Raw genomic sequence first — 144,179 nt, forward strand, 5'->3', positions numbered from 1 at the left:
AATGAATATTTAGGCCTACTACGCTACTGTATTGTAATGTTGGTCATTATGGTGGTACTTGGAGAGCCAAGTGTTTTCCAGGTGAACAACATTTGAGAACCACTGCAATACAGGATTGGATAGGATCAGATCGGACTGTCCTTATTTAGTCCATAATGGGAACATTATGGGAGAAATAGAGTCAATCCTATCCTATATCCCAGTGGTTCTCAACCTTTTTTCAGTGATGTACCCCCTGGGATCATTTTTTTAATTCAAGTACCCCCTAATCAGAGCAAAGCATTTTGGTTGGAAAAAAAAAAGAGATAAAGAAGTAAAATACAGCATTATGTCATCAGTTTCCGATTTATAAAATTGTATAACAGTGCAAAATATTGCTCATTTGTAGTGGTCTTTCTTGAGATATTTGGAAAAAAAGATATTAAAATAACTAAAAACTTCTTGAAAATAGTTGAATCAATTATGAATAATGATTTCTACACATAGAAGTAATCAACTTAAAGTGCCTTCTTTGGGGATTGTAATAGAGATCCATCTGGCTTCATGAATTTAATTCTAAACATTTCTTCTCAAAACAAAAAATCTTTAACATCAATATTTACTGAACATGTCCACTGAATATTGCATTGTTGCATTTTTTTCACAGTTTATGAACTTACATTCATATTTTGTTGAAGTATTATTCAATAAATATATTTATAAATGATTTTTTAATTGTTGCTTTTTTTTTAGAATATTTTTTAAAAATCTCACATACCCCTTGGCATACCTTCAAGTACCCCCAGGGGTACGCGTACCCCCATTTGAGAACCACTGCTATATCCTATCGAATCATCCATACTTTTATTATTTTGTAATGCGGAAAGTTAGAAAATGTATGGTCAGGTGAAATTAGTCAAACATACAACAGTTGTAGGTATTAAAAACAAACATGAATTATTAACTTTTTACAATGGATTTATGCTGTTAAGTGAAAGTGGAGTGGCTGTTTTTTGGTGCCATCTAGTGGTCATAACTTAAGTTTATGATGCACTGAACTGGAAGATTACAATGATGCAAACACGTTTGTTACTGAATACTTTCGAAGACATTTCTGCTTTGGAGACCTTGTATCTATAAGTAATATGAAGCTTTAGTATTTGATACTTGTTTTATTGACTAATGTTGGGATTTAGACTGCACTTTTGTTCAATTAATTATCTTTAAACTTGTGACAATCTAGAGGCACGTCACCATTTCATTTCGATTTTTTGGAGTGACCAGTCAAATCATTTCATAAAATGTTATGTGGTATATGAATTATAATAAAACCTTTTCAAAACAGATTCCAGATTACAAAAGCTCCTCTTGGCTGCTTATGTATGACTTAAAAGCGCCATGTTGGCCTAAAACATCGTCAAAGTACAAAGCAATCTGCGATACTTTAGAAATACAATTCTACAAAAGCGAAAACTAAATATCAATAATAGCAACAGTATTAGTAATAATATAAATAATAGTTTAATGTTTTGTACGAAAAAAAAGTCAAGAAAGTTTTAATTGATTTATGAACATTTAAATCGATTTGGAATCGGAATGAATAAAAGTCAAGATTTGGATGTGTATGGATTTTTTGGACCACCTACTTATTACGTATGTTTAGCTTGTGTGCTATTGTGTGCTGAGCTGTTCTATAGCTGCTCGCTCCTAGTAGCCTATAGCCCACCATGTTTACCTTTTGTAAATGACTTCACTAAAATACAAGACAAGACCAACTTTGTGTGCTTGTTGTTGGACATTTAGACGTTCACTGGCTGTCCAGTTTTAAAAAAGGAAACATGCTGCAGGACCGATCTTGACATTTAGACGTTCACTGGCTGCCCAGTTTTAAAAAAAGGAAACACGCTGCAGGACCGATGCAATAATTTGTATTTTTGCTGATATCTGAATTATATTCAATATCAAACATTTAACAAAGCAATAACATCATTCAACTTAAAAAGAAATACAAAAAAAATGATCGACAGGTAGAGACGGAAACATAACATATCTTGAACAATATATTTTATTCATATAAACTACATTTAATGAAATAATACCTTTTTTATTTGTAATTTATTTTAGTTTGAGTATTTGTGTGATACATACATTCTGTAATTATATATTAAATGTACTATAAGATAATATATATTTTATATGTACTAAATTATTTTTGTTAAAAAAGGTCGTCACGTATCCTATTGTTGCTAAAGAATCAGATAAATATAGCGGAGTGATGACATAAAACATAAGCTTTGTCTTCTTTCTGCTCCTATTCGGACACACGCCATTTTATTTTTTGTTTGTTTGTTGTGATAAAATTAATATTAAAAATATTATCATATGCACAATTCGACATAAGCTTTCAATAGAAGCTCTACAGCAGGGGTCACCAACGCGGTGCCCGCGGGCACCAGGTAGTCCGTAAGGACCAGATGAGTAGCCCGCTGGCCTGTTCTAAAAATAGCAGCACTTACCAGTGAGCTGCATCTATTTTTTAAATATTATTTATTTACTAGCAAGCTGGTCTTGCTTTGCTCAAGATTTTTAATTCTAAGAGGGACAAAACTCAAATAGAATTTGAAAATCCAGGAAAATATTTTAAAGACTCGGTCTTCACTTGTTTAAATAAATTCATTTATTTTTTTACTTTGCTTCTTAAAACTTTCAGAAAGACAATTTTAGAGAAAAAATACAACCTTAAAAATGATTTTAGGATTTTTAAACACATATACCTTTTTACCTTTTAATTTCCTTCCTCTTCTTTCCTGACAATTTAAATCAATGTTCAAGTATTTTTTTTTTATTGTAAAGAACAATAAATACATTTTTATTTAATTCTTAATTTTTGCTTCTGTTTTTTCGACGAAGAATATTTGTGAATGATTTCTTCAAACTTATTATGATTAAAATTCAAAATAATTATTCTGGCAAATCTAGAAAATCTGTAGAATCAAATTTAAATCTTATTTTAAAGTCTTTTGAATTTATTTTAAGATTTTTGTTCTGGAAAATCTAAAAGAAAAAATGATTTGTCTTTGTTAGAAATATAGCTTGGTCCAATTTGTTATATATTCTAACAAAATGCAGATTGTATTTTAACCTATTTAAAACATTTCATCAAAATTTAAAAATGATTCTTAATCAGGAAAAATTACTAATGATGTTCCATAAATAATTTTTTTAATAATTCGAATTAGCTAGTTTTTTTCTTCTTTTTTTCGGTTGAATTTTTAATTTCAAAGAGTCGGAATTGAAGATAAAAAATTTATATTTTTTTCCTGTTTTCTCCTCTTTTAAACCGTTCATTAAGTGTTTTTTTTTCATCATTTATTCTCTACAAAAAACCTCCGTAAATGGAAAAAAAAATGTACGTCGGAATGACAGACAGAAATACCCATTTTATACATATATATATATATATATATATATATATATATATATATATAGGGACGGCGTGGCGCAGTGGGGAGAGTGGCCGTGCGCAACCCGAGCGTCCCTGGTTCACCCTTGCTCCTGATGTGTGCTGGTTGGCGCCTTGCATGGCAGCTCCCTCCATCAGTGTGTGAATGTGTGTGTGAATGGGTAAATGTGGAAGTAGTGTCAAAGCGCTTTGAGTACCTTGAAGGTAGAAAAGCGCTATACAAGTACAACCCATTTATCATTTATATATATTGTAACGGGTTGAGTTAAGGGGAGATGTTAATGTTAATGTGTCAACTTTCACGTACTTAGTTTCATGTACTGTTCTATGACACTGAAGTTTACAGAGTGCCAGTGAAGGCAACATGTTCAGAGTTGCATGCTGGGGGTTGCCTGTGATTGGGTGAGGGGATAGGAGGGAGAGTGCTGTGATGTTGGGATGCGGAAGTGAAGAGGTCGGAGGTTTTAGAGCGGGAGAGACAGACGCACGAGAGATAAGTTTAGCAATACTAGAGAGATATAAAAATGTGCCTTTGGCGGTGATTACGCCCCACAGTAGCCTGTTACGTGTCTAACAATAAAGACAGCAAGTGTACTACGCCTCTCAACTGGTTTTTGTGGAAACGCTACACTGGTGTCAGAAGAAAAAAAAGACGGTGAGAAGAGAAAAGGGACGCTACACACCACCGTTACACACGTGTGGACACAGAAGGACGGAGGACACAGCGTCCACACTCCGGTGAGAAATGGAGTACAAAAAAAAAGTCAAGCGGGAGGAGGGAGCCGGGGTGCCGGAGCGATACGGCGCTCTCGGAGGCTGGGATGCGGCTGAGAGAGAGAGGGTGAGGAGAACGACTGCTCAGATGGCCGCTGATGCCGGGTTCAGCTCCTCCGCCCGTCTCGGAGCTGGACGTGCCGCAGGTGGAGAGCCAGCCGCCGTCAGGACGGAAAATGTCGCCCCGCCCTCGGTGAAAACCCCCAGGTATGATGGCAAGGCTGACTGGGAAGCTTTTCACGCCCAGTTCGAACTGTTAGCCCGGGCCGGCAGGTGGTCCACAGAAATGAAAGCTCTTCAGCTAGCTATGTGCCTCACCGGTGATGCTCTGTCAAGCCTGCTGCTGCTGAGCCCAGAAGACAGGAGTGACTATGATGCTTTAGTGGGAGCATTAAAGAGGAGGTTTGGACAATGTTCCGCGGCTAGCTTACTTCGCTCCGACCTGTGCAGCCGACAGAGACGGGCCGGGGAGCCATTAAGAGATCTCGCCAATGACATTGAAGGGCTGGTCCACCGCACCTACGCCCACATGCCCCCCGCCATACAGAGTGAATTAGCTCGTGACCATTTCCTGCAGGCGCTGTCACCGGGCGACCTGCGTATTCAAACGCTGCTGGCTCACCCCAAGTCCCTCCTGGAGGCTTTGGAGCTGGCTTCAGAGAGAGAGATGCTGGGTGCTGGCCCCCCCACCTCCACGCTGGACAATGCACTGAGGGTGAGGGCCGCGAGCGTACCTGAAAGGGTCGACACAGCGCCTGCCTGGGCGGAGGAACTGACGCAGCTGGTGCGGGCTGCTTCGCTACGGGGAGAACAGCGCCCCTGGGGGCGCACAAGGGTCTGCTGGGCGTGCGGAAAACCTGGCCATCTGGCCCGGCAGTGCCCCAACGCCCCTAAAGACCAGGGAAACGACGCGGGGAACGCATAGCCGGGACGGTGCGGTTCCCCGGGACAGCGTCCCAACCCCGAACGGGCGGGGATACAACACTGGAGGATACAGGGGGCCAACAGGTGCAGGTCGTGATGCTGGGCCGGACTGGGACGGGGAACTGTTGGTACGCCCCAGTGACATTCGGGGAGACATGCTGCTCTGCACTGGTGGACACGGGTTCGTCAGCCACCCTGGTAAGACCCGATGTGCTGGGAAGAGGAACCACAGTCTGGCCCACCTTAGTGAAGCTCCAGACGGTCACCGGGGACCGGGCCCCCATGGTGGGGGAGGCGGTGGAGACTGTGGGGGTGGGGAGAGAGATGGTTCGCTGCCCAGTGTGGGTCGCGGACCTGGAGGACTGCATACTAGTGTTGGATGTTCTTGAACTGATGGACTGTGTTATTAACACCAGGAGGGGAACGCTTACATTCCCAGACGGACATGTCGTACAGATGTCAAGACAACCATCCCGGCCGAACTACAACACTGCTCACGCGGTCGCGGTGCGGACGACACAGGTGACATCAAGCATGGCTGCAGGCCCTGTCTTCCTCTGTGAGCCGACCACACCGCCCCCCTCCTCACCCGCCACAAAACCACATCGACCCACCACAATTCCAGCCCGCGACTGCAACCCCCCCTACAGGCCGCCCGAGCTGCCTTCCACCACGCCCACCGCAAATCCCCACGGTCGCCCAACACCTGCCACACCGCCTGACAGTGAAGAGAGAGTCGCGGCCGTGAGAGAGGTGTGGCAGAAGAACTGTGACGGACTGACTCACATCGAACAGGGGTTGCTGTGGCAGCTCCTGCTGGAGTATAAAGACTGTTTCTCACTATCGGAGGATGACGTGGGGCAAACTGATCTAATCCGGCACGACATTGACACAGGGGATGCCCCGCCCATTAGAATGAGGCCCCGACGCCTTCCCCTGGCCCGACAGGCGGCAGCAGACAAAGCATTACAGGACATGCAGCGAGCAGGACTCATCGAACCCTCCACCAGCCCTTGGGCCGCCCCAGTAGTCATGGTGCCTAAAAAGTCCAAAGAAGACTGGCGGTTTTGTGTGGACTTCAGACCACTCAACAACGTAACAAGAAAAGACTCTTACCCCCTCCCACGAATCGACGAGGCCCTGGATACAGTGGCTGGGTCTTCCTGGTTCACCTCACTAGATCTGCGCAGCGGATACTGGCAGGTTCCCCTCACCCCCGCGGCCAGGCCCAAGACCGCCTTCATCACCAACGGGGGCTTATGGCAGTTCAAGGTCCTTCCATTTGGCCTCTGTAACGCACCCGCTACATTCGAGAGACTAATGGACAGGGTGCTGGCTGGGATCCCCCGCCAGGAGTGTGTCGTTTATCTAGACGACATCCTGGTCCACCGGGTATCGTTTGAGACAGGCCTCAGGAGCCTCAGGCGCGTGCTGGAGAGAGTGGCAGCAGCAGGACTGAGGCTGCACCCCCAGAAGTGCTGCTTTATGAGACGGGAGGTCAGGTTCCTGGGTCACAGGCTGGGGGCTGGCGGCGTCAGCACCATGGAAGAGAAAGTGCAGACTGTGCAGGACTGGCCCACCCCCAGCTCTATCTCCGAACTGAAGAGCTTCACAGGGCTGACCTCCTACTACAGGAGGTTCGTGAGGGGTTTCTCCAGCATAGCTGCGCCCCTGTTCCGGCTACAGCGGCCGAAAGAAAAGCTTGTCTGGACAGAGGAGTGCCAGACAGCGTTCACCTCACTTAAGAAGGCCCTCCTGGAGGCCCCGATTCTTGTTCCCCCTGACCCCACCATGCCCTTCGTGCTTGACACGGACGCCAGCAACGTCGGCACGGGGGCCGTGCTGTCCCAGGTGACCCCCGAAGGGGAAAGAGTGGTTGCGTACTATAGTGGGACATTCAATAAGCACGAACGTCGTTACTGCGTCACCAGGCGGGAACTCCTTGCCGTGGTCAGTGCTATCAAACATTTCAAATATTACCTCGGGGGCCTCCACTTCACAATTAGGACCGACCACGCAGCCTTACAGTGGCTCATGTCCTTCAGGGAGCCGGAGGGCCAGCTGGCACGCTGGATCGAACTGTTACAGTCGTACGACTTCACCATGGTCTACAGGCCGGGGAAACAACATGGGAATGCGGACGCACTTTCCCGCCGACCCTGCGCCGCCGACAACTGCCGCTACTGTGAGAAAAGAGAGACACGAGAAAGCGAGCAGCAGCAAGACGAGGTGAAATGTGCGGCGGTGGGACTAACAGCTGTGGACACAGCAGAGTGGAGGCTCAAACAGGAAGAGGACAATGACATCAGACCGGTGCTCACGTGGACGACAGCTCAACGTCGACCCCCATGGGGAGAAGTTGGGCTTTGCTCCAGGGCCACGAAGGGGCTTTGGAATATGTTCTCAAACCTGCGTGTGTGTGATGGGGTGCTTCAGAGGGGGTGGAGGGAGGCTGCTACAGGAGAGACACTGTGGCAGGTGGTCGTACCCAGGGCCCTACGCGAAACAGTGTTACAGGCAGTGCACGGAACTCCCGGCTCTGGTCACTTCGGGGTTGGCAAAACACTCCGCCGCCTACGTCAGGGGTTTTACTGGGGGCAGCATGGGCGGGACGTGAAGGACTAATGCCGCCGCTGTGACAGCTGCACGGCGCGTAAAGGCCCCACCGACAGATCGCGCGCCCAGCTTCAACAGTTCCCAGCGGGCTGCCCCATGGAGAGAGTGGGGATCGACGTTCTCGGACCCTTTCCCCGCTCGGAGAGAGGTAACCGTTATATCCTCACGGCCATGGATTACTTCACTAAGTGGCCAGAAGCATACTGCCTGCCGGACCAAGAGGCAGGAACCATAGTGGATGCACTGGTGGAGGGGATGTTTAGCAGACTTGGGGTCCCCGAAGTCATCCACACAGACCAGGGAAGGAACTTCGAGTCCCGCGTATTTACGGCCATGTGTGAACAACTGGGCTCCCACAAGACACGCACTACACCCCTCCACCCGCAGAGCGACGGACTGGTCGAAAGATTCAACCGCACGTTGGCGCAGCAGCTGGCCATAGTGACAGCCAAACACCAACGTGACTGGGACACTCATGTCCCCCTGGTGTTGATGGCGTACCGGTCCGCCGCCCAAGACTCCACCTCCTGCTCCCCGGCCCTTCTCATGCTCGGCAGGGAGATCAGGACCCCGGCTGAGCTGATGGTGGGCAAGCCGCCCGACAGCCCAGCGGAACCCCCGGGGCCCGAATATGCCAGGAAGCTGCAGGACCGCCTAGAGTCTGCTCACGAGTTCGCCAGAGAGCAGTTAAGGAGCGCAGGAGCAAGACAAAAGAGGAACTTAGACGTGCATGCCAAAGGGCGACATTTTAGTACTGGAGAACTGGTCTGGGTGTTCAGCCCCTTGAGACAGAAGGGCAGGTGCCCGAAGCTGGACAGTAAGTGGGTGGGACCCTGCAGGGTCCTAGAGAGACTAGGTGAGGTCGTGTATCGAGTACAGCTGCCACCAAGAGGTAGAAAAGTTGCCATACACCGTGACAGACTGGCCCCCTACCGGGGCACGGCCGTTCCCCCGGGACAAGGGGGCAGAACGCGAGACAGCTTGGACACTACCCCAGACACTCCCCACGCCCCCACCAATGGACTGTCTTCCCCCCACTCCACCATCAATGGACCGTCCCCCCCCCACCCCACCACCAATGGACAGCTGCTTTCCACTTCCGCACCAAGGGACCTGTCCTGTCTGACCCCCCCCATAATGGACTGTTAACCCCCCACCCTGTGCCTATCTCGGGACCCCTTTCCCCCCCACGGCGCCTCCGGAGAGACGTCAGACCTCCCAGGCACCTGAGAGACTTTGTGTGCTCCCTCGGGGGCGAGGGACTTTGAAGAGGGGGTGTCGTGTAACGGGTTGAGTTAAGGGGAGATGTTAATGTTAATGTGTCAACTTTCACGTACTTAGTTTCATGTACTGTTCTATGACACTGAAGTTTACAGAGTGCCAGTGAAGGCAACATGTTCAGAGTTGCATGCTGGGGGTTGCCTGTGATTGGGTGAGGGGATAGGAGGGAGAGTGCTGTGATGTTGGGATGCGGAAGTGAAGAGGTCGGAGGTTTTAGAGCGGGAGAGACAGACGCACGAGAGATAAGTTTAGCAATACTAGAGAGATATATAAATGTGCCTTTGGCGGTGATTACGCCCCACAGTAGCCTGTTACGTGTCTAACAATAAAGACAGCAAGTGTACTACGCCTCTCAACTGGTTTTTGTGGAAACGCTACAATATGTATATATATATATATATATACACACATATATATATATATATTGATTGGATTATCCAGAGAATAGTGCTCGATACCGTGGTAGAGCGCAATATGTAGGTGTGGGAAAAATCACAAGACTACTTCATCTCTACAGAACTGTTTCATGAGGGGTTCCCTACATATGTGTATATATATATATATATATATATATATATATATATATATATATATATACATATATATGTTTTTTTTTTGTTTTTTTTTTCCTGAAGGATCTTTCCTGAAGGAATCAATTGCGTACTATCTATCTATATAGATTTATTTATTAAAGGTAAATTGAGAAAATTGGCTATTTCTGGCAATTTTTTTAAGTGTGTATCAAACTGGTAGCCCTTCGCATTAATCAGTACCCAAGAAGTAGCTCTTGGTTTCAAAAAGGTTGGTGACCCCTGCTCTACAGGTTATTGCCATTTTTACCCTGACTTGACACAATATGTTTCTAAGACTGGACACGTCTGATGTGAACAAGAGAAGTGATGATCCTAGGATGTTGTAACCACACTCAATGTCAGTGTTGATTGACAGTAACTAGGTAATAGTAACATTAACAAGGTGTTTGTGTTTCCAGGGCCTCTCATGGATTACTTGCCCAGCTGGCAGAAGATATACTTCTACAATTGGGGATAAAAGTCACCACTTCCAACCAAAGGAACTCTTGAGAAGTCAGTTTTTAATCTGTTTGTCCTTTACCTTCGAGCTGAACACTTTTTTATTGCGACTGGGAACGCGTCACATCATTCTTTTCAAGCCCTTAGCATTTGACAAAGTACGCAGGCGAAGTGGAGAATGTGCCAGCGGAAAAAAAGATGACAGATCTTGTTGTACCTTTTTCTAGACTGGAAAACATCTCAACAATTCATCTTACACAATAAACCGATTTCATGATGAAGACAGGTTTGTGTTCAACTGGGACAGACTTGTGAAACTGCAAAAGCAGGTTTGCTGTGCGTGTGTTGGAAGCCATCAATTATTTACCTCAGACTTTTGTAAGGCCAAAAAAAAAAGTGGTCTTAGTCTAGAAACATGTACACACACCGTTTCCATAAAAGTTGGGAAATTGTGTTAGATGTAAATATAAACGGAATACAATGATTTGCAAATCCTATTCAACCCGTATTCAGTTGAATGGCCTACAAATACAAGATATTTGATGTTCAAACTCATAAACTAATGAATTATATTTATATAGCACTTTTCTCAAGTGACTCAAAGCGCTTTACATAGTGACACCCAATATCTAAGTTACATTTAAACCAGTGTGGGTGGCACTGGGAGCAGGTGGGTAAAGTGTCTTGCCCAAGGACACAACGGCAGTCTCTAGGATGGCACAAGCTGGAATCGAACCTGCAACCCTCAAGTTGCTGGCACCGCCACTCTACCAACCGAGCTATGCTATATAAATAAACTTTATTTTTTTTGCAAATAATAATAAACTTAGAATTTCATGGCTGCAACACGTGCCAAAGTAGTTGGGAAAGGGCATGTTCACACGTGTGTTACATCACCTTTTCTTTTAACAACACTCAATAAACGTTTAGGAACTGAGGAAACTAATTGTTGAAGCTTTGAAAGTGGAATTCTTTACCATTCTTGTTTTACGTAGAGCTTCAGTCGAAATACGTCTCCGCTGTCGTATTTTACGCTTCATAATGCGCCACACATTTTTGATGGGAGACAGGTCTGGACTGCAGGCGGGCCAGGAAATGACCCGCACTCTTTTTTTTACGAAGCCTTGCTGTTGTAACACGTGCTGAATGTGGCTTGGCATTGTCTTGTTGAAATAAGCAGGGGCGTCCATGAAAAAGACGGCCCTTAGATGGCAGCATATGTTTTTCCAAAACCTGTTCCAAAACCTTGAAAAAGTGTGATATATATATATATATATATATATATATATATATATATATATATTAGACTGACCATACGTCCTCCCTTCCCCAGACATGTCGTCTTTTGCGGGGCTGTCCGGGCGGAGTTTCTTAAATGCCTCAAATGTATTTTCAATATACGTCCAGGGTTAAGAAGGGGTTAAAAACAAAACAAATTGTGAAGGTGTGCACACGCAGCAGCATTCGTGAGGGAGGAGCAGAGACAGAGAGAGGGAGAGAGTTATTATTAACGTGCATGCGTTGCCAGGCTCTGTTTTTTATTGATAGATTTATCAGATTTAATGTTTTATATTGTTCTGGCGACTTGTCCAGGGTGTAAACCGCCTTCCGCCCGATTGTAGCCAGCGCCCCCCGTGACCCCAAAAGGGAATAAGCGGTAGAAAAATGGATGGATGGATATTGTTCTATATTATCTATAGCAGGGGTGTCAAAAGTGTGGCTTGGAGGCCATTTGCGGCCCACAGCTAATGTTTTAAACGCCCATGGCACATTTTAAAGATAATATTAAAATAAACAAAAACATAACAAAAGTGAAATAAAAAAGCTTACAGGTGAAATGTCATTTAGAAAAAGTTGCAATGTTGACTAATAAAACAAAACTGTTTTTTTTCCCGTTCAACTTGTCATTTCTCAAAACATAATATTGAATCAAAATCAATGTTATTATGAATTATTGACCTATCAAAGCTGTGATGAGGTGGCGACTTGTCCAGGGTGTACGCCGCCTTCCGCCTGAATACAGCTGAGATAGGCACCAGCACCCCTTGCCACCCCAAAAAGGGACAAGTGGTCGAAAATGGATGGATGGATGACCTATCCAAGGTACGTCACATCAAATATTCCACTTTGAAAAATATTTTTGGTGGAAAATTTTGCATATTTTGTGTTTGCCATAAAAAATAAAAACAAAACATAGTTTTGTTTGACAAAAAGGGCGGAAAATAAACAACATAAAAAAAAGAAAACATTTTGAAATGAGTAATAAATGTGAAGTTGATGTAGACTCCAGAGATTTAAGCGTTATATATAAAATGTATGTATGCCCTGGCACACCATTATCATTTCATGACCCAAGCAAAACATTTTTCACACTTATACTGAAATAAATACACCTACAACTTATTAAATAAAAACATGGAAAAAACTTCAGCAGCGGTAAAGTTTGGATCCATGAAGGAAAGAAAAAAGCGAATGAATGTTTATATCTGAATACATTTACATATGCATACACATTTGTCTTCTTTTTATATTATTTCTTTTAATGTCCTCTTTTGCGGGGCTGTCCGGGTGGAGTTTCTTAAATGCCTCAAATGTATTTTCAGTGTACGTCCAGGGTTAAGAAGGGGTTTGAAACAAAACAAATTGTGAAGGTGTGCACACGCAGCAGCATTTGTGAGGACAACCTTTTTCCAAAACACAACATATAAATGTGAGATATAACAGGACAATGCATACGTTTATCATTTGTTTTCAAAACGCTTACAAAAAAGTGGGACCCCATTTTGAAAATTCCTAGCGCCATCACTGCTGTCAACAGAGGAGAAAATATGATTTATTTAGATAAATATATTATTTATGAAGCAAGTTGAAGTATAATTGGCAAATGTTCACCTAGTCCCGGCCTTGGCGTGCTGCCCGCCTTGGCACGCATATTCGTGTCCTCTTTTTGGCATTTTACAATATGGTCAGCCTAATATATATAATATATATACATATACAAATATATATATTCTCCGTCAGTCCTCTTCTGGGTCGTCTGGCGCTTGAGGCAAAGCAGGGAGTTTCCACCTGGCTCTGTCAGCCGCTATTCTTAGGGCAGTCTTGAAATAGCAGTAGAGTTGCCCATGCCTTGGGCACTAATGCACCCCAATACCATCACAGATGCTGGCTTTTGAACTTTGCGTCAATAACAGTCTGGATGGTTCGCTTCCCATTTGGTCCGGATGACACAATGTCAAATATTTCCAAAAACAATTTGAAATGTGGACTCGTCAGACCACAGAACACTTTTCCACTTTGCATTTGTCCATTTTAGATGATCTCAGGCCCAGAGAAGCCGGCAGCGTTTCTGGATGTTGTTGATAAATGGCTTTCGCTTTGCATAGTAGAGCTTTAACTTGCACTTACAGATGTAGCGACGAACTGTATTTAGTGACAGTGGTTTTCTGAAGTGACAGTGGTTTTCTGAAGTGTTCCTGAGCCCCTGTGGTGATATCCTTTAGAGATTGATGTCGGTTTTTGATACAGTGCCGTCTGAAGGATCGAAAGTCTCAGTCATTCAATGTTGGTTTCCGGCCATGCAGCTTATGTGGAGTAAATTCTCCAGATTCTCTGAAACTTTTGATGATATTATGGACCATAGATGTTGAAATGTCTAAATTTCTTGCAATTGCACTTTGAGAAACGTTCTGAAACTGTTTGACTTCCTTTCTTGTGAAAGACTGAGCATTTTTAGGGAAGCTGTTTTTATACGCAATCATGGCACCCACCTGTTCCCAATAAGCCTGCACACCTGTGGGATGTTCCGTATAAGTGTTTGATGAGCATTCCTCAACTTCTCCGTCAGTCGTCTTCTGGGTCGTCTGGTGCTTGAGGCAAAGCAGGGAGTTTCCACCTGGCTCTGTCAGCCGCTATTCTTAGTGCAGTCTGGAAATAGCAGTAGAGTGGAAAAACAAGTTGCCTCCATATTGAAGCAATTATCATACATGTCTGATTTTTGACACCAAGTCTTAAAGAATTTGCGAATAAATAGATATGATCATCACGCTAGTAACCAAAGATCCCCTCCCTATCAACAAAAATGCTAATCAAATCAGACTTTGTGAGAGCCAACAACTATTCATTTTGTGAAATGATGATCCAGGATCCTTATATTTTTTAGCCCGATCACAAAGAGGCTAAGTTTAGAAGCCGAGTGATGGACGGAGGTTCATTGTGACGCTAGCATAGCAGCATTGCTAGCTGCTAAACATACAAACTAAAGATAACAAACCAGAATAAAACAAACACTTACTATAATATTTCCCCACGGATGCCAACCGATGTTCGGGTGGCATCCTGACCAGATGCCCAAACTGGCTCCTCTCGATGTGGAGGAGCAGCGGCTTTACTTTGAGCTCCTATCTCTAAGGGAGAGACCCGCCACCCGGAGGAAGAAACTCATTTCAGCCGCTTGTAACCGTGATCTCGTCCTTTCGGTAATAACCCAAAGCTCATGACCACAGGTGAGGATGGGAACGTAGATCGACCGGTAAAGCCATCAGGACCACATCATCTGCAAAAAGCAGAGACCTAATCCTGCAGCCACCAAACCGGATCCCCTCAACGCCCTGACTGCGCCTACAAATTCTATCCATAAAAGTTATGGACAGAATGGGTGACAAAGAGCAGCCTTGGCAGAGTACAACCCTCACTGGAAATGTGTCCGATTTACTGCCAACAATGCGGACCAAGCTTTGTGAGGATTCTATCGTAATCCACACAAAGGATTACAAAAAAAAAAAATCCTGCAGGAAGTGTCTTGTGGGGTCTGTTTCGCCATCTCGAGGGATGTAAAAGGGACCAGCCTGTCAGACCATGGCCACATTTGTGTACTACCGGGTAAGAGCTGCAAGAAATATAATCTAGAATTTACTTTTAGCACGTTTGTATATCCTGTACGTCCTCTATTGGATTTTCATTACCAGGGATAAAGTTGGTGGTTGCAGTGTTATTCCTCAGGACTTTGGTCTTCTTTTTGTTGACTATTAAGCCGATTGTACTGGCTGTCTGGCTTTTGTTGTGCATACTGGTACCATTGTGAAAGTAATCCAAATCTTCCAAAACTGAAGTGAGAGTCCATTGGATGCCTCTGCGCCCTCCTTTTGCGGCATCGCATCACCCAGTCAATTGGCAGGGAGCACAGTAGCGGTGACAGAATGCATCCTTGTTTCCACCCCGAATGACTGTGCCAGCTCATTATTGGGAATGTCACGGCATTTAAAGTTTTTGTAAAGAACCGTCGTCTGCTTCCCTTCGGTAACATTACCCGCCGCCATCACCTCCAATTCCACTGCTACGCAGATGACGTCCAGCTATACGTCTCCACAAAATCCATCTCCTCCGTAACTCTCTCCACCCAGACCGACTGCCTCACTGAAATCAAATCATGGATGCACTCCAACTTCCTCCAACTCAGCTGCGACAAATCTGACATGCTCATCATCGGCCCCAAATCCCTCACCAAAACTGCTCACAACTTCCACCTCTATGTCGACAACTCCACCCTGTCCCCATCCTCTCACCCACGCAACTTCAGAGTCATTCTGGACAATAACCTCTCTTTTGAACACCACGTCAACCACATCACAAGGATTGCTTTCTTCCACCTCAAAAATATTGCCCGTGTCCGTCTGTCCCTCTCCTTCCCTGCCGCTGAAACCCTGATCCATGCCTTCGTCACCTTCAGACTTGATTATTGCAACAGCATCCTCTACGGCTCATCTTCCAAAATCCTCATAACATACAACTCCAAGACACTCAAAACTCTGCCGCCCGCCTGCTCACCCACACCCGCTCCCGAGACCACATCACCCAAGTCCTTCAGAAACTCCACCGGCTCCCCGTTCCTCTCCTCACCGGATCCACTTTAAAATCCTCCTCCTCGCCCACAAAGCCCTCCACGACCAGGCCCCCTGCTACCTCACCAACCTGCTTCACCACCATAACCCTTCACGCAGACTCTGTTCCTCCGAAACGAAACCTCCTCTCCCCACCACTCAGAGCCAGGCTCCAGACCTAGGGTGATAAAGCCTTCTCCATCGCTGCTCCCACCCTCTGGAACTCTCTCCCCAAACCCATTATTGACTGCTCAGACCTTCCCTCCTTCAAAAGCCTTCTCAAAACACACCTCTTCAGATCTGCTCTTAACCTGTGATAAGTGTTCTGTGTCTTGTAATGTTCAGTGTTATGTATTTTACTATGTACTATGCATATAGTATGCGCCTGCCTTGAATTACTGCCGGGTCAAACTCGCTTCGCAAATTAATTAGCGCATGCTTACTATTACCGCCGGGTCAAACTCGTGACGTCACAAGTGACACTTCCCTGGTCATCATTTTCAAAATGGAGGAGGCTGATTTCAATACCAGTAATTTGAAGTTGCATAAAGGGAAGAAGATTAAGAGCTATTCAGTAGGATTTAAGGTCCAAGCTATTGAATACCTGTATGCTAAAAATCAATCAATCAATCAATCAATCAATGTTTACTTATATAGCCCTAAATCACTAGTGTCTCAAAGAGCTGCACAAACCACTACGACATCCTCGGTAGGCCCACATAAGGGCAAGGAAAACTCACACCCAGTGGGACATCGGTGACAATAATGACCCAGTGGGACATCGGTGACAATGATGACTATGAGAACCTTGGAGAGGAGGAAAGCCATGGATGTCGAGCGGGTCTAACATGATACTGTGAAAGTTCAATCCATAATGGATCCAACACAGTCGCAAGAGTCCAGTCCAAAGCGGATCCAACACAGCAGCGGGAGTCCCGTTCACAGCGGAGCCAGCAGGAAAACATCCCAAGCGGAGGCGGATCAGCAGCGCAGAGATGTCCCCAGCCGATACACAGGCGAGCAGTACATGGCCACTGGATCGGACCGGACCCCCTCCACAAGGGAGAGTGGGACATCAATCAATCAATCAATCAATGTTTATTTATATAGCCCCAAATCACAAATGTCTCAAAGGACTGCACAAATCATTACGACTACAACATCCTCGGAAGAACCCACAAAAGGGCAAGGAAAACTCACACCCAGTGGGCAGGGAGAATTCACATTCAGTGGGACGCCAGTGACAATGCTGACTATGAGAAACCTTGGAGAGGACCTCAGATGTGGGCAACCCCCCCCCCTCTAGGCGACCGAAAGCAATGGATGTCGAGCGGGTCTAACATGATACTGTGAAAGTTCAATCCATAGTGGCTCCAAGACAGCAGTGAGAGTCCCGTCCACAGGAAACCATCTCAAGCGGATCAGCAGCGTAGAGATGTCCCCAACCGATACAGGCGATATAGGAGAAAAAGAAAAGAAACAGCAGATCAACTGGTCTAAAAATGAGTCTATTTAAAGGCTAGAGTATACAAATTAGTTTTAAGGTGAGACTTAAATGCTTCTACTGAGGTGGCATCTCGAAAAATAACAGTAAGCACCTATGTTTTATTAGTATACCGTAGCTCCATCCATCCATCCATTTTCTACCGCTTATTCCCTTTCGGGGTCGCGGGGGGCGCTGGCGCCTATCTCAGCTACAATCGGGCGGAAGGCAGGGTACACCCTGGACCAGTCGCCAACTCATCGCAGGGCCAACACAGATAGACAGACAACATTCACACTCACATTCACACACTAGGGCCAATTTAGTGTTGCCAATCAACCTATCCCCAGGTGCATGTTTTTGGAAGTGGGAGGAAGCCGGAGTACCCGGAGGGAACCCACGCATTCACGGGGAGAACATGCAAACTCCACACAGAAAGATCCCGAGCGTGGATTTGAACCCAGGACTGCAGGACCTTCGTATTGTGAGGCAGACGCATTAACCCCTCTGGCCACCGTGAAGCCCAGCTGCGTGTGTCAAATATGAGTCATTAAGTGACTCCCGCCTCCTGGTGGTAGAGGGCGCTAGTGATCCTTCCTGCGACTACTCGGCTGCAGAAGAAGTGACAATGAGTGACGTGATATGTGCTGGGACGGATATGACGCGGGGGGTGCACGACGGACCTTTTACGATGTAACACTCCTATGCTGGCTATGTAAACACCCGGGCTGAAATAAAGCATGTTCCAGTCCTAAATACCCAATGTATTATTTATACAATAACACTTCATGGTGGCAGCGGTGGGATAAAGAGATCACCCACGGAGTAGAACGGGAGGGGGAGTTGTACGAGGGTAATTCTGTCGTCGCCCGCACTTGAGGAGCCGAACTAACTGATAGCAGCGGTCTGATAGCAGTTTTCTAATCTGGACTTTCAATCGAAGCAGGAGGTAATAAAGGAAGATCTCCATCGATACAGAGAGACTTTTAAAACTGAAGAAAGATAAGGAAGACTTCTATAAACTCCTCTCCAAGGTTCTCATAGTCATCATTGTCACTGGCGTCCCACTGGGTGTGAGTTTTCCTTGCCCTTATGTGGGTTCTTCCGAGGATGTCATAGTCGTAGTGGTCTGTACAGTCCTTTGAGACATTTTTGATTTAGGGCTATATAAATAAACATTGATTGATTGATCGGGTACTCCGGCTTCCTCCCACCTCCAAAGACATACACCTGGGGATAGGTTGATTGGCAACACTAAATTGGCCCTAGTGTGTGACTGTGAGTGTGAATGTTGTCTATCTGTGTTGGCCCTGCGATGAGGTGGCGACTTGTCCAGGGTGTACCCCGCCTTCCGCCCGATTGTAGCTGAGATAGGCGCCAGCGCCCCCCGCGACCCCGTTAAGGACAAGCGGTAGAAAATGGATGGATGGATGATTGATTGATTGATTGATAAACAAGTTATCGATGCTTTTGATCAGAAGGAGCTGGCATGGACTTAATTTAAAGGGAAAGGTAAGACCATAATAAAGTTTATTTATTAAATGTGCTTTTCATGATGGTATCCTTACATCACACTCAAATTTTTACTGCATGCCTTTGGTAAGTACCAGAGTGAGAAGAGGTTTTAAAATAATTAGCGCATGCTTACCTTTACCGCATGCCTTTGGTAAGCGCAGGAGTGAGAAGAGGTTAAAACCTAATTAATTAGCGCCCCGGCGGCAATTGAAGGAAATATGGTACCCTGAAAAGCGCTATACCAAATTAAATGTATTATTATTATTATTATTATTATTATTATTAAAGAGACTGGACTTGGAGAAGGCATTCGACCGTGTCCCTAGAGTAGTCCTTTGGGAAGTGCTCAGAGAGTATGGGGTATCGGACTGTCTGATTGTGGCGGTCCGCTCCCTGTATGATCAGTGTCAGAGCTTGGTCCGCATTGCCGGCAGTAAGTCGGACACGTTTCCAGTGAGGGTTGGACTCCGCCAAGTCTGCCGTTTTTCACCGATTCTGTTCATAACTTTGATGGACAGAATTTCTAGGCACAGTCAGGACGTTGAAGGGATCTGGTTTGGCTGCTGCAGGATTAGGTCTGTGCTTTTTGCAGATGTGGTCCTGATGGCTTCATCTGGCCAGGATCTCCAGCTCTCACTGGATCGGTTCGCAGCAGAGTGCGAAGCGACCGGGATGAGAATCGGCACCTCCAAGTCAGAGTCCATGGTTCTCGCCCGGAAAAGGGTGGAGTGCCATCTCCGGGTTGGGGAGGAGACCCTGCCCCAAGTGGAGGAGTTCAAGTACCTCGGAGTCTTGTTCACGAGTGAGGGAAGAGTGGATCGTGAGATCGACAGGCGGATCGGTGCGGCGTCTTCAGTGATGCGGATGCTGTATCGATCCGTTGTAGTGAAGAAGGAGCTAAATCGGAAGGCAAATCTCTCAATCTACTGGTCGATCTACGTTCCCTGTCCCACCTATGGTTATAAACTTTGGGTTATGACCAAAAGGACAAGATCATGGGTACAAGCGGCCGAAATGAGTTTCCTCCGCCGGGTGGCGGGGCTCTCCCTTAGAGATAGGCTGAGAAGCTCTGGCATCCGGGAGGAGCTCAACGTAAAGCCACTGCTCCTCCACATGGAGAGGAGCCAGATGAGGTGGTTCGGGCATCTGGTCAGGATGCCACCCGAACGCCTCCCCAGGGAGGTGTTTGAACCACGTCCAACCGGTAGGAGGCCACGGGGACACGTTGGGGGAGACTATGTCTCCCGGCTGGCCTGGGAACGCCTTGGAATCCCCCGGGAAGAGCTGGACGTAGTGGCTGGGGAGAGGAAAGTTGGGGATTCTCTAATTAGGCTGCTGCCACCGCAACCCGACCTCGGATAAGCGGAGGAAAAGTGTTTCTTCATAGTGTAAATATTCTTCCTAAACATTCCTAATACTTTAAAAGTTAAAGCAATAATGTTGTGGGTATAAGTGATGTGTTGTTTGAAGTAATTTTTATGCACAATTTTGTCAATTAAGGAGTAGAGCGTCGACTGTGTAAATTGTTTGGTCGTGTTTACGCATGGTAAGTACACCACACAGGAGCAGATATCAGTCTGCCAGAACGCTGAGTCCTGTGTGTGTGTGTGTTTCGTGTTTCCAACACAGGTGTGTGGATTTGTGCATTATTTTTTTTTTCTGATAAAACGTTTTTGTTAATGTAATTCAATTTATTATTATTTCTTTATGAATGAATGTTTGTTACTTCCTCTTCTTTCGGACTTTTGAATGAGAAGGAGCTGATATCAGTCCGCCAGAAAGTTGAGACATGTGTATGTTTCGTGTTTCCAACACAGGTTACCAATAAATAATGACACGACGGCATGGTGAAGTGTCTTTTATTTAAAAAAAAACTACACAACGTAGAATAGGACTCACTACACATATACAAACCCCGTTTCCATATGAGTTGGGAAATTGTGTTAGATGTAAATATAAACAGAATACAATGATTTGCAAATCATTTTCAACCCATATTCAGTTGAATGCACTACAAAGACAACATATTTGATGTTCAAACTGATAAACTTTTTTGCAAATAATCATTAACTTTAGAATTTGATGCCAGCGGCACGTGACAAAGAAGTTGGGAAAGGTGGCAATAAATACTGATAAAGTTGAGGAATGCTCATCAAACACTTATTTGGAACATCCCACAGGTGTGCAGGCTAATTGGAAACAGGTGGGTGCCATGATTGGGCATAAAAACAGCTTCCCAAAAAATGCTCAGTCTTTCACAAGAAAGGATGGGGCGAGGTACACCCCTTTGTCCACAACTGCGTGAGCAAATAGTCAAACAGTTTGAGAACAACTGAGGCTGTGTGCTGAGCCCCCTCCTCTACTGCCTCTACACCCATGACTGCAGTCCAGCCCACAGTGACACCTTCATCGTCAAGTTTGCTGAGGATACCACAGTGGTCGGGCTCATCTCCAGGGGTGTCGAGGCTGCCTACAGGGAGGAGGTCCTGAAGCTGACGGCCTGGTCTTCGGAGAACAACCTCGCTCTCGACACCAGCAAGACCACAGAGATCGTCGTCGATATCCAGAGGAGCAGCACCGACCCTGCCACCTTCTACATCAACGGCGAGCGTGTGGAGAGGGTCCACTACTTCAGGTACATGGGAGTCCACATCTCTAACGACTTTTCCTGGACAGTCAACACCACATCAATCATCAAGAACACTTCCTGAGAGTTCTCGGTAAAGTACAACCTTAAGCCTGACCTGCTGCTGACCTTCTACCGCTCGTCCATCGAGAGCCTGCTGACTGTATTACAGTATGGTGTGGCAGCTGCACTGCAGCAGACAGGGAGAGGCTGCAAAGAGTGGTCAAGACGGCTCAGAAGATCATCGGCCGCCCTCCACCCCCTCTCTGATGGACATCTACACCTCCCGCTGCCTCAACAGAGCCGGTGTCATCATCAAGGACAGCACCCACCCTGGCTCCTACCTGTTCCACCTGCTGCCCTCTGGGAAGCGCTACAGGTGCATTAAAACCAAGACAAACAGGCTAAAGAACAGCTTCTTCCTCAGGGCCATAACCATCCTGAACGGACTTCCCCATTGACCCTCATAACTGCCTTCTCTTCGGTGCAATAACCTATTCCACCAACCACCCTGTTTTTTACATGTAGATATTAATTTCACCCACTGTATGGTGTCACATTTGTACGGAGTGTGTAGACTGTACACTGTTCTCTTCCACACCTTTCTTTGCACTTCTATATTTTTTATATTTTTATACATTTACACACTGTTTTCTTGCATGCCCGCATCGCACTGTATGGAATGGCCTCAATCTCGTTATCCTGCGTGATAACAATAAAGCTGATTCTGATTTCTCAAAGTGTAATTGCAAAAAATGTAGGGATTTCAACAACTACGGTCCATAATATCAACAAAAGGTTCAGAGAATCTGGAGAAATCACTCCACGTAAGCGGCATGGCCGGAAACCAACATTGAATGACCATGACCTTCGATCCCTCAGACGGCACTGTATCCAAAACCGGCATCAATCTAAAGGATATCACCACATGGGCTCAGGAACACTTCAGAAAACCACTGTCACTAAATACAGTTCCTTGCTAGATCTGTAAGCTCTACTATGCAAAGCAAAATCCATTCATCAACAACATCCAGAAATGCCGCTGGCTTCTTTAGGCCCGAGATCATCTAAGATGGACTGATGCAAAGTGGGAAAGTATTCTGTGGTCTGAAGAGTCTACATTTCAAATTGTTTTTAGAAATATTCGACATCGTGTCATCCGGACCAAAGGGGAAGCGAACCATCCAGACTGTTATCAAAGTTCAAAAGCCAACATCTGTGATGGTATGGGGGTGCATTTGTGCCCAAAGCATGGGTAACTTACACATCTGTGAAGGCACCATTAATGCTGGAAGGTACATACAGGTTTTGGAACAACGTATGCTGCAATCTAAGCGCCGTCTTTTTCATGGGCGCCCCTGCTTATTTCAGCAAGACAGTGCCAAGCCACATTCAACAGCGGGGCTTCGTAAAAAAAGAGTGCGGCTACTTTCCTGGCCAGCCTGCAGTCCAGACCTGTCTCCAATTAAAAATGTGTGGCGCATTATGAAGCGTAAAATACGACAGCGGAGACTGTTGAACGACTGAAGCTCTACATAAAACAAGAATGGGAAAGAATTGCACTTTCAAAGCTGCAACAATTAGTTTCCTCAGTTCCCAAACCTTTATTGAGTGTTGTTAAAAGAAAAGTTGATGTAACACAGTGGTGAACATGCCCTTTCCCAACTACTTTGGCACGTGTTGCAGCCATGAAATTCTAAGTTAATTATTATTTGCAAAAAAAAAAAAATAAAGTTTGAGTTTGAACATCAAATATGTTGTCTTTGTAGTGCATTCAACTGAAAATGGGTTGAAAATAATTAGCAAATCATTGTATTCCGTTTATATTTACATCTAACACAATTTCCCAACTCATATGGAAACAGGGTTTGTACCATCCTTTCCAGTGTTTAGTTTTCGGATGGTCTTCTTGACTTCTCCCACTGTTATTCCCTCTATGTGAGGGGAAATAAACCAGGTTATCTTCAGGAATGTCAGAGACCACCGGTGGATCTGGCTGGTTAAGAACTTACTGAAAGTGTTTTTTCCACCTATCTTGCTTTGCTACTCGTCTGTGAACATTGTTGAGTCTTTAACTTTCACTGGCATATCCTGGGAGTGACCTTGAACCCCCCTGTCATTTCTTGGTGATCTTATGTACTGTTTACATGTATTTTTGGTGAGTAGCAAACTCAGCTTTTTCTGTGCAGCGACGTTTGTTTCTCACGGTTCTATCTACACAAAAATATGGGTGTCACCCCAATATTAAAAGCTCTATTTCAGGGGTCACCAACCTTTTTAAACCAAGAGCTACTTCTTGGGTACTGATTAATACAAAGGGCTACCAGTTTGATACACACTTAAATAAATTGCCAGAAATAGCCAATTTGCTTATTTACCTTTAATAAATAAATATAAATTAAAAAATGTGTATTTCTGTCCGTCATACATTTTTAAATCTTTTACGGAAGGTTTTTTTGTAGAGAATAAATGATGAAAAAAATACTTAATTGAACGGTTTAAAAGAGGAGAAAACAGGAAAAAAAATGAAAATGTAATTTTAGAACATAGTTTATCTTCAATTTCGACTCTTTAAAATTCAAAATTCAACCGAAAAAAAGAAGAGAAAAACTAGCTAATTTGAATATTTTGGAAAAAATTAAAAAAATTATTCATGGAACATCATTAGTAATTTTTCCTGATGAAGATTAATTTCAGAATTTTGATGACATGTTTTAAATAGGTTAAAATACAATCTGCACTTTGTTAGAATATATAACAAATTGGACCAAGCTATATTTCTAACAAAGACAAATCATTATTTCTTCTAGATTTTCCAGAACAAAAATTTTAAAAGAAATTCAAAAGACTTTGAAATAAGATTTAAATTTGATTCTGAAGATTTTCTAGATTTACCAGAATAATTCTTTTGAATTTTAATCATAAGTTTGAAGAAATATTTCACAAATATTCTTTGTCGAAAAAACAGAAGCTAAAATGAAGAATTCACTGAAAATGTATTTATTATTCTTTACAATAAAAAATATATTTACTTGAACATTGATTTAAATTGTCAGTAAAGAAGAGGAAGGAATTTAAAAGGTAAAAAGGTATATGTGTTTAAAAATCCTAAAATCATTTTTAAAGTTGTATTTTTTCTCTAAAATTGTCTTTCTGAAAGTTTTAAGAAGCAAAGTAAAAAAATAAATGAATTTATTTAAACAAGTGAAGACCAAGTCTTTAAAATATTTTCCTGGATTTTCAAATTCTATTTGAGTTTTGTCTCTCTTAGAATTAAAAATGTTGAGCAAAGCGAGACCAGCTTGCTAGTAAATAAATAACATTTAAAAAAATAGAGGCAGCTCACTGGTAAGTGCTGCTATTTGAGCTATTTTTAGAACAGGCCAGCGGGCGACTCATCTGGTCCTTACGGGCTACCTGGTGCCCGCGGGCACTGCATTGGTGACCCCTGCTCTATTGTGTTATTCAAATATATATTGTTGTGCAACCCTAGGCACTGAGTACCTCGGTTTTCATTGGTAATCTGCATCAAATGGTGTGACAAAGACCAAATCGCATGAAAAAAGGAATGAATCAATTTTTTCCATAAGAAATAATAATAAAAAATACTCCACTTAGACACACAAAAATGTGAAATACATATAAAAGACCATCAAGTTGACCTTTCATGGTTCTTTCTTTGTCCGTTCTTGTTTTTGAATCCAATAGTGTTGCTCACTTTTGTCAAAGTGCTGGCAATCAAAACTTTGTTTGGCCCCACAGTGGATGAATCTTTTCAGTCGTACTCAATAAAAAAAGGGTAACTGACTGATTCAGAGACATGCAGGATCCTTTTTTTGGGCACTAATGATTTGTGAGAGAGTCTGGATTAGCGCAGCGTTTGGGCGTATAACAGACGGCGTAAGAAAACCAGGGCTAAATTTTAGCACGTTTTAGTCGATATCTGAATGATACCAAAAGTTTGGTGGACAAAAATGATAAAACTAAACCTTTGAAGTTATCCAACGTTTAATCATAGTTTATGTCCCAACAAAAATATACAACTCCAAGCTCACAAATGGTGGAGACAGCTGGCTGCCAGTGGTTCATGTCCAACGACAAACACTTACGTCAGCAGCAGTGACACCAACACTCAATGCAAACTTTCTGAGTTAAGTTCAAACTGAGGCTGCACCACATTTTAGTATCACAACAAGAAAACAAAAGAGCATACATAAAGATTGTGATAACAATGTTAACACAGCTTTATGTTCAAGAAAAAATATATAGAATTTATTCTGACATCATTTTGAAAATCTAGACCAAAACGAGGATGACGATGACAATCTCACAGGGTTTCCTTTATGAAAATAAAAACTCATAAATGCTGAGAGAGAAAAATACTTACTGACTTGCTCCTGTAAAACAGTCTCTAAAAATGTGGGGAGTGAGAAGGAAGATTTTCTTTCCTCATGCAAAACTAGTTCTGCTTCCCTTGTCTGTGGTTACATCTCTGCCCAAAAGCACATGTCGAAAGGGAGCTGGTCTTCATTCTTACTTCTTCTTGCCACAGGTGTGAAAACTTCTTAGTAGGAGCCATAGCGATCCTGAGTACACACAAACACAAATATGTCAAACAATAATAAACAGTTGCTACAAAACCTTGGAAATGTTGCAATCACCCAACTTGGAGGATGTTCATTCAGTTGTGTAATCTTGTAGGAAAATAGCAGATGACATACATGACATAAAACTATAGTCATCTAAAATGGCAATGGTCTGGCTTTAAGAAACACACAAAAAATAGCAAGAAAATATATATTGTGGTTGCCAGTAACAGGTTAATTTTTACATTAGAAGGCTCCAAAAATATGGAATCATGTACCGTATTTTTTGTACTATAAGTCGCTCCGGAGTATAAGTCGCACCTGCCAAAAACGCATTATAAAGAAGAAAAAAAAAAACATATAAGTCGCACTGGAGTATAAGTCACATTTTTGGGGGAAATTTATTTGATAAAACCAAACACCAAGAACACACCTTTGAAAGGCAATTTAAAATAAATAAAGAATAGTGAACAACAGGCTGAATAAGTGTACGTTATATGATGCATAAATAACCAACTGAGAAGGTGCCTGATATGTTAACATAACATACAGTTGTGATCAAAATTATTCAAGCCCCACACAATTTTGGTGTTTTAGCAAGTTGGACATGTATTCCGTATTTTGTTCATAGTCATATCAAATAAAGATGCATTAAATAGACAAATGCAACTTGAATTACAACATTATATTTTGTAACATACCAAACAGTGTAATTTCTCTTAATATCTCATTGACAAAATTATTAAACTCCTTAAGAACAGAATTTGAATAAGGTCTTTTCAATCAGGTGTTGAAAACACCTGTAGATGTGATTAGAACCATAACGAGCAACAATTAAACTGTTTGAAAAAGACTGTGATGCTCAGCTTCTTGTAGATGGTCAATGGTGTAACTGCAACATGGTGAAGTCCAGGGAGTGGTCAAAGAAGTCAAGAGAGGAGGTCATTTCTCTTCATAAGAAAGGATATGGATATAAGAAAATAGCAAAGACATTACACATTCCAAGAGACACAGTTGGGAGCATAATTCGCAAGTTTAAAGCTAAAGGCACAGTGTAAACACTACCTGGGCGTGGTAGAAAGAGGATGCTGTGTGCAACTGCTGTCCGGTATTTGAAGCGTACAGTGGTGAAAAACCCCCGGGTAACAGCTGAGGAACTACAACAGGACATTGCAGAGGGGGGAACGCAGGTTTCGTCCCAGACGATAAGGCGCGCACTACGAGATGAAGGCCTCCATGCCAGAACTCCCAGTCGCACCCCACTTCTGACTACCAGGCATAAGAAAATAGACTCCAGTATGCCAAAAATCATCTGGACAAACCCCAAAGGTTTTGGGAAACTGTTCTATGGAGTTATGAGACAAAACTGGAACTCTTTGGGCCTACGAATCAACGTTATGTCCGGAGGAGAAAAAATGAAGCTTACAAAGAGAAGAACACCTTGCCTACTGTTAAGCATGGTGGGGGGTCAATCATGCTCTGGGGCTGTTTCTCTGCCTCAGGTACCGGGAATCTCCAGCGCGTTCAAGACATTATGAATTCTATTTCCTAGCAGGATAAATTAGCTGCAAATGTCATGAAGTCAGTGACGAAGCTGAGGCTTGGGAGACGTTGGACCTTCCAACAGGACAACGATCCCAAGCATACCTCCAAATCAACATCAGTGGTTGCAGAAGAAGGGCTGGAAGACTCTGGAGTGGCCTTCACAGTCGCTAGACCTAAATCCTCTAGAAAAGCTGTGGTGGGACTTGAAGAAGGCAGTTGCAGCACTCAAGCCCAAGAATATGAATGAACTGGAGGCCTTTGCCCAAGAGGAATGGGCTAAAATACTTGTAGATGCTTGCAAGAAGCTTGTGTCCGGTTATGTATCACCTTTGAAGGATGTCATTACTGCCAAAGGGTGTTCTATTAAGTACTAAAGATGCATGTAACTAGGGGGTTGAATCATTTTGTCAATGAGATATTAAGAAAAATGTCCTTTTTTGGTATTTTGTAAAATACAGTGTTACAATTTAAGTTGCATTTGTCTATTTGACACATCTTTATTTGATATGACTATAAACAAAATACGGAATAAATGCCCAACTTGCTAAAACACCAAAATTGTGTGGGGGTTGAATAATTTTGATCACAACTGTATTATGGTAAGAGTCATTCAAATAACTATAACATATAGAACATGCTATATACGTTTACCAAACAAACTGTCACTCCTAATTGCTAAATCCGGTGAAATCTTATACGTCTAGTCTCTTACATGAATGAGCTAAATAATATTATTTGATATTTTACGGTAATGTGTTAATAATTTCACACATAAGTCGCTCCTGAGTATAAGTCGCACCCGGCCAAACTATGAAAAAAACTGCGACTTATAGTCCGAAAAATACGGTACAACAACAAGCAGTCCAACAAACCATTTGTACTTTGTTGCATCACCTCTGGCTTTTATAACAGCTTGCAGTCTTTGAGGGATGGTCTTAACGAGTGACAAACAGTACTCTCCATCAATCTTGCCCCAACATTCTGATTGCTGTTGTCAGACCAGCAAATTGGAGTCTTGTCATCCACCAATTTCCACCACAGATTTTCAATTGGAAAGAGATTGGCACTATTTGAAAGCCATGATACTGACCTCTTGTTTATTTCTTTAAGAGAAGTCTTTACAGGTTTTGCTCTATGGCAAGATGCATTATTACTTGAGAAAATGCGTCATCATCCCCAAACATCCTTTTGATTGATGGAATGAGAAGTGTCCAAAATGTCAACAATAACTTGTGCATGTATTGAAGATGTGAGGCAGGGGTCAACAACCTTTTTGAAACCAAGAGCTACTACTTAGGTACTGATTAATGTGAAGGGCTACCAGTTAAATAAATTGCCAGAAATAGCCAATTTGCTCAATTTACCTTTAATAAATAAATCTCTCTCTCTCTCTATAAATATATATATATATATATATATATAAAAATGGGTATTTATGTCTGTCATTCCGTCGTACATTTTTTTTTCCTTCTACGGAAGGTTTTTTGTTGAGAATAAATAATGAAAAAAACACTTAATTGAACAGTTTAAAAGAAGAGAAAACACAAAAAAAATGAAAATTAAATTTTGAAACAGTTTATCTTCAATTTCGACTCTTTAAAATTCAAAATTCAAACGAAAAATATGAAGAGAAAAAATAGCTAATTCGAATCTTTTTGAAAAAAAAAAAAAAAAAAATTATGGAACATCATTAGTCATTTTTCCTGATTAAGATTAATTTTAAAATTTTGATTACATGTTTTAAATAGGTTAAAATCCAATCTGCACTTTGTTAGAATATATAACAAATTGGACCACGCTACATTTCTAACAAAGACAAATCATTATTTCTTCTAGATTTTCCAGAACCAACATTTTTAAAGAAATTCAAAAGACTGAGAAAAGAGATTTAAATTTGATTCTACAGATTTTCTAGATTTGCCAGAAAAATTATTTTGAATTTTAATCATAATAAGATTGAAGAAATATTTCACAAATATTCTTCGTCGATGAAACAGAAGTTAAAATGAAGAAATACATTAAAATGTATTTATTATTCTTCAAAATAAAATAATAAATTTACTTGAACATTGATTGAAATTGTCAGGAAAGAAGAGGAAGGAATTTAAAAGGTAAAAATGTATGTGTTTAAAAATTCTAAAATAATTTTTCAGGTTGTATTTTTTTCTCTAAAATTGTCTTTCTGAAAGTTACAAGAAGCAAAGTAAAAAAAATAAATGAATTTATTTAAACAAGTGAAGACCAAGTCTTTACAATATTTTCTTGTATTTTCAAATTCTATTTGAGTTTTGTCTCTCTTAGAATTAAAAATGTCGAGCAAAGCGAGACCGGCTTGCTAGTAAATAAATAACTGCCTACTGAAACCCACTAGGGCTTCACGGTGGCAGAGGGGTTAGTGCGTCTGCCTCACATTACGAAGGTCCTGCAGTCCTGGGTTCAAATCCAGGCTCGGGATCTTTCTGTGTGGAGTTTGCATGTTCTCCCCGTGAATGCGTGGGTTCCCTCCGTGTACTCCGGCTTCCTCCCACCTCCAAAGACATGCACCTGGGGATAGGTTGATTGGCAACACTAAAATTGGCCCTAGTGTGTGAATGTGAGTGTGAATGTTGTCTGTCTATCTGTGTTGGCCCTGCGATGAGGTGGCGACTTGTCCAGGGTGTACCCCGCCTTCCGCCCGATTGTAGCTGAGATAGGCGCCAGCGCCCCCCGCGACACCAAAAGGGAATAAGCGGTAGAAAATGAATGAATGAATAAAAGATAGAGGCAGCTCACTGGTAAGTGCTGCTATTTGAGCTATTTTCAGAACAGGCCAGCAGGCTACTCATCTGGTGTTTACGGGCTAACTGGTGCCCGTGGGCACTGCTTGGTGACCCCTGATGTGAAGATCAGCCATCTCCCTGACCTGCAGCTCCATGTCATTAATGACTGTGGAAATGTGCATGTTTTCTTTGGGCAGTCATATTCATAAATCTCATTGAAAAAGTCCCAGCATCACCATCTTCCTCAATGCAGACTAGTTGAATATGACTTTCATACAGTTATCGCTTTTTTTTTTGCCCGTTGGAACCTTGTTTTTTTTTAAATGATAGCTTTTGTTTGGCTTCTCTGTATTAAAATCCTGTTTCCTTTCGGCCTTTTCTTACAGTTGGGTCACAGACGGTGACTTTAGTTTTCGCACATTTGGTCTTTATTTATTTTTCCTGTGCATTTTCTGTTTTCAAAACATGTTGTTTCAACTTTTCTGTCTTGAAAAAATGTTTTCCTCGGTCTACCAGTATGCTTGCCTTTTCCAACATTCATTCCCATGTTGTTTGTACTCGGTCAGTTTTTGGACACTAACAACATCTTTTGCAACATTGTGTGACAATTTAGCGTCTTCAATACATTTAATAATCCTCTGCTGTGTTTCAATTGTCATCTTTTGTTTTGGAGCCATGATTTATGTCAATCCACCTGGTGCAACAGCTCTCCAAGGTGTGAAGACTCCTTTTTAACTGCACACTAACAAACCTCAGGATCAAGTGATTCCATCATTTTTCACTCTGATTGATCTAAAAGTGAAACTCGGGCTGCACGATTTTAGGAAAAAACCTAATTGCGATTTTTCTCTCCAAAATTGCTATTGCGATTAAATTTGTATATTTTATACATATGTATATAATACGGTACACAAAAACTTCGGTTCGGTACGTACCTCAATTTAAAGGTCCAGGCTGAACAGTTCTGATTGGCCAACTTGTCTGTCGCTCAAATGCCGGTGACAGCGGATAAAAAAAAAAACTAAACCTCCACCTCTTGCGGTTATGTATCGCACTAATTAAAAAAACTAAATGTCTATTTGATGTTGATTAATCGTGCAGCCCTAATTGAAACTGTTACTGACTACCACAATTAATATTCTTTATTTTAGTGTTTTTTTAAGCCAGAAAATTGCCATTTGAAATGACTACAGTTTTGTTTTATGTCTGTTGTCAACTTTTCTTCTACACAATTTAACAACCCGGAGATGGCACTCCACCCTTTTCCGGGCGAGAACCTTGGACTCGGACTTGGAGGTGCTGATTCTCATCCCGGTCACTTTACACGCGGCTGCAAACCGATCCAGTGAGACCTGAAGATCCTGGCCAGATGAAGCCATCAGGACCACATCATCTGCAAAAAGCAGAGACCCAATCCTGCAGCCACCAAACCGGATCCCCTCAACGCCATGACTGCGCCTAGAAATTCAGTCCATAAAAGTTATGAACAGAATTGGTGACAAAAGGCAGCCTTGGCGGAGTCCAACCCTCACTGGAAACGTGTCCGACTTACGGACCAAGCTCTGACACTGATCATACAGGGAGCAGACCGCCACAATCAGACAGTCCGATCGATACCCCATACTCACTGAGCACTCACTCCACACAGTCGAAATACCTTCTCCAAGTCCACAAAGCACATCTAGATTGGTTGGGCAAACTGCCATGCACCCTTAAGGACCCTGCCGAGAGTATAGAGCTAGTCCACAGTTCCACGACCAGGACAAAAAACCACACTGTTCCTCCTGAATCCGAGGTTCGACTATCGGGCGTAGCCTCCTCTCCGGGGTTGGGGAGGATACCCTGCCCCGAGTGGAGGAATTCAAGTACCTAGGAGTCGTGTTCACGAATGAGGGAAGAGTGGATCGTGAGATCGACGGGCAGATCGATGCGGCGTCTTCACTAATGAAGACGCTGTATCGATCCGTTGTGGTGAAGAAGGAGCTGAGCCGGAAGGCAAAGCTCTCAATTTACCGGTCGATCTACGTTCCCATCCTCACCTTTGGTCATGAGCTTCTGGGTTATGACCGAAAGGACAAGATCACGGGTACAAGCGGCCAAAATAAGTTTCCTCCGCCGGGTGGCGGGGCTCTCCCTTAGAGATAGGGTGAGAAGCTCTGCCATCCGGGAGGAACTCAAAGTAAAGCCGCTGCTCCTCCACATGGAGAGGAGCCAGATGAGGTGGTTCGGGCATCTGGTCAGGATGCCACCCGAACGCCTCCCTAAGGAGGTGTTTAGGGCATGTCCAACCGGTAGGAGGCCAGGGGGAAGACCCAGGACACGTTGGGAAGTTTATGTCTCCCGGCTGGCCTGGGAAGGCCTTGGAATCCCCCGGGAAGAGCTGGACGAAGTGGCTGGGGAGAGGAAAGTCGGGGATTCCCTAATTAGGTTGTTGCCCCCACAACCCGACCTCGGATAAGCGGAGGAAAATGGATGGATGGATGGACAATTGAATGAACATCCTCAATGTCTGGTGATTCCATCCTTTTGTGCCAGGGGTTGTACAAAGACGGCAAAGATTGGATCGAGGCATCAAGACTCTTCTTATCAGTTGTACTGATTTCACTTTACCTTCGAAATGCTCGTCTTTTGGGGGTGGTCACAACAGGGTTGCTGCTGTTTCCCGGTGTGGCTGAACACTAAGTAGCTCTAGACACCTCCCTCAAAGATTGTCTAATTCCACAGGAAGAGTGGCCACTAGCGAGTTGTTTTGCCAACAGACAGACCAACGATTAATTTGTTAAGCTGCATGGTTGTTCACCAGTCAACAACAACCCTATTGTGACCACCCACACTTTAACACAACTAAGGGAACTCCACACTTCAAATTTAGAATTGAAACCTTCTGAACTTAAGCGGCAACCACAGTCATCAAGAATGTTCAAACCTCACCTGGATGGTATTCATGACACCGTTGGCAAGGACAGCCATCTTTCCTGCTACGGTCTTCACTCCTTGTTTGAACTGTGTGATATCTGGGCCGGCGGGGAGCACACTGTCAAACCCCGATGCCCGTCCTGAAGCCGAGAGAAACAGGAATGCAATGAAAGGTCATCAGTTGACAGATGAAAGACAAAGTATTCAAAGGAGAGGTGAGTGACGGTGATGGCACACATGCCCTACCTCTATGGTCACTGCCATCCCCAAACAGGTCAGCTGAACTGATGGACGTGCTTCCAGACATGCTGTCCAGTTTGGTCTTTGCTTCATACTGAGAAGGAAAAAGGAAGCCCTGTCAGCGCCACTAATCTCCACAGGTTTTACAAGAAACAATAATTTGCCAGTTTGTCACACTGGTCATGGTGAAATAATGATTTAGCTACTGCTGTTTGAAACCAAGTAAAGCTTATTAAAAGGGCACAATTAATCAACCACCAGTTTCCACACAATCAACCAAATTATTGATCTAACCATCCAAGTGAAGTACACTTTATTTCTATAGCGCCCAGCAACAACAAAGGTTATGTCAAGGCACTGTACTCATGGAGCAGGTCTAAAACAACACTTCTTAAAGAGAACCAACAAGCACCCACATAAAGAAACAATCTACTATTGCAGTGGTTCTCAACCTTTTTTCAGTGATGACAGGACAACATTGTATGGAAGCAAAGCACAATTCTATATCCACCATTTTACACAGCGGGTATGGTTTTCTTCAGGCGATGTGCACTGTTTTTTTTTTTGCAATATCTTTGATTAATTTTCCCCTTTAGTGTGCCATATTTCAACAGGAGATGTTCACAAACGAAAGTTTGATCACATTACGCCTATACTGGCTCACCTGCACTGGCTTCCTGTGCACTTAAGATGTAACTTTAAGGTTTTACTACTTACGTATAAAATACTACACGGTCTAGCTCCATCCTATCTTGCCGATTGTATTGTCCCGGCAAGAAATCTGCGTTCAAAAGACTCCGGCTTATTAGTGATTCCTCGAGCCCAAAAAAAGTCTGCGGGCTATTGAGCGTTTTCCGTTCGGGCTCCAGTACTCTGGAATGCCCTCCCGGTAACAGTTCGAGATGCTACCTCAGTAGAGGCATTTAAGTCTCACCTTAAAACTCATCTGTATACTGTAGCCTTTAAATAGACCCCCTTTTTAGACCAGTTGATCTGCCGCTTCTTTTCTTTTTTCTCCTATGTCCCCCCCTCCCTTGTGGAGGGGGTCCGGTCCGATGACCATGGATGAAGTACTGGCTGTCCAGAGTCGAGACCCAGGATGGACCGCTCGCCTGTGTATCGATTGGGAACATCTCTACGCTGCTGATCCGCCTCCACTTGGGATGGTTTCCTGTGGACGGGACTCTCGCTGCTGTCTTGGATCCGCCTTGAACTGAACTCTCGCGGCTGTGTTGGAGCCACTATGGATTGAACTTTCACACTATCATGTTAGACCCGCTCGACATCCATTGCTTTCGGTCCCCTAGAGGGGGGGGGGGGGGGGTTTGCCCACATCTGAGGTCCTCTCCAAGGTTTCTCATAGTCAGCATTGTCACTGGCATCCCACTGGATGTGAATTCTCCCTGCCCACTGGGTGTGAGTTTTCCTTGCCCTTTTGTGGGTTCTTCCGAGGACGTCGTAGTCGTAATGATTTGTGCAGTCCTTTGAGACATTTGTGATTTGGGGCTATATACATAAACATTGATTGATTGATTGATTGACATTCTATATGCATCGTCTAATTGACCTTTTCTTAAGGTTAGAATTCATACATCAGTAAAGTATTTGTTTTGGAATGAAACCAAAGACGACGGCCTCACCTCAGCGCTGCTCTCACGGCCAAAGAACATGTCGGAAGAGATTGCCTTTGCATTGGCAAACTTCTGCCTGGCTTCACTTGACTCAGACACTGCAGCAGGCACCTCAGCTTTCCTTCTGCTGGGAAGTCTTGATTAGATGTACAGTTCAGTTAGAACTTCCTTTCCCATTTAGGATGACAGACAGAAAAAAAATGTGGTTAAATACCTCTCCCCTATGGGTTGAATACTGGAGATGGTGACCTCCTCTTTGGGTTCCTCTTTCTCCAAAGCCCAAGAGGCGGTAAAAGAGGCAGTCCCCTCTGTATCCCAGCGGGGTCCAAAACTGTCACCCACTGTAAAAGGGTTGTCCTTATATCTGCAACAAAAAAGCATTATAAAGATCAGTTTAAATGATTACAAACTTTTAATACTGTCAAACAAGAAATTCTTAGAGGGTGTCACATGTACTTCGGGGGTCCAGAGGTGAAACCCGGCTCATCGAACATGTCTAATTTGGAGCGAGACGAAGTCTTTGCTCCCACTGGGGTTTCCTGCTCAATCACCTGCATCTCTGACATCACCGAATGCGACACAGCACTGAAACATAAAACATACCTGTTAAAACATGGGTGTCAAACATAAAACATACCTGTTAAAACATGGGTGTCAACCTCTGGCCCGCGGGCCAAATTTGGCCCGCCGTGTGATTTTATTTGGCCCTTGAGGCAATATCAATTTAACATTAGAGCTGGCCCGCCGATATCATACAGCGTCGGTGCCGCTGTAACACCGCATTCACCGCTAATACTCATACTTGCCAACCCTCCCAATTTTCCCGGGAGACTCCCAAAGTTCAGTGTCCCTCCCGAAAATCAACCATTCTCCCGAATTTCTACCAAATTCCACCCGGACAACAATATTGGGGGCGTGCCTTTAAGGCACTCCCTTTAGCATTCCCTCCAACCTGTCATCACGCCTGCTTTTCTTCCGTACAAACAGCGTGCCGAACCCAGTCACATAAATATTTGCAGCTTTTACACACACACAAGTGAATGCAAAGCATACTTGGTCAACAGCCATACAGGTCACACTGAGGGTGGCCGTATGAAAACAACTTTAACACTGTTACGAATATGCGCCACACTGTGCACCCACACCAAACAAGAATGACAAACACATTTCGGGAGAACAAATTGTATTTAATATACCATTGATGATTTTTTTGTTTGTTTTTTGAAAGTTGATTTAGCACTATTAAGTTATGTGTTATAGCAAATTAGTGTAGCAAACTGAGCAGTAATGAACTTTTTATCCATGCACATTTTCTTGCTACTTCAAGGCTTCAGTGTTTGATTCACTCATTATTATTATTGTATTTTCAAATTTATTATTAGCCTATGGAAAAAAAAAATATTTTGATGTTTACTTCAGAACGCTGCAAATAGAAAAGAGGCATTCCATTTTTATTAAAATTGTATTTGATATGCCACTGATATTTTTTTATTATTATTATTTGAAACTGGATTTTGCATGTCACTATAAAGTTAAATAAGCCTTGCTTGCTCAATATTCAATGCAAAACTCATTTGCGTCCCTATTAAAGGTTAATTTGTTCAACTTTGGCCCGTGGCTTTGTTCAGTTTTAAATTTTGGCCCACTCTGTATTTGAGTTTGACACCCCTGTGTTAAAACATTGACAAACACAATATGGACACAAGTTTTGGGACGAGGGCTATGTAAAGTAATAGATTTGATCAATTATGGGTCGATATCTTAAGTTTTACCAATATCGATTCACAAGGCATAATAACGATTACCCCCCCTTCCATCCCTTGCGTTAGCTGTCAACAGGCCGTGCAAAAAGTGAAAAAAAAAGATAAAAAGTTAGGTACTAACTAACATTATATTAAAACTCGAGAGTAAGAGACGGGATTGCATTTGGTTAGCAGAGATTTACAGCTGCACTCGCCGGCTATGGCTCGTTCTTGAAGTGAACCACACTACGTAATGCTCATGCAACATCAACGGCTGACTAAAACATTATTCCAGCCTATCTCCGCTAGAATCGGGCAGAAGGCTGGGTACACCCTGGACAAGTTGCCACCTCATCACAGGGCCAACACAGATAGACAGACAACATTCACACTCACACACTAGGGACCATTTAGTCTTGCCAATCAACCTATCACCAGGTGCATGTCTTTGGTATTGGTTATATTTGTAACTGAGAGTCTTGTAAGTTTTGTTTACACTGACCAATGGCTTGTTCACCTAAACGCGAAAGTGAGTGTGGACTGTCGAGTGGTCGTGTTTCAAAAAGGCGTGAAGGTTTTTTGTATTTGCGCACTTTTGGCAAACTGGCTCCTCGGTGACGATAGGCTCATCTTGTTCCAAATGTTTGAACTGAAATATTCCCGCATTGGTTTGGTGGAATTTGGTTTTGTGATCATTTTGGCGCTGTTAACTGCTACATGCTAACTAGTTGCACTATGTGTCTGTTTCCCTGCCTCCCACACAAAGTCTAAGACACTTGAGGACTAGAAAAATCACACCATTTTTTTTATTTCGTTATGCTACAAACGTGCGTAGCTGCTGAAAGCGACGAAAAGCATGAATGCTCTTGAAGTATGATTTAACGCTGAAAAACTTAGTGACTTCTACCAGATAAAATGAAAATAACAAAAGTCGTACCACAAACAGCAGTTTACAAACTACAGACCTGTTTCTCCACTTCCACAAATGTATAAAATTATTGAAAAACTGTTGGATGAATTTTTGACCACTCCTCTTGACAAAATCGATGCGGTTCAGCTAAATGTGTTGGTTTTCTGACATGGACTTGTTTCTTCAGCATTGTCCACAAGTTCTCAATGGGGTTTAAGTCAGGACTTTGGGAAAGCCATTCTAAAGCCTTAATTCTAGCCTGATTAACCCATTCCTTAACCACTTTTGATGTGTGTTTGGGGTCATTGTCCTGTTGGAACACCCAACTGCGCCCAATACCCAACCTCCGGGCTGATGATTTTAGATTGTCCTGAAGAATTTGGATTAATCATGAATCATGATTAATCAATTTAGAACCTAATGAATCAAAATCGAATCGCTTTTGAGAAACTCGCCACGACACCCAGCCCTACTTGGGACATAATCAATTATTAAACTACATGATTTAATTACTCATTCCTATATGTAAAGTATATCTATTTTCCTGTTAGGATGTGACACATTACCTTCTTCCATTAAACCTGTGTTTCTCAAATAGTTGGGCAGGCCCCCGTTGGGGGAGAGAGGGGGCACTGTGAAGTGTCACGGGTGCCCTGAGAGTTAAGGGACTTCCAGTATTAGCATCTTTTTTTCCTTCTTGAACAATACACAAGCCTGCAGCGAGGTGGAATCACTGCTTGAATTAATTAACAGGCTCAACGAGGTAAAATTATTGGTTGTGTTAAAATATGCTTGCATCCAAGAAATACAGATATCCTTTAGAGCTTTATAATCATTAGACCAGTACTTCTTATATAGCGAAGCGGGCATGATAAGGTGTTGGGGGAGAAAACAATACACAAGTGGCAAGTATGTACTTGTGCTAGCAACTCAGAGTGATTTGTACAAATAAATACAGTGAGAGTAAAAAGTATTTGATCCCTTGCTGAATTTGTTGGTTTGCCCACTAATAAAGACATGATCATTCTATACTTTTAATGGTAGATGTATTTAAACATGGTGAGATTGAATATCAAAAAGAAAATCCAGAAAATAACTTCAAGGAATATATTTTAATTGATTTGTATTTAATTGAGGGAAAACATGTATTTGATCCCCTAGTGTGCATTAGGATTCCTGGCTTTCACAGAGCAGTTAGACAATCCCAATCAACTTGGGAATTGAAGACTGAATTGAAGACACCTGTTCTAACTAATCACCTGTATAAAAGACACCTGATCAGAGACTCAGACAGATTCCAAGCTCTCCAACATGGGTAAGACAAAATAACTCTCTCAGGACCTCAGAGACAGGATTGTTGAACTGCAAATATCTGGAATGGGCTACAAAAACATTAGCAAGATGCTGGGAATCAAAGTAACAACCATTGGTGCAACTGTTAGAAAATTTAAAAAGTATAACATGACCATCAACAGACCTCGATCTGGTGCTCCACAGAAGATTTCACCTCGTGGGGTTGCAATGATCATGAGTACTGTGAGAAATCGTCCTGCAACCACTCAGCAGGAGTTAGTGAATGACCTCAAGGCAGCTGGGACCACAGTCACCAGGAAAACAGTTGGCAACACTTTGCGACGGAATGGGTTAAAATCCTGCAGTGCCCGAAAGGTACCCCTGCTTAAGAAGGCACATGTGGAGGCCCGCCTAAAGTATGCCAATGATCACCTCAAAGATGCACAAAGTGATTGGGAGAAGGTTCTATGGTCAGACGAGACCAAAATTGAACTATTTGGCCTAAACTCTACACGTCGTGTGTGGAGAAAGAAAAATGCTGCCTATGACCCAAAAGAACACTGTGCCCACCATCAAGCATGGAGGTGGAAACATTATGTTTTGGGGGTGTTTCTCTGCCAAGGACACAGGGCTACTACACCGCATCAGTGTGAAGATGGATGGAGCCATGTACCATGCAGTCTTGAGGGACAACCTCCTCCCCTCTACCAGGAAGCTGAAAATGGGCCGTGGTTGGGTCTTCCAACATGACAACCATCCAAAGCATACAGCAAAGGCAACAAAGGAGTGGCTCAAGAAGAACCATATTAAGGTCATGGAGTGGCCCAGCCAGTCTCCGGACCTCAATCCTATTGAAAATCTATGGAGGGAGCTGAAGGTCCGAGTTGCCAAGCGACAGGCCACCAACCTGAAGGATCTCGAGAGGATCTGCAAAGAAGAGTGGGCCAAAATTCCCCCTGATATGTGATATACCTTGTGGTTAACTACCACAAACGTCTGACCGCTGTGCTTGCAAACAAAGGCTTTGCCACCAAGTATTAACTGCTTTTGTCTAGAGGGATCAAATACTTATTTCCCTCAATGAAATACAAATGAATTAAAATATATTCTTGAAAGTTATTTTCTGGATTTTTGTTTTGATTTCTGTCTCTCCATTTTAGAATACATCTACCATTAAAAGTATAGAAAGATCATGTCTTTATTAGTGGGCAAACCAACAAAATCAGCAAGGGATCAAATACTTTTTACTCTCACTGTATATACATACATATTATATCATATTATATATTACCCTCGTTAAATTGTATTCTACACAATGACATTTTCCTCTGGAGTGTCACAAGTTGACAAGACCAAACACTGATATCAGAATGCCAACAATGTGTCTCTTGTGATGTCACCTTCTGTTCCCGAAGCCCATGCCCAGTCTCTCGGCCTGCTCCCTCTTTTTGCCCTCCATGTTCTTCAGTTTCTTTTCCTCAAGCTTCCTGTCGATCTCCAGCTCTTTGTACGCCAAACGCATCGAGGCCACGCTGCAAACACCAAAACAAATGGGTTTCCATTGGGATGGCTTGACAACAGGTTCCAGATTAATGCAGTCATAACAACAAGGATTTCACAGAAGATCATTGAGATACTGACATGGACTCCTCTGCTTGTTTCTTTGCCTCGGCGGCTTGTTCCTCTCGTAGCTTCTCTGCAACTTGGGCTTGTTTCTCCACCTCCGTAAAATTATTACTGCTCACCTTCTGGGCACCAAGGCCTTTCTTTGCACCTAACTGCATTGAAAGAAAAAAATAAATAGCATTTACTGTTTGCAGTAGGATATTTAACAGCAATGATAGTAGCGCTGTTAATGGATGTATTATTAGTTGGAGAAATATACAAATAAATCACTTACTCCTTTTTTGGCAGTCATTGGCTTCTTCTTCCCAATAATGGATGGCTTAACATCTGTATAAATGAATTGCAACCTGTTAAACTAAAGCTTATTTCTGCTTTGTGGACTATTCATCTACAATCACAAAAAAAAAACTCAACCCACAGCATTACAAACATATATTTTGACCTCCATCATCACCAGCAAGTCAGTGGCATCCAAATTTATTCCATGACAGCAAACATGAGCCAGGTTTAGCTCAAACATGACTTGCAGCTATGCCTGTCCTTTCGGGAATGTGTGAGAATATAAGTACAGAGACTCAACAAAGACTGTGGCTGACACTGACGGACCGACAAGCTTTTAATCTATAACATTCCAAGTTGACAGCTATGAGCACTGCCGTGCGTCTTAGATCCCATTTGTCGTAGTGTAGTCGCGTTTGAAACGCTAGCAGCAAAATAGTCAACATACCAGGATGTGAGGACGTTGACAACGAGTGAAACAAACTCATACTCATAAATACTTTTTCATGGCTGACAACATTGATGTGGGAATGTGCGACATGACGTAAAATCTTTATTGCAATATAGAAAATTGCATCCTTGTAAAATACCGACATGTGTCGCAATATATTCTTTGGCATATAGATAATAGAACCATTTCAAAACGGGTTACAAAGGCTCAGCTGATATATGCAGTAACATATAACGTGATTGTATTATTTCCTCAAAACTCTTATTAATTTACTTGCAAATTTTATGTTCATATCTGGTTACTTTCTGCTGTAACATAGTTTTACCTACACTTCTGTCAAAGTGTACGAAGCACTTTTTTCTTGGTATCAATGCTGTTACTAATACTTTGAATTTTCTAAATCATTAAATGATCTTTTTTTTTTAATCACAATTATAATCAGACAAAAGTAAAGGATGGTGGTGTAACAATATCAATAAATAAATTATTATTATTCTTTGTTATTATACACAATGTTTAAAAGAAAAAAATAAGTCAATAGGCCCTTAAAGTCCCCCTTTTTCTCTCCTCAGTGCAAGACATGTGAAAGCCTGCAGTAGAGATTGCCAAAATACACATTAAGGACTCCCAGACAATGAGAAATAAGATTCTCTGGTGTACTGTGACCAAGATTTCCCTTTTTGGCGTTAATTCTAAGCGATGTGTGGAAAAAACCTAGCACTGCTCATCACCTGTCCAATAAAATCCCAACAGTAAGACATGGTTGTGCCAGCATCATGCAGTGGGGTTGTTTTTCAGATGCAGGGACAGGACGACTTGTTGTAATTAAAGAAAAGATGAATGTGGCCAAGTACAGAGGTATCCTGGAAAAAAAACTTCCAGAGAGCTCAGGACGTCAGACTTGACCAAAGGTACACCTTCCAACAAGACACTGACCCTAAGCACACAGGTAAAATAACAACGGTATAGCTCGGTTGGTAAAGCGGCCGGGTCAGCAACTTGAGGGTTGCAGGTTCGATCCCTGCTTCCGCCATCCTAGTCAATGCCGTTGTGTCCTTGGGCAAGACACTTTGGTTTAATTGTAACTTAGATATTGGGTTTCACTGTGTAAAGCGCTTTGAGCCACTTGAGGAAAAAGCGCTATATAAACATAATTCACTTCACTTCAACAATGAAAAACTCTGACCATTCTTGACTGGCCCAGCCAAAGCCCTGACCCAAACTCAATTGAGCATCTGTGGATAGACTTGAAAATGGCTGTCCAACAACGTTCACAATACAACCTGACAAAACTGGAGAGGATCCGCAAAGAAAAAAGGCAGGGGATGCCCAAATCCAGGTGCGAAAAAAATTGTTGTATCAGTCCCAAGAAAACTCTTGGCTGTACTAGTTCAAAAGGATGCTTCTACAACTCAATACTAAGCAAAGGGTCTGAATACTTATGTGATATTTCGGTTTCACTTTTTTATTACAAATGCTAAAACATTAGCATGCCGAGTGTACATCAATGAGAAATAATATTAACATTTTTGATTTTAGCAAATCACTAATGAAAAATTAGTGAAACATTTTTAATAATTTGTCAAAATACACAGCTGGTGTAGGTTTTAGTGCGTCAATGTTAAGTTTTCAAGAAGCAGCGAATGGGATTAAAAAGCTGCATTTTATGAGATCAAGTGACCATTCTTCCACTACAGCGAAAAGTGGCACAGGCAAAAAATCCTGTCTTTTCGTCTTCTGAATACAATAGCATTACGTCCACTGGGCGGAATATGGAAAACCCACAATGAGATAATTTTACAGTGCTGCTTTAGGTAAGTCTGTGCTTTAGTGTCCTTCTAGTTCTTGGTGCTGTGTTTCCTATACATTTTGTGTGGGATTTCGACACAAACTTTTCGTCTTAGTCATTAACACATTACAACGCAAATGGTCTACCAGGGGATAAGAAAACACAGCAGCAGTGATCACCGTTGCCAACTAATCAGACTCTTTTAGATACTCTTTTACAAAAAAGTGAAAGGTTGTAAATTTAGTGAAAAGACCAGGTATGTAACAATGAAAATTTCATATCACAGTTATAGTCATCAGAATTATCACGGTATTTTTGAATGTGCACAAAAAGTTTTGATATACACTCATAACCAACGTTTATTAAAAAAAAAAAAATACAAATAACAGTTACTCAATATATTTTCGTAAAATAACAAATATGTTGTGTATTTATATTGTTTTGGAGACTTCAGAACCATAATAATTTTATCTGAGTGTTGAAAATTATTATTATTTTTTTAATTATTGTTTTTTTTCCAATTATAAACAAAAAAATGTGTCGGGATTGTCATGTCCGGTTTATGTGACATATAAGAAGAGCACAGAAGAACATAGAAGAGCGCCCGGACAGACTGAAATGTGACGAAACTATCACTGCAATGTTATTACACTGACTGACTTGAGTGTAAATTCAAGTTGTTTGCGTATCTTTACAAGCTCTGAAAAAGGGTGTGTTTATGTCTGTGTTGGTAGCAGAAAATGTGCACTCATCAAAGATGACTAGCATTGACTTTACGACTAGAATAAGGGTGAGCAAGAGCAGAACCAATGGGCTTACCCATGGAGGCTTTAGGTGACGTGCTCAGACCATAAATGCTTGGTCCTTCTTCTGGCTCTGGTTTGGAACAAGGTTTGAAAACAGGGAAGATTGAAACATTGAAAGCCAAAGCAAGTACAAACATTTCTAGGAAGCAGATTATTGAATGTTGGAACTAGTACGGTAGTCATTTTAACACATATATAATTTAGAATTGATAAAATATGAATGAATGAATGTATAAAGCATGCAACCCTTGTCTAGACTACTGTATTTACAAACTGATATTGTGTAATGATTCGAACAGAGTAGAGTTCAACTAACGGTTGTCTTCTTGGGTTTTCGCCGTGGCGTCCCTCAGCTGTGCGGTGACAGTGGTTCCATTCTGCTCTGGCTGTGATTCTGGTGCCATGCTCCAGTCATTGGCAGCCTGAAAACACAAATGTGCACATATTATCCCCTAAAGCCTGAACAAATACAATGAGATCAAGCCCTTTTGAAATAAATTACTGTAACTAACCACTCAATGATCATACAATTTTTTTTTTTTGAGGGTTTGTTGCATTTTTATCTATCCATCCATCCATTTTCTACCGCTTATTCCCTTTGGAGTCGCCACATCATCGCAGGGCCAACACAGATAGACAGACAACATTTACACTCACACATTAGTCAACTTTAATTTACATTTTTAGATAACCCATAAAATTTTCCTGCTTAGAAGTTATTGAGATTGTGATTCTTTGAAGACTTTTTAAGTGCATTCACACACACTAAGCTGTGCAACATACAGTCTTCTCTTACTACATCACGTTTCAAAGTTTGGCGGTCAACTATCACAGATTTATCAAAATGTCTACGATATGTCTATGTTATATTCAGTATATAATTAATTCAGTATAATATATATATAATTCAGTATATTATTATTATACTTTTTTGCCTTTTGGTCCGGGACCCTTTGGGACTGTGTGACAAGGGGTGGCACTTTCGTGACCTCTGTGGTGTTTTTTTGTGGACTTCTGGATCTGCCTCCCGGGAGCCTTTTGGCCATGGAGACCAGCTGCTGGGTGTCTGCCACACCGGAGTCGGTTTGGAGGGACTGGAGGAGATGCGGATGAGGGGACAGGGCTGCGGAGCTAGCACTGAGCGCTGGGACGGAGAGGCTTCGCGGTGTCTTGGCTGGGTGAGCAGGTGTTGGACACCTCAGTCACCTCGGACGTATCCTCGCTCATCCATTCGGACTGGACACTGACCGAGAGTGGAGTCGGTTGTCTTGGTTGCTTTGTTGGGTCTGCTCCTCTCTCTGGCCATGCTCCCTCCATCCCAGCGGACGATGGCGTGGAACACCACAGAGGCCACCACAGTGGATATGTTTCTTTTACTTTTTATTCATAGCTGTATGTAGAAGTGTCTGGTTGTATCTGCTGCTTTAATGTCTTTAATGTCCTCTGTGTTCTTTGATGTTTCCCTCTTACACACATGTAAGAGGGATGTGTACTATGGCTATGAGTTGTTGTTTTTTTCCCCTTGGCCTCAGTCTGCACCCCCCTCTCCAGGGCCCAGGCAGAGACCGATTTTAATTTTTTTATTTTATTTTAATCTTCTATTTTTTCTCTCCCATTCCCCCCCCTTGTTTACCTGTATCTCATCTTTTTTGTAAGGGGCGCTGGAAGCCGGCAGACCCGTCAGCGATCATGTTCTGTCTCCCTGTAATGTTTGTCTGATCTTGAATGGGATTGTGCTGAAAATTTTAATTTTCCTGAAGGAACTCTACTGACGGAATAAATAAAGTACTATCTAATCTAATGTGATCGTATATTTTATTCATTGTCTTATAAATAAATTAATAATAATAGTGATAATTACAAAACTATGATTAATACTCAAGACTACAATTCTATGGTTAATATCTTTAATCGTTGCATCCCTACATGGTTGCGTCTACAATTTTCCTCTGCTAAGCTCCAGACTGTATATTTGGTAACAATTTAAAATGTATTTAACATGGATGTGTCAATTAAAAAAAACTGTGTTGATATATATCTGAAATCAGCTGTAGTAATACTACTTTTGTTGTTAGTTTGGCTATGAGCAGCCAAAATTGGACTTTATGCATCATTTGCCAAGCTAACTCAAAAACTATGCTGGAATTCATCATTTATCATGCAGAATTTACCCCAATTACCTGTGTGTGTTCTGCAAAAAAGTCGGTCTCTTTCTTTTCAGGGGCTGATGGAGTGCTTCCCCCCGAAGAGTCGATCGATAGCTACAGAAGGAAAGATGAATGTATTTTCGTTTTTTTGGATGAGAGTGAGCACAGCTTAAAAATACATACAGAAGACTAAATACGTTGGAACTGTAGCTGCTTGCTAAGTAATAAAATAAATGAATGTCCTGATTTATTTTCTTGCCTTCTACCCACATAACGCCCAGACACTTTAAAGGCCTACTGAAATGAGACTTTCCTATTTAAATGGGGATAGCAGGTCCATTCTATGTGTCATACTTGATCATTTCACGATATTGCCCTAATTTTGCTGAAAGGATTTAGTAGAGAACATCGACGAAAAAGTTCGCAACTTTTGGTCGCTAATAAAAAAGTCTTGCCTGTACCGGAAGTAGCAGACGATGTGCGCGTGACGTCGCGGGTTGTAGACCTCCTCAGATCCTCACATTGTTTACAATTATGGCCGCCAGCAGCGAGAGCGATTCGGACCGAGAAAGCGACGATTTCCCCATTAATTTGAGCGAGGATGAAAGATTCGTGGATGAGGAAAGTGAGAGTGAAGAACTAGGAAAAAAACAAACAAAAAGAAACTAGACGGCAGAGCGATTCAGATGTTATTAGACAAATTTACTCGGATATTTCTGGAAAATCCCTTATCTGCTTATAGATAGATAGATAGATAGATAGATAGATAGTACTTATTGATTCCTTCAGGAGAGTTCCTTCAGGAAAATTAAAATTCCAGCAGCAGTGTACAGAGTTGAGATCAATTTAAAGAAAAAAGTAAAAAGTAAATAATGGGGGTTTAAATGGAATAATGGGGGTTTAAATTGTGTTACTAGTGTTTTAGTGAGATTATATGGTCGTGCCTGTACAACCTGAAAGTCGGAGGGGTGTGGCCACGGGTGTGGTGACCGCCAGTGTCTCAGAGGGAAGCCACGTTTCTCGACGAGGCGAAGGCAGCCGTTGGGACCGGGCTGAGATTTTTTTTTTTTCCCTCTCCTCCACGGTGGAAACATCCGATGGTCGGGGGCGGCCGGTGGGAGGAAGCACGAGAGTCCGCAGCTGCGTCTTTGACAGGTGCAGGAGAAACGATGCAAGCTCTCCGCTCATGTCTACGATAAGAGCCGACTTATTACCACCATTTTCTCACCGAAACCTGCCGGTTGACATGTGGTAGGGAACCATGTTCGCTTGACATCGCTGCTCCATAGTAAAGCTTCACCGTCATTTTTCGGGAATGTAAACAATGAAACACCAGCTGTGTTTGTGTTGCTAAAGGCGGCCGCAATACACCGCTTCCCACCTACATCTTTCTTCTTTGACGTCTCCATTATTAATTGAGCAAATTGTAAAAGATTCAGCAACACAGATATCCAGAATACTGTGTAATTATGCGATTAAAGCAGACGACTTATAGCTGGGATCGGTGCTGAATCAAAATGTCCGCTACAATCCGTGACGTCACGCGCACGCGTCATCATACCGCGACGTTTTCAACAGGATACTCCGCGCGAAATTTAAAATTGCAATTTAGTAAACTAACCCGGCCGTATTGGCATGTTTTGCAATGTTAAGATTTCAACATTGATATATAAACTATCAGACTGCGTGGTCGGTAGTAGTGGGTTTCAGTAGGCCTTTAAACTTGCAGCTTAAAGATGTGTGTCGTAAACGGATACATTCATATATTTGGCTGAGTGTTACCAGCCATACTATGTGGACATTAAACTCTCCTTTAATTTATAAATTTATTTGATTAGGGCTTCACAGTGGAAGAGGGGTTAGTGCGTATGCCTCACAATACAAAGGTCCTGAGTAGTCTGTGGTTCAATCCCGGGCTCGGGATCTTTCTGTGTGGAGTTTGGATGTCCTCCCCGTGAATGCGTGGGTTCCCTCCCGGTACTCCTGCTTCCTCCCACTTCCAAAGACATGCACCTGGGGATAGGTTGATTGGCAACACTAAAAATTGGCCCTAGTGTGTGAATGTGAGTGTGAATGTTGTCTGTCTATGTGTTGGCCCTGGAATGAGGTGGCGACTTGTCCAGGGTGTACACCACCTTCCGCCCGATTGTAGCCGCCAGCGCCCCAAACCACCCCAAAGGGAATAAGCGGTAGTAAATGGATGGATAGATGGATGGATCTATTTGATTATTTCTTCCTTATAGCTGGTTACTCTGTGCTGAAATCCGGTTCCAGTTTGACTTCTGTTAAAATGTACAAAGCATTTATTCTTGTGTCACTACTTCACATTCCAGCTAGCTTAGCGCCATGGCTAGCATAGGATAGCCTTCTACATGTGTGTCCGCATTAGTTCTGCATTTTAGAATCCATTCATTCATTTTCTACCGCTTGTCCTTTTTGAGGTCGTGGGGGGTACTGGAGCCTATCTCAGCTGCATTCGGGCGGTAGGCGGTGTACACCCTGGACAAGTCCCCACCTCATCGCAGGGCCAACACAGATAGACAACATTCACACACTAGGGCTAATTTAGTGTTGCCAATCAACCTATCCCAGGTGCATGTCTTCGAAGGTGGGAGGAAGCCGGAGTAGCCGTTTCTAATAATTTAATATACATAAAAATCGATATTTGTACATAATTTAGAAGTGCTCACATTCTAATTGTGATGCATTGATGCTTGTACACACCCTTTGAGAAAGGAAAGAGTTATAATAATGGTTTTGACATACAAAATAGGACGCCTACTCAGAGGCCTAGTGGTTAGAGTGTCCGCCCTGAGATCGGTAGGTTGGGAGTTCAAACCCCGGCCGAATCATACCATAGACTATAAAAAAATGGGACCCATTGCCTCTCAAGGGTTGGAATTGGGTGTTAAATCACCATAAATGATTCCCAGGCGCGGCACCGCTGCTGCCCACTGCTCCCCTCACTTCCCAGGGGGTGATCAAGGGGATGGGTCAAATTTCACCACACCTAGGGTGTGTGGGACAATCATTGGTACTTTTAGATGTTCTGACTATAGTAGAAGTGTTGGTAAAATAATAAAGCATTTATCTATCTTATTGTTTGTGCTGGACTGATACTCACATCTGTTCCATACTTTGACAATGCAGCATTCGCTAGCTGACGAATCTTCTCTCGGTACATTTGGGCAGCACGACTATTATACTTGGCATTGGTGTCATTCGTGGAGCAGCCATGTTGGCGGAAGAATGCAGTCTTCAAACAGAAAGACAAGGTGAGTTATATCAAGTATACAAAACACAGAAGAAAAAAAAACTATAATACAGACAATCAAAAGTATACATCTTTTCGATTCTACTTTATTCCGGGCCGACTTTTACTTGTTTGTCCGGTGTTGACTTACTGCATTGGCATTGCCCCCAACCTGCATACATCTAAGCTGAAAACAGTTCCAGTTGGAATCCAGCTCAGTGGATCTAAAGGACAAAAAAGAGAAGTCAAGATTGTAACAGGTGTGATAGCAAAATTACTTGTACTCGTTTTAATTGATGATGTTCCTTGAACGGGTCGCCAAAAGTTGTTTATTGGGCTCAGGAATGTGACACTTAGCAAGAGATCTATTATCTGATCAAGCTCTGTCTCCTGTGTTTTTGATGTGACATGTGGACTATAGTTGACGTGGGCATGTGTGTTCCTCTTCCTGACTCCCAACAGAGCTAAATTGGTTCCCTTTCCTGAGTGACCCCAACCCCCTATGGGCAAACAACACCCTCTCTCCTTCACAGGACTTTGGGTATTCATTCCACTGGTGTACTGTATGTAAATGAGCATTGAGGGTGGGACTTCTGAGAATGTATAATTGTCATGTCAAATTCTAAAGGGGTTAGAACAAGCTGGAACGAACGGATGTGTCGTTCTGGTTTGGTCTCACTTTGCAAAGCTTGTTATTATTTGTTTGTTATTTTAATAAATTATTTTAAAGCTATTTGTCACTAAAGGATCGTTTATAAGAAATTTCCACGACACAGGTAACAGGTATATTGATCATAGTAGTAACAGTAGAACATCGGTTTTCGTCCACCCCACTTTCTGTAGGGTTTAGTTTTTGATGACAATTTTCACCAAAAGTTTGCCCATAGTTTGTACACCGTACCGTCTTAGTTATCGTACAGCCAAACACTGCGAATAACAATCTAGTTTGTTTGTCTGCATATCCTTCCTTGGACCTGAGTGCCCAAATATACAAACCCCGTTTCCATATGAGTTGGGAAATTGTGTTAGATGTAAATATAAACGGAATACAATGATTTGCAAATCCTTCTCAACCCATATTCAATTGAATGCACTACAAAGACAAGATATTTGATGTTCAAACTCATAAGCTTTGTTTTTTTTTTTTGCTAATAATAATTAACTTAGAATTTCATGTCTGCAACACGTGCCAAAGTAGTTGGGGAAAGGGCATGCTCACCACTGTGTTACATCACCTTTTCTTTTAACAACACTCAATAAATGTTTGGGAACTGAGGAAACTAATTGTTGAAGCTTTGAAAGCGGAATTCTTCCGCTGTCAGATTTTACGCTTCATAATGCCCCACACATTTTCGATGGGAGACAGGTCTGGACTGCAGGCGGGCCAGGAAAGCACCCACACTCTTTTTTTACGAAGCAACGCTGTTGTAACACGTGCTGAATGTGGTTTGGCATTGTCTTGCTGTAATAAGCAGGGGCGTCCATGAAAAAGACACCGCTTGGATGGCAGCATATGTTGTTCCAAAACCTATCTGTACATTTCAGCATTAATGGTGCCTTCACAAATGTGGAAGTTACCCATGCCTTGAGCACTAATGCACCCCCATACCATCACAGATGCTGGCTTTTGAACTTTGCGTCGATAACTGTCTGGATGGTTCGCTTCCCCTTTGGTCCGGGTGACACAATGTCAAATATTTCCAAAAACAATTTCAAATGTGGACCACAGAACACTTTTCCACTTTGCATCAGTCCATCTTAGATGATCTCGGGCCCAGAAAAGCCGGCGGCGTTTCTGGATGTTGTTGATAAATGGCTTTCGCTTTGCATAGTAGAGCTTTACCTCACACTTACTGTATTTAGTGACAGTGGTTTTCTGAAGTGTTCCTGAGCCCTTGTGGTGATATCCTTTGGAGATTGATGTCGGTTTTAGATACAGTGCCGTCTGGGGGATCGAAGGTCACGGTCATTCAATGTTGGTTTAATGCCATGCCACTTACGTGGAGTGATTTCTCCAGATTATCTGAAACTTTTGATGATATTATGGAACGTAAATGTTGAAATCCCTAATTTTTTTGCAATTGCACTTTGAGAAACATTGTTCTTAAACTGTTTGACTATTTGCTCACGGAGTTGTGGACAAAGGGGTGTACCTCACCCCATCCTTTCTTGTGAAAGACAGAGCATTTTTTGGGAAGCTGTTTTTATACCCAATCATGGCATCCACCTGTTCCCAATTAGCCTGCAGACCTGTGGGATGTTCCAAATTAGTGTTTGATGATCATTCCTCATCTTCATCAATATTTATTGCCACCTTTCCCAACTTCTTTGGCACGTGTTGCTGGCGTCAAATTCTAAAGTTAATGATTATTTGCAAAAAAAAAATGTTTTTCAGTTTGAACATCAAATATGTTGTCTGTGTAGCATATTCAACTGAATATGGGTTGAAAATGATGTGCAAATCATTGTATTCCGTTTATATTTACATCTAACACAATTTCCCAACTCATATGGAAACGGGGTTTGTATAACCCATTTACCATTCTACAACAGAGTTTGTAGAATCCCACGCATTGGTGAGTCTGTCTGTCGTAGCCGCTAGACTATGACATAAAAAGACGGCCTCATTGCCATATGTGTACTCGGTTTAAAGGAAACGAAAGAGAAAAGTAGGATAAAGTAGTATTTATCTAATCGTGGCATGCACACACGATCATCGATGTGTGACATGCAGTGACAAAAATGCTTGTAAAAGCAGCTTTTTTGGCTGCTCTGCATCCATCCGAGAGTGGGCCAGTGTACTTAATGTTGAGGCCGGTGAATCTATGCATATAAAATATAGCATTGTTTAGTAAGTTTACTTTTGACCATGGAAAAAAAATACTTTACATTTTTTAACAACATGAGCCAGAGGCATACGCAGAAAGTGAGTTATCAATTGCACACCAAAGGTTAGCCAATACATCATCGATCTATCTACACCAAAGAATGTGTTAAATCTAGATTACAGTAGAATCATCATAAAAAATATGGTAAATGGACATTCATGTATGGAAAGGAATAATTGGATTTGCATTATTTATTTTTGAAAAATTACTTCAGTTTTCATACTACTACTACTTCTGCTATGGAACTGTGTAAACCCAAAATTATGGTTGCTTATGATGAATATGAAATTGTACAAAACCCAAAACCAGTGAAGGTGGCACGTTGTGTAAATCGTCAATAAAAACAGAATAAAATGGTTTGCAAATCCTTTTCTACCTACATTCAATTGAATACACTGCAAAGACAAGACACTAAACATTTGAACTGGTAAATTTTGCTATTTTTTGCAAATATTTGCTCATTTGGAATTTGATGCCTGCAACATGTTTCAAAAAAGCTGGCACATTATGAAACGTGAAATACGACAATGGAAACCCCAGACTGTTGAACAACTTAAGCTGTACATCAAGCAAGAATTGTGAAATAATTCCATCTAAAAGGTTCAAAAATTGGTCTCTTCAGTTCCCAAAGGAGTGTTGTTAAACGGAAAGACCATGTAACAGAGGTAAAAACACCCCTGTACCAACTTTTTTGCAATGTGTTGCTGCCAATAAATCCTAAATTAATGATTATTTGCAAAAACAAATCAAGTTTCTCAGTTTGAACACTTAATCTATTGTCACGGCAGTCTATTCAATAGAATATACGTTGAAAAGGATTTGCACATCCTTGTATTCTGTTTTTATATACCATTTACACATCGTGCCAACTTCACTGGTTAAGGGTTTTGTCTGTATTGCTTGTATTTTTTTTTTCTGCAAAAATAATCTGAACTGAACCAATAGGATTATTTTTTGTCTGAGCTTTTGGAATAGATTACAAAGAAAAAACAAGGTACGAAAGAACTTTTGAACAAAATGCATGATGTTTGAGTTCTTTATGCACCATCTCAACTCAGCCCATTAAACCGTTCTTCCTAGTTCTCCACGAACAGTTGATGAAGCACACACTATGGCCATGACTGTAGGCTACCTGATGAAACTGAGGTGCACTCCCAGGGAGCGGTGGATTCCAGAGCAGTCAATGCACAAGAAGACTCCATAGGAAATACTCGCCCAACTGGGGTTTTTGGCTGCGCAGTCAAAACATACCTGTGCAAGAACCATATGTGCATTAGCAAGTTAAATGTCGTTGGGATACTTTAAAACAAACACTGAAATGTTAATTACACTTCTGTAGAAGTACATGAACCTTATTGTGTAACATTTAAATACAACATAATTATGAGATGTATTCCTTTATAAATAATCTGTGCGCTCTTTGCTATAATTGTAATGGTGGTCTGTGTCTTGGGTCTGTTCACGTTTGTGTTCAAGTGACCCACATCACTCCAGAGTTAACTTAGACTTGGTCCGCTTGTTTGGTGGCCACCAGCGTTTTGTAGATTGCGTTTCCACATGAACCACACTAACTGAGAAACTCCACATAGTTTGTTTTAACGGAACCAATAATGACAAATGTGAAAGCAACCTTAAAAAAATAATGCTGTAAAAGTAGAGATGCTAATATTGATATAATGGTGACCAATGAAGCGAAATCATATAACAATAACTGTTGAGCATTAGAATTAATCAAATATGATGAACGATGTACTGTATGATGTAAAAGATGAGAACAATAAAAATAAAAATAAAAATAAATGTGTGTTTACAATTATGTTCCAAAAACAGGTCTTGAAAAAGAGGGGTCGTCCGGTATTCAGTAGAGATGTCCGATATTGGCTTTTGCCGAAATCCGATATTATCCAACTCTTAATTACAGATTCCGATATCAACCGATACCGATATATACAGTCGTGCAATTAACACATTATTATGCCTAATTTTGTTGTGATGCCCCGCTGGATGCATTGAACAATGTAATAAGGTTTTCTAAAATAAATCAACTCAAGTTATGGAAAAAAATGCCAACATGGCAAGCCATATTTATTATTGAAGTCACAAAGTGCATTTTTTTTTTTACCATGCCTCAAAAACAGCAGGTTGGAATTTGGAGAGCATGAAGAGGTTGAGGTGGGCGAGGTTGGGGGTGGTGGGGGTAGGTGGTATGAGGGGGTGGGGGTGTATGTTGTAGCGTGCCGGAAGTGTTAGTGCTACAAGGGGTCCTGGGTATTTGTTCTGTTGTGTTTATGTTGTGTTACGGTGCGGATGTTCTCCCGAAATGTGTTTGTCATTATTGTTTGTTGTGGGTTCACAGTGTGGCGTATATTTGTAACAGTGTCAAAAGCCTACTGAAACCCACTACTACCAACCACACAGTCTGATAGTTTGTATATCAATGATGAAATCTTAACATTGCAACACATGCCAATACGGCCGGGTTAGTTTACTAAATTGCAATTTTAAATTTTGCACCGAAATATCCTGCTGAAACGTCTCGGTATGATGACGCGTGCGCGTGACGTCACGCATTGTAGAGTACATTTTGTTCCAGCGTCGTTCCCAGCTATAAGTCGTCTGTTTTCATCGCATAATTCCACAGTATTCTGGACATCTGTGTTGCTGAATCTTTTGCTATATGTTCAATGAAAAATGGAGACATCAAAGAAGAAAGCTGTAGGTGGGAAGCGGTGTATTGCGGCCGCCTTTAGCAACACAAACACAGCCGGTGTTTCATTGGTTTCATTCCCGAAAGATTACGGTGAGGCTTTACTATGGAACAGAGCGGTCAAGCGAACACGGTTTAATTGGACCACACACACAAAGTACAGTATATTATGCAACGGTCATTTAGAAAGATCGTGTTTGGAAGAGGGTCCCTTGCGAAGGGCAGAGATGGGCATTGCCACCACCCGTCGACTGGTGCTAAAGAAAGGTGCGGGGCCGACCTTCAGGTTGTACAGGTACAACCATAGAATCTCACTAAAACACTAGTAACACAATAAGCAGATAGGGATTTTCCAGAATTATCCTAGTAAATTTGTCTAATAATATCGGAATCGCTCCCACTGTATAGTCTTTTTTTTTTTCCTAGTCCTTCACTCTCACTTTCCTCATCCACAAATCTTTCATTCTTGCTCAAATTATTGGGGAAATCGTCGCTTTCTCGGGCCGAATCGCTCTCGCTGCTGGTGGCCATGATTGTAAACAATGTTCAGATGTGAGGAGCTCCACAACCCGTAACGTCACGCGCATATCGTCTGCTACTTCCGGTACAGGCAAGGCTTTTTTATCAGCACCAAAAGTTGCAAACTTTATCGTCGATGTTCTCTACTAAGTCCTTTCAGCAAAAATATGGCAATATTGCGAAATGATCAAGTATGACACATAGAATGGACCTGCTATCCCTGTTTAAATAAGAAAATCTCATTTCAGTAGGCCTTTAAAGTTGTTTATACGGCCAACCTCAGTGTGACCTGTATGGCTATTGACCAAGTATGCATTGCATTCATTTGTGTGTGTGTGTGAAAATCCGTAGATATTATGCGATTGGGCCGGCACGCAAAGGCAGTGTATTTAAGTCACGCCGCCGATATTGATATCTGGGTGGAAATTGGGAGGATGGTTGCCCCGGGAGATTTTCAGGAGGGGCACTGAAATTCAGGAGTCTCCCGCGAAAATCGGGAGGGTTGGCAAGTATGACTGGAAGACGCAACTGCTCTGTACTTCTCCCTACATCTGTGTACCACTCCATACTGCGGCGTTTTGAAAAGTGTGGGGGGGGGGAGAAAAAAAAATAGAAGATTAAAATAAAATTAAAAAATCGTACAAAAAGTACAAAAATCGATACAGCTGTACAGTGATCAACTTGATCCCAAAGAGAAAGAAAACAATGTAGGCAAACTGACGTTAATTGGACAAGGACAAATGCTATCATCTTGATTTACCAGCGCCATCGGACTGTTGCACCCAGTGGGAAGAAATGCATTTAATGAACTATTTTGTGCGTGTAATGTACAGTACAAGACACATCTACAAGCAGTTACTCTTATCTTTAAATGTAATAATAATAATATTAATTAAACACAATTGCAAACACTTAACTCAAAGCAGGTGAAAATGTAGTCAATGTGAAACACATAACAGATACAAAAAGTGTTGCTCAAATTGGGACGTTACCAACATTCTTCCCATCCAAATTCTGACTGAGGCTTACAAATCCATAATTGCCTCTTTTCTTTTGGCAATTGTTCTGTCTGCGCTCCCTTTTTTAAAAACACTTTAAGCAGAGAGTGGCACAGATGTTTTTCTTCATCTGATTGTTTGACAGCCGAGAACCTGCCAATAGTTGGGCTTTTTTCTAACTTTACGCAACTGAGTAATTCCTCGTTTATCACTGTTAATTGGATCCGGACCTGGCGATTAAGAAATTTCCGTGAATCAAATATTTTTATAGTTTAAGCATAAAAAAGCTATTTACTACCATCTAAATACATTTTTCAAAATTACGAAAGCCCTCAAGACATGAAATTACACCCTTTAGTCACTGTTACACTCTACCAATATACACATCCAATATAGTAATCCTGAAAAAGGCTGAGCCAATCAGTGGCCATGATACTGAACAACATGCTCTGACTGGTTTGGTCTCATTTAGTGGACCATACTACTGTAGTGTTGATGATTTTAGTTCATTTAGCATTTCCTTACACATAATGTTTAAACAACAATTTAAGACTTGCCCAGCTGTTTATTGGTGTACACTATGTTTAAATAACTTTTACGGCAAATGAATGTCTGCTCCAAATATCAGTTATTGACCTCCAAGACTACTAATAATAATCGGTATTGACCCTGAAAAAAACATATCGTTCATTTGCTAATCCATATTATTAGTGTCTATGTATTCCAGGGTAATTGTTTATGTTAACTGCATTGCACAAGTCAATGGTAAATGGGTTATACAAACCCTGTTTCCGTATGAGTTGGGAAATTGTGTTAGAGGTAAATAAAAACAGAATACAATGATTTGCAAATCCTTTTCAACCCATATTCAATTGAATGCATTACAAAGACAAGATATTTGATGTTTAAACTCAAACTTTATTTTTATTTTTTGCAAATAATAATAAACTTAGAATTTCATGGCTGCAACACGTGCCAAAGTAATTGGGAAAGGGCATGTTCACCACTGTGTTATATCACCTTTTCTTTTAACAACACTCAATACACGTTTGGGAACTGAGGAAACTAATTGTTGAAGCTTTGATAGTGGAATTCTTTCCCATTCTTGTTTTATGTAGAGCTTCAGTCGTTCAACAGTCCTGGGTCTCCGCTGTCGTATTTTACGCTTCATAATGCGCCACACATTTTCGATGGGAGACAGGTCTGGACTGCAGGCGGGCCAGGAAAGTAGTCGCACTCTTTTTTTTCGACGCCACGCTGTTGGAACACGTACTGAATGTGGCTTGGCATTGTCTTGCCGAAATAAGCAGGGGCGTCCATGAAAAAGACGGCGCTTAGATGGCAGCATACGTTGTTCCAAAACCTGTATGTTCAGCAATTAATGGTGCCTTCACAGATGTGTAAGTTACCCCTGCCTTGGGCACGAATGCACCCCCATACCATCACAGATGTTGGCTTTTGAACTTTTCGTCGATAACAGTCTGGATGGTTCGCTTCCCCTTTGGTCCGGATAACACGATGTCGAATATTTCCAAAAACAATTTGAAATGTGTACTTGTCAGACCACAGAACACTTTTCCACTTTGCATCAGTCCATTTTAGATAATCTCGGGCCCAGAGAAGCCGGCGGCGTTTCTGGATGTTGTTGATAAATGGCTTACGCTTTGCATAGTAGAGCTTTAACTTGCACTTACAGATGTAGCGACAAACTGTATTTAGTGACAGTGGTATTCTGATACAATGCCGTATGAGGGATCGGAGGTCACGGTCATTCAATGTTGGTTTCCGGCCATGCCGCTTATATGGAGTGATTTCTCCAGATTCTCTGTACCTTTCGATGATATTATGGACCGTAGATGTTGAAATCCCTAAATTTCTTGGAATTGCACTTTGAGAAACGTTCTTAAACTGTTTGACTATTTGCTCATGCAGTTGTGGACAAAGAGGTGTACTTCGCCCCATCCTTTCTTGTGAAAGGCTGAGCATCTTTTTGAGAAGCTGTTTTTATACCCAATCATGGCACCGACCTGTTCCCAATTAGCTTGCACACCTATGGGATGTTCCAAATAAGTGTTTGATGAGCAGTCCTCAACTTTATCAGTATTCATTGCCACCTTTCCCAACTTCTCTGTCACGTGCTGCTGGGATCAAATTTGAACCAACCATCCAGACTGTTATCGACGCAAAATTCAAAAGCCAGCATCTGTAATGGTATGGGGGTGCATTAGTGCCCCAGGTATGGGTAACTTACACATCTGTGAAGGCACCGTTAATGCTGAAAAGTACATACAGGTTTTAGAACAACATATGCTGCCATCCACGCGCCGTCTTTTTCATGGACGCCCCTGCTTATTTCAGCAAGACAATGCCAAGCCACATTCAGCACGTGTTACAACAGCTTGGCTTCGTAAAAAAAAAAAAAAAAAGAGGGCGGGTATTTTCCTGGCCTGCCTGCAGTCCAGACCTGTCTCCCATCGAACATTTGTGGTGCATTATGAAGCGTAAAATACGACAGCGTAGAACAACTGAAGCTCTACATAAAACCAGAATGGGAAAGAATTCCTCTTTCAAAGATTCAACAATTAGTTTCCTCAGTTCCCAAATGTTTGAATGTTGTTAAAAGAAAAGTTGATGTAACACAGTGGTGAACATGCCCTTTCCCAACTACTTTGGCACGTGTTGCAGCCATGAAATTCAAAGTTAATTATTATTTGCAAAAAAAAAAAAGTTTATGAGTTTGAACATCAAATATCTTGTCTTTGTAGTGCATTCAATTGAATATGGGTTGAAAATGATTAGCAAATCATTGTATTCTGTTTATATTTACATCGAACACAATTTCCCAACTCATATGGAAACAGGGTTTGTATATATACAGTACACAAACACACACTAATAAAACATTTTTTTTGAAAGGGGAGGATTCTGACAATTTATTGACAACGTTGTCTTTCAAGAGTAAACGGAAAATAAACCGAGTTACGTTGAAGTATTTTACAGGATCAAATCAATTTTATATACATTTAGCGATGATGATCTGTCAAAGAAATGGTGGGGAATTCCTCTCAAAAAATGACTAGCAGCAGTGTCAAACTGGACGACTACACACCAATAACGTAACTGTATTAATTTCAAAGTTGGATCCTAAAAGCAGCCAAGTCGTGACTTGATGAAATGAGATTATCTCCCACGGCCAACGTCCACCGTGTACGTGGCCTTTACCGGCAGCTAGCAGCTGTTAGCCGCAGCTAGCTGTTTGACCAGAGTCCTGGGCCTTGCTGCGAGGAACGCGAAGATAACAAAAGACCACTGACAAAATATACATCAAATGTCTGATACCCGTACAACACGCATGATGTACACAATTACCTTATTTGTCGGAATGGATCTCAGTCTTTTGAAAATAGTGAGAATTTCAATCTTGTTTGGTTCGACGGCCATCTTGCAACGGTGACAGTTTCCATTCAATGACGTCACTACGGCAGGGCACGCGCTCCAAACCGGACGTCGTGAAGCGAAAGCGACGTTGCGCAACGTTTGTTGCCAATCTATTAGATCAGTGGTTCTCAGTCTTTGTTCAGTGATGTACCCCCTGTGAACATGTTTTTAATTCAAGTACCCCCTGATCAGAGCAAAGCATTTTGGTTAAAAAAAAAAAAGATAACGAAGTAAAATACAGCACTTTATCATTAGTTTCTCCATCCATTCATCCATCCATCTTCTTCCGCTTATCCGAGGTCGGGTTGCGGGGGCAGCAGCCTAAGCAGGGAAGCCCAGACTTCCATCTCCCTAGCCCAGGGGTAGGGAACCTATGGCTCGCGAGCCAGATGTGGCTCTTTTGATGACTTTATCTGGCTCTCGGATAAATCGGAGCTGACATTGCTTAACACGATAAGTAACGAATAATTCCACTTGTAATCACAGTGTTAAAAATAGTGTTCAAAATATAAAACATTCTCATGCATTTTTAATCCATCCATCCGTTTTCTACCGCACCTGTTCAAGAAGTTGCGTTACTGGTAAGAAGTGATTTATTTATTATTGGTTAGTGTGGGGCTTGCCTTCCTGGGGGTTCTTCAGACCACCAAGCACCGACATGAGAGCCTGTTTCAGGGTTACAATATTGTTTTATTTTTCAATAAGTCTCTCAGTTGCTTTCCAGCAATTGTATTTTTCTCTTTCGTTCTCGCTCGCGCTCTGGCTCCAACCCCAACCCCCTCCTCCTGGCTGCTGCTTATAACAGAGCGACAGGTGATTAGATAACAAGGTCCAAGTGGGACATCTACACACTTGTCGCTGAATTTGAGGCCGGTCTTGGCACACCCTATTTCGCTGCAGGCCCGCAGGCCACGTCCCCTCCACAGTTAGCTTCATAATAACAATGTTATTACCAGGAATAAGAGACCTATTATTCTCTAGAAATGTTGGTCTTACTTAAAAATGCACGCATTTAGTTATGTTCAGTGTTTAAAAAAATATAATATTGCTCTTACGGAAATACTGTTTAAAATATTTGGCTTTTTGGCTCGCTAATCAAAAAAGGTTCCCGACCCCTGCCCTAGCCACTTCGTCCAGCGGGATCCCGAAGCATAATCTTCCCAACGTAGCCAGATGAGGTGGTTTTGGCATCTGGTCATCAATTCCTGATTCATTAAATTGTATAATAACAGTGCAAAATATTGCTCATTTGTAGTGGTCTTTCTTGAACTCTCTGGGAAAAAAAATATAAAAATAACAAAAAAATTGTTGAAGAGTGATTCAATTATAGGGCTTCACGGTGGAAGAGGGGTTAGTGGGTCTGCCTTACAATACAAAGGTCCAGAGTAGTCGGTTCAATCCCGGGCTCGGGATCTTTCTGTGTGGAGTTTGCATGTTCTCCCCGTAACGGCGTGGGTTCCCTCCGGGTACTCTAGCTTCCTCCCACCTCCAAAGACATGCACCTGGGGATAGGTTGATTGGCAACACTAAATAGGCCCTAGTGTGTGAATGTGAGTGTGAATGTTGTCTGTCTATCTGTGTTGGCCCTGTGATGAGGTTGCGACTTGTCCAGGGTGTACGCTGCCTTCCGCCCGATTGTAGCTGAGATAGGCACCAGCGCCCCCCGCCACCCCAACGGGAATAAGCGGTAGAAAATGGGTGGATGGATTCAATTATAAATAAAGATTTCTACACATAGAAGTAATCATCAACTTAAGGTGCCTTCTTTGGGGATTGTAATAGAGATCCATCTGGTTTCATGAACTTAATTCTAAAAAATTCTTCACAAAAAAAGAAATCTTTAACATCAATATATGGAACGTCCACAAAAAATCTAACTGTCAACACTGAATATTGCATTGTTGCATTTCTTTTCACGGTTGATGAACTTACATTCATATTTTGTTGAAGTATTATTCAATAAATATATTTATAAAGGATTTTTGAATTGTTGCTATTTTTAGAATATTTTTCAAAAATCTCACATACTCCTTGGCATACCGTCAAGTACCCCCAGGGGTACGCGTACCCCCATTTGAAAACCACTGGTTTAGTGCAGGGGTCCCCAAACTACAGTTCGCGGGCTGGATGCGGCCCACCAGCGTCCAAAATCCGGCCCGCAGGAAGTCCCAAGTAAAAAAAAAAAAGTATTATTTTTAAAAAATGATAATTTCTCCTAAATCTGTCCTTTCGAATCCATTTACCACCGTGTGTTACTCTTGGTGTCTCCCAGTCGCTTAGGCATATCATATTGTCTAAAATTGCATTTTCCCATCGATAACGTGACATCATTGCGCTCGCGCTGCAGTGTCGGACGAGCACAAGGCAAGTAAATTACTGCGTGAGGAAAATATATACAGCCAAGTTGTTTTAACCCAAAGTCAAAAAGTTTGGGGACCCCTGGTCTAGTGTCTGCTCTGCAGTGCTTTGTTAATTGTGTGCTAAGTGTGTTGAAATGCTTTACTCTAGCATCATACTGTGTGTTTTTGTGATTTTGAGCCAGTGGCATTGCATCATACCGTTTGTAAATCTGACTAGTGGGTCTGTCAAATATTGTTGTTGACGAACCCCAAGATGCAGAGAAGGCGGCAGGCATTGTGCAGGTAAACATGATTTAATTTAACACTAAAACAAGAACAAACAAATGGGTACAAACAAAAGGCGCGCACAAGGCGTAGAACAAACTTGGCTATGAACAAAAACTAGCACAAAGGCTAACTGTGGACTAGAAACAAAAACACTTACTGTGACACGAAGGAACTATGACATGAGCCGAGTGAACAGAAGTAGACACAGCTACAACGATAAGTATTAATGACATTGACAGGTAGTGGTGACAATAATCCAGCCCTGACTGAATGGGAAGGTAGCTCTAAATAACTGGCTGATTGACACCAGGTGTGGCCAGGTGCCAATCAGCCACAGCTGGGGAGACAAACAGGAACCGGACAAAATAAGAGCGCTGACAGGAAAGAAAGAGAAACGCAAACTAAAACATGGCCAAACTGTCAGGTACAAACCTGACAGGGTCAGTGTATCCCAACCTTAAACCTCACTGCACATCCATGGGTTGCAAAATGTCTTTTGAAACTTTTTGATACTTTTCTAAATAAAGGGGATCACAAGAAATGGCATTATTGGCTTTATTTGAGCAAAAAGTCTTACGGTACATTAAACCTATGTTTTTTATTGCAATCGAAGAACAATTTTGTCCTTAAATAAAATAGTAAACACAAGAGACAACTTGTCTTTTAGAAGTAAGGAAGCAAACAAAGGCTCCCAATTAGTCGGCTGACGTATGCATTAATATATTGTGTCATTTGTTATTCTATTATTTTGTCAAAATTATGAGGGACAAACAGTACAAAAATAATTATTAATATACATTTCCATTTACTGTTAATACTTGGTTACTTTATGTTTTGACATGTTCTCTACACTTGTGTTAAAATGTAATAAACACTTATTCTTCTGTTGTTTGATACTTTGCATTAATTTTGGATGATACCACAGATTTGGGTATTGATCCGATACAGGATCATACATTGGCCATAATTCAAATAATTATCCCTTTTAGCACTTTGCCCATGCTGAGCCATCTGACAGCTGTGTGGTAGATGTCCCTTTGCTCAGTCTCGTGCTCCTCCAAAAGTGTGACAAACTGTCTGTGATTCAATGCCCGTGCCCTGATGAAGTTTACTGTTTTAGCAACAATAACATGGGTAATTTTTAGCACTGACTTGCACAACACATGTTGGTGTATGATACAATGCAAAACCACCAATTTCTGATCTGCGTTGATTTCTGTCACTTTATCTTGCATACGTTTCCAAAGACATGCACCTGGGGATAGGTTGATTGGCAACACTGAATGTTCCCTAGTGTGTGAATGTGAGTGTGAATGTTTGTCTATCTGTGTTGGCCCTGTGATGAGGTGGCGACTTGTCCAGGGTGTACCCCGCATTTCGCCCGAATGGAGCTGAGATAGGCTCCAGCGCCCCCCGCGACCCCAAAGGGAATAAGCGGTAGAAAATGGATGTTTTACCTTTTTCCCTGTAAGATTTGGACAACCCTCTGTTGTGACTCCTGCCAGTCTGTCCCATTTCAATCCCAGAATGTCCAAGCACGCATTTACCTCCGTAAACAGATCGCTCCCTGTCGTTGTCCCTTTCATCGAGTACATGGATGCCAGCTCCTCTGTAATCACGAAGTCCGTTATCCCCCGGACACATATGAGTAGCTGGGCTGTGTCACGGACATCACAGCTCTCGTCCAAAGCCAAGGAGAAAAAGTCAAATCTTGCCACTTCACGTTGCAGCTGAAGCTCCAGATTCCCCGCATTGTCCTCGATCCTCCTCGTCACGGTACGCCTGGACAACCGGGACTTGCTCAAATGCGCCTTTTTTTCCAGGACATATTAGTGCTGCACAGTCCACCAAGCACTCTTTGACAAACTCCCCCGCCGAGAATGACTTACTGTTTTTAGCGATTTTGTTCGATATCACAAAGCTGGTCTTGATTGCTGCATCCCTGGATGTGTGAAGCTTTGTAAAAAAGCCATGCAGATTTTGCAGCTGAGCTAGCAAAGCTTCCGATGTTCTCGCCCTTTCAGCATCAGTCAAGTTTTTGTATTTCTCCATGTGTTTTATCTCGTAATGCCGACTCAAATTGAGGTCCTGACAGACGGCGATCTGCGTCCCGCAAACTAATCACACGGCTTTACCTCGGACTTCACTAAACAAATACTTTGCAGTCCAATTTTGTTGAAAAGCCTGCATTCGGCATCCAGCTTTATCTTTTTAAACGTGAGCGGACATTTTTGAGGGCTAAATTCATCTTGTTGTGACAACGATAAAACGATAAAAAAACAACTTCAAAATCAAAGCATTGCAGCTTTCGTCCATATGGTAAATTGAGAAAATATGTTTCTTTTGTAATTTCCAATTAACCTTACACGGTCAGAGTCAACCAAAGGGCCGTACGTGGCCCGGGGGACGTACAATACCCAGGTCTGGTCCAGAGTGTTCTCCCTGCTCTATTCGGCTAGTGCCTTCTGGCAAATCCTGCTGGGGAAGTGAACAGCCAAGCTGACCACGTTGATCACTCCCATGGGGAGTTACTTCTTCGAGCGGCTCCCGTTTGGGATCTCCAGTGCACCGGAGAATTTTCAGAGGGACATGTCAGTGCTGTTCAGAGGCTAGGAAGGAGATGAGGTGTACATGGATGATATTCTCGTCTACGGCAGGGATGAGAAAGAGCACGAAGCGAGATTCCAGAATGTCCTGCAGATCCTAGAGAGTAGGACAGAAAGTGCCCCCTGCGCCAAAATCAGCAAACTACCTGGGGCACCTAATCTATGATGAGGGCATCTAGCCCGAACCCTCAAAATTGCCATTACCGAACTACAGCTTCCGGATGACACGCCAGGCCTTCGGAGGTTTCTGGGTATGGTTAATTATTTGGGAAGATACCTGCTCAACCTGTCAGAAGTGATAAAACCTCACAAAGACCTGCTGAAAACTGACGCGGTATGGACAAGTCAACGTTTTCAATAAGGTTAAACAACTCATCTCCACAGCACCCACACTTGCATTCTAAACCACCCCACAATATTGAGTGCAGACGCAAGTGCTGCTACAGCGCTATGTCGAGGGACTGAAACTAGTAGCGTATTGCTCCAGAACATTGACCGATGCAAAATGACGGTATACGCGGCCAGGGCGATGGGTGGAATGGCTTGATGGAGTCATTGTATGATGGTCACGGTTGTCATTATTGTTGTGGTGTTGTATGGTGTACTTGTGCACAATTTGCGGTCTTTTAGACGGGCTGTGAGTTTTTTTTCTTTTGTTTTTGGATGACTGGGTTGAGTTGCCACGCGGTATGCTTTCTTGGCGGGTGTTGCTGTGGCTTCATGGCGGCCCTAGTGTTTTTGTTTTTGTGTCTGGATGTGTTTGTCTTCGTCCGTTTTGTTTTTTGACGTTTTGGATGTTTTTTTTAATGGGTTTGGATTGAGTGATCGGTTGTTTTGGTTTAGGTCTGTGCGTGTCACGCGGGTTCACCTCCTGTTGGGTGGGGTCCGTGTCCGTCTCTTTTGGCTTCACACTGTGGGGTTTGTATTAAAGGCTTGGTGCGCAGGCAGCACAACCTTTTTGTTTGGTGTGGGTACTGTGGCTCGGTTGTTTGTGCAGTGGTGTGCTTGTGTGGGTTTTGATTGGGGAGTTAGGTGTATTTATGGGGGGTGGCATTGATGTCTCTTGTTTGCATGTTGGCGTTTGGGCTGGTTAGTGGACTAGCGCTGGTTGGTCACTTTCTAGGTGGCTGGGGCTGTACTTTAGCTGCCACACATACTGGGAGACAAATATATTCGACATCCAAACATACATACATAGGTACATATATACGTGCATACATACTTACATACGCACATTCATACATACACATATACATACAATACCTACACACACTACGCACATGCACACGCATATTCACTGTACAAACATACACACATACTGTACATACAAATGTACATATACACACATACATTCATGCATATAATCACTTATTATCAAACATATTTTGACGTCGTCCACCTCGGGGGGACACTGGATAGAAACTGTGATCACTACCAAAGCTTAACTTAATTTTACCATAACAATCCATCCTTCTATCCATTTTCAACAGCTTGTTCCTCACGGTGTTGCCAATCAACCTATCCCCAGGTGCATGTCTTAGAAGGTGGGAGGAAGCCGGAGTACCCGGAGGGAACCCACGCTAGAGATGCGCGGTTTGCGGTCTCATCCGCGGAGTCCGCGGGTAAACCGCGGATTGGGGGGTTGACATGACAAAAAAATAGATTTTAATTAGATTCGGGCGGCAACACGCACACGACTGCAAGGCTTACTGGGTGACACAGAGTACACTAATGGTTGTGACATAAACAATTTTAACAATCTTAGTAAGATGCGCCACGCTGTGAAGCCACACCAATTAAGAACGACAAACACATTTCGGGAGAACATCCTCACAGTAACACAACATAAACGCAACACAACAAATACCCATAATCCTTTGTATTCATGACACTTCCTGACTATTTTATACACTCCAAACCCCCCCAAAGGATTATGGGTATTAGTTGTGTTGAGTTTATGTTGTGTTACTGTGAGGATGTTCTCCCCAAATGTGTTTGTCAATCTTGTATTGTGTGGCTTCACAGCGTGGCGCATATTAGTAAGTGTTAAAGTTGTTTATATCACAACCATCAGTGTACTCTGTATCACCCAGTATGCCTTTTAATCTCATACGTGTGATTGCGGAAGCTGAACACAACATGATGCCGGACCAAAAATCGGTTCGTACATGTTGCAATGGTTTCCCAGCATACCAATATTCTTGTCATCAGTATCAATCAATCAATCAATGTTTACTTATATAGCCCTAAATCACTAGTGTCTCAAAGGGCTGCACAAACCATTACGACATCCTCGGTAGGCCCACATAAGGGCAAGGAAAACTCACACCCAGTGGGACATCGGTGACAATTATGACTATGAGAACATGATACTGTGAAAGTATGAACGCTATTGAATAGTCGCGAGAACGTTTGCGCTCCAATTGACTTCATTACTCTGTGAAACAGGTTTAAATAGCTCTGTGAGTGGTAAAGGTGGCCAACCTCTGATGTATTTCAGCGGGCGGTTGGCGGGCGGGTACAGTCCTGATAAAATGTTGGTTCGGGTGGACGGCGGGTGGATGACGATTTTTATGATGCGGATGCGGATGATATAATTGCCTATCCGCGCATCTCTAACCCACGCAGTCACAGGGAGAACATGCAAACTCCACACAGAAAAACTCTGGGCGAACCCAGGACCTCTTATTGTGAGGCACACATGATATTGTCTTTTTGTTCACAACCCAAAGCCTATCATGACCGTAGGTGAGGATAGGAACGTAGATCGATGGGTAAATTGAGAGCTTTGCCTTCCGTCTCAGCTTCTTCACCACGATGGATCGATACAATATCCGCATCACTCATGAACAAGACTGTATTTGAACTCCTCCCAAGCCCAGAGAAGGCACTCCACCTTTTTCCGGGAGAGAAATTCAGACTTGGATGTGCTAATTCTTATCCCAGTGGCTTCACACTCTGCTCAGAACCAATTCACTGAGAGCTGAATGCCCTGGCTGCATCATCTGCAAAATACATGATGTCTTTATTTTGTGTTTAGAATGTGTCGCCAATAACAAACTAACTGCGGACAGCAAATAACCCCTGGGATGCACTTTGGACACCCCTGCTCTGAGCTCATCGGGTAGAATGATTTTATGGTCTGAACAATGAGGCTATGAAAGATTTGGAGACAGAGCCAATGAATGCAAAATAAATAACGTTTGACATTTCAGTGTATAGCAGGTTAAACCTGTTGGGTGTACTCCAAAGGAAACGCCTTTCAGGTCTCTAAATTGAAACTGACTCAACAAGCTTCTGTTTGAACAGATTCGCTCCAACATCATGGCAGCAAGTGCCATCCTTCTGCTGCTGTTTGCGCTACTGGGGTTTGGCTCAGCTGAGGACTTTTATGGAGATAGTGTTAGTTTTGTTCATCCGCACAAGGACCCTGATGGATATTTTAAGGTACAGTAATACAATTTATACAAAGATTTCCTTTCTTGTTGATTAATTGCAATTTATGCAAGTTTTTTTTTTTTTTTTTTTTTTTTTAGATTTGTAGTTAATCTGCAGCTATTCAAGATAAACAAAACAACACAGCACAGTGGTGCATTGCTCAGCCAGGTTGAGAATTGGGTAGGAATCTTGGTTCCGTTCCATGTTAAGTGTAAATAGAGGTCTGTCTCTGTCAGCTTTATGACTGACAAATGATCAGTCCATAGTCAATCGGCATTTCGCTCTGCCCTGACCTGCAACTACAAAGCGCATAAGATTAAACGCTTTACCGACCCTCATACTACTCTTATTGGTGAAATCTATTCCATTTCCTGCTCAACTCAGTTGTCTTTATCTCTACTTTAAAACTCTCTTGTAGCCTTACGCTCTTACAATAGAAGGTAGAAGTGGGAATCCTTGGGTGCCTCAGGCTTCGGTTGGATTCAGTTTTTTGGGGTAACGATTTAATTGAGAACCGATTCTCAATATAACACAATTCTCGTAATATATTATATATCCCGGAACAGGTTACAAAAGCTCCTCTTGTCTTCTGACATACTACTACATGCGCGTTGTTGCTCTAAAACACGTCTTCTTAAAAATAATTAAAAAAAATATTACTTACAAAAATCACAGAACGTTAATTAAAAGAAAATAGAGCAACCCCAACTCCAACCCAATCCCAGCTCTACAATACTTAGGAGAGACATTTAAAAATCAATTGAGAACGTATACAAATACTATACTTCTTAAATACAATACTTAAAAAAAGAAAACCAAAAACGTATAAAAGCAACAGTATCAATCAGGCAATAAATCAGTCACAATTTATTTGTATCGCCCTTAATTGCAAGTGTCTCAAAAGGCTTCACAAACAGCCTCTGATTTAAACCTACATCCAGCCAAGGAAAAACTCCAAAAAACTTGAGATGGGAAAATAAAACATCTTGGGTAGGGGCTGCAGATGCAGTCTAAAAAAACTAGCAATATTCTTTTTTTTAAAAAATAAATTCTCGAAAAATTATAAATCGATTTAGAATCGGAGTACAGAAAAATTGCGATTTGGATGTAAGTTTATTTTTTTGAGCAAAGTATATGTATTGTCTTTGATGGCTTGTCATATGCTCTAAAATGTAATTGGCATACCTGGTTAAATACATTTTAGAAAGATAAGATAAGAAAAAAGTGTAATCTTTCTGTTAGTCCAACTTCAAGGTATTATTTAGTGGTTTTTCCTGTCTTAGATGACCAGCTGGTGTCAATGCTGCTTCACATCACATTTTAAACACATTTGCCAATTAAAAAGTCAAGGTTCATTTCAATCCGTCAAAACCAACTGACAGAAACTGGATATCTCTGCTGTACTCACAAATATCCATACTAAATTTAATAACTTTGTCATTTTTCGGGCTCGGGGTCTTTTTATGTGGAGTTTGCATGTTCTCCCTGTGACTGCGTGGGTTCCCTCCGGGTACGCCAGTTTCCTCCCACCTCCAAAGACATGCACCTGGGGATAGTGTGTGAGGGTGAATGTTGTCTGTGATGGCCCTGCAATCAGGTGGCGAATTATCCACACTTATATATATATATATATATATGTATATATTAGGGGTGTAACGGTACGTGTATTTGTATTGAACCGTTTCGGTACGGGGGTTTCAATTCGGTTCGGAGGTGTACCGAACAAGTTTCCACACAGACATATTAGGTAGCGCACTGCAGGTAGTGTAAACAATGCAGAGCGAGGCACAACACACGGCAGGCTAGCAGCGACTGGGCTAGGACAACATGTAAAAGCCAGAGCTGGAAGACCCTCCTGCCTCGTTAACATCTCTCCCTTTTGAAAACACTTCGGCTTCGCGGTGCGATACAAGAATGAAGGCCGGAGGTTTGCCGACATTGTTCAGCAGCAGTAGGGTACGCTTCTGCCAACACGTCAAACATGCTAACCCATTTGAAGCGGCACCACCCCCAAGTCAACCTCGCTTTAAGGAAGAGAAAGAGGAACGTGGTGCAAACACTGCATTCAAGAAGCCTCTCCTCGGCAAGTCAGGCAGGGCTAAAGCAATAACAAATGTTTTTATAGCAGCACATTTAAGACCATCCATCCATCCATACATTTTCTACCGCTTGTCCCGCCCAGGGTGGCAGGGGGTTGCGGTATTGCATTAAAACTAGATTTTGACCCACTTCTAAGGTGGAAGAACAATGCCCATATATCCTCTTACTGCCAAGTTAGCCAGGCTGAGATGACTTGAAACTGTTTAATGTTGCACTTTTTATATGTAGAAGAAAAGTTTTGTCATTGTATTTCATCTGAGAAACTACTGGAGGCAGTTTAATGTTGATTAACGTGAACTGCGACTTAAACAAGTTGAAAAACTTATTAGGGTGTTACCATTTAGTGGTCAATTGTACGGAATATGAACTGTACTGGGCAATCTACTAATAAAAGTCTCAATCAATCATCAAAAAAAGCACTTTATATGTAGAAAGGTTTTGTTAAGAAACCATTTTGAGCCTTATCTTATTTAGTTTTTATTTTATATATGTTGACCACATTAACCCTGGCAATGGACCCTGTGTGTATATATGTATGTTATGCCATTGTTTACAAATTTGGTAAATAAATAACCAGAAAAATTATATTTTGTTGTTTTCTTATTGTACCGAAAATGAACCGAGCCGTGACCTCTAAACCGAGGTATGTACCGAACCGAAATGTTTGTGTACTGTTACACCCCTAATATATATATATATATGTATATAAATATTAAGAAGGTATTATGTATTATTAATTGACTGGCTATTAATTGACTGGCATGTTTTATATTTTTATAAAACTCTTTTAAACTCCATAGGTAGCCTTTCATCACAGACAGAATGGCAGGAATCATTGTGGTTATCCGTCAACGTATACATGCATGGAGTGTATGAGCTTGGACAACAGCAGCGTCATGCAAACAGACCAGGACAACTCCGGCCAGGACAGGTGGTGTCAGTCTGAAGGACGTACAATGGCCAAAGTCACCATGAACGCTTCATACATTTCCCTAAGGTACATGACCAAAATGTATTGTTTTATTTTTTATTTTTTTAAGTACACCTCTAAGAAAAAGGGTGTAAAGTATGTTTTAATTGCATTTTGTTAGCCAATGATGTGCCCATTCATTCATGCTCACGACATCTCTGAGTTTTTCCTCCATGTGCTTGCATGGGTTTTCTCAGAGTCCTCCAGCTTTCTCCCACATTTCAAAACTATGCATTTTAGGTTATTGTGTGAATGTGAATGGTTGTCTGTCTATTAGAACCTTGCGATTGACTGGCATCTCTTGCCCAAAGTCAGATGGAATAGGCACCCAACTATCCCATGACCCAAAAAAGGGGTTGAATGGATTAATCAAATTAAATAAAGATCAGTTAGAATAATACATAATGTTGGATATAGAGAACATACAAATCCTTTATTTATTGAAGCAAAGATACTGAAAATATATGACATAGGGAATTTTCAAATGATGTAAAAAGCAAACTATAACCTGCTATCCAAGAATATACAACAATTCTTCTCAACAAAAGAGGAGGAATATAATCTTAGAGAAAAATGTAACTTAAAACATTTGTATGCATGTACAACACTTAAGACCTTTAGTATATCTGTATGTGGAATTAAATTATGGAATGGATTAAGCAAAGCAATTAAACAATGTACTAATATGATCCACTTCCCGAAACTCTTCAAACTTAAAGTGTTTACAAAGTACAAAGAAGAAGAACCATGATAACGATTCTGAATTTATTGCATCCATCCATTCTTTTATTTTCAAAATAATCTTACTCATCTCATCATATGAAATATAATTTACTGTATTTTTCGGATCATAAATCGCTCCGGAGTATAAATCGCACCGGCCGAAAATGCATAATAAAGAAGGAAAAAACATATATTTGTTGCACTGGCGTATAAGTCACATTTTTTGGGGAAATTTATTTGATAAAGTCCAACACCAAGAATATCAATCAAGAATAGACTTTTGAAAGGCAATTTAGAATAAATAAAGAATAGTGAACAACAGGCTGAATAAGTGTACGTTATATGACGCATAAATAACCAACTGAGAAGGTGCCTGGTATGTTAACGTAACATATTATGGTAAGAGTCATTCAAATAACTATAACATATAGAACATGCTATACATTTACCAAACAATCTGTCACTCCTAATCGATAAATCCCATGAAATCCTCTTCCTCGATGTCGCTTCTAAACAACTCTGCCAACTCCAAAGGTATGCGGCGCTTCCTCTTGTCGTTTTCTGCCGCATATTTCACTACGTCCAGTATGTAATCTGCAGTACATGATTTCCTTTTCGGTGCCATTTTTGTTCAGCCCATCTCAGTTTTTATGATCTATTTTAATAGCTACGGCAGTAGCATATAGCATATAGCAGTTAGCATTCCATGACCCACAATGCACTTCTGCCCTGACCCTCCCCTGCCGAATTCTTATTGGTTGACGTGTATGTGACGATTGCTGACATTTTCTTCGTCTCTTCCGCGAATGAGATAAATAATAATTATTTGATATTTTACGGTAATGTGTAATAATTTCACACATAAGTCGCAAATTATGATAAAAACTGTGATTTATAGTCCAAAAAATACGGTACTTCACCAATTATTTATTTATTTATTTTTGTTGTGATTACTTATGGAGTACATTGTGAATAAATTGAGAATAGGAAGTGAACAAAAGTTTAAGCAACTGTTATGTAAAAGAAAAGGGGTAGGATTAAATAAGATCAGCTTCTTCCTACTTTTTTTCCAACATGTTGAAAAGAGAAACTGGAAATTGTGATGTATCATGTTTTATGCTTGCATGTTCCAAATAAACTCAAACTCAATGAACTCAATCCCTAGAACTTTAAGTCCAACCAGCAACATTTCTGCTATCTGTAGCTTTGTCCACATAATAATTAAAGTTATTAACATTTAAAATCATTTTTTATTTTTTATTTTAACTTTAATCCCAAATATCCCCCATAGTTGGGAACTGTATTTTTGGAATTTTGCCTATCGTTCATAATCTTTATGAGAAACACGATGGATGTTATTTTTTTTTGCATTCTAGATAATAAATAAATGTGATCAAAAGTCCCTTGCAATGGAGCCTAAGGGAGTCGCTTTATTCTGCCTCTAAAGCCCTAAAAAAAAAAATCCAAAGACCTTTTATTTACATGATGTCAGTAAATATGTGATGTACTAACGGGCACATTTATAATAACATTTAATATTTACGTATTTCGATCATTTTAAGCGTAAGCAGCGCATTAATCTAAAAAAACGTTAAATTTTTAGAATGTTCATATATTACCATCTAGATCAGGAGTAGGGAAGCTATGGCTCTAGAGCCAGATGTGGCTCTTTTGATGACTGCATCTGGCTCTCGGATAAATCTGAGCTGACATTGCTTAACAGGATAAGTAATGAATAATTCCACTTGTAATCACAGTGTTAAAAACAACGTTCAAAATATAAAACATTCTCATGCATTTTTATGTTCAAGAAGTTGCGTTAATGGTAAGAAGTAATTTATTTATAATTGGTTAGTGTGGGGCTTGCCCTCCTGTGGGTTCTTCAGACCACCAAGAGCCTGTTTTAGGGTTCCAATATTGTTTTATTTTATTTTTCTCTCAGTTGCTTTACAGCAATTGTCTTTTTCTCTTTCGTCCTCACTCGCGCTCTGGCTCCAGCCCCAACCCTGTCTCTCCTCCTGGCTGCTGCTTATAACAGAGCGACAGGTGATTAGATAAAAAGGCCCAGGTGGGCCATCTACGCACCTGTCGTTGATTTCGAGGCCGGTCCTGGCAACATCGCGCTTTGCTGCAGGCCCGCAGGCCACGCCCCATCAACAGTTAGCTTCAGAATAACAATGTTATTACAAAGAATGAGAGACTTATTATACTCTGGAAATGTTGGTCTTACTTAAAAAAATGCACGCGTTTAGTTGTGTTCAGTGTTAAAAAAAAATTATATGGCTCTTAGGGAAATACATTTTAAAATATTTGGATTCTTGGCTCTCGCAGCCAAAAAGGTTACCGACCCCTGATCTAGATGAAGAATGACCATAATTTTCCCAAATAAATCGTCTTTTCGTGTCGTTCTCGCCATTTTCCGGATCCTAAATGGCTTTCAAAGTGTATCAACTTGTCAGAATATGTCCTCAGACTTCTTTAGGTGATATGTACGATTTATGATCTACAATTAACTTCCAGAAAGCGAGGAAACACCGCTTTAGTTGTGTCATGTCTGAGATCATGTTTTGTTTAAGTTATGTCCTGTTTGGTTTTTGGACTCTTTTTAGTTCCTGCTTTTTCACTCCCTTGTCTTGTTTCCGTGGTTACCCATTAGTGTCACCTGTCATGTCACGCACCTCATTTGTTTTGACTCACGCACCTGTTCAAACACCACAGTATTATTTAAGCCACAGTTGCCAGGTAGTCAGCCTGGGGACATCACCCTCTATCACCCTCTACCCACCCTTGCTCTATGCCGATGATCCCAACCCATTTCTCGTTCAAAGTAAGTTTTTTGTTATTCATGCCATAGTGCTAGTTTTTTGTTTTCATAGTAAAGTTTTTATACCTCCTCTGTGAGCGCTTTTCGTTTGTTCCTTTTTTATGAATACAATTAAAATGTCATTACCTTCACGTCGTGTCCGGTCCAATCGCTTTGCACCACGGGAAAACAAACTGCACCCAAGTCCACGTCATGACAAGTTGATTATGTCAAAATTGTACACAGGCTTGTGATCATGGCGCCGCTATAAATAGTTAATATGCGTTAGCGCTTATAATAACAATATCACTAATACTTGGTTAATATTGAAGTCATTAAATATAGAGTAAATGGAGTAATGTTGGCTGTTTTTAAATGTTTATTTATTTGATTTTTGGGGGGAAAATAGAGGACTTCCCATTGGCTCTGCGGTAAGCGGTGTCATGATCCGCTCTTCGGATCATGGCATATTCTGGTTTTGGTTCAGTTTTGTATCTCGTCTGGTTATTTGACTCCCTTAGTTCCCGGTGGCACTTCCTGTTTTGTTCCGTTTCCATAGTTACCTATTTTTGTCACCTGCCTTGTTTTTCACACGCACCCTGCTTTTTGATTATCCCTTCTATTTAAGCTTGTTTTTCATTCGTTTTCGGATTCTCATTTGCTATCCCATGCAAAGGGTGACGTCACTCTTCCCGCATTGTGGTAAAGACTTTTCGTGTTCATTAGCTTCCACGCTATTCTTTTGTTTGCTTGTCCCTAGTTTACAGGCTAGCGCTTTTTGTTCCTTCTAGCTCCCACGCTAGTTCGGTTGGTTTGTGTCTAGTGCCGTTGTGCCAGTATTTCTGCAATTAGTTTGTTTTTGTAGTTAGGAATAAATCATCATTCCTACCTTCACACTGTGTTCCATTCCGCTGCATCCAAGAGAGAACAAAACCTCACCACGATGCCACCCAAGCGTCACAAGCGGACTTTTATTTATGCTTATTTTCAAGTAAGAATGCATGAGAGAAAAATCCATCCTTTGTCATGTCTTTCATAATGATTGCGAACGACAGGCCAATTTCCCCAACAAGTGCCATTCCCCTTTAACCTTTTCCTTTTTAAAAAGTTAAAGTACCAATGATTGTCACACACACACTAGGTGTGGCGAAATTATTCTCTGCATTTGACCCATCACCCTTGATCACCCCCTGGGAAGTGAGGGGAGCAGTCAGCAGCAACAGTGGGTGACCGTAAGTGAGGATAGGAATCATTTTTGATAATTTAACCCCCAATTCCAACCCTTTCTGTCACTGTGGTTCAATGGGTCCCATTTTTTTGTAGTCATTGGTAGGACTCGGCTTGGGTTTGAACTTACAACCTACCGATCTCAGGGCGGACACTCTAACCGCACTCTTACGCTAAATTACTATGAAAGTAACTGATATATTGTCAACCTGTTTACATAATGTATCGCCTTGTAATTAGCATATGCATTGTAATTTATCAATATTCATCATCGTTGTGGGAGCACGTGTTTGGGTTATATTTAGCACGTTTGAAAAGGACCTACAACAGGGGCGTCACTAGACCTAATACTGTACTGGGGCACACCTGGGGCACAAATAATTCATGTGAGCGTGCAAAGCGCGCAAGCAAAAACATTTTTAGCACTTATTTATCATAAAAAATACATAAATAGTGCTTTAAACTATGAAATCATATCAGATTATGTTGTATGGATCTTTGATTAACCACCTGAAATTAACTAATGCATTTGACCTACTTGTGCACTTTTTTACCCCAGACTTCTAAACTGCTACTGGTAAAAGCAAAAAGGAAGAGCAATTAATCTTTTTCAAATATATATTGCAGTAATCATCTGCAAATTTAACATCTACAAAAGTAAAACAAAAAATAAAGCACCCTTAAATCTCTGGGTTCTTTTATATTATTTAATTTCTATTTATGGCAATGTGGCTAATCCTATTTCAGATACACAAAACTATAAAATATACACAAAACAATCACTCTGGACAGACATGGAAATATTACAGTAACTGTTATACAGTTGACCAGTGGTTCCCAACCGCTGGGTCATGACATAAAAGTGGATTGTGTGTCATTTTCAGTGAGTCGCAGTCAGATGTGTGCATGGAAAAAAAAAAAAAGTTTACGTAGAAAAAAATCAAATTGTGGCAACAAAACCAGATATTTTTAGCCATTTTTCTAGTGACTAGTAGTGAGTATTTTAGCAAAAGGCAAACCGACTAACAAGTTGGAGGAGGACTCAGGACAGACATGGAAATATATATTTTTTAAATCTAAATGGGGCAACAAAACCCGATATTTTTGGCCATCTTTCTGAAAACAAATACAGAAATGTTACTATTTTTTCTGGAAACAAAACCAGATGCTTTAGCTGTAGCCATTTTTCTGGTGACAAAACAAGATTATTTTAGTCAAAGTCGCACCGATTAACAAGACAAGTCTACTGTGCTATTTTTCTGTGAAATAAACTTGAATGATTTAAAAATTTGGCTGAAGACTTGATGATATGGAAAAATGTTTTTCTTCCTGAAGATAAACCATTTGAGAAGCACTCAACTCACACATGCTTACTCCAAATCATCATTGATGCAGAACCAGCAGACAATAACCAACATTATGTTTCATGTTCATTGGAAATTCCCCCGACAGCTCGTACAGCAAATGAATATGTTTGTCTTGATACAAGGAATAACGTTAGCTAACTTAGCATCAACTTAAGACAATGATGTTGCCTAGCTAGCTAGGACTTCACTTACATCTCTCATTCCTCGCTGCTTCTTCCCTGCTGCGGGCGAATAACTTTCTTAAATCCATCTAGGAGTTACAGTTTGAGTCAAATCAAAATCAAAATATTGTAATTAACAAATTGTTGTAGGCTAACGTTACCTACCTCACGCAGTGATTCGCACCCCCCCCCTCTCTCTCTCTCTCTCGCTCTCAACCGAAGTCTTGATCTACACGTGAATAAATTACCATATTAAGTAGCCATGTGCTCATTGTTTCGTACAGTGAATACAGTAGCAATCAATTACCATACTAAGTAGTATGTGCGCTGTTGTCTATGTTATGTAGACTTAAAACTCTGAAGCGTTTTTTTTTATTGGTGAAATTTTTACTGGGGCACTGCAGATCAACAGCGGGGCATTGTGCCCCAGTGAAATATGTCTGGCGACGCCCCTGACCTACAAACTGTCATGGCTGTGTTGAGTGTGCGCGTTGTAAAGACAGACGATGGACAGAGAATCCTCCATCCAACGTGTACATTTCAACATATTTGGATGGTCAGAAATAAAAAAGGACAGCACGATGGTAGAAGGGTTAGTGCGTCTGCCTCACAATACGAAGGTCCTGAGTAGTCCTGGGTTCAAACCCGGGCTCGGGATCTTTCTGTGTGGAGTTTGCATGTTCTCCCCGTGACTACGTGGGTTCCCTCCGGGTACTCCGGCTTCCTCCCACTTCCAAAGACATGATTGGCAACACTAAATTGGCCCTAGTGTGTGAATGTGGTCGGTCCATCAATCAATCAATGTTTATTTATATAGCCCTAAATCACCAGTGTCTCAAAGGGCCCCCCAGGGGACCGAATGCAATGGATGTCGAACGGGTCTAACATGAAATTGTGAAAATCCAATCCTTAGTGGATCCAACATATCCGTGAGAGTCCAGTCCAAAGTGGATCTAATATAGTAGCGAGAGTCCCATTCAAAGTGGAGCCAACAGGGTTTGATTACATGCACAGATTTCTCTGACGCTGCCACAGAAAGACGTGTTTTCTGCCACTCCTTCTTTGTTAAATTTTGTCCACCAAACATTTTATACTGTGCATGAATGCACAAATGTGTGCTTTGTTGATGTTATTGACTTGTTGGAGTGCTAATCAGGCATGTTTGATCAACCCATGACCACAAGCTAATTGATTCTAACATGCTATGTAGGCTACCTGTTATTTTGATTGATTGATTGATACTTTTATTAGTAGATTGCACAGTTCAGTACATATTCCCTACAATTGACCACTAAATGGTAACACCCGAATAAGTTTTTCAACTTGTTAAAGTCGGGGTCCATGTTAATCAATTCATTGTACAGTCATCACACAGGTTAATCATCTGGTATATACAATGAATTATTTACATTATTAACAATCCGGGGGGTGGGATGAGGAGCTTTGGTTGATATCAGTACTTTAGTCATCAACGATTGCATCAGTATGTACATATTGTATCATTATGCCTCATTTGTAGCTATATTTGAGCTGAATTAATTTCCTTTACTTATGTCCTTTGTCTCATGACACATTATCTGTATGTAAAATTGGCTGCATTTCTCATATTAGTTTGTGTGCCATGTTATTCCAGACCACAGCAAACGTTACCCAGCTGAAGAAAGCCGACCGTTCCTTAAACTTAGACACATACGTCTATACCTTTGGCCATTCTGAGTCAGTCATTACCAGAATGCTGTCAGAAGCCTCCATTTAACTTTTTTTTTTTCAATATTGCAAAATTGTGTAGAATAAAAGTTAAAATACATTTCTGTCAATGAAGATTTGCGTCAGTATAGTAGGCTAATATAGCTAATTGGGGTGGCATAGCTCGGTTGGTTCAGTGGCCGTGCCAGCAACTTGAGGTTTGCAGGTTCGATTCCCGCTTCCGCCATCCTAGTCACTGCTGTTGTGTCCTTGGGCAAGACACTTTACCCACCAGCTCCCAGTGCCGCACACACTGGTTTAAATGTAACTTAGATATTGGGTTTCACTATGTAAAGCGCTTTGAGTCACTCGAGAAAAGCGCTATATAAATATAATTCACTTCACTTCAGTAATTCAGACCTTCATTATAAGGCTTTTAATTTTTTGCGGCTCCACACAGATTTTTTTTTTGTACATTTGGTCCAATGGCTCTTTCAGCATTTTGGGTTGCCGACCCCTGTCCTAAGGGCCTTATCTACTAAGGGTTTGTGCATACTTGCCAACCGTCCAGGATTTTCCGGGAGACTCCCGAAATTCAGCGCCTCTCCCGAAAACCTCCCGGGACAAATTTTCTCCCGAAAATCTCCCGAAATTCAGACGGAGCTGGAGGCCACGCCCACTCCAGCTCCATGACAACCTGACTCAATGTTGTGACCCTCTTAAACAGGACAATACTGCCATCTACTGTACATAGAATAGAATGTCTGTTCTGGAGCCCACAGTAAAGTAACTTCATCACGTCGCCTGGTTATTGACTCCCACCCAATATTTACACCGTCGACGAGCAAAATGAAGAAATACGCTTGCAAGTTCCAGAACGATTGGAAACAAGAATTTCAGTTTATCCAGGAGAGTTCGAAGGGGAAGGGGTATGTTGCCTGTAAATTTTGTAGAACAGACTTCTCCATTGAACACGGTGAACGGATATACTCTGTCATGAACGGTCAGTCAGCAAAGCACAAAGCGTCCGCATCGCAGCATCGTTCACAACCCAGTATAATGGCCCACCTTGCAAAATGGAGACCCGATGGTGTATCTTATGCTGAGACAAATGGCTATGCTGATAGCAGTAACATCCCGTTCTCATTTGCGGATGTCTACAACAAATCCGTGAAGGATATTTTCCCGGATTCGGATATCGCTCGCCAATACGAAAATGGCAGAACAAAGGTTACTCAAAAAGTGAAAGGTAAGTGTTGTTGTTTTTTAGTAACCAGCAAGCACAGTACAGTTTGTAGAACAACTGTGTTTTTATTAGTGTGTATTTGATAGGTGCCGTCTGAAATTCAACTATTTCTTTTATTTATATATATTTTAAAATAAATATATGTAGCTAGAATTCACTTAAAGTCAAGTATTTTCATACTATATATGAAATATATAATAATACTGGAGTAGGTGAATTATACGCCACCCCTCTTAACCACGCCTCCCGCCCCAACCACGCCTCCGCCCCACCCCCCACTCCCCAACCTCCCGAAATCGGAGGTCTCAAGGTTGGCAAGTACGGGTTTGTGTGTACTAAAAGACGTGCAAACTTTATAGCAGATCATCTAAACCTGTGCACAGAGATTTGCGTCTCTGAGGTGATTAGAATAAGGAGCGCGACCCATTTAGCGTATCTGTTTTCATGAATATGTTGTACATATGCTGCACAATACTGGGAGGATGAGACGCAAATATAATCATTGAGCAAGCGCAATGTGATTATCAAGGCTGTAGCGCTATTTTGCATCTTTATTCATAATGTCTCAGAATTACGCCCAAACTGATACGGTTGCACATAAAGCTGTGAGAAAAGATGTGCTCATGCTGCAAGGACAGACGATGGACAGATAATCCTCCGTCCATGTAAGTGTGTCAACATATTTGGACTGTAATGAATAAAAATCGTTAGGCAAATGGTAGTACATCACATAACATCCAGCATGTACGTTATCCATTGCACTCCCAATAACTCAATCCACATTCATTTGCTAAAATTTGCTCAACACATTTAATATGAATGGTTACTTGAAACAACTTAAGAAAACCTACATAATTACATAACGAAAAAAAATTTAGGGTTATTTTTTTTCCTCTGAAAAGGATCTTTGAGTGTCCCGTACAGTACTACATCAATTTGATGAATTATCCATCCATCCATTTTCTACCGCTTATTCCCTTCGGGTTTACGGGGGGGCGCTGGCGCCTATCTCAGCTACAATCGGGCGGAAGGCGGGGTACACCCTGGACAAGTCGCCACCTCATCACAGGGCCAACACAGATAAACAGACAACATTCACACTCACATTCACACACTAGGGCCAATTTAGTGTTGCCAATCAACCTATCCCCAGGTGCATGTCTTTGGGGGTGGGAGGAAGCCGGAGTACCCGGAGGGAACCCACGCATTCACGGGGAGAACATGCAAACTCCACACAGGAAGATCCCGAGCCCGGGATTGAACCCAGGACTGCTCAGGATCTTCGTATTGTGAGGCAGACGCACTAACCCCTCTGCCACCGGGAAGCCCCTTGATGAATTATTATTTGAATTTTTATACAAGAATTATATTTATTATGTAGGTTGTAATGTTCTAACGTTCTAATGCAGGGGTCAGCAGCACACTCTGGAGCCACATGCGGCTCTTGAGCAGCGCCCTAGTGGCTCCATGGAGCTTTTTCAAAAATGTATGGAAATGGAAAAAAAACAAAGGGTGAAAAATATATTTTTTGTTGTAATATGGTTTCTGTAGGAGGAAAAATATGACACAAACCTTCCCAATTGTTAGAACTACCACTGTTTGATATGTTTGTGTTTATGCTTCACCGATGAGAGTATTTGGTGAGCGCCGTTTTGTCCTACTAATTTCAGAGGCCCTTGAACTCACCGTTGTGAACTGTGACTCAACAGTTTGTTTACACGTATAACTTTCTCCGACGCTGCCACAGAAAAAACTTGTTTCATGCCACTTCTTCTTTGTCTCATTTTGTCCACCAAGCGTTTTATATTGTGCGTGAATGCACAAAGATGAGCTTTGTATATTATTGACTTGTTATGGAGTGTTAATCAGGCATATTTGGTCACGACATGACTGCAAGTTAAACATTTAGGCTAGCTGTACATACATATTGCATCATTATGCCTCGTCTGTAGGTATATTTGAGCTCATTTAATTTCCTTTACTTATGTCGTCTGTGTGTTTCGTTTAATTTCCATGTTTCATGACACATTATCTGTATGGAATAGTGGCAGCATTTCTGAGTGTGCCATGTTGTTCCAGACCACAGTATATGTTAACCAGCTTCCAAAGATTGTAATAAATTAATTAGAAGAAGACAGCCTTCTGTTCCCTTTAACTTGGAAAGGCACATCTATAACTTTGGCCATTCTAAGACAGTCATTTCTTGGAGTTCTCTCACCCTCTAAGAAAGTTTTACTAATGTTTTCCAATGTTATAAAAATGTGTAGAATAAATATTACATTTCAACATTTCGGTCAACGAAGATTTGCGTCAGCCTGCAACTCATTTTGATAGTCGGCATATATAGCTAATTAGCCACTTACATCATGTGTTGCCATCATTATAACACTTATATAAGTCTTCTAAATTTTGCGACTCCAGACGGATTAATTTTTTTGTATTTTTGGTCCTATATGACTCTTTCAACATTTTGGGTTGCAGACCCCTGTTCTAATGGATCTGTATGTATTTGTGTATGCCGAATATCAGTGTAAGAATAACAATTTTCTTTTCAGTAATGCAGGTTGCTGCTGGGCAACGAACAACGATGCAAAAACAAATTGGACAGGCCAGGCCCATTTGGACCTCAGTACTCGGTCTGACACCAAAGATTTTAACAGCTGTCCTGTAACTACCACGGTTTCCTCACTAAGGTAAAGAGCTATTATTTTCAACTCAGAGATTCTCAGTCATGCTTTTGTTGAAGACAAAAAGGATGACTGGCAGTCATCCATTATCTGTTGAAAACGTTTCACCTTAAATCCAAAAGGCTTCTTCAGTTTTACTTGTTGAGTCTCCTTATTCATGATTCTGGTGAGTGTCTCTTTGGGGTGGTGGTAGGGTTGCAACCGTTTCTTTTAAAAACTAAATTGTCCCGTATATATAAACAAATATGAGCTGTAAAGGGACGTACATTATAACGTATTTATATTACAGTGAAATTGAAAGATATATGTAAAAAACACAGACTTTCTTTCAAACGATAACAGCTTCACCAAAGTCTGCTACAGGTTAAGCCAATGGATGCCAGCGTGATTGATCGCTCGCCTTTCAAACTCATTGTAGATCGACTTTTCTGGCATCTGTTCGTTTTTCCTTGGATGCTGTCACTATGCCTCAATGTACCTTGGTAGCATTAATTAGTAATAATTAGCATTTGTAGCATATTTACATTTTCCTGAAGGAATCAATAAAGTACTATCTTTAAAGGGGTTCTAATATGAGAAATAAACATTTCTTACCCGTTTCTACCTGTTTTTGTCTATTTCTGGATTAAATCTCTCTAATTTTGAATAAAGCAATTAAGGCATGGCGCAAATACTAATAAAACAATCTAGCCTTCTTCAAAACATACTCCAAATGAGCCGTTGCGTATTTTGCCTTAGTCACGTCAGCTTATTGCTCCATATACAGGTGCTGGTCATATTATTAGAATATCATGAAAAAGTTGATTTATTTCATTAATTCAATTTCGAAAGTCAAACTTGTAGAATGTATATATTCATTCCAAACAGACTGATACTTTAAAGAAGGAGGGCAAGACACAAAAGGTCATTGCCAAAGAGGTTGGATGTTCCCAGAGCTCTGTGTCCAAGCACATTAATAGAGAGGTGAAGGGAAGACAAAGATGTGGTAGAAAAAAGTGTACAGGCAATGGGATAACCGCGCCCTGGAGAGGATTGTCAAACAAAACCGATTCAAAAATGTGGGGGAGATCCACAAAGAGTGGACTGCAGCTGGAGTCAGTGCTTCAAGAACCACCACGCAACGACGTATGCAAGATATGGGCTTCAGCTGTCGCATTCCTTGTGTAAAGCCACTCTTGAATAAGAGACAACGTCAAAAGCGTCTCGCCTGGGCTCAAGACAAAAAGGACTGGACTGCTGCTGAGTGGTCCAAAGTTATGTTTTCAGATGAAAGTACATTTTGTATCTCCTTTGGAAATCTAGGTCCCAGAGTCTGGAGGAAGACAGGAGAGGCACAGAATCCCCGTTGCCTGAAGTCCAGTGTCCAATTTCCACAATCCGTAATGGTCTGGGGTGCCATGTCATCTGCTGGTGTTGGTCCACTGTGTTTCCTGAGGTCTAGGGTCAATGCAGCAGTCTACCAGGAAGTTTTAGAACACTTTATGCTGCCTGCCGCAGACCAATTTTATGGAGGTGAAGATTTCATTTTCCAACATGACTTGGCACCTGCACACAGTGCCAAATCTACCAGTACCTGGTTTAAGGACAATGGTATCCCTGTTCTTGATTGGCCTGCAAACTCACCTGACCTTAACCCCATAGAAAAACTATGGGGTATTGTGAAGCGGAAGATGCGAGATGCCAGACCCAACAATGCTGAAGAGCTGAAGGCCACTATTAAATCAACCTGGGCTCTCATAACACCTGAGGAGTGCAACAGACTGGTGGACTCCATGCAACGCCGTATTGCTGCAGCAATTCAGGCAAAAGGAGCTGCAACTAAGTATTGATTGCCATACATGCTGAAACTTTCCATGTTCATACTTTTCAGTTGGCCCACATTTCAAAAAAATATTTTTTGGTACTAGTCGTAACTAATATTGTAATTTTCTGAGATACTGATTTTGGGATTTTCAGTAATTGTCAGTGCTAATCATCAAAATTTAAAGAAATAAACATTTCTAATATATCACTATGTGTGTAATGAATTGATATAGTATGTAAGTTTCACGTTCTGAATATAATTACTGAAATAAATCAACTTTTTCATGATATTCTAATAATATGAACAGCACCTGTATGGTAGAGGTTTACCTGAAGAGCTTGGTTAGTTGTAGTCAAAAAGATCATTCTATATGTATCCTTTTACTGTGGGGCAGACTAGCTCATACATGCAGATGCATTCTCTGCTGTTGCCATTTTTGATAATAATAAAACAGCGTGTACTTCTAACTTAAATCAGTCAGTAGACTCGATATGTAGTGGTCTGCCCGATGGACTTAGCCACACCACAAAAGAGAGACAGAGTCCGACTGTTTGAGTGGATCTCCTTCTCCACCAAGGCAGCCAAAAGCCCAACAAGGTGTCAGCAGGCCACCAGCCTGAGGCACCAATGAGAGATCTAAACGAGAACCAATCATTAATGGACTCAAATGAAAATCAGTTTTTGTTCAAAATCAATCACATAATAACAATATTGGTAACTACATTCATTGCAATTGCTGGAGAAAGAAATCTGCAACAAGCTTACATGCGTAATTCTAAATTTATTTTAATAACAGATTGTTTTTTTCTATATATATAAATATATCGTCAAAATATGTTCAAAGATGTGCATAATCAAGGTATTCTGTTATTCCAATTCCAATTTTAACCGTATAACAACATTGGGTTTTTTGCCTCTATCTGCAGTAGATATTTTGTACCGAAGTGGCTTAGGTCAGAAATTGGCATTGGTCCACGGTCTTTGAACCCTGGAAGGGGTGAATGTAATGGAAGATTTCTGTCCTAAATGTGTTTTGGGTAACGTTCACCTAGATACATTGGGAAGGACACAACATAAGAGGTCAAAGCACCCTGACCAAGTGCGAGTTCTGTTGTGGGGTGATAGTTGAACATTGGACAGTTACATAAGTTGTTATGCCAAAATCAGGCCAACATGGAGTGTATAAATAACAAGGGAAGACGCTCTTATTAATTCCTTCACGAGGCTGCACCATCTTTCGTCTTGGAAGACACTGTCTGTTAACATATCGATTCAATCCAACTTTGTACTATCTGATTGTGAGTAATTAAAACTGTTGTAACAAACTCTCTAGTGTTCCTGTTTAAGATTCAGACTTTTCGACTACATAAAATTGTCTACCACTAACAGGATGAGGCCGCGGGTTAAATCCCGGACATTTCTACTACAGAAGCACTAAAAACTACAACATGGTTGAAGAGTAGAAGACGCAGTCGAAGGGGTCTTGGCCTGGAGAGGACTTTCGCACATAAATAAGACCACGCACGAATTGGTGCATACTGAAGAGACAGTCAGAAAGTGGCTTGAAGATTGTTTGTAAGACAAAATCTTTGCAAAATTTGGACCAAAGCTCATTCATCATATCGTATGTAGACCACAAGGAAGTGTTTTAAATACATATATTTAAAACCAAATCGTAATAAGACCCCTTAAAGTTTAATTTAAAGTCTCTGCTTTCTTTTTGTTATTAACACAATCATTTCTTATTCTCAAAACACCAGTTGTTTATCTAAGTTGTTGAACATAATTATTGTGTGTCCAGCTTTATGACAAATTACCACAATAAAGCATAAAGACAATAATTACAGCTTTTAAGTGAAGCTCTGCATCATAAATAAAGCACAATTTAAATTTTGCCAGTCATATTAATAAAACACAAATATCTCACGCCTCTTTTTGTCAAGGTACCTGTAATTGTCACACTGATGAAAGTTGAAAGCCTGCTCTATCATAACACTAGACACTGAATGAATACTCTTTTAAGTTAAGCAGGACGTACATTTATCAAAGAAAGATGTTTACTTTTATTTTGTTAAATCAAGCAGGAAATAATTCTATTTCAGTAAAAAATGTTTTTGTTCTGTAAATGTATTAATTTTGCACAACAGAATAATTATTGAAAAAAGACTCTTCACCAAAAATATACAACTAAAGAAGCCTACTGAGGAAAGGTTAAACATCTTCAACAAACAAGAAGTGTCCAGTTGCCTTGATTCAGTCTTTGCAGCTAAAATAAATTACAAACCTCGTTTCCATATGAGTTGCGAAATTGTGTTAGATGTAAATATAAACGGAATACAACGATTTACAAATCTTTTTCAACCCATATTCAGTTGAATATGCTACAAAGACAACATATTTGATGTTCAAACTGATCAACATTTTTTTGTTGTTGCAAATAATCATTAACTATAGAATTTGATGCCAGCAAGTGACAAAGAAGTTGGGAAAGGTGGCAATAAATGCTGATAAAGTTGAGGAATGCTCATCAAACATCAAACATAAAACAAAGCATAAAATATGACAGCGGAGACCCCGGACTGTTGAACAACTAAATCTCTACATAAAACAAGAATGGGAAGGAATTCCACTTTCAAAGCTTCAACAATTGGTTTCTTCAGTTCCCAAACGTATATTGAGTGTTGTTAAAAGAAAAGGTGATATAACACGGTGGTGAAAAATGCCCTTTCCCAACTACTTTGGCACGTGTTGCAGCCATGAATTTCTAAGTTAATTATTATTTGCAAAAAAAAAATAAAGTTTATGAGTTTGAACATCAAATATCTTGTCTTTGTAGTGCATTCAATTGAATATAGGTTGGAAAGAATTTGCAAATCATTGTATTCAGTTTTTATTTACCTCTAACACAATTTCCCAACTCATATGGAAACGGGGTTTGTAAATATAAATTGTAATCACCTGTGTCTGTTTATACATTTTTCTGCAGGGTGCGCCAGAACTGTTTTTCAGAGATTCATCTTTTGGCTTATGATCCAGATGGAGATAATGTGAAGTGTCGCTTAGTTGCTGATGTTGCAGTTCATGCTAACATTACTCTGAATACGGTAATTATTGAAGATAAAGTGTCAAAATAACCACATAAATCCTGGATAAAAGATTGCAAACACAATTTTAAAATAATATCCTGAATGGTAAAGATCTCCTCTGTTTTCTGTGTTCATCCAGTCTACCTGCACACTGGACAAAACAGGGGAGGTCAGTGCTGGTGTCTATGTGTTTGAGTTGATGCTTGAGGACTTCCCCACAAAAAACCTTAATTTATCCTACGCAAATGGAACTTCTACATATTGGGAGAGCTCTAATGACAATTCACCACCACTCTGCAGCCTAAAACTGCAGTTTCTATTAGAAGGTAAGTAATTCATTACATTATACAACTTAAAATGAGTTGAATTTAAGCAGTAGGGAGAAGGTACGGTCAAAACCTCATTGGCATATATCATTAAAATAAAAATATAGAATGTGAGCTAGAAAAGCCAGAACAAGAGAAGCTCAGCCCTGGTGGAGTGCTTAGAAAGTACGAACTGAAAAGACCATCTCAGATTGACGGTCTCAAAGCATGACGGATTAGTAAAACTGGAAGTAATTCAAAAAGGTATTTATGGTATGTCTGGTAATGATATCAATCAATCAATCAATCAATGTTTATTTATATAGCCCTAAATCACAAATGTCTCAAAGGACTGTACAAACCACTACGAATACGACATCCTCGGAAGAACCCACATAAGGGCAAGGAAAACTCACACCCAGTGGGCAGGGAGAATTCACATCCAGTGGGACGCCAGTGACAATGCTGACTATGAGAACCTTGGAGAGGACCTCATATGTGGGCAACCCCCCAGGGGACCGAAAGCAATGGATGTCAAGTGGGTTTAACATGATACCGTGAAAGTTCAATCCATAGTGGCTCCAACACAGCCGCAAGAGTTCAATTTAAAGCGGATCCAAGACAGCAGCGAGAGTCCCGTCCACAGGAAACCATCCCAAGCGGAGTCGGATCAGCAGCGTAGAGATGTCCCCAACCGATACACAGGCGAGCGGTCCATCCTGGGTCCCGGCGAGCAGTCCATCCTTGGTCCCGACGAGCGGTCCATCCTGGGTCCCGACTCTGAACAGCCAGTACTTCATCCATGGCCAACAGAGCGGACCCCCTCCACAAGGGAGGGGGGGACAGAGGAGAAAAAGAAAAGAAGCGGCAGATCAACTGGTCTAAAAAGGAGGTCTATTTAAAGGCTAGAGTATACAAGTGAGTTTTAAGGTGAGACTTAAATGCTTCTACTGAGGTAGCATCTCGAACTGTTACCGGGAGGGCATTCCAGAGTACTGGAGCCCGAACGGAAAACGCACTATAGCCTGCAGACTTTTTTTGGGCTTTAGGAATCACTAATAAGCCGGAGTCCTTTGAACGCAGATTTCTTGTCGGGACATATGGTACAATACAATCGACAAGATAGGATGGAGCTAGACCGTGTAGTATTTTATATGTAAGTAGTAAAACCTTAAAGTCACATCTTAGTCATATGTCTTAGTCAGGTAAATATTGAACGCATATGTATTGCGTTGACCTGCCAGCCACAGAGCTGAACATCATCACAACTGCAAGTGAAATAATTTCTAACCGAGACACTGGTGAAGTCTGCAGAACTAAAACAAATCCATATCAAAGGAACAGATACAGACTCAGGAACTGGGACCAGTCTTTGCTTTACGCGGAGACTACAACCAGGACAAACCTGGGCACACACGGATGCAGGAAGAGATTACGAGTGAGGACAACTGATATTCATGGGTTTAAGGAACTTTATTGTCTTACCAGAACACATAGAAGGTGGGGGACAGCAAAGATGACCAGAACTTGGTCTTTGAAGGAAATTTAGGCTACGGATAAAAACAATTTTGCCATAGATGTGTCTGTTTGCTGTACTCAAGACACAGACGAGCTGGTGGTGAGGAGACACAGGTTGGAGCAATATTAGGGCTTCATGATGATTAGCAGCAAAGATGGGACTTAGTCATCAGATATAAACGGCAAAAAGGCCATTCACTTTTTCGTCAAACTTGAAATCCAGCATGATACCAGGAGAAAGCATTAGAACTAAAAAGCAGCAGAATTATCAATCAACACAACATTATCCAATGTATGTCAGAGTTGTTGCAGTAATGTACCAATGAAGAATTCAGTTCATTTGTTAAAGTTGCAAAAATGCTTTGGGTCCTTGTTTCAGTCCTCTCACCATTGCCAGTCTGCGAACTTGGTCATGTGCTGCCCAAATACTTGTACCCTACACCCAAACATGGCGACGTGCTTCATGCCACGGTGGGACACACATTCATGCTTCATGCAGAAGCGCAGGCGCACCATGCCACGTAGGTTTTGCTCTGGAGTATAACAAACCTGAGATCTACAAACCCCGTTTCCATATGAGTTGGGAAATTGTGTTAGATGTAAATATAAACGGAATGCAATGATTTGCAAATCCGTTTCAACCCATATTCAGTTGAATGCACTACAAAGACAAGATATTTGATGTTCAAACTCATAAACTTTTTTTTTTTTGCAAATAATAATTAACTTTGAATTTCATGGCTGCAACACTTACCAAAGTAGTTGGGAAAGGGCATGTTCACCACTGTGTTACATCACCTTTTCTTTTAACAACAGTCAATAAACGTTTGAGAACTGCGGAAACTAATTGTTGAAGCTTTGAAAGTGGAATTCTTTACCATTCTTGCTTGATGTACAGTTTAAGTTGTTCAACAGTCCGGGGTCTTCTTGTCGTATTTTACGTATCATAATGCGCCACACATTTTCGATGGGAGACATGTCTGGACTGCAGGCGGGCCAGGAAAGTACCCGCATTCTTTTACTACAAAGCCACGCTGTTGTAACATGTGGCTTGGCATTGTTTTGCTGAAATAAGCAGGGGCGTCCATGATAACATTGTTTGTAAGACAACATATGTTGCTCCAAAACCTGTATGGACCATTCAGCATTAATGGTGCCCTCACAGATGTGTAAGTTACCCATGCCTTGGGCACTAATACACCCCCATACCATCACAGATGCTGGCTTTTGAACTTTGTGCCTATAACAATCCTGATGGTTATTTTCCTCTCTGTTCCGGAGGACACCAAGTCCACAGTTTCCAAATATAATTTGAAATGTGGACTTGTCAGACCACAGAACACTTTTCCATTTTGCATCAGTCCATCTTATATGAGGTCGGGCCCAGCGAAGCCGGCGGCGTTCTTGTGTGTTGTTGACAAATGGCTTTCGCTCTGCATAGCAGTTTTAACTTGCACTTACAGATGTTGCGACCAACTGTAGTTACTGACAGTGGTTTTATGAAGTGTTCCTGAGCCCATGTGCTGATATCCTTTACACACTGATGTCAGTTTTTGATGCAGTACCGCCTGAGGGGTCAAAGGTCCGCAATATCATCGCTTACGTGCAGTGATTTCTCCAGATTCTCTGAACCTTTTGATGATTTTACAGACCGTAGATGGCAAAATCCCTAATTTCCTTGCAATAGCTTGTTGAGAAATGTTGTTCTAAAACTGTTCGACAATTTGCTTACAAATTGGTGACCCTCGCCCCATCCTTGTTTGTGAATTACTTAGCATTTCATGGAAGCTGCTTTTATACCCAATCATGGCACCCACCTGTTCCCAATTAGCCTGCACACCTGTGGGATGTTCCAAATAAGTGTTTGATGAGCATTCCTCAACTTTATCAGTATTTATTGCCACCTTTCCCAACTTTTTTGTCACGTGTTGCTGGCATCAAATTCTAAAGTCAATGATTATTTGCAAAAAAAAATGTTTATCAGTTTGAACATCAAATATGTTGTCTTTGTAGCATATTCAACTGAATATGGGTTGAAAATGATTTACAAATCATTATATTCCGTTTATATTTACATCTAACACAATTTCCCAACTCATGGAAACGGGGTTTGTATTAACTAACTCTAATAAAACAGACAGAATAACTTCTTATTTTTTGTTTCCTTGAAGCATTACGGACTTCCAGGTCAGTGGCCCTTATAACATGACTAAAGAGTTCAGTGATGATCAACATGGAAAAGCTGGGCTTAAACTGACCTGGACACCACAACCCAGTGACGTGGATCGAGTTGTTCCAGTCTGCTTCACTGCCGAGACAAATGAATCGTGAGTGTTCTGTACCAATATGCAAGCAAAAATTATATCAGTTTATTGTTATTTTTTATTCCATGCGAATGGAACCTATAAAATAAAGCTGAATCTGCTTTGTATTTCAGTCAATCAGAGATGAGGTGTGTTGCAGTTGTGGTGAGCGAACCGACGCCCTTCCATGGTTTGTTATTAGACTACATTTAAGAAAACAGACAAAGAGTGGTATTTCAGTTTCACAATGGCCTCGCTTTTCATCGTATTGGATTTTTGATGCCAGTTTTCAACAATAGTTTGCTCATGTCCCTTTATCAGTCTGCAGACTGCCCAAACAAAAAACTCAACACTTTGGTGACTTAGTCTTGTCGTGTTAAGAACACACTGCGGGAGTCCAACTGTGTTTGTAACATGTCTTTATTGCAAAATGTGCCCGTTAGCTTGCTCTCTACTTTCCACCTGGAAGTTATTCTCTCCCAGCTCAATCACCGAGCGTCATCACCGGTTAACTATGTCGTTCTTTGCTAACTAACACAATTACATAGCATGTCTGTGCTTTAATACTCGAGTACAACTGCAAAATGAATTACAAGTGGCCCAAAAAAGTTGGAATTAAAGGCACTTTGATAAAGTTGATTGAGAAAACATAATTGATATCAAGACCGAACTTGTAGCAAAATGCGACAGTTGCGTTTCTGTGGATATTCCATCCCTTCATCCCTTTACTCGTATCTATAGTATGTCTTTGTAACAATAAAGGTAAAAGTGATGTTCAATGTTAATTCATCCATTCTGTTCATCATTTGTTTCACGTTGGTTTTTTTCCGCATGTAAAACTATGATTATTTTCCATAAAATTGAACAGATAATTTGATTATTTTTCCATGAGGAAAATGGCTTTTTTGTATTTATGATTTTGTCTTTTTCCGACCTTTTAAAAGAAAACTGAAAAAACACTTAATTTTAAATGTACAGACTCAATCAATCATTGATTTTTCTCAAACACTCTGCCCCTCCATTAGAGATACGCAGATAGACAATTATATCATCCGCATCCGCATCTCCAAAGTCGTCATCCACCCGCCGTCCACCCGAATCTACATTTTATCAGGACCGTACCCGCCCGCCATCCGCCCGCTGAAATATATCAGAGGTTGTCCGCCTTTACCATTCACAGAGCTATTTAAACCTGTTTCACAGAGTAATGATGACAATTGAAGCCGCTAATGTTCCCGCGACTATCCAATGGCGTTAATCATGATTATAAGAATAAGGGCGTGCTGTGAAGCCATTGCCTTAGACACCTTCAATAACATGTACAAACCGATTGTTGGTCCAGCAACATTTTGAGTGCAGCTTCCGCAATCTCACGTACAAGATTGAAAGGCATACTGGGTGATACAGAGTACACTGATGGTTGCGATATAAACAACTTTAACACTTACTAATATGTGCCACGCTGTGAAGCCACACCCAACAAGATTGACAAACACATTTCGGGAGAACATCCTCACAGTAACACAACATAAACGCAACACAACAAATACCCATAATCCTTTGTATTCATGACCCGTCCTGAATATATTTTACACCCCCGCACCCCCTACCCAGCCCACCTTACCGACGCACGGGGAGGGGGGTGGGGGGGGGGGGGGTTGCTGCTAGGGGTGTATAATATAGTCAGGATGTGTCATGAATACAAAGGATTATGGGTATTTGTTGTGTTGCGTTTATGTTGTGTTACTGTGAGGATGTTCTCCCGAAATGTGTTTGTCGTTCTTAATTGGTGTGGCTTCACAGCGTGGCGCATATTACTAAGAGTGTTAAAATTGTTTATATCACAACCATTAGTGTACTCTGTGTCACCCAGTGTGCCTTGCAGTCGTGTGCGTGATGCCGCGAAAGCCACACACAATATGATGATGGACTGACAAGCAGATCGTACATGCTGTAGTAGGCGACAAAGCCAATGGCTTCACAGCACGCCCTAATACTTATTAACTGGGTGACTACCGGTTGTCACTCAGGAGAATATCGTTCTATGACACGGTTCTTAAATGACACTTTGAATAACAAAAGATACCAATCACAGAACCATGCTTATTGAATATTTCCGGATGTTTCAACCGCTACCCGCCCGAATCTAATTAAAATCAATTTTTTCGTCATGTCAACCGCCCGACCCGCGGTTTATCCGCGGACTTCGCCGATGAGACCGCAAACCGCGCATCTCTACCCTCCATGTTCGAACTGCTCCCTAAGTGGAGTGTTTAAGACCCGTTTTTATTCTCTGGCTTTTAACACGATGTGAGTTGTGTGGTCCTCTGTTGTCCTCTGTGTTTTTTAAATTTTTATTTCTATTTACTGTTTTGATTAGTTGTACCCTTTAAAATCGTTTTTAATCATATTTATTTATATTGTTTTTATATTGGTTTTATATGTATTAATTTTTTGTTTTTTATTCAGTCATTGGAGGAGCTCAGGATAGCATTTGTATATTGTTTTTGATACTGTTGTGCAGCACTTTGGAAACTTTTTGTTGTTTAAATGTGCTATGTACATAAAGTGGATTGGATTGGATTGGTTTGAAAACATTTTAATATATACAGTTCCAAATAGTCAAAACAAAGTTGATTACAAACCCATTGACTTAATAAACATTTTCACAGGGAAACATGTCATCCACGCTGACGAATCTAGGAATTTCTAATTATTAATTAACTCTGTGGCTGATCTTTAGTTGATTAAGTGTACTTATCAACTAAAGGAAAAGAGAAAGATTGCAAAATGCTTTAGTCCGTGTATCGTTCTGGCCTTTGTCTTAAATACGATTTCCTCCTGTCAGATGCACATAATAATAAGAAGAATATGTGTACCGAAAACAATCATCATCAAACTTTAGTTCGGACACAAACCTGGCCCGTAGTACAGTAAAAACGACACAGAGTCATACAAATGAAAAAAACAAACACAAATACAAACACTCAGAAATGTCCATTTAATGCCATACAACAGGGGTAGGGAACCTGCGGCTCTAGAGCCAGATGTGGCTCTTTTGATGACTGCATCTGGCTCTCAGATAAATTTTAACTGACATTGCTTAACACGATAAGTAATGAATGATTCGGCTGGTAATCACAAGGTTAAAAATAACGTTCAAAATTAAAAACATTCTCATGCGTTTTATTCCATCAAACCCAGAAGTTGTATTAATGCAGTGGTTCTCAAACTTTTTTTGGTCATCCCCCACTTTGGACAAGGGGGAGTTTTCAAGCCCCACCTGCCCCCATCGCCCCAACAGAACGCTAATGCCAAGCTTAACATTTTCAAATTTATTGAACATCAAGTAACATCAAGTTGTATACATTCAAACTCAATAACATAAACTAACATCAAGTTCAATAATAAATAAAATAAATGTGCAGCTGTGGTATAGTTTGCATCAAGTTCAATAATAAATAAAATAACTTGCATCAAATTCAATAATAAATAAAACAAGTGTTATAACTTCCATCAAGTTCAATAGTAAATCAATAAAAGTGTTATAACGTGCATCAAGTTCAATAGTAAATCAAAAAAAGTGTTATAACTTGCATCAAGTTTAATAATAAATCAAATAACTTGCATCAAGTTCAATAATAAATCAAATAACTTGCATCAAGTTCAATATTAGATAAATGAAAAGTGCCACTTTTTCGTGTTTTGATAAAATTTACCGCGCTCAAAACATCTGTTAAAACCTCATTGAGTTCGGGGCTGAGCTGCCTTGACGCGAGTGCTTCCCGGTAAAATGACAGTGTGTCCAATGCGCATTTGGCGCAACCCTCTTTATTAGAGCCTGCAGCCCGTTTCTTGACTCTGCCATGGTCTGTGCGCCATGAGAGCAAAAGCCCACACAGTTTTCCCACTTAAGGTCGTGTTCTTCGAGGAAACTTTCCATTATCTTGAACAGCTCATCAGCACTGGCTCTATTTTTTATTTATTTGTAAAACAGCAAATCCTCGCACGGTGACTCGCCATTCACAAAGCGGACGTATCACGTATGCGATGAACAGGCAGTCTTTATTGCTGTCAGTAGCTTCGTTCACTTGTAAAGCAAAACGACTTTCTTTTAATTTGTCCACGAGTTGTTCCTCAAGATCACTTGCAATGTCAAATATACGTCTCCCAACTGTGTTGTTTGACAGTAGGATAGCTTTTAATTTTGCTGTGCTTGTCTCGTCAAGCATGACTGACACCATGTCTATTGCAGCGGGGAGAATGAGCTGCTCAGCTATTGTGTGTGGTTTTTTGCATTGAGCAATTCTGTATGCAACTCTATATGAAGCCAATTCATCCATTTTGTGTAATTGTGGTCCACACATTAGCCTGCTACCTATCCGCGCGAAAGTTTGTTCCGCTTAGCCCCGCCCCCATTGCGTCCGTCAAACTTTCTGTCAAACTTTCGCTCCTACCTAGAAATTTAAAGCCTACAGGAAAAATAAGTAATTTACATTAATTTATACAGCAGATTTCACAGACAGAATCACAAAGTGATTTACAGTTTGTAAAGAAAATGGGGTTGTAAAAAAAATAAAAAATCTAAGAATATAATTTAAAAAAAAATAAAAATTTTAAGTGAAATTTCCTCCCGTTCCTCGCTGTCGTGTCTCTATTCCCCACTAGTGGGGCGTGCCCCACACTTTGAGAAACGCTGCATTAATGGTAAGAAGTATTGTTAGCTTCAGAATAACAATGTTATTAAAAAGAATAAGAGACTTATTATACTCTAAAAATGTTAGTCTAACTTAAAAATGCACACATTTAGTTGTATTCATTGTTAAAAAATATTGGTAACACTTTAGTATGGGGAACATATTCTACGTAACAAAGACTTAATTAAGAGTTATTTGGACACTATGGGACCATATAAGGGTTAGGGATACTAATAAGCAATAATTCTGAGGTTATTGAGGGAAGACTCTTAGTTAATGCCTTACTGCTTGTAAAATAAGGCCATGCAGAAAAAGGCATTAACAAGTACTTAAAAATGACTAACTAAGAGCCAATATGTTACGAATTTGCATGTTAATAAGCAACTAATTAATGGTGAATATGTTTACTATATCAAAGTATTACCAAAATATAATATGGCTCTCTCGGAAATACGTTTTTAAAATATTTGGCTTTCATCGCTCTCTCAGCCAAAAAGGTTCCCGACCCCTAAGGCACCAGCGTTTCCAAAGACTCGAGAAGAATCTAACCAAGCTTTTCACTGTTGAGTCTTGTCTTATGAGCCAAGGTAGTTCTACAATAAGCACAAGTTCAATCAATCAATCAATCAATCAATTTTTACTTATATAGCCCTAAATCACTAGTGTCTCAAAGGGCTGCACAAACCACTACGACATCCTCGGTAGGCCCACATAAGGGCAAGGAAAACTCACACCCAGTGGGACGTCGGTGATAATGATGACTATGAAAACCTTGGAGAGGAGGAAAGCAATGGATGTCGAGCGGGTCTAACATGATACTGTGAAAGTTCAATCCATAATGGATCCACACAGTCGCGAGAGTCCAGTCCAAAGCGGATCTGACACAGCAGCGAGAGTCCCGTTCTGCTTTAAAGTTCTTTAAACTTTAAACTTTAAAGTTCTGCTTTATCTATATCAGTCTCTTTGATCATGAGCAATTGTAATATACAAAGTGTATTATTGTACATGTGCTAAAGGTAAACAATATCCCTACTTGTTGCCTAACATTTGGATGAAATGTGATCCTAGGTAAAACAGAAGTGACGTGCATGGCAGACAAGATGATGGTTGCCATTGAGAGATCTACATTGCCTGATGTGGATGTAAACTATATCTCGCTTATGGATCCGTCATGCTTGGTCACTTATAATGATACTCACATCATGGGATCAATGATGTTCGGCAACTGTGGCACCACATTTGAGGTAATGGCATTTTTTTGTGGCTACAATATTATGTCCCATTACCCCCACCACAATGAGGGATTCCTGTGAGCTGCTGCCAATTTCCTGTCATCTGTCAGTTTCCCATCATGTTTTTTTCCCTAAAAACAGGAATCAGACAACTACATATTCTTCAAGAATCAAATCCAAACATTACGCAAGCCTGATCAAGTTGTAATCCGAAGAAAGTCAGTGAAGATCAGCTTTTCTTGCCAGTTCCCCAAAACCGCCAGCATCTCGTCCAGTTACAATGTCCAGAAGTCCAACTACGTTTTCAGCGACTCTGAACTGGACAGCTTCAGTTATTCTTTCGACGTGTATACTGATGGCAACTTCACAGCTAAAGTGCAGCCCAATGCCTATCCAGTGGAAGTTGAGTTTCTACAAAAGATCTTTTTAGGCATCAAGGCTGACTCAGAACTAGCCAATGTGAGTTTCTTTGTGGAGTCATGCAAAGCCACCCCGGATGACAACCCAGACAACGCCGTCTTCTATGACCTTATCAAGGAAGGGTGAGTATAAATGATGTCACAGACAGACACAAGAATAATACCAGAGCTATTGACAAATTGTACATTTCCACATGGATACATGAATGCAATGGTGCAATAGAAAGTTTCACGCACAAGTACACAGCAAAAAGTCAGTGCTCAAAAACAAGAAAAAAAAATACAAAAATGAGGGGTACTTTGTTTGAACAAAGCAAAATTATCTGCCAATAGAACAAGAAAATGTGGCTTGTCCAGACTTTCCAAAACAAGTAAAATTAGTTAACCTCAATGAACCCAAAAATACCTTGAAATAAATGTATTCTCACAAATAGCAAGTGCACTTTTCTTGGTAAAAAAACAAAATAGTCCTATTTGCTCAAAATGTTGAAAAATATTCTCACAAATAACAAGTGCACTTTTCTTGGTAAAGTAAATAGACCTTTTTGCTCAAAATGTTGAAAAATATTCTCACTAATACCAAGTGCGCTTTTCTTGGTAAAAAAAAAAATAGACCTTTTTGCTCAAAATGTTGAAAAATATTCTCACTAAAAACAAGTGCACTTTTCTTGGTAAAAAAACAAAAAAATCATTTTTTCTCAAAATGTTGAAAAATATTCTCACTAATAACAAGTGCACTTTTCTTGGTAAAAAAATAGACCTTTTTGCTCAAAATTTTGAAACATATTCTCACTAATAACAAGTGCACTTTTCTTGGTAAAAACAAAATAGACCTTTTTGCTCAAAATGTTGAAAAATATTCTCACTAATAACAAGTGCACTTTTTTTGGTAAAAAAATAGACCTTTTTGCTCAAAATGTTGAAAAATATTTTCACTAATAACAAGTGTACTTTTTTTTGGTAAAAAAACGAAATAGACCTTTTGCTCAAAATGTTGAAAAATATTCTCACTAATAACAAGTGCACTTTTCTTGGTAAAAAAAACAAAATAGACCTTTTTGCTCAAAATGTTCAAAAATATTCTCACTAATAACAAGTGCACTTTTCTTGGTAAAAAAAAAAATAGACCTTTTTGCTCAAAATGTTGAAAAATATTGTCCCTAATAACAAGTGCACTTTTCTTGGTAAAAAATCAAAATAGACCTTTTTGCTCAAAATGTTGAAAAATATTCTCACTAATAACAAGTGCACTTTTCTTGGTAAAAAAAAAATAGACCTTTTTGCTCAAAATGTTGAAAAATATTGTCCCTAATAACAAGTGCACTTTTCTTGGTAAAAAATCAAAATAGACCTTTTTGCTCAAAATGTTGAAAAATGTTCTCACTAATAACAAGTGCACTTTTTTGGGTAAAAAAACAAAATAGTAATTTTTGTTAAAAAAGTTGAAAAATATTCTCACATTAACAAGTGCACTTTTCTTGGTAAAAAAAAAATAGACCTTTTTGCTCAAAATGTTGAAAAATATTCTCACTAATAGCAAGTGCACTTTTCTTGGTTAAAAAAATAGACCTTTTTGGTCAAAATGTTGAAAAATATTCTCACTAATAGCAAGTGCACTTTTCTTGGTAAAAAAACCAAAATAGTCCTTTTTGCTCAAAATGTTGAAAAATATTCTCACTAATAACAAGTGCACTTTTCTTGGTAAAAAATCAAAATAGACCTTTTTGCTCAAAATGTTGAAAAATATTCTCAGTAATAACATGTGCGCTTTTCTTGGTAAAAAAAAAAATAGACATTTTTGCTCAAAATGTTGAAAAATATTCTCACTAATAACAAGTGCACTTTTCTTGGTAAAAAAACAAAATAGTCCTTTTTGCTCAAAATGTTGAAAAATATTCTCACAAATAACAAGTGCACTTTTCTTGGTAAAAAAACAAAATAGTCCTATTTGTTCAAAATGTTGAAAAGTATTCTCACAAATAACAATTGCACTTTTCTTGGTAAAAAAAAAATAGACCTTTTTGCTCAAAATGTTGAAAAATATTCTCACCAATAGCAAGTGCACTTTTCTTGGTTAAAAAAATAGACCTTTTTGGTCAAAATGTTGAAAAATATTCTCACTAATAGCAAGTGCACTTTTCTTGGTAAAAAAACCAAAATAGTCCTTTTTGCTCAAAATGTTGAAAAATATTCTCACTAATAACAAGTGCACTTTTCTTGGTAAAAAATCAAAATAGACCTTTTTGCTCAAAATGTTGAAAAATATTCTCACTAATAACATGTGCGCTTTTCTTGGTAAAAAAAAAAAATAGACATTTTTGCTCAAAATGTTGAAAAATATTCTCACTCATAACAAGGGCACTTTTCTTGGTAAAAAAAAAATAGACCTTTTTGCTCAAAATGTTGAAAAATATTGTCCCTAATAACAAGTGCACTTTTCTTGGTAAAAAATCAAAATAGACCTTTTTGCTCAAAATGTTGAAAAATGTTCTCACTAATAACAAGTGCACTTTTTTGGGTAAAAAAACAAAATAGTAATTTTTGTTAAAAAAGTTGAAAAATATTCTCACATTAACAAGTGCACTTTTCTTGGTAAAAAAAAAATAGACCTTTTTGCTCAAAATGTTGAAAAATATTCTCACTAATAGCAAGTGCACTTTTCTTGGTTAAAAAAATAGACCTTTTTGGTCAAAATGTTGAAAAATATTCTCACTAATAGCAAGTGCACTTTTCTTGGTAAAAAAACCAAAATAGTCCTTTTTGCTCAAAATGTTGAAAAATATTCTCACTAATAACAAGTGCACTTTTCTTGGTAAAAAATCAAAATAGACCTTTTTGCTCAAAATGTTGAAAAATATTCTCAGTAATAACATGTGCGCTTTTCTTGGTAAAAAAAAAAATAGACATTTTTGCTCAAAATGTTGAAAAATATTCTCACTAATAACAAGTGCACTTTTCTTGGTAAAAAAACAAAATAGTCCTTTTTGCTCAAAATGTTGAAAAATATTCTCACAAATAACAAGTGCACTTTTCTTGGTAAAAAAACAAAATAGTCCTATTTGTTCAAAATGTTGAAAAGTATTCTCACAAATAACAATTGCACTTTTCTTGGTAAAAAAAAAATAGACCTTTTTGCTCAAAATGTTGAAAAATATTCTCACTAATAGCAAGTGCACTTTTCTTGGTTAAAAAAATAGACCTTTTTGGTCAAAATGTTGAAAAATATTCTCACTAATAGCAAGTGCACTTTTCTTGGTAAAAAAACCAAAATAGTCCTTTTTGCTCAAAATGTTGAAAAATATTCTCACTAATAACAAGTGCACTTTTCTTGGTAAAAAATCAAAATAGACCTTTTTGCTCAAAATGTTGAAAAATATTCTCACTAATAACATGTGCGCTTTTCTTGGTAAAAAAAAAAAATAGACATTTTTGCTCAAAATGTTGAAAAATATTCTCACTCATAACAAGGGCACTTTTCTTGGTAAAAAAACAAAATAGTCCTATTTGCTCAAAATGTTGAAAAATATTCTCACAAATAACAAGTGCACTTTTCTTGGTAAAGTATATAGACCTTTTTGCTCAAAATGTTGAAAAATATTCTCACTAATACCAAGTGTTCTTTTCTTGGTTAAAAAAAAAATAGACCTCTTTGCTCAAAATGTTGAAAAATATTCTCACTAAAAACAAGTGCACTTTTCTTGGTAAAAAAAAACTAAATAGTCCTTTTTTCTCAAAATGTTGAAAAATATTCTCACAAATAACAAGTGCACTTTTCTTGGTAAAAAAAACCCAAAATAGACCTTTTTGCTCAAAATGTTGAAAAATATTCTCACTAATAGCAAGTGCACTTTTCTTGGTAAAAAAAATAGACATTTTTGCTCAAAATGTTGAAAAATATTCTTAAATTAAGCTCCCGTAGAACTTTGTAGAAGTTATTGGGCTCAAATACAAATACTAGTGTGGCCTCAATAGCCCTGCTGTAGTGTGTAGCATGCTGGGAATTATCTGGGCATGTGATGGAATAATGCACTGCACATGTGATGGAGGAATGCACAGTGAAGGGTTGAAATTCTACTGAATTTGCATTAAATCAGGTTGTCCATCCATCCATCTTCTACCGCAGGTTGATTTAGCTAACAATCATGCTGCAAGACCTAGCATGTTGCATTTAATGTTTATTACCATTAATTTCCCATTATTTCCCATTAATTCTCATATATTCCCGTGGGAAGTTTCCAACTTTGAATATTCCCGGGATTTTGCCACCCTTCTTGGGATACGATTAGAAAATGACAATGGAAAAATAACTTGTCAGTTGGGGTGCTGAAACACTGCACTGCAAAAAGTCAGTGTTCAAAAACAAGAAAAAAAATACAATAATTACGGGTATTTTATTTGAACTAAGCAAAATGATCTGCCAATTGAACAAGAAAATTTGGCTTGTCAAGACTTTCCAAAACAAGTCAAATTACCTAACCTCAATGAACCCAAAAATACCTTAAAATAAGTATATTCGCACCAATAACAAGTGCAATTTTCTTGGTAGTAGAAAAAAACGAGACCTTTTGGCTCAATATGTTGAAAAATATTCTTAAATGAAGTAAATGCGAGGGCCATTATCTTGACATAATGATATGCGCTCGGCATTTTTTTTCCTTGCTTAAAGAGGAACATTATCACAATTTCAAAAGGGTTAAAAACAATAAAAATAATTTCCCAGTGGCTTGTTGTATTTTTTGAAGTTTTTTTCAAAATTTTACGGGTCCCGGAATATCCCTAAATAAAGCTTTAAAGTGCCTTATTTTCGCTATCTTCGAAACCACTATCCATTTCCCTGTGACGTCATACAGTGCTGCCAATGTAAAAAAACAATGGCAAATACCACAGCAAGATATAGCGACATTAGCTCGGATTCAGACTCAGATTTCAGCGGTTTAAGCGATTCAACAGATTACGCATGTATTGAAACAGATGGTTGGAGTATGAAAGTATTGAAGAAGAAACTGAAGCTATTGAGCGAATAGCTATTGACGCTATTCATAGCCATAGCATGGCCGAATAGCTGCATTAGCATCGCCGGTAAAATGTGCGGACCAAACGATCAGGACTTTCGCATTTTGTGATAATGGAGCAACTTAAATCCGTCGATTGGTAAGTGTTTTTTTCGCATTAAATGTGGGTGGAAGGAAACGTAATATAGTTGCAAATGCATCTGCAGGTTATCCATACATCTCTGTACCATGTCTGCTTTAGCACCGCCGGTAAATAGCATGTTAGCATCGATTAGCTGGCAGTCACGCCGCGACCAAATATGTCTGATTAGCACATAAGTCAACATCAACAAAACTCACCTTTGTGATTTTGTTGACTTTATCGTTGCAAATGCATCTGCAGGTTATCCATACATTTCTGTGCCATGTCTGTCATCGCCAGTAAATAGCATGTTAGCATCGATTAGCATAGCATGTTAGCATCGATTAGCTGGCAGTCACGCCGCAACCAAATATGTCTGATTAGCACATAAGTCAACAACAAAACTCACCTTTGTGATTTTGTTGACTTTATCGTTGCAAATGCATCTGCAGGTTATCCATACATCTCTGTGTCATGTCTGTCATCGCCGGTAAAATGTGAAGACACTACAGCACATTCAATGGGGGTCTGGCGGTAGACACTTTCGCATCTTCGGTGCAACTTGAATCCCTCCCTGTTAGTGTTGTTACACCCTCCAACAACACACCGACGAGGCATGATGTCTCCAAGGTTCCAAAAAATAGTCGAAAAAACGGAAAATAACAGAGCTGAGACCCAGTGTTTGTAATGTGAAAATAAATATGGCGGCTGTATTACCTCGGTGACGTCACGTTCTGATGTCATCGCCACCAGAGCAATAAAAAGAAAGGCGTTTAATTCGCCAAAATTCACCCATTTAGAGTTCGGAAATCGGTTAAAAAAATATATGGTCTTTTTTCTGCGCCATCAAGGTACATATTGACGCTTACATAGGTCTGGTGATAATGTTCCCCTTTAAAGTAAAAAATTATTACTATAAATAGTACTTTTATACTTGTGAGTGTTGATGACACAGCTTTGCAACAGTTTATAATTTAGTTTCGAGCATGTTTTACTAAATATACGTCATCAAATCTCAACAACAAGCTGTAATATCTCACTGAGATAATTTAGGACCAAAACCCCTTTAAACAAGTAAAACACTCTAACATAAAATCTGCTTAGTGAGAAGAATTATCTTATCAGACAGAAAATAAGCAAATATCCACCTTATTTGAGATATTTCATCTTACTTAGGTTTCAGTTTTTGCAGTGTACTTTATAATTGGTTATGTTTGTGCACAAAAAAGGATTGATTTAGTACCGTATTTGTAAAGATCCGACTAAATAACCCCAATTGTCAGCTCTAGCTAGAATTAGCAATATGAGTAAAAAAATGTGTTGGTTGTTATTTGAATCCATTATTAGATATAAAGTACTTCCTCTGACATATAATATATTTTTTCTTCCCCCAGATGTCTGAAAGATGAGTCTCTAAAAGTCCAAGCAGTTGATTCAATGACATTCCACATGGAGGTTGAAGCCTTCAGATTTGATGGAAGCAATGATCAGGTAATTCAGGGGTGTCAAACTCAAATACAGAGTGGGCCAAAATGTAAAACTGAACAAAGCCGCGGGCCAAGGTTGAACAAATTAACCTTTTAATAGGAACCCAAACAAGTTTTGTATTGAATATTGAACAAGCAGGGCTTTTATAACTTTATAGTGACATGCAAAATCGAGTTTCAAATAATAATAAAACGTTACAGTTTCAATAGGGTCCTTTGGCCCATTGCAAAGGACTCCTTTGGAGTCCTTTGCAATGGGCCTGCCGGACCCTAATTATAATTACAAAATATCAATGGCATATCAAATAAAATTTAAATAAAAATTGAAGGCCTCTTTTCTATTTGCAGCCTTCAAAATACACTTTTTGCACAGGCTAATAATAAATTTAAAAATAAAATAACACAAATTAATGAATCAAACATTCCATCCTTGACGTAGCAAGAGAAAGTGCATGAATAAAACGTTAATTATTGCTCAGTTTGCTACACTGATTTGCTTTAACACTGAATACGGAACAAGCGACGCTTATATAACTTAATAGTGAAAAATCAACTTACAAAAAAACATCAATGGTATATAAAATACAATTCAAATAAAAAATGTAATGGTTATTTTCCATTTGCAGCCGTCTGAGGTAAATATCAAAATAAACTTTTTCCACAGGCTAATAATACATTTGAAAATAAAATAACAATAATGAATGAATCAAACAATCAAGCCTTGAAGTAGCAAGAGAAAGGGCATGAATAAAACGTTAATTATTGCTACACTGATTTCCTTTAACACTGAATACGGAACAAGCAACGCTTACATAACTTAATAGTGCAAAATCAACTTTCAAAAAACAAACGAAAAAACATCAATGGCATATTAAATCAAATTTAAATAAAAAAATTAATTCCTCTTTTCTATTTGCAGCCTTCTGAGGTAAATATCAACAGTAACTGTTTCCACAGGCTAATAAATTTGAAAATAAAATAACAATGAATAAATCAACCATTTAGGCCTTTTTACGGCTCAGTTTGCGACACACTGATCTAATCTGATGTTCCCAAGCCAGATACCTGCCATCTTTTCTTGGATGCTAGTCCGTTATTGTCGGAGCTCAGGCTTTAAACTGAGACAACCTTCATTATGGAACGAAGGTGTTCGTCACTCAGACGTATACTGTGAGACATTTTCGTGATCTTCATTGAGGAGAAAAATTGCTCACATAGATAAGTGCTGCCGAACATGGAGAGCAAATGAGCAGCTTGGGTGTGGAGCTGAGGCATTGTGTCAGGGATGAATTGTGGAAACTGTGCGGCGCCAACAGCATCATTTTGGTCCTAGCGGGGTGTATAATATAAGCAGTAGGAGTCATGGATGCATTGCACTCTGGGTAATTCTTATGCTGCGTTTAGAATGTGTTACAGAGCCGATGTTTTCCCGTAATGTGTCTGTCATTCTTGTTTGGTGTGGGTTCACAGAGTGTGGCGCATATTTGTAAGAGTGTTAAAGTTGTTTTATATCACAACCATCAGTGTGATCTGTACGGCTGTGGAACAAGACCCGTGGTTTACACATTGTAAGAGCAAAAAAAAACTCCTCCACCATTGTGAAAATGACGGCAGGGGAAGCGTCACTGACCCGGCGGTAAAAGTAAGCATGCGCTTATAAATTTGGGGAGCGAGTTTGACCCGGCAGTAATTCAAGGCAGGCGCATATTACATGCCCGGCGGCAATTCAAGGCAAAACGGTATTTCTTCACGCAGCTCGAAAAATCTGTTCAGTACTTTTCCGCGGCTTAACCATCTCACCTCTGTGCGATATGGCACCTCTGTTTGTCCAGAAAAGACTTAAACTTACGCTGATTCAGACCTTTGACTCTTGTAGAGTTAACAACTTGTGTTACGGTGGTCATAACATGTTCCATCTTTAGGGCTTTAGCAAACAGTGACTCTTGATGTATGACGCAGTGATTAACAGATAGCTCACCTGCACAGTTCTCTTCCCGCATCTTTTCATGAATCCTGCCCACTAGTCCATTCTTTTTACCACTCATCGCTGGCGCACCATCAGTGGTTAATCCCACAAGTTTAAACCATAGCAGGTTTATTTCAATAGAAACTCGGAGAAGAGCCGCTGCTCCTTCGCTTGGAAAGGAGCCAGCTTAGGTGGTTCGGGCATCTCATGCAGATGCCTCACGAGAATCTCTCTAGGGAGGTCCTCGTTGCACATCCCACTGGGAGGAGACCCCGCGGCAGGCCAAGGACCAAATGGGGGGATTACCTCTCTTCCCTGGCCTGGGAACGCTTCGGGATCCCCCAGGAGGAAGTTGCTAATGTTGCTCTGGAGAGGGAAGTCTGGGGGTCTCTGCCGGAGCTGTTGTCCCCGCGACCCGAATCCGGATATGCGGTTGAAGATGGATGGACATTTGCAAACCTCCTCAATGATTTCCTTCCCTGTGGTTGTGCCACACATGGATTTAAATCCCAAAAGCTCCTCCGTAACACACAGATTTCAGTCGACACCGCGGAAGAAGATTGACAGTTGCGCAGTATCAGTGCGTCAGTGCTGTCGTCCATAGCAAGGGAAAAAGAAACTAAATCCTTTCCCTTTTTTATAAACGGTTGATTTCTATAGGCTAGTAAGGTAAAGTGTCGTACCTGACAAGTTTCGGTTACCTTCCTTCATTAGCTTCTGCAGCCTGATAAAGGCTGCAGAAGCAAGGTAGCCGAAACTTGTCAGGTACAACACTTTACCTTACTAGCCTATAGAAATCAACCATTTATAAATACACGTCAGTAGGCTAAATGAACCTCTTCAAAATAAATTATTTCCCTTTTCCATCAGCCGGTCATGCAGACTGGTGGCAAGATCACATGTGGGCTCAGCTGTTGTGTTCCTGCTCAGTGTTAGGTTTGAAAAGGCATGCTTTTTCTCTGGGCACACATGGTCACAAACTTTCAGCATGCACTTTTTAACAGACTCTCCCTCGTTAAAGGGTCGGGTTGATTTGGCCACGATATACGTTTGTAACTTGCCTTTACATCTGCCTCATTTTGTGCTGTGGCTTTTTTGAACATACAAGTATACTGTTGTGAAACCAAACCTCTTTTCATCTCCTCTACTTTCTGGCTCCTTTCAGTCGTGTCCATGTCCTTGTTCTTATCCTGGTGTTTAGTTTCATAGTGTCGGCTAAAGTTGTACTCCTTAGTTACCGACATGTTGGCTCCACAAACGAGACAAACAGGTCTGTCTTTTACATAAATAAACAGATATTTTGTCTCCCACCTGTCCAGAAAAGTTTGGTTTTCTCTCTTTCTTTTTGTCATTTTTGGTAGGGGTAACACAGTGACACTGACCGTTGTAGTATGAGGCCACAGCACGTCTGGGAGAGAGGCACGGGGAGGCGGGGTAAGCCGGCCGGCTTTCAGCCGAAGCATTTCGCAAGAACACGGATCCCTACTGACCCAGAAGAGAACGCATGGCTGCCGTGTTCAAACAACGGCTGAGTATTATGGGATTTGAAGTATTAGCGGTGAATGTGGTGTTACGGCGGCACTGCCTCTGTATAATACCGGCAGGCCAGCTCTAATTTTAATTTGATATTGCCTCAAGGGCCAAATGAAATTACACGGGGCCAGCAGGCCAGAGTTTGACACCCATTGTAATTGAACTGTCATGGTCCACATCTTGGACCATGACATATTCTGGTTTTGTTTCTGTTTTATTATCATCCTGTGTTGCATTCGACGTCTTTGGTTCCCGGTGGCACTTCCTGTTTGGTTTTCTGTTGTCAGGGTAACTCATTCAGTGTCACCTGATTCTGGTTTGTCGTCACGCACCTGACTTGATTAGTTACCTCCTTATTTAAGACCGCCCTTGTTTTACATTCGGTCTCGGACTATACTGTGACGTCTGGGTGGCATCGTGGCGTGTGTTTGCGTTCTGGTGGTGCAGCGGAGATGGAACACAGCGTTAAGGTAGGAATGATGATTTATTCCTAACTACAAAAAGAAAACTAATAACAGAAATACTGGCACATAGGCACTACAGACCAAACAAACAGAACTAGCGTGGAAGCTAGAATGAACAGAAAGCGCTAGTATGTAAACTAGGGACAAGTAAACAAACAAAATAGCAATGAAGCTAATGGGTGAAACAAGATAGTTACCACAATGTGTGTAGAAAACTATAGTCCGAGAGCGAATGTAAAACAAGGGCGGTCTTAAATAAGGAGATAACTAATCAAGTCAGGTGCGTGACGACAAACCAGAATCAGGTGACACTGAAAGAGTTACCCTGACAACAGAAAACCAAACAGGAAGTGCCACCGGGAACCAAAGACGTCAAATGCAACACAGGATGATAATAAAACAGAAACAAAACCAGAATATGACATGGTCCAAGATGTGGACCATGACATGAACAATATGTCAATTACCGTATTTTTCGGATTATACGCCGCTCCGGAGTATACGTCGGACCGGCCGAGAATGCATGATAAAGAAGGAAAAAAAAACATATACAGTATATATATATGTCGCACTGGAGTATAAGTCGCATTTTTGGGGGAAATCTATTTGATAAAACCCAACACCAAGAATAGACTTTTGAAAGGCAATTTAGAATAAATAAAGAATAGTGAACAACAGGCTGAATAAGTGTACGTTATATGACGCATAAATATCCAACGGAGAAGGTGCCTGGTATGTTAACGTAACATATTATGGTAAGAGTCATTCAAATAACTATAACATATAGAACATGCTATACCTTTACCAAACAATCTGTCACTCCTAATCGATAAATCCCATGAAATCTTCTTCCTTGATGTTGCTTCTAAACAACTCCAAAGGTATTCGCCGCTTCCTCTTGTGGTTTTCTGCTGCATATTTCACTACGTCCAGCTTGTAATCTGCAGTACATGATTTCCTTTTCGGTGCCATTTTTGCTCAGCCCTTCTCAGTTTTTATAAATTACCGCCAACGATGAAATGATCCTTTGTAATAGCTACGGCAGTAGCTTAAAGCATATAGCAGTTAGCATCCCATGACCCACAATGCACTTCTGCCATGACACTCCCCTGCCAAATTCTTATTAGTTGACGTGTGTGACGATTGCTGACATTTTCTTGGTCTCTTCCGCGAAGGAGATAAATAATATTATTTAATATTTTACGGGAATGTGTTAATAATTTCACACATAAGTCGCTCTATGAAAAAACTGTGATTTATAATCCGAAAAATACGGTAACTGCATTATTCAGACACTCAGCCGAGGTAAGTACATCAAAAAATGTACTTCTTTACCAGTTGGATTTGGATTCAAATGGATCAAAAAACAAGCACAGTTGTTCAAAGTGTGTTAGTTTACCTGGTTTGGGGAGTGATCGTCACTGTCGTACGCTGTGAGTCAGACGAAATCGTCAAACGACTGTACAGGGAAAATGCTACTATGGCCTAATGAGTGGTGTCATGGTCTGTGGTCTGGATTATGTTTTCTTATTTTCTGCTAGTTTTGGACTCCAATAGGCGGTATAGCTCGGTTGGTAGAGCGGCCGTGCCAGCAACTTGAGGGTTGCAGGTTCGATCCCCACTTCCGCCATCCTAGTCACTGCCGTTGTGTCCTTGGGCAAGACACTTTACCCACCTGCTCCCAGTGCCACCCACACTGGTTTAAATGTAACTTAGATATTGGGTTTCACTATGTAAAGCGCTTTGAGTCACTAGAGAAAAAGCGCTATATAAATATCATTCACATTCACAATAGTTCCTGTTTTTGTGCACCCTTGTTTGTTTTAGTTTCCATGACGACTCCATTAGTTCCTGTTTGCGCTTCCTCGTTTGTTTTGTCACCATTAGTTTCACTTGCCTCATGACATTATTATGTCTTTGTCAGTGAGTCTGCCCGGCGAAATTACTTTGTTTCTGCTCTGCTCACGCCATTGTTCATCCTGCTCTTTTCTGGCCACAGTAAGCGTTGTTTGTTTTATGTTCATAGTTTACGTTAAAATGTTAGTTTTGTTCCCTGCGTCAAGTTTGTGCCTTCGCTTTGTGAGCGTCTTTTCTTTGTACCCCTTTTTGATGAGAAATTTAAATATGTTCCTACCTTCAAGCCGGTCTAGTCCGTTTGCATCCCGGGGAAACAATCCTCGACGAAAGCTGCGAAAACCTCCACGCTTTGACAAGTGGTAGTTCGACAACTAATGTTTTTTTAAAATGTCCCACCATCTATCTACAGCACACTGTAGTTTTTGTTCTTCTCTCAATGGCCACAACTGGAGCAAGGGCCGCTCATCATCCGGCCAATGCATTACAATGGCAGGATCTTCAGACTAATATGTTGAATTCCACGCATGAGATAGCCTGCAATATATTCTTTAGTTTTTTAATTCATGTCATTGTAGATATTTGATTATGCTTCATCCTTAACATTTCACAGTACATTTTTCTCACAAGAAAATTTGTCAATTGTATTACACAGAATGTTTAATGTACAATATTTATTAATACTGACACTTTATCTCACAGGTGTACATTACCTGCACTGTCCTCATCTGCGACGACAACAATCCGTTCTCCAGATGTGCCATGGGATGTCAAAACGAGGCGTTCCGCAGACGCAGGAGATCAGTGGGTGTGCAGTCCTCTGTCCAGTCCCTCATGCAGGGTCCGTTCCAGTTTGTCTACGAGGCTCTTCCGATTGCTAATGTAAACCACGAGGATGTCATGATGAAGGTAGCTGATGCTGAGGAGATGAAGGCCGCCGAACGGGTGAAGATTGCTGAGCCAGAGAACAATGCTCTGATGAAAAAGAGTGACATGCTTGTGCCAGGTATCTACCTACCCACCTATAGGGGAAAAACTAGAAACCTAAGAGGTACTAATAAATAAGTATAAAAATGTAAAAATATAAAACTATCTTCTAGGATTAAATACTTCTGGTAAAGTGAGTTGAAACTACGATGAAATTAACGAAAACATTCCTTACAAACTTGTTTGCGATGGCAAAAAGTGAAGACATTGAAAGCCATTTTTCATTTTGTTGGCATAGATCAGGGGTGTCAAACTCAAATACAGAGTGGGCCAAAATTTCAAACGGAACAAAGCCGTGGGCCAAGGTTGAACAAATTAACATTTTAGTAGGGACCCAAACAAGTTTTGCATTAAATATTGAACAAGCAAGGCTTATATAACTTTAGTGACATGCAAAATCCAGTTTCAAATAATAATAATAATAATAATAAAAAATACCAATGGCATATCAAATAAAATTTAAATAAAAATCTTGTGCCTTTTTTTCTATTTGTAATCTTCTGAGGTAAATATCAAATTTTTTCCACAGGCTAATAATAAATTTGAACAAAAAATAACAATAATGAATGAAACAAACATTCAAGCCTTAAAGTAGCAAGAGAAAATGCATGAATAAAACGTTAATTATTGTTCAGTTTGCTGGAAGTTTCCCGGAAGAGTTAGTGCTGCAACGGATTCTGGGTATTTGTTCTGTTGTATTACGGTGCGGATGTTCACCCGAAATGTGTTTGTCATTCTTGTTTGGTGTGGGTTCACAGTGTGGCGCATATTTGTAACAGTGTTAAAGTTGTTTATACAGCCACCCTCAGTGTGACCTGTATGACTGTTGACTTAGGGGCGGCACGGTGTAGTGGGTAGAGCGGCCGTGCCGGAAACCTGAGGGTTGCAGGTTTGCTTCACACCTATTAACATCCAAAATCGCTGCCGTTGTGTCCTTGGGCAGGATACTTCACCCTTGCCCCCGGTGCCGCTCACACCGGTGAATGAATGATGAGTGAATGTTTGGTGGTGGTCGGAGGGGCCGTAGGCGCAAACTGGCAGCCACGCTTCCGTCAGTCTACCCCAGTGCAGCTGTGGCTACAGATGTAGCTTACCACCACCAAGTGTGAATGAATGATGGGTTCCAACTTCTCTGTGAGCGCTTTGAGTATCTAACAATAGGAAAGCGCGATATAAATCTAATCCATTATTATTATTATTATTATTATTATTATTATAAGTATGCCTTACATTCACTTGTGCGTGTGTGTGTGTGTGTGTGTGTGTGTGTGTGTGTGTGTGTGTGTGTGTGTGTGTGTGTGTGTGTGTAAAAGCGACAAATATTATGTGACACGCTGTTAGTATGGAGGAAAAGCGGACGTGACAACAGGTTGTAGAGGACGCTAAAGGCAGTGCCTTAAATGCACGCCCCCAATATAGTTGTCCAGGTGGAAATCGGGAGATTTTCGGGAGGGGCACTGAACTTCGGGAGTCTACCGGGAAAATTAGGGAGGCTTGGCAAGTATGAGTATTAGCGGTGAATGCGGTGTTACAGCGGCACCGACGCTGTATAACACCGGCGGGCCAGCTCTAATGCTAAATAGATATTACCTCAGGGGCCAAATTAAATTACACGGCGGGCCAGATTTGGCCCGCGGGCCAGAGTTTGACACCCATAGCAGAGATGAACTGGATGTGACGCATGGCGCCATCATTGTGAGGCCAGAAAAAGTGTGATCAAGAGGTGTCTTGACTGTGACCATGTTTTGACGAGAGATTGGGCAATAAAGCTGTATCTCGAGTTCCGTAAATAAGATCGCCCACAATACGCCGCATTCTAAAGAGACAGTCAGAAAGCTGTTTAAAGAGGGCGTGGCCTATAAAACATAATCTTTGCAAATTTTGACCAAAGATTTTGACCATGGGCGTTTCAAATGTAAAAAAAAATCATATTACCATATTTTTCGGATTATAAATCCCTCCGGCGTATAAGTCGTACGAGCCGAAAATGCATAATAAAGAAGGAAAAAAAACATATATACATCACACTGGAGGATAAGTCGCATTTTTTGGGGAAATTTATTTGATAAAATCCAACACCGAGAATAGACATTTGAAAGGCAATTTTAAAATAAATAAAGAATAGTGAACAACATGTAACGCCGGTTCGGCATCGTGGTACCGGGTTCGATTCCCTCGTAGATGCGTCAAACGAAGAACACAACAAAGGTAGGATCTAACAAATTTATTAACAAAAGGTGAGCTCTGAACAAAAACACTGGAGCTAATAAAAAGGGAAACAAAAGACGCTAGCGTGAAAGCTAGGAAATATAAAGAACTAAGACTTGGCATGAAGGCATAAAAAGTAAAAACAAAGATGATTTGCATGTGAGCTAAAGATGACTAGGTGGCTGAGCTAATGAGCTAGCGAGAAAAGCATACCTGACGTTACGTTGCGTGAAAACAAACTAGAGTCCCAGAAAGAATAAACAGAAGAGGCTGGCTTATAAAGGGAAGGTGATTAACATTGAACAGGTGCGCAGGAACCAGGAGTAGCAGCTGAAACTAATAAGTTACCATGGTGATGGACTAAACGGGAAATAAACGGATCAAACGGAGAATGAGAACAAAGATGGAAAAATAAACAATAGTATGTGAAGATCCGAGTCACGGATCGCAACACAACAGGCTGAATAAGTGTACGTTATATGATTACAAAATATGAATGTAAGTTCATAAACTATGAAAAGAAATGCAACAATGCGATATTCAGTGTTGACAGCTAGATGTTTTGTAGACATGTTAAATAAATATTGATGTTAAAGATTTTATTTTCTGTGAAGAAATGTTTAGAATTAAGTTGATGAATCCAGGTGGATCTCTATTACAATCCCCAAAGAGGGCACTTTAAGTTGATGATTACTTCTATTTGTAAAAATCTTTATTTAAAATTGAATCACTTGTTTATTTTTAGTTATTTTTATATCTTTTTCTCCAAATAGTTCAAGAAAGACCACTACAAATGAGCAATATTTTGCACTGTTATACAATTTAATAAATTAGAAACTGATGACATAGTGCTATTTTACTTTTTTTTTTTTACTTTTTTTCATCTTTTTTTCAAACAAAAATGCTTTGCTCTGATTAGGGGGTACTTGAATTAAAAAAAATGTTCACTGGGGGTACATCACTGAAAAAAGGTGGAGAACCACTGCCCTAGTTGTCAAGGTACCTTTAAGACCAGTTTGATGTAAAATATAATCATAACTTCATACATGATATGTAAATAGGGGACTCCTGTTCTTTCGCTCCATCAGTTTGAGTATCTTTGGCACGTAAAAGGTTGAAACCTCCTTGTCTAAATACACTCATGACCTTCATACAGTAGAAGCCCACTGATCAACAGTATGGTATCAAATCTTTTTATTATTTTTTTCAATTTCTTCAGAAACCCAAGGACACATGGCAATCAAGGAGCTGCTCAGCAGCAACATCAGCACTGGGCTCTTTGCTGCGGCGTGCTCTTTGTCCGTAGTCCTGTTGGCGGCCGTTGTCGTCTATTACAATCGAAAGAGCAAAGAAGACGACCAGAAGCCTCTTCTGCGTGGATACTGAATGGGATAACTGAATCCTGCTATCGATAATTTATGTCCTTTTAGTCTAACTTTCATTTTACAAACTGATTCAAATTCTGATAATGGAGAAAATGGATGGATGGATGGAGCCACATTATTGTCTTTTTCAAAATATTTTACATGCATTATCTTTGATGGTGGATGATTTGACACAGGCCTGGATTTTTTGGAAGCTGGACATGAACTAACAAAAGTTTTTCACAGTAAAGTCAAGTATTTTAGGGCGAACTTTCCCATTTATACAAATTCAGAAAGTTGATAAATGACGATATAATAACGATTGTTGTAGATACATCATGCAGTACTTAGAATTGAATGACATAGTTTCTGCCTCCAAATTGGTTGATATCGGCCTATTTCTTGAAATGGGCATACAGCGCAGTGTTCCCTCGCCACTTCACAGTAAAGTTTTACTACATTGTTGTACCATTTTATACCAAACTACATAGGGTTTAGAGCAGGGGTCTCAAACTCAATTCACCTGGGGGCCACTGGATGCAGAGTCCGGGTGAAGCTGGGCCGCAAGAAAAGAAAATATTGCAGCGTCCCGGAAAGGGTTCTGGGTATTTGTTCTGTTGTGTTTATGTTGTGTTACGGTGCGGATGTTCTCCGGAAATGAGTTTGTCATTCTTGTTTGGTGTGGGTTCACGGTGTGGCGCATATTTGTAACAGTGTTAAAGTTGTTTATATGGCCACCCTCAGTGTGACCAAGTATGCCTGGCATTCACTTGTGTGTGTGAAAAGCCGTATATATTATGTGACTGGGCCGGCATGTAAAGACAGTGCCTTTAAGGTTTATTGGCGCTCTATACTTCTCCCTACGTCCGTGTACCACTCCGAAAAGTCATAAATTTAACTTTTTGCAACTGATACCGATAATTTCCGATATTAATTTTTAAAGCATTTATCGGCCGATAATATCGGCAGTCCGGTATTGTCGGACATCTCTACAAAAAACGGTTTGAATTGGTCTAGGTCAGTGGTTCCCAACCTTTTTGTATCCGCGGACCAGTCAATGCTTAATAATTTGTCCCGCGACCCGGGTGAAGGGGGAATCCTTTTTTTTTTTTTTTTTTTTTTTCTTTGTTATGAAAAAGGGAGGTTTTTGTCATGAAAAAGGGAGGTTTTTGTGGTTGGTGCACTAATTGTAAGTGTATATTGTGGGGTTTTTTTTTTAAATAAAAATGAATAAAAAATTATTCTGCGGCCCGGTACATATCGGGCCACGGCCCGGTGGTTGGGGACCACTGGTCTAGGTTATCGGGGACTGTTATTACTGAAGGACAGGTGTCGCGGTGTGACTGCAGCCAGGCACGTAAGAATACCCTTGTCTCCATGGCAACATCTCTGTCGCATTTGCCGCTTTTCCACTAATGCAGGGGTAGGCAACCCAGAATGTTGAAAGAGCCATTTTGGAGCCAAATAACACAACGCTGTCAAGCGCCATTCATATAAAACTTGTGGGCCGCACTAACATGAGACTTTCATATTAAGGTGGGGGCCGCAAAATACCGTCTCGCAGGCTGCAATTGGCCCGTAGGCCGCATGTCTGAGACCCCTGGTTTAGAGTGTATAAGGTGTTTTAAAAGCATTGGAAGTGTTTAAAAGTGTGTAAAAGTTTGTGGAGTGTGTGGATGCCTTATAAAGTTAATACATGCATATAATATTAATACAAATTACAAATTGAAGAGCATGTCTACTTAGCAGAACTCCACTTAACACTGGAATGCAACCCCCGTGATAATCGAGGGAACACTGTATAATTAAAGAAACAACCGCGTTATCTGAAAATCAACTGATGACAAAGCCATTTGAAAAAAATAAAAAAATTAAAGTTTTATGCTGAAACACATAAAATTACACTTTTATGTCTGAATAGAAGATTAGAACCTAAGAGGCCACGGATCACCTTTCAAGCTATTTTTATAAAAATACCTATTTTACCTCTTTTTGTCTGACTGACTAGACTGACTGTTTTTGTTTTGTTTTTCATCAGCATACAAACATCTTACTCCTTACTCATCGTGCAGGTCAATGTCATCATTCTAAGTCTTTATTTCCTGTGTCTCTACACCAGATCTGGGCAAATTAAGGACCGGGGGCCACATGAGGCCCTTTAAATTTATCAATCTGGCACGCCGGACATTCCCAAATAATTTTTTTAGATATTTAAGATGGAAAGAAAAACTGCCATTATGATGGGCAGCAATGTTTTCTAACGACCATAAGTCTTGAACTATACAAAAGTATTTCTATGGTTGGAATTTGCGCTTATGGATGTTATACCAGTTACTATGGTAATCTAATTAGTTACTATCATCTAATTAGTTACTATGGTAATGTAAGTCACAGCAGCTCAGACGAGGCATCAAGCAGTGTGGGCTGGAAGCGTTTCCACAGACGCAGAAGGAGATTTTCACAACAAAGTTCTAAAGCTTAGTGATGTATCAGATTTTAGGTGGGTTTATTGTGTACCCTTCGCGTTCATATTTCACTGTTTGTTGCATTTTTGTTGCGTTTCACTTGATTGTAAAAAGTGTCTCTCGAAAGGGGGTGTGACGTTCATATTTCAGTGTTTTATCCTTCATAGAAAAATTTAAAATTCCATTATGTTTTTTAGGGCGGTCTGTCATATTGTTTTTATCATTCAATCAGACATTACTGTGAGGATTTGTATTAGTGTTCATAAAAACAGACACATCTTTTTCTCTTAATGTGGCCTCCGAGTCAAAATAATTGCCCAGGCCTGCTATACACTGTTTACAAACATATATATGCAGAAATCAAAAAATAAAGTGCTTAAAAATCTTTCTCCTTACTCACCTTGCAGGTCAATGTCATCATTCTGAGTCTTTATTTCCTATGCCTTTACACTGTTTACTAACATATACTGTATATGCACAAATCATAAAAATAAAGTGCTTAAAAATATATAAAGAGTTAGCTTGTCGTTGACAGCAGGGAATAAGTTAAGAAATGAAAGCAGCTGTAAATGCTTTTGAACGTTTGTTTGAATAACACGGGCCGAATCAGGTCACAGCTGAACACAAACTCGGCCAGTTTGGCTGCATGTGCTGTAGTTTGAAGCTGCCAATCAAATCTACGTACGTAAAACTAAATTCCATTCAATATTGTTTACCCGTTTTTGAATAGCACAATGTCACATGTCAATATTGTGAGGGGTCTCGGCAATTAACATCAGACACTGACAATAAAAACATCACATAACACATGTAGCCATTCTAAAAATAGGTGAAAGAGTTGCACTTGTATTATTCAACCATCTTCGTTTACTGCTGATGTTATTGTGAGGATAACTAATGAAAATTCAAGACGTTTCAACTATCCTAAATAGTACTTAAGATTGTGCAAGTTGTGATCGTGGTTACTTGAAACCATCTCAGAATATTATGAGGTACAAATGTTGCTAGAATAGTACAGTAGCTTTTCGTTGATTCAATGCTAATAATATCTTGGGCTTACCATTTTATCAGCACAACACAAATATTTAGTTGACACTTGACACATACAAAATATATTTTACTGTAATTCTAAAATGCATGGCAAGTGTTGCTGGCATTAAACCTTTACAGGTGAAATGGTAAATGGTAAATGTGTTGTACTTGTGTAGCGCTTTTTTACCTTTTTTTTTAAACAAACTCAAAGCGCTTTGACACTATTTCCACATTCACACATTCACACACTGATGGCGGGATGCATCTCAAAAAGATACAATAATATAGAAGTTATTATTTTCGCAGTTCAAATCAAAAATTTTACTTGATTCAAGAACAGGAACTGAGCAACTCATACCACAAAAATGACTTTGAACTCCTTTCGTGAATTAGATGACAGTTTAATAAAACTCATTTCGAATAATCCTTCAATTGACAATGATTGTGCGCACAGAGCGTCTGTGAAATGAAATGAATTATATTTATATAGCGCTTTTTCTCTAATGACTCAAAGCGCTTTACATTGTGAAACCCAATATCTACCATATTTTTCGGAGTATAAGTCGCACCTGCCAAAAATGCATAATAAAGAAGAAAAAACATATGTAAGGAATATCCTTATATGGTAAATATGGAACATTTGGCAGAAATACCGGACAATTCTTCAAATATCACGGCTGGGTTACAGCGTGGTCACTCTGTGATCACTTACGACCGCCAGACACTTCTGGATGTGGACATATCGGGCCGTTTTGGACTGATAGACGCGTGCTTGCTAGACCTGCTAGCTAGCACGGTAAATACTTCGCCGGTTACATTTGAAGCAGGGGAGTATAGTACCAGCGGAGGCCGTCTACGGAGCAGACGCCAACGGTGTGATGCCGAGCGGGGATAAAAACAAAGCAAAAGGCTAATCCCCACAGAACACCACTTCCCTCCATCCTGAACCCGGATTTAAATGGAAGATACGAGACTACTGATCTGGGTAAGGAGTCAGTTAAGTTAGAACAAGTTTTTTCTGCTTTGATTCTTTCGGAGTTGGACATGCGTTCTACTGAGGTGGCAAACTCTGATGCGTTCAGTTTATCAAAGCACCAAACAAACAATCAGAAAATTCCCGTCGTATCAATTCCTAGATAACCAACTGAGAAGGTGCCTGGTATGTTAACGTAACATATTATGGTAAGACTCATTCCAATAACTATAAAATATAGAACATGCTATACGTTTACCAAACAATCTTTCACTCCTAATTGCTAAATCCCATGAAATCTTCTTCCTCGATGTCGCTTCTAAACAACTCTGCCAACTCCAAAGGTATGCAGCGCTTCCTCTTGTCGTTTTCTGCTGCATATTTCACTACGTCCAGCTTGTAATCTGCAGTACATGATTTCCTTTTCGGTGCCATTTTGGTTCAGCCCTTCTCAGTTTTTATAAGTTATCGCCAACAATGAAATGATCCATTTTAATAACTATGGCAGTAGCATATAGCATATAAGTGAAGTGAATTATATTTATATAGCGCTTTTTCTCTAGTGACTCAAAGCGCTCTACATAGTGAAACCCAATATCTAAGTTACATTTAAACCAGTGTGGGTGGCACTGGGAGCAGATGGGTAAAGTGTCTTGCCCAAGGATGCAACGCCAGTGACTAGGATGGCGGAAGCGGGAATAGAACCTGCAACCCTCAAGTTGCTGGCACGGCCGCTATACCAACCGAGCTATACCGCCTATATGTTATAGTTATAAATAACTATAACATATAGAACATGCTATACGTTTACCAGACAATTTGTCACTCCTAATTGCTAAATCCCATGAAATCTTTTACGTCTAATCTCTTACGTGAATGAGCTAAATAATGTTATTTGATATTTTGCGGTAATGTGTGTATAATTTCACACATAAGTCGCTCCTTAGTGTAAGTCGCACCCCTGGCCAAACTATGAAAAAAACTGCCACTTGTAGTCTTAAAAATACGGTAATTTTTACATTTAAACCAGTGTGGGTGGCACTGGGAGCAGGTGGGCAAAGTGTCTTAGATAGATAGATAGACAAATACACAGATAGATATGTAGATAGATATATAGATGGATAGTACTTTATTGATTCCTTCAGGAAAAAATCCTGAAGGAATCAATAAAGTACTATCTATGACCCTTTACCCACCTGCTCCCAGGTGGGTAAAGTCTTGCCCAAGGACACAACGGCAGTGACTAGGATGACGGAAGTGGAGATCGAACCTGCGACCCTCAAGTTGCTGACACAACCGCTCTACCAACCAAGCTACAGCATACCGCCCCATCTGAACAATTTGCGTTCAGAGGTTGGTCCTTCTCATGAAGGTGGGTATGTGGTAATAATAAAACAAATAACTGTCACCCTGCAATTCTGCTTAAGGCCTCAATTTGGCTGGCGCCAAGGTTTCAAAATGTTACATCCACTAAAGACTTGAATACGTTTTCAGAACTTTTTTTAGGAGATCAAATGTTAAAATATTTTTAAGCTGATGAACTCAAGAGTCACAAATTTTTCATTTTTCATCATTTGGTACTCATACACATACAGTATACTGGACATACATTGGCATACATTTAATAAAAGTATTCATTAAATTATTTTGTGTTGTTGTTTGGCTTTTACCATTCACATGGCGATTTGGATCAGTTTCTGCAGTGGATGCCCTCTTACACAACCACCAGAAATTGCTTATTGTAACAATAATGGTCACCTTATTCTGACCTACTTTCTGAGCTGCCACCTTATTGTGGTAGAGGAGTTTGCGTGTCCCAATGATCCTAGGAGCTATGTTGTCTGGGGACTTCCATGACCCCTGAAAGGGTCTCCCAAGACAAACAGATCCAAGGTGAGGGATCAGAGAAAAAACGGCTCGAACACTTTTAAAGGGGAACATTATCACAATTTCAAAAGGGTTAAAAACAATAAAAATCAGTTCCCAGAGGCTTGTTGTATTTTTTGAATTTTTTTTCAAAATTTTACCGGTCTCGGAATATCCCTAAATAAAGCTTTAAAGTACCTTATTTTCGCTATCTTTGAAACCACTATCCATTTCCCTGTGACGTCACACAGTGCTGCCAATGTAAACAAACAATGGGAATACCACAGCAAGATATAGCAACATTAGCCCGTATTCAAACTCAGAATTCAGCGACTTTAGCGATTCAACAGATTACGCATGTATTGAAACAGATGGTTGGAGTATGAAAGTATTGAACAAGAAACTGAAGCTATTGAGCGAATATCTATTGACGCTATTCATAGCCATAGCATGGCCGAATAGCTGCATTAGCATCGCCGGTAAAATGTGCGGACCAAACGATCAGGACTTTCGCATCTTTTGACACTGGAGCGACTTAAATCCGTCGATTGGTAAGTGTTTTTGTCGCATTAAATGTGGGTGGAAGGAAACGTAATATAGTTGCAAATGCATCTACAGGTTATCCATACATCTCTGTACCATGTCTGCTTTAGCACCGCCGGTAAATAACATGTTAGCATCGATTAGCATAGCATGTTAGCATCGAAACTCACCTTTGTGATTTTGTTGACTATCGTTGCAAATGCATCTGCAGGTTATCCATACATCTCTGTACCATGTCTGCCTTAGCATCGCCGGTAAAATGTGGAGACACTCCAGCACATTCAATGGGGGTCTGGTGGCAGACACTTTTGCATCTTCGGGCCAGTGGTGCAACTTGAATCCCTCCCTGTTAGTGTTGTTACACCCTCCGACAACACACCGACGAGGCACGATGTCTCCAAGGTTCCAAAATATAGTAAAAAAAAACAGAAAATAACAGAGCTGAGACCCGGTGTTTGTAATGTGTTGAAAATGAAAATGGCGGGTGTGTTACCTCGGCGACGTCACATTCTGACGTCATCGCCTCCAGCGCGATAAACAGAAAGCCGTTTAATTCGCCAAAATTCACCCATTTAGAGTTCGGAAATCGGTTAAAAAAATATATGGTCTTTTTTCTGCACCATCAAGGTATATATTGACGCTTACATAGGTCTGGTGATAATGTTCCCCTTTAATGAAATGAAAATACAAGGACTCAGATTTTCCTTGCCCGGGCGCGGGTCACCGGTGTGCCCCTCTGGAACCAGGCCCGGAGGTGGGGTATGATGGCAAGCGCCTGGTGGTTGGGCCTGTCCCCTATTGGACCCTGCTGGGCACTGCCCAAAGAGGCAACGTGCGTCCCCCCTCCAATGGCCTCACCACCAATGGGGAGGGCCATAAAGGTCAGGTGCAGTGCGAGCTGGGCGGAAATTCTTGTTGTCCCCCGGCTCAAAGCCTGTACGTTGGAGTTTAATCCAGTAGACGAGAAGGTAGCTTTCCTCCGCCTTTGGGTGGTGGGACGGGTCTTGACCGTTGTTTGTGCTTAAGCACCAAACAGCAGCTCAGAGTACCCACCCTTTTTGGATCCCTCGAGGGAGCATTGGCGAGTGCACCCTCAGGTGATTCCCTTGTTCTGCTGGGTGACTTCAACACACATATTGGCAATGACAATGAAACCTGGAGAGGCGTGATTGGGAAGAATGGCCGCCCGGATCTGAACCAGAGTGGTGATTTGTTATTGGATTTGTGTGCTCGTCACAGATTGTCCATAACAAACACCATGTTCAAACATATGAGTGTCCATATGTACACTTGGCACCAGGACACCCTAAACTGCAGTTCCATGATCAACCTTGTAGTTGTGTCATCGGATTTGCGGTCTCATGTTTTGGAAACTCGAGTGAAGAGAGGGGCAGAGCTTTCTACCGATCACCACCTGGTGGTGAGTTGGCTCCGATGGTGGCTGAGGATGCCGGACAGACCTGGCAGGCCTAAATGCATTGTGAGGGTCTGCTGGGAACCTCTAACAGAGTCTCCTGTCAAAGAGAGTTTCAATTCCCACCTTTGGAAGAACTTTGAATATGTCACGAGGGAGGCGCTGGATATTGAGTTCGAGTGGACCATGTTCCATACCTCTCTTGTCGAGGTGGCCGATTGTAGCTGTGGCCTATAGGTGCCTGTCATGATGGTAATCCTGGAACCCACTGGTGGGCCCCAGCGGTGAGGGGTGCCATCAAGCTGAAGAAAGAGTCCCATCGGTTCCTTTTGGCTCATGGGACTCCGGAGGCAGCGGACAGTTACCGACAGACCAAATGGTGTGTGGCTTCGGCGGTCACAGACGCAAAAACTCAGACATGGGAGGAGTTCAGGGAAGTCATGGAAAACGACTATAGAGGAAATTAACGAGAGGTGCCCAGAGAGATCGTAATTCTTTCAGTTGTTTGATTTAGCAGGCATTCTTTCCAAAACTAAATGATCTAATAAAATATTTTCGCAAAGGTTTATACATAAATAGTTTTTTTGTTTTCCAATTGATGATAAAAGTTTTCTCAAGGAAGTATGTTTTGTTTGAATCAAAGTCAGTTGTGGAGAGCTCACCCAACAGGCAGAGTGAGGGGAGGTGGGAATGGGAATCCGTAAGACTAATGACAGGTTCTCGCACACTCCACCGCTGAAGTTATTAACGGGAGCACAAGACCGCATTGAGTGCATGTAAGTATTATTATCTGAGCAGTGTAAACAAATGTTAGAATCAACTAAACCAATTGTAAACATTCTTTGACCGGTGTACTGTATTCTGTAAAGTCTTATGAACTGAATCAGCTGTAAATTTGGATTCAAGAAGTATTGAGGCAGATTTGTTTGGAGAATTCTGGGTCACAGCTTGTGGATACAACAAAGTGCCATTTGGAAGTTGGGATACCTATTGTGTTATCGTTTGTTGATAATAAAGCATATATTTTAGATAAAGCTTTGGGGGCAGATATGGGGATACTTTCCCATGTTGTTTTGTTGAATCTTGCACTGATTACAGATTAAATATGTATATATTGTAGGAATTTGTTAGGATTTATTGCATACTGTGTTTTTAAGTCTTTAAAAGTGATACTACTGTTTTCATTGATGATATATTTAAGGCAGCGGTTCTTAACCTTGTTGGAGGTACCGAACCCCACCAGTTTCATATGTGGATTCACCGTCCCCTTCTTTATTGAAATTTTTTTTTTTTTTTTTTTTAATTCAAGACAAAGTGCATGAACATCACCTTGTTCAAAGAACAAAACCAACACAGTGCATGAACTCAACAAATGACACAATGGCAAATTAGAAGGAATATTGTTTGGTGGTATCCATAATACGCTGATAGGGTGAAGTTTTTATTTACACGATGAGTCGGGTGTGTCTTGACCTTCGCGATGGAGGCTCTGCCGAACCCCTGAGGCAGACTCACCGAAACCCTAGGGTTCGATCGAACCCAGGTTAAGAACAACTGATTTAAAGGCCTACTGAAATGAGATTTTCTTATTTAAACGGGGATAGCAGGTCCATTCTATGTGTCGTACTTGATCATTTTGTGATGTTGCCATATTTTTGCTGAAAGGATTTAGTAGAGAACATCGACGATAAAGTTTGAAACGTTTGGTCGCTAATAGAAAAGCCTTGCCTTTACCGGAACTTGCAGATGATGACGTCACAAGTGTGAGGGCTCCTCACATCCTCACATGGTTTTTAATGGGAGCCTCCAACAAAAAGAGCTATTCGGACCGAGAAAACGACAATTTCCCAATTAATTTGAGCGAGGATGAAAGATTTGTGTTTGAGGATATTGATAGCAAGGACTAGAAAAAAAAAAAAAGGTGATTGCATTGGGACGGATTCAGATGTTTTTAGACACATTTACTAGAATATTTCTGGGAAATCCCTTAACTTTCTATTGTGTTGCTAGTGTTTTAGTGAGTTTAACAGTACCTGATAGTCGGAGAAGTGTGTGTCCACTGGTGTCTTGAGGCCAGTGTCTGAGGGAAGTCGACGGCAGCTGTATGGACGGCACAAGCTCAGCGGATCTCCGGTAAGTGGCAACTTTTTACCACAATTTTCTCACCGAAAACTGCTGTTTGACATTTTGTCAGGAACCATGTTCGCTTGACCGCTCTGATCCATAGGAAAGCTTCACCTCTGAAAATTTTAAACAAGGAATCACCGTGTGTTTGTGTGGCTAAAGGCTAAAGCTTTCCAACTTCATCTTTCTACTTTGACTTCTCCATTATTAACTGAACAAATTGCAAAAGATTCAGCAACACAGATGTCCAAAATACTGTGTAATTATGCGGTTAAAGCAGACGACTTTATGCTGTGCTGCGCTAATATTTCGTTACAGTCCGTGACGTCACGCGTACACGTCATCATTCCGCGACGTTTTCAACAAGAAACTCCCGGGAAATTTAAAATTGCAGTTTAGTAAACTAAAAAGGCCGTATTGGCATGTGTTGTAATGTTAATATTTCATCATTGATATATAAACTATCAGACTGTGTGGTCGGTAGTAGTGGGTTTCAGTAGGCCTTTAAGGCATCCCTTATCATGCCATGTTACAATGTTCAATAGTTTCTTGTTAATCAGAAAATGAGGATTATTCCAAATAGCTTTTAATTGGCATGGATTGAACTGTTAAGGTAGTGTCTATATTCATGTTTTTAAAGCAGTTGTGTTTTTGAAGAATTTGGCTAATAAAGGGCAAGTTAGAAATTAAAATCTCCTGGCTGAATGATTGTTAAATATCTAACCATAAGTGATCTAATTAATTGGGACAGATTCATTTTAATATCTATTGTAGTTTATTTGCAAAGAAGTAATGGGAAATATTTTCCAGACGCCCACATTCCTTGGGTTCTTGTAATGTTTTTAGGCCGTTTCGCACTGGTTTACTTTTCTAAAGAAACTGATTGATGTGTGAGTCTAGTGAGATAAACCAAATTTAAGAAGGTTTGGTGGGAATCATTGAAAAAAGATAATAAACCTTGGGCAAGACAACCATTTTCACAGTAGAAACCCTTCCCATGAGTGAGGTGGGCAGTGTCATCCAATGCGCCGATCATCCTCAATCGATTTAAAGATTGGGGAGTAATTCAAGTGATTCAGGGCTGACAATGTGAAAGAAATATGTATATCCAGGTATTTAAAGGGGAACATTATCACAATTTCATAAGGGTTAAAAACAATAAAAATCAGTTCCCAGTGGATTGTTGTATTTTTGGATTTTTTTTTCAAAATTTTACTGGTCTCGGAATATCCCTAAATAAAGCTTTAAAGTGCCTTGTTTTCGCTATCTTCGAAACCACTATCCATTTTCCTGTGACGTCATACAGTGCTGCCAATGTAAACAAACAATGGGAATACCACAGCAAGATATAGCGACATTAGCTTGGATTCAGACTCGGATTTCAGCGGTTTAAGCGATTCAACAGATTACGCATGTATTGAAACAGATGGTTGGCCGAATAGCTGCGTTAGCATCGCCGGTAAAATGTGCGGACCAAACGATCAGGACTTTCGCATCTCGTGATACTGGAGCAACATAAATCCGTCGATTGGTAAGTGTTTTTTTCGCATTAAATGCGGGTTGAAGGAAACGTAATATAGTTGCAAATGCATCTGCAGGTTATCCGTACATCTCTGTGCCATGTCTGCTTTAGCACCGTCGGTAAATAGCATGTTAGCATTGATTAGCATAGCATGTTAGCATCAATTAGCTGGCAGTCAACCTCAACAAAACTCACCTTTGTGATTTCGTTGACTATCGTTGCAAATGCATCTGCAGGTTATCCATACATCTCTGTGCCATGTCTGCTTTAGCATCGCCGGTAAATAGCATGTTAGCGTCGATTAGCGTAGCATGTTAGCATCGATTAGCTGGCAGTCATGCCGCAACCATATATGTCTGATTAGCACATAAGTCAACATCAATAAAACTCACCTTTGTGATTTCATTGACTTTATCATTGAAAATGCATCTGCAGGTTATCCATACATCTCTGTGCCATGTCTGTCATCGCCGGTAAAATGTGGAGACACTCCTTTACTTTCAATGGGGGTCTGGCGGCAGACACTTTCGCATCTTCGGGCCAGTGGTGCAACTTGAATCCCTCCCTGTTAGTGTTGTTACACCCTCCGACAACACACCGACGAGGCATGATGTCTCTAATGTTGCGATCCGCTGCTCGTATCTACACATATTAGTTATTTTTCCTTTCTGGTATCACTCTCCGTCAAGTGACTGTTTATTTCCTATTTAGCCTGTCACCATGGTAACTCATCAGTCCACCTGCCAATCCCGGTCCACACACACCTGTTTTGTCTAATCACCCTCCTATTTAAGACAGCCTCTTTGTTCATTTCTTCCTGGGTTCATAAATTGCTCTCATGCAACTAGTGACGACTGCTATTTTTTCTACTTTTATTCTCGCTAGCTCTCACGCTATGCCACTTGATTATTCCGGTTTTCATACTGATGATTTGTTTTCTCGTTTGTGCTTTCATGCCAAGTTTAGTTTTCTGTTTGTATTTCCTAGTTTTCATACTAGCGTTTTTGGTTTGCATTTTTATTAGCTCCAGCATTTCTGTTCAGAGCTCTCTTTTTGTTAAATAAATATTTTTAGATCCTACCTTTTGTTGTGTTCACGTCATCGCATCCACGGAGGGACAAACCCGGCATTACCATGCCCACCAGTCCCCACATCTAAGGTTCCAAAAAATAGTCGAAAAATCGGAAAATAACAGAGCTGAGACCCAATGTTTGCAATGTGTTGAAAATGAAAATGGCGGCTGTATTACCTCGGCGACGTCACGTTCTGACGTCATCGCCGCCAGACCGGTAAACAGAAAGGCGTTTAATTCGCCAAAATTCACCCATTTAGAGTTCGGAAATCGGTTAAAAAAATATATGGTCTTTTTTGTACACCATCAAGGTATATATTGACGCTTACATAGGTCTGGTGATAATGTTCCCCTTTATTGTTCCCTTTATGCAGTAGAATCACTGAAGTGCTCTGAAAGTCTAAATTAATTGGTAACACAGTAGATTCGGACCAGTTAATGGAGTAATCTGAAATAGAACTGAATTTGCACTGAGTGAGATTGTGTCTTGAGGAGAAAATGTGAATTTTGGAAGAAAAGTAATACATGATCATATTTTTGTAATCATCATATTTTGAGCGCAACAAGCGTTTTTATGAGTGTTGGCGAGATGTGTCTCGGGACCACTACACACCTGTGCCTGTTGGTAGAGAGTATGTTTTCTATGTGTAGGAAGCAGAGCTTTACAAGGAGTCACAGAGAAGGAATTTATGTGATTTTTTATTCATTTTCAGGTATGTGTAATACTGTAAATGTTCATGTTGTCTTGGTTTTATTTAACTCCTTCCCAACGCAGTTCTTTATTTTGGCCGCTGGTCGGCAGTGTTTACTATTTGCATCTCATATTGAGTCAATTCTGAATGAGGATAGTGAGTATTTCTTTAAAACATTACACTTTGACTTTGCTGCAGAAGCAGAGCAGAACAAGGAGTTATAGAGAAGGAGTTATGTGATTTTTACTCCACTTTCAGAAGAAAACCTCCTGTAAAGAAGTCCATTGTGTCAACAAACTCATCACATTTGCATGTTGTCGTATTGCGGCTGCAAGAGGTTCAATAAATATAAAAAAAAGTGACGGAGAAAGTGGTCAAACTTGCTTAGTGCCCCTCATAAGAGGAAACCTTGGAGAGATTTGGCTGTTGGTTCTAACCATGTAAGACAGGGGTAGGGAACCTATGGCTCTAGAGCCAGATGTGGCACTTTTGATGACTGCATCTGGCTCTCGGAAAAATCTTAGCTGACATTGCTTAACGCGGTAATTATGAATAATTTCGCTGGTAATCACAGTGCTAAAAATAACGTGCAAAATACAAAACATTCTCATGCATTTAAATCCATCCATCCGTTTTGTACCGCACTTGTTCAAGAAGTCGCATTAATGGTAAGAAGTATTTTATGTCACGATGGGGGGGGGGGGGGGGTTACACCTTGCTGCGGGGTCGTTCTCCCAGGAAGGCGGACGGACTACTCGGGACATGGCATTTAGGTAAAAACATGATTTAATTTTAACTAAAAAAATATACAGACAAAAATCGCTCACAGCGGAGGCACAACTTGGGCTAAAGAACAAAGCTAACGCATAAACAGACTAAGAACATAAATCAAACAAAACTTACTTGGCATGGCATGAAGCACGAAACTATGGCAAGGCATGAAACAAGTCAGCACAGGGCGACTGACTGGCAAAGACGAGTTTAAATACTGCCTCTGACTAATGCTCGGGAAGCAGGTGAGAAGGCATTTTGTCCACCAGAGACAGGTGGACAAAATGAGCAACCAAGGAAACCAGACAAGGAAGTGGAAAAAAACAGGAACTTAAAGAGTCCAAAGGACAAACAGCACATGGCCAAACAAAAACATGATCAACAGACATGACATTTGATTTATTATTGGTTAGCTTCAGAATAACAATGTTATTAAAAAGAATAAGAGACTTATTATACTCTAAAAATGTTGGTCTTACATAAAAATGCACACATTAAGTTGTATTTATTGTTAAAAAATATGATATGGCTCTCACGGAAATACATTTTGAAATATTTGTCTTTCATGGCTCTCTCAGCCAAAAAGGTTCCCGACCCCTGATGTAGGACCTTGATCCATGCTATAAATGATCTCCAAATCCAAATTTCCTTAGAGCAGTTAGAAGAAAATTCTAATTCACTCTGTTAAACGCTTTTCAGCATCTAATCAAACAACAACAGCATGGCTTCGTAAAAAAAAAAAAGAGTACGGGTACTTTCCTAGCCCGCCTGCAGTCCAGACCTGTGTCCCATTAAAAATGTGTGGTGCATTATGAAGCGTAAAATACGACAGTGGAGACCCCGGACTGTTGAACGACTGAAGCTCTACATAAAACAAGAATGGTAAAGAATTCCACTTTCAAAGCTTCAACAAATAGTTTCCTCAGTTCCCAAACGTTTATTGAGTGTTGTTAAAAGAAAAGGTGATGTAACACAGTGGTGAACATGCCCTTTCCCAACTACTTTGGCACGTGTTGCTGCCATGGAATTCTAAGTTAATTATTATTTGCAAAAAAAAAAAAAAAAAGTTTCTGAGTCTGAAAATCAAATATCTTGTCTTTGTAGTGCATTCAATGGGTTGAAAAGGATTTGCAAATCATTGTATTCTGTTTTTATTTACATCTAACACAATTTCCCAACTCATATAGAAACGGGGTTTGTACATCCAAACACATTATTAATATCTAAAGGCCTACTGAAATGAGATTTTCTTATTTAAACGGGGATAGCAGGTCCATTCTATGTGTCATACTTGATCATTTTGCGATATTGCCATATTTTTGCTGAAAGGATTTAGTAGAGAACATCCACGATAAAGTTCGCAACTTTCGGTGCTAAGAGAAAAGCCCTGCCTCTACCGGAAGTCGCAGACGATGACGTCACACGTGTGGAGGCTCCTCACATATTCACATTCATTTTAATGGGAGCCTCCAACAAAAAGTGCTATTCGGACCCAGAAAACGGACTAGAAAAAAAAAAGATAATTAAAAACAAAAGTAAAAAAGAAAAAAACGCGATTGCATTGGGACGGATTCCGATGTTTTTAGAGACATTTACAAGGACAATTCTGGGAAATCACTTACCTTTCTATTGTGTTGCTAGTGTTTTAGTGAGTTAAATAGTACCTGATAGTCGGAGGTGTACGTCCACGGGTGTCTTGACGCCAATGTCTCAGGGGAGTCGACGGCAGCTTTATGGACGGTACAAGCTCAGCTTTTCTCCGGTAAGAAGTGACTTTTACCACAATTTTCTCACCGAAACCTGCTGGTTGACATTCCGTCGTGATTCATGTTTGCTTGACCGGGCTCTGATCCATAGTAAAGTTTCACCTCCAGGGCTAAAGCTTCCCAACTCCATCTTTCTACTGTGACTTCTCCAATATTAATTGAACAAATTGCAAAAGATTCAGCAACACAGATCTCCAAAATACGGTGTAATTATACCGTTAAAGCAGACGACTTTTAGCTATGTGTGTGCATCACTCATACTTCCTTAAAACCCGTGACGTCTTGCGTACACGTCATCATTACACGACATTTTCAAGACGAAACTCCCGGGAAATTTAAAATTGTAATTTAGAAAACTAAAAAGGCCGTATTGGCATGTGTTGCAATGTTAATATTTCATCATTGATATATAAACTATCAGACTGTGTGGTGGGTAGTAGTGGGTTTCAGTAGGCCTTTAATATATGCACAACAAACTATAACTGTTCCTAAAGAGGGGTTTAGATTATTTTACATTTCCTACAATGCTTTGCTGGTATCCATATTGAAGGGCGGTAGTTAGATTACAAAATTGACATGACCAAGACAAACGCTAATTGTCGCTGATAATTTATCCTACGTGTGCCATTGTCAAATGCTACAACTGAAATGGGAGAAATATTCTTAGCCTGTATCACACTCTTAAGCGTATTTCTCGACAAACGGAAGCAGCTGAAAAGAAGAGTTAACGGCGAAGGCGAGCATGGATTGCTACTATCAACCAAAATGTGACATGCTGACGACTTTGTGTCTGTTCGGATCATTTAAGTTAATTAAATTAAAGTAATTTTCCATCCATCCATTTTCTACCGCTTATTCCCTTTTGGGGTTGCGGGGGGCGCTGGCGCCTATCTCAGCTACAATCGGGCGGAAGGCGGGGTACACCCTGGACAAGTCGCCACCTCATCGCAGGGCCAACACAGATAGACAGACAACATTCACACTCACATTCACACACTAGGGACCATTTAGTGTTGCCAATCAACTTATCCCCAGGTGCATGTCTTTGGAAGTGGGAGGAAGCCGGAGTACCCGGAGGGAACCCACGCATTCACGGGGAGAACATGCAAACTCCACACAGAAAGATCCCGAGCCTGGATTTGAACCCAGGACTGCAGGACCTTCGTATTGTGAGGCAGACGCACTAACCCCTCTGCCCTTTGTAAGTAAAAATTCATCTAAAATAACTTTGATAGTGATTTTTATTGATAAAAATGTACTCAATTCTCTTAATAATAGTAATAATAATATATTTTATTTGTAAAAAAGCACTTTACATTGAGCAAATAACCTCGAAGCGCTACAGTGTATTAGAAAATAAAAATTACAATTAAAATAAAATAAAAATTCAAATATAATACAAATAAATAAAATATAAAAACTAGAACTGCCTAATAGCTAGAACTAGTATGCATACATTTATAAAAAGGATTTTTTTTAAAAGAAGGGATTTTAAGCCTTTTTTTTAAAAGCATCCACAGTCTGAGGTGCCCTCAGGTGGTCAGGAAGAGCAATCCACAGACTGGGAGCAGCGGAGCAGAAAGCCCGGTCTCCCATAGTTCGAAGCGTTGTCCTTGGAGGTTGGAGGAGGTTAGCCTGTTTGGAGCGGAGGTGACATGTGGAGGATTTGGGGGTGAGTAGTTCTTTGAGGTTCAGGGGGGCATTTCCATGGAGGCACTGGTGAGTTAGTAGGGAGAATTTGTATTCAATCCTGAGTGGAACAGGAAGTCAGTGAAGGGATTTTCGAGTTGGTGGGATATGGTCGTATTTCCGCACTCTCATCAGGATCCTAGCAGCACTATTCTGTATGTACTGCAGCTTCTGAATGTTCTTGCTGGGGATCCCGACAACAAGTGCGTTGCAGTACGACCCTGGAGGAGACAAAGGTGTGGACGAGCCTCTCGGCATCAGAGAGAGTCAGTGAGGGGCGGAGTTTAGCAATGTTCCTGAGGTGGTAGAAGGAGGTCTGGCACAGTTCTTTTATGAGTTGGGAATTGGGACTGTAACCTCCAGATAAAACACAAGTGAAACGACATGAGAACAACATACTTTCAATCCTGCGTTATAGTCAAGGTGTGCTGAGATGACAATAGATTGGTTGTCCATGATCATCCTGGGTGTCAAACTTGGTTCGGATCATTTCTGAGATCCGTTTCTTGGGCGCCACCATCACACAGGACCTCAAGTGGGAGCCGACCATCAGTTCCCTCATCAAGAAGGCCCAGCAGAGGATGTACTTCTGGCGGCAGCTGAGGAAACTTAAGGTGCTGACCGCGATGCTGGTGCAGTTCTACTCAGCCATCATCGAGTCCATCCTCACCTCCTCCATCACCGTGTGGTTCCCCGGTGCCACAGTCAGGGACAAGCATCGATTGCAGCGCATGGTACGTGCTGCTGAGAAGGTGATTGGCTGCAAGCTCCCATCCCTCCAGGACCAGGAGGCGTGTGGGTTAGATCACAGCTGACTCTTCTCACCCTGGACATAACCTATTCTCCCTTCGCCACTCAGGCAGGAGACTACGGTCCATCAAGACACACACTTGGCGCCACCTGAATATTTTTTTCCCCTCAGCCATCAACCATATAAAGAATAACAAGCTCAGTAACAGCTAATTTTATTACTTATTCTGTGTTATATGTGTTTTATGTTGCATGATTGCACCAAAAAAAATTCCTAGTTTGTGAACCCGTTCTCAAACAATGGTAATAAAAACTATTGTGTGTCAGGACTTGGACGTGGATTGTTTTCCCGAGGTGCCAAGCAAATGAAGTGGAAACGGCGTGAAGGTAAAGACATCTTTTTATATTGACACTATAAAAAACTACAAAACAGGCAAACAAAAGGCACGCACAATGGGGGTGCAAAAACTTGGCTATGAAAAACAAAAATTTGCACTAAGGCAAAACTATGGGCATAAACTAAAACTTACACAATGGCAGAAGTATGAACTATTAACAAAAACCTTATTTGACATGGAATTGTGAACGGAACATGGATCATTGCAAGGTGCGTAGCAGGTGGTAGACGTGGGAAGGAGTTGATGTTGCCAGACTGGCTACCTGGTAACTGTGGCTTAAATAATACTATGGTGATTGGTAAAAACAGGTGTGTGACATGGGGACAAGGTGAAAACTAATTGGTTGGCCTGGTAATAAGACAAACAAGGAAGTGGAACAACAAGAAACAATGGAGTCTTAAGCAAAACAGAACATAACTAAACGAAAACATAAACAGACATGACATTGTGATTCTGATTCTAACAAACACAGCGCTCCCCAGAGAAGAAAGGTGTATGCCTTGTATGTTTGTAGCAGGGTTGTACGGTTTACCGGTATTAGTATAGTTCTGCGATACCTACTCAGTGGCCTAGTGGTTAAAGTGTCCGCCCTGAGATCGGTAGGTTGGGAGTTCAAAACCCGCCCGAGTCATACCAAAGACTATAGAAAAATGGGACCCATTGCCTCCCTGCTTGGCAGTCAGCATCACGGGTTGAAATTGGGGGTTAAATCACCATAAATGATTCCCGGGTGCGGCACCGCTGCTGCCCACTGCTCCCCTCACTTCCCAGGGGGTGATCAAGGGGATGGGTCGAATGCAGAGGACAAAGTTCACCACACCTTGTGTGTGTGTTAGAGATGCGCGGTTTGCGGTCTCATCCGCGGAGTCCGCGGATAAACCGCGGGTCGGGCGGGTGACATGCCTTCTACAGCATGTACGATCTGCTTGTCAGTCCAGCAACATGTTGTGTGTGGCTTTCACGGACACAAGCACACGACTGCAAGGCATACTGGGTGACACAGAGTACACTCATGGTTGTGATATAAAAAATTTTAACACTTAGTAATATGCGCCACGCTGTGAAGCCACACCAAACAAGAATGACAAACACATTTCGGGAGACCATCCTCACAGTAACACAACATAAACGCAACACAACAAATACCCAAAATTGTTTGCATCCCCCGTGCGTCGGTAAGGTGGGCGGGGTTGGGGGTGCGGGGGTGTAAAATATATTCAGGGCTTGTCACGGATGCAAATGATTCTGGGTATTTGTTGTGTTGCGTTTATGTTGTGTTACTGTGAGGATGTTCTCCCGAAATGTGTTTGTCATTCTTGTTTGGTGTGGGTTCACAGCGTGGCGCATATTAGTAAGAGTGTTAAAATTGTTTATATCACAACCATCAGTGTACTCTGTGTCACCCAATATGTCTTTCAATCTTGTACGTGTGATTGCGGAAGCTGCATACAACATGCATAATAAAGAAGGAAAAAAACATATATACATCGCACTGGAAAATAAGTCGCATTTTTGGGGGAAATGTATTTGATAAAATCCAACACAAAGAATAGACATTTGAAAGGCAATTTAAAATAAATAAAGGATAGTGAACAACAGGCTGAATAAGTGTACGTTATATGACGCATAAATATCCAACGGAGAAGGTGCCTGGTATGTTAACGTAACATATTATGGTAAGAGTCATTCAAATAACTATAACACATAGAACATGCTATACGTTTACCAAACAATCTGTCACTCCTAATCGATAAATCCCATGAAATCTTCTTCCTCGATGTCGCTTCCAAACAACTCTGCCAACTCCAAAGGTATGCGCCACTTCCTTTCGTTGTTTTCTGCTGCATATTTCACTACGTCCAGCTTGTAATCTGCAGTACATGATTTCCTTTTCGGTGCCTTTTTGTTCAGCCCTTCTCAGTTTTTATAAGTTACCGCCAACGATGAAATGAGCCATTTCAATAGCTACGGCATTAGCATATAGCATATAGCAGTTAGCATTCTATGACCCACGATACACTTCTGCCATGACCCTCTCCCGTCAAATTCTTATTAGTTGACGTGTGTGTGACGATTGCTGACATTTTCTTGGTCTCTTCCGCGAATGAGATAAATAATATTATTTGATATTTTACGGTAATGTGTTAATAATTTCACACATAAGTCGCTCCAGAGTTTGTGTCGCACCCCTGGCCAAACTATGAAAAAAAACTTCAACTTATAGTCCGAAAAATACTGTACTTACTACTAAAAGACAAGTTGTTTAGTATCTTCACTATTTTATTTAAGGACTTAACTGCAATATGTTTAAAGGGGAACATTATCACCAGACCTATGTAAGCGTCAATATAAACCTTGATGTTGCAGAAAAAAGACCATATGTTAATTTTAACCGATTTCCGAACTCTAAAAGGGTGAATTTGGCGATTTAAACGCCTTTCAAATGTTTGCTGTCGGAGCGATGACCTTTCACCCGTGACGTTACAATGGGAAGTAATCCACCATTTTCTCAAACACATTACACACACAAGTCAAATCAGCTCTGTCATTTTCCGTTTTTTCGACTGTTTTCCGTACCTTGGAGACATCATGCCTCATCGGTGTGTTGTCGGAGGGTGTAACAACACGATCAGGGACGAATTCAAGTTGTCTTGCATGGAGTTTGCATCGATTAGCACGGCTTGCTAATCGATGCTAACATGGCAGAAAAGGCAAGAATGTTTGGATATCCTGTGACACTCAAAGCAGATGCATTTCCAACAATAAAGTCAACGAAATCACAAAGGTGAGTTTTGTTGATGTTATTGACTTATGTGCTAATCAGACATATTTGGTTTGATTGATTGATTGATACTTTTATTAGTAGATTGCACAGTACAGTACATATTCCGTACAATTGACCACTAAATGGTAACACCCGAATAAGTTTTTCAACTTGTTTAAGTCGGGGTCCACGTTAATCATTTCATGGTCACAGCATGACTGCCAGCTAATCGATGCTAACATGCTATTTAGGCTAGCTGTATGTACATTTGTAGCTATATTTGCATCCAGTTGTTTCCCTCCACCCACATTTAATGCCAAACAAACACTTACCATTTGACGGATTTAAGTTGCTCCAGTGGTCTGGTCAAAAGATGCAATCGTTGGTTTGAAGGTGATCTTTAAATAGCTTCAATAGCATTTCGCTCAATAGCTTCAGTTTCTTCTTCAATTTCGTTTTCGCTATCTGCCTCCACACTCCAACCATCCGTTTCAATACATGCGTAATCTCTTGAAACACTTAAGCCGCTGAAATCCGAGTCTGAATCCGAGCTAATGTCGCTATATCTTGCTGTGGTATCCGCCATGTTTGTTTGTATTGGCATCACTATGTGACGTCACAGGAAAATGGACGGGTGGATTTACAGATAGCGAAAATCAGGCACTTTAAAGCCTTTTTTTGGGATATTCCATGATGGATAAAATTTTGAAAATACTTTGAAAAATAAATAAGCCACCGGCAACTGATTTTTATTTGTTTTAACCCTTCTGAAATTGTGATAATGTTCCCCTTTAATGTACCCTAACATGTTTTGTTAAATAAAGCGAATAATGAAATTTTTTGTGGTCCTTTTTATTTAGAAAGGGACCGAAAAGTACCGAAATAATTTTAGTACCGATACCGGTACCACAGTATTGGTATCGTTACAACACTAGTCTGTAGATATAGTCAATATTTCAATGAGTGCTTTTTTTTTCTTAGTGTGCAACGCTTTTGCTCTGTGTGCGATATGGCTTTCAAGATTATGCTTTTTATTTTCTTATTTATACATAGTGCATGTGTTTAAGTGGTATTTATCATAATTACTTATTTTTAGTTCATTAAATTTTACTTTTGAATTTCCCCATGTCTATCCTGTTGTATCCTGTCTCATGGCGGGGTACACCCTGGACAAGTCGCCACCTCATCGCAGGGCCAACACAGATAGACAGACAACATTCACACTCACATTCACACACTAGGGACCATTTAGTGTTGCCAATCAACCTATCCCCAGGTGCATGTCTTTGGAGGTGGGAGGAAGCCGGAACCCACGCAGTCACGGGGAGAACATGCAAACTCCACACAGAAAGATCCCGAGCCCAGGATTGGACTCAGAACCTTCGTATTATGAGGCACATGCACTAACCCCTGTTCATCTACTTAGAAAAATAACTTTTCTTGCACGATCGCACCTAGTAAAATTCCTAGTTTGTGAACCTGTTCTCAAACAATGGCAATAAAAATTCTTCTAATTCTGATTTCATTTGTGTGTAGGCAACTCTTTACAAGTCCCGTCTCTTGGGTCCTTCTATTACCCAGTCAATCCTAGAGTATGTGTAGTTTCTGGCCTTTTTGTATAATCTGATGGTTTGGGTAGGAGGGAACCCCTGGGGTGTAAGAAACATGACTTTCCGCCTCATTCTTTGGCATGGGAATAAGATGATGTGAGTTCCTTCTGATCGTACCTTTGTGAATGTGTACCAGATATGAGCGAGGTGTGCCATGAGCTTGCTTGGTGTCAGTGAACCACACTGTCTAACCCGGTGTCAACATGACGCATCCGGTTGCAAATTGTGTCTCCCCTTTCTCTCCATAGCCTACATAGCAAAAGTAAATTCTGGTTCTTTTTGGCATAGCAGATTTGGGTGTTGGGGAACTGCCGTTTGAAGCATTCGGCTCATAAACAACTGGGTGAGGCTGTAGCAATTGGGGTAGGTAGCTCTATATGACAACAAAGCGAGATTTGGGTCACTAGACTTCTTTACCATGGGTTTTACAGTTTGAACCTGATGTTTGAGCAAATCTTGTTCTGATAGTAATATTCTGAAACCTATACTTTTTTGAAAACTCTGCAAATTACTGTCCTGTAAATTGTGTCCTTTTATTTAGTGAAAAATAGTTCTGGGATGCCATGCATGGCTAAAATTGATTTAGTGCACGATTACATCCCCTGACAGTGTGGGCATTAATTTGGCAACCACTACATAGCAGAGGTAGTAATCTACAACCAATAGGTAGTTAAAGTTCTCAAGCGCAAATAAATCAGCTTATACTTTATGCCACAGTCTCTTTGGTAGTCCCATCCATCCATCTTCTTCCACTTATCCAAGGTTGGGTTGTGGGGGCAGAAGCCTAAGCAAGGAAGCCCAAACTTTTCTCTCCCCAGCCACTTCGTCCAGCTCTTCCCGGGGGATCCCGAGGCAATCCCAGGCCAGCCAGGAGACATAGTCTTCCCAACGTGTCCTGGGTCTTCCCCATGGCCTCCTACCGGTTGGACGTGCCCTAAACACCTCCCTTGGGAGGCGTTCGGGTGGCATCCTGACCAGATGCCCGAACCACCTCATCTGGCTCCTTTCCATGTGGAGGAGCAGCGGCTTTACTTTGAGTTCCCCCCGGATGGCAGAGCTTCTCACCCTATCTCTAAAGGAGAGCTCCGCCAACCGGCGGAGGAAACTCATTTCAGCTGCTTGTACCCGTGATCTTGTCCTTTCGGTCATAACCCGAAGCTCATGACCATAGGTGAGGACGGGAACGTAGATCGACCGGTAAATTGAGAGCTTAGCCTTTCGCCTCAGCTCCTTCTTCACCACAACGGATCGATACAGCATCCGCATCACTGAAGACGCCGCACCGATCCGCCTGTCGATCTCACGATCCACTCTTCACTCACTCATGAACAAGAGTCCTAGGTACTTGAACTCCTGCACTTGGGGCAGGGTCTCCTCCCCAACCCGGAGATGGCACTCCGATCTAGTGAGAGCTGAAAATCTTGGCCAGATGAAGCCTTAAGGACCACATCATCTGCAAAAAGCAGGGACCTTATCTTGCAGCCACCAAACCGGATACCCTCAACGCCTTGACTACGCCTAGAAATTCTGTCCATAAAAGTTATGAACAGAGTCGGTGACAAAGGGCAGCCTTGGCGGAGTCCAACCCTCACTGGAAACGTGTCCGACTTACTGCCGGCAATGTGGACCAAGCTCTGACACTGATCATACAGGGAGCGGACCGCCACAATAAGACAGTCCAATACCCCATACTCTCTGAGCACTACCCACAGGACTTCCCGAGGGACACGGTCGAATGCCTTCTCCAAGTCCACAAAGCACATGTAGACTGGTTGGGCAAACTCCCACGCACCCTCAAGGACCCTGCCGAGAGTATAAAGCTGGTCCACAGTTCCACGACCAGGATGAAAACCACACTGTTCCTCCTGAATCCGAGGTTCGACTATCCGGCGTAGCCTCCTCTCCAGTACACCTGAATAAACTTTACCGGGAAGGCTTTGGTAGTTCGCTATGTAAAAGCGGTTCAACCAGATTGACTCGTTCTTTAATGCAAGCTGTGCAGTTTGTTGCCATATCTTTATTTGACCACTCAGGCTGGGGTTCCGCATTGCTCCCTTGGCTCACTCTTTACATTGTGTCATTCCATGATGGCCCTCATGCAAGTTTCACATTGCTGTTGGGATAACAAGTCTGGAGCCTATCCCAGTTGCACTTGGACGGGAGGCAGCCACATCACAAGGTCAACACAGAGGGACAGACAACATATAACACTGATGTATAGCCCTTACCTCTGGGCCGATACTGAGGGCGACTGTGTTGACCAGTTTGAGGCGTGTAAATGATAAATGTCCAGTACTGTAGAACTGATTGGATATGACAATCCGTTTATTTTTAAGCTATCAAATTAAATCAAATGTATGTTATAACACAAAAGGTATGCTTGGCTGGCATATTGATACAGCATTGTCACAACAACTCACGTCACGTCACGGCACGGCACGACACCGTCGAAAACTGTTTGTTTTCCAATCGCCCTGCCCATGCTCACACCTGAGAGAGTATTAAGACCATACCTTCTGTCAAAAATGATTTATGGGGGGTCATAAATCAATGATTTATGAGGGGTCAAGGTCAAAGGTCAATGATTTATGAGGGGTCAAGTTCAAAGGTCAATGATTTATGAGGGGTCAAGGTCAAGGGTCAAAGTCAAAGTCAAAGGTCAGGGTCAAATGTCAAGGTCAAGTGGGTGTGGCTTACCCGGAAGAGGGTGGAGTTAAGACCTGCGGTGGGAGTGGTTAAACCAGGAAGAGGGTGGAGTTTTAACCAGAAAGAGGGCAGAGTTAAGACCTGCGGTGGGAGTGGTTAAACCAGGAAGAGGGTGGAGTTAAGACCTGACGAGGGAACAAAGGAGGGTTCAGTTTTTACTGAGCAGCCATTTGACAGTTTAAATGTTTACGATCGTTTGAAACAACTTCCAGATTTCGATGTATTGATGGCTGGGAATGTTACGTGTGGAGATGTGGACACGCACGCACTTCACACACGCACACACACACACACACACACACACACACACACACACACACACACACACACACACACACACACACACACACACACACACACACACACACACACACACACGCAGAGGAGGGGTACAAAAGGGCGGTGTAAGGCTTAGTCATTATTTGGAGCTTTATACGTTAGCGTAAAGACTTTGTTCGATTCGGGTCATGATTAGTGAAACGCCTGTGTTGATTTATAAAAATAATAAAACTTACATTGACGCTCCGCAAAAAAGTCGAGTGTTTCTAAATCGTATTCAGATGCCGCCGACCGAGTCTTTGCGTGAGAAATGGGACTTGGAAGCGTACGGGATGGAGGGATCTTTTGGATTTGTATTCAGATACGAAATGGGTGATATCTGCTTATTTCAGCTAAAAGAAAGAAGAGACGGAAGCCCTTTCTCGATATTTTCATCGTTATCTACCGTGGATTGGGAAGTTTTAAGACTGGCAATGCCCGATTTCCTGTGGCGTGATCCTTCACCGGTGGATAAACGCGTAAAAGGAAGCTTGTTTACTTACCCGACGATGGATGAGTTGAATGAGAGAAGAATTCTGTTCAGCGCTACCTGGGAGACGAAATCTTCAGCCTCGGGTCGTTGGTTTTTACGTGCCAGTCTCCGTGCTCCAAAAATCACCGGTACCTATCCGGCTCAGTGGACCGAGCCCGATGTCTTTTCCCTGGAGTCTTTCAACGATGAATGCGGGGTGTTTACACCGTTGGTGGTCGTACCCATCGTGGCATGGCGAGAGCGAATGGCGTCGATGAAGGAGAAAATAAACGACTTGTTCCGAAGCAGTCGACAATGGAAAAGCATGCTGACGACGAGAAGAAAGTTGTCCTTTGAGACCACACCCCCGACGGAGGACGAAAGGACCTCCCCCGCTTCAGTTTCAACCAATAACCTTCAAGGAAACACCCCCTCCTCCGACTCGTCCAATACCCTTTGAAAATCATAGCGTTAGTTTGATTGGTCGAGACTTTTTTTTTCGACCCTCCCTATAAAAACAACCCCACCCTGCAATTTTTTTTCGACCAGACCATATTGGCTCCCTTTTTTTGAACGCACGGATCTCAAACAAGAAAATGGCAAACAAGACCATCAGACGCGTAAAGACCCGTCTTATACCACAGGACGATTTCAAACCATCCGTAAACACGACTGATGAAGCAAACATGGCCGAGATCTTTAACCCTCCTGAAACGACGGCTGGATCGGAGGTGGTGAGCAGATGAGACGTGTCGCTTCGGCAGATGTTTCTGCAGATGGGGGATGAAAACCGACAACGCTACGCAGTCTTTGCCAGATGACGATAGGAAGGAGGAGGAAAAGGAGAATGACCTGATCATCATAACACCTCCGCCGTCCCCGCCACCACCCCCGTCACCATCCCCGTCACTCTTGGACCCCCCGTTGCACATCGATGATGAAACCGATGGGGGGAAGTGGTTGCTTTTCACCAGCACGGTGAAAACGGCCGTGTTTCATCTCCTCAACGAGGCCATCCGCCAGTTCAGGCAGAGCGAATGTTACGGTTGTCGGGTGAACCATCCGAGCCAGAGAAACCACCCGTGCCTGGAACCCTATGAAGAGGACTTTCTCCTGTACAACTACGACGGACTCATC

At 41.0% G+C, this 144,179-nt stretch overlaps 3 protein-coding genes across 7 annotated transcripts in view; 2 read left to right on the forward strand and 1 right to left on the reverse strand.

The window, feature by feature from the left end:
• Positions 1-10,349, forward strand: part of pex16 (peroxisomal biogenesis factor 16) — a 64,828-nt gene extending 54,479 nt beyond the window's left edge. Inside the window, exon 11 of the mRNA XM_061887735.1 lies at positions 10,029-10,349. Within this exon, the coding sequence (XP_061743719.1) occupies positions 10,029-10,087 (59 nt within the window). The 3' untranslated portion in view covers positions 10,088-10,349. The remainder of the gene's footprint in view (positions 1-10,028) is intronic.
• Positions 10,350-25,561: 15,212 nt separating this feature from the next.
• arfgap2 (ADP-ribosylation factor GTPase activating protein 2) lies at positions 25,562-60,183 on the reverse strand. 5 transcript variants are annotated; one of them, XM_061887671.1, is made up of 16 exons: positions 60,026-60,183; positions 53,565-53,683; positions 49,696-49,768; positions 49,416-49,547; positions 46,325-46,405; positions 44,461-44,566; positions 44,158-44,214; positions 41,094-41,146; positions 40,835-40,971; positions 40,594-40,725; positions 35,705-35,833; positions 35,463-35,612; positions 35,258-35,372; positions 33,624-33,711; positions 33,393-33,517; positions 25,562-26,157 (listed from the first exon to the last, which is right to left on the reverse strand). In XM_061887671.1, the coding sequence occupies exons 1-16, from the start codon at positions 60,095-60,097 to the stop codon at positions 26,137-26,139; spliced, it is 1,590 nt and encodes a 529-aa protein (XP_061743655.1). In that variant the 5' UTR covers positions 60,098-60,183; the 3' UTR covers positions 25,562-26,136. The 5 variants fall into 5 exon arrangements, with proteins under 5 accessions (XP_061743655.1, XP_061743654.1, XP_061743653.1 ...); XM_061887670.1 differs by having other exon boundaries at positions 35,258-35,375; XM_061887669.1 differs by having other exon boundaries at positions 35,258-35,384.
• An 8,433-nt stretch (positions 60,184-68,616) lies between these two features.
• On the forward strand, positions 68,617-118,955 carry LOC133543150 (uncharacterized). Its single transcript, XM_061887637.1, has 13 exons — positions 68,617-68,774; positions 71,666-71,862; positions 83,604-83,741; positions 88,526-88,643; positions 88,765-88,951; positions 90,828-90,969; positions 92,620-92,775; positions 92,886-92,941; positions 98,517-98,692; positions 98,822-99,222; positions 105,627-105,723; positions 112,239-112,542; positions 115,951-118,955. The coding sequence occupies exons 1-13, from the start codon at positions 68,652-68,654 to the stop codon at positions 116,115-116,117; spliced, it is 2,262 nt and encodes a 753-aa protein (XP_061743621.1). The 5' UTR covers positions 68,617-68,651; the 3' UTR covers positions 116,118-118,955.
• Positions 118,956-144,179: the final 25,224 nt, after the last annotated feature.

Source organism: Nerophis ophidion, linkage group LG25 (genome assembly GCF_033978795.1).
Source record: "Nerophis ophidion isolate RoL-2023_Sa linkage group LG25, RoL_Noph_v1.0, whole genome shotgun sequence".
Classification (NCBI taxonomy): Eukaryota; Metazoa; Chordata; class Actinopteri; order Syngnathiformes; family Syngnathidae; genus Nerophis; species Nerophis ophidion.

What these genes read in the sequence shown, in the direction of transcription:
- arfgap2 (XM_061887669.1), bottom strand. Translation starts at nt 60,097, where the DNA reads ATGGCCGTCGAACCAAACAAGATTGAAATTCTCACTATTTTCAAAAGA. An exon ending in AAACAAGCAGAGGAGTCCAT is followed by an intron (nt 40,726 to 40,834) that starts GTCAGTATCTCA and finishes TGGTGTTTGCAG; the next exon opens with CGTGGCCTCGATGCGTTTGG. An exon ending in ATGGGCTTCGGGAACAGAAG is followed by an intron (nt 35,834 to 40,593) that starts GTGACATCACAA and finishes TTTATGTTTCAG; the next exon opens with TGCTGTGTCGCATTCGGTGA.
- LOC133543150 (XM_061887637.1), top strand. Translation starts at nt 68,652, where the DNA reads ATGGCAGCAAGTGCCATCCTTCTGCTGCTGTTTGCGCTACTGGGGTTT. An exon ending in ACCCTGATGGATATTTTAAG is followed by an intron (nt 68,775 to 71,665) that starts GTACAGTAATAC and finishes TAAACTCCATAG; the next exon opens with GTAGCCTTTCATCACAGACA. An exon ending in TTGATGGAAGCAATGATCAG is followed by an intron (nt 105,724 to 112,238) that starts GTAATTCAGGGG and finishes TTTATCTCACAG; the next exon opens with GTGTACATTACCTGCACTGT.